General features: G+C 35.4%; 5 protein-coding genes, 2 non-coding genes and 1 pseudogene across 9 annotated transcripts; 2 read left to right on the top strand and 6 right to left on the bottom strand.

Moving 5' to 3' along the window:
• Positions 1-25,005: 25,005 nt before the first annotated feature.
• Positions 25,006-30,961, top strand: LOC110601482 (MND1-interacting protein 1). 2 transcript variants are annotated; one of them, XM_043951128.1, is made up of 2 exons: positions 25,006-26,913; positions 29,936-30,424. In XM_043951128.1, the coding sequence occupies exons 1-2, from the start codon at positions 25,213-25,215 to the stop codon at positions 30,134-30,136; spliced, it is 1,902 nt and encodes a 633-aa protein (XP_043807063.1). In that variant the 5' UTR covers positions 25,006-25,212; the 3' UTR covers positions 30,137-30,424. The 2 variants fall into 2 exon arrangements, with proteins under 2 accessions (XP_043807063.1, XP_021594325.1); XM_021738633.2 differs by having other exon boundaries at positions 25,013-26,913; positions 30,054-30,961.
• On the top strand, positions 30,729-50,696 carry LOC110602040 (annotated as a pseudogene).
• Positions 50,697-51,441: 745 nt separating this feature from the next.
• TRNAC-GCA lies at positions 51,442-51,513 on the bottom strand. Its single transcript has one exon. It is a non-coding gene; the product is annotated as a tRNA-Cys (tRNA).
• Positions 51,514-54,071: 2,558 nt separating this feature from the next.
• Positions 54,072-54,143, bottom strand: TRNAC-GCA. Its single transcript has one exon. It is a non-coding gene; the product is annotated as a tRNA-Cys (tRNA).
• Positions 54,144-56,365: 2,222 nt separating this feature from the next.
• On the bottom strand, positions 56,366-58,682 carry LOC110601002 (NAC domain-containing protein 71). Its single transcript, XM_021737970.2, has 5 exons — positions 57,942-58,682; positions 57,535-57,812; positions 57,126-57,446; positions 56,802-57,039; positions 56,366-56,699 (listed from the first exon to the last, which is right to left on the bottom strand). Exons 1-5 carry the CDS (start codon positions 58,096-58,098, stop codon positions 56,608-56,610), a joined length of 1,086 nt encoding a protein of 361 aa, XP_021593662.1. The 5' UTR covers positions 58,099-58,682; the 3' UTR covers positions 56,366-56,607.
• Positions 58,683-78,827: 20,145 nt separating this feature from the next.
• Positions 78,828-86,580, bottom strand: LOC110602381 (protein phosphatase 2C 29). 2 transcript variants are annotated; one of them, XM_021739881.2, is made up of 4 exons: positions 84,524-86,579; positions 81,614-81,727; positions 80,356-80,620; positions 78,828-79,518 (listed from the first exon to the last, which is right to left on the bottom strand). In XM_021739881.2, exons 1-4 carry the CDS (start codon positions 86,378-86,380, stop codon positions 79,394-79,396), a joined length of 2,361 nt encoding a protein of 786 aa, XP_021595573.2. In that variant the 5' UTR covers positions 86,381-86,579; the 3' UTR covers positions 78,828-79,393. The 2 variants fall into 2 exon arrangements, with proteins under 2 accessions (XP_021595573.2, XP_043807364.1); XM_043951429.1 differs by lacking the exon at positions 81,614-81,727 and having other exon boundaries at positions 84,524-86,580.
• Positions 86,581-105,202: 18,622 nt separating this feature from the next.
• LOC110601243 (glycine cleavage system H protein, mitochondrial) lies at positions 105,203-106,583 on the bottom strand. The gene is made up of 4 exons (XM_021738307.2): positions 106,313-106,583; positions 106,125-106,213; positions 105,589-105,759; positions 105,203-105,450 (listed from the first exon to the last, which is right to left on the bottom strand). The coding sequence occupies exons 1-4, from the start codon at positions 106,416-106,418 to the stop codon at positions 105,322-105,324; spliced, it is 495 nt and encodes a 164-aa protein (XP_021593999.1). The 5' UTR covers positions 106,419-106,583; the 3' UTR covers positions 105,203-105,321.
• A 2,547-nt stretch (positions 106,584-109,130) lies between these two features.
• On the bottom strand, positions 109,131-109,654 carry LOC110602197. The gene has a single exon (XM_021739651.2). It carries the CDS (start codon positions 109,636-109,638, stop codon positions 109,396-109,398), a length of 243 nt encoding a protein of 80 aa, XP_021595343.1. The 5' UTR covers positions 109,639-109,654; the 3' UTR covers positions 109,131-109,395.
• Between the last annotated feature and the right edge of the window lie 34,525 nt (positions 109,655-144,179).

Consider the following 144,179-nt stretch of genomic DNA (forward strand, 5'->3'; position numbering starts at 1 on the left):
TCATATCTTATTGAAATGTTTTCGTATTCTACTCACTGGGCTATAGAGCTCATCCCACTCCCTTAACCCCAGTTTTGCAGGTTCAGTGTACACTGTACAGGGACAGTCCAGCAGAGTACAGAAAGAGTAAAAGAACTTGTAATAGTATACAGTGGACATGTAAATTGTAAAGAGATGTTATAGTTGTGTATAACGTTAGAGTTGTGCTTGACTTAGTTGTATTGTGTTGTACAGCTTTTGTTACATACATGATCTGTATTTGTATATCTGTTTTATAACCAGACTTAACAGGTATGAATTAACCCATCTAGAGCAAGCTCTAGTCAGGGGTACAGAGTACAGAGTACAGGGTACAGAGTACAGAGTACAGAGATAGTGCATGCACAGGTTAAGCCTTGGTTCAGCAAAGAGTTTTCATTTTCACAGAAAATGTATCATGTATGAGTTTTACAGGTACACAGAGAGTATTGCAGGCTTGCTACGGGTTCTGGCGGCCTTAAGCCGACCTGAATCCTAGCGCCGGTGACGGTCCATTTTGGGGTCGTTACATGTGGTTAGGAGGGGCATATGTCTCGAGAATGTCCAAGAGCAGCCCTGATGGCACAGTCCCAGCAGACAGCTTCAGGTAGTGTAGTGCAGCCAGCAGCTCCAGCCATGACTCAGGCCAGTGGCAGAGGCAGAGGGAGAGGGGCAGCCTCTTCTTCAGCGGGTTTCAGAGGTGAAGGTCCATCAGCTCCAGCACGGATCTTCACAATGACACAGCAGGAGGCAGATGCATCTAACACCGTGGTGGCAGGTAACTTAGTCATTGGTTGTTCAGATGTGTATGCCTTGATGAACCCGGGCGCATCTCATTCTTTTATTGCACCGAGAGCCGTCCAGAGGTTAGGGTTGATGATCTCTGAGTTAAAGTGTCCTCTCTGGGTCAGTGGACCCAAGTGTGACCCAGCAGTGGCAGAGTCAGTCTGCCAGTGTAGTCCTGTGTTTGTTGAGGGAAGATGCTTGTCCGCCGACCTTGTGGTTCTAGACTTGACAGATTTTGACGTCATTCTAGGGATGGACTGGTTATCTACCCATGGTGCTACCTTGGACTGCAGGGACAAGGTAGTCAGGTTCAGAGGTCAGGATGGGTCAGAGGTTGTCTTAGAGGAGACAGGAGGGGTACACCTAGAGGTCTGATATCAGCTCTTCAGGCTCGTAGGTTGCTTAGGAGGGGATGTCAGGGGTATTTGGCTCATGTGAGAGAGCTTAACAGTCAGGTTAGAGAGCCCGCTTCGGTGCCAGTAGTTAGAGAGTTTCTAGACGTCTTCCCAGACGAGTTGTCAGGTTTACCACCTGCTAGGGAGATAGAGTTCGAGATAGAATTGACCTCTGAACCTGACTACCTTGTCCCTGCAGTCCAAGGTAGCACCATGGGTAGATAACCAGTCCATCCCTAGAATGACGTCAAAATCTGTCAAGTCTAGAACCACAAGGTCGGCGGACAAGCATCTTCCCTCAACAAACACAGGACTACACTGGCAGAGTCAGTCTGCCAGTGTAGTCCTGTGTTTGTTGAGGGAAGATGCTTGTCCGCCGACCTTGTGGTTCTAGACTTGACAGATTTTGACGTCATTCTAGGGATGGACTGGTTATCTACCCATGGTGCTATCTTGGACTGCAGGGACAAGGTAGTCAGGTTCAGAGGTCAGGATGGGTCAGAGGTTGTCTTAGAGGAGACAGGAGGGGTACACCTAGAGGTCTGATATCAGCTCTTCAGGCTCGTAGGTTGCTTAGGAGGGGATGTCTGGGGTATTTGGCTCATGTGAGAGAGCTTAACAGTCAGGTTAGAGAGCCCGCTTCGGTGCCAGTAGTTAGAGAGTTTCTAGATGTAATACCCGGCTAGACTCCGGTATCGGAATTCCTACCGTCCGGTGGAATCTCGGATGTCGGAAGCCTCCAGTAGGGTAGAAACATGTTTTCATAAAATGTTTTAAAGCATTTCATGGTTTTAAGTATGAAAATTAAATGAGTTTTTGCATGAAAAGTCTTTGGAGGAAAACCCAGGTTCGGCCGCCGAAAGTCAAGTTCGGCCGCCGAACATGCATGCGTTTTGGAGGCACGTTAGGCCCCCGAAAGCATGAGTGAGGGAAGTTCAGGTTCGGCCGCCGAAAGTCAAGTTCGGCCGCCGAACATGACATGCGTGCGGAGGCAAGTTTGGCCCCCGAACGTGGTCTGGCCAGCCACTATAAAAGGGGCACTTAGCCGAAATGGGCGAGCTTTCTCCCATTTTCGGCCACAGCTAACTTCCGACCTCCCTCTTCCCAATCTAGTGTTCTTCCTTCAAATCCCCACCATTTTTCTTGAGTTTTAAGCTTGCATTGAAGGTTTTGAACTTTTGAAACAAGTTTTGGAGCTTTGGGAACCCAGGAGCTCATTTTCGTGGATCTCCAAGTTTAGGTCGTCTCCCTCTTGATCTTCAAGAGGTAAGAGCCGATCTTAAGCTCCTTATGTGTTTTAAGTAAGTTTTAAGTTGTTTTATGGGTAGAGATGCATGTTTAGGCTTGTTGATGAGTTTATGGGTTTTGATGTTTTGATGAACAATGTATGTTGTTTGTGTGTGTTTGAAGTGTTGTAGTTGGGGTATTTGATAGTTTGAGACCCCTAGGTGTGATGTATGGTGTTTATGCATGTTTTAGAACAAGTTTATGCATGATTGGTGAGTTTGGAGGCAAAAATGCTTAAGGGAGCCAAGTTTCTGCCCTTTTGCAGAAACCAGGTTCGGCAGCCGAAGGGAGTTTCGGCCGCCGAACATGGCTTGGGAGGCAGCTTTAGGCTGCCGAAGCTTGCCTCCGAAAGTTGGAGTTTCGGCTCTGTCCGAGACTTTCGGCCGCCGAAGGTGCCGCCGAACATGCATGAGTTTCGTCTCTGTCTGGGAGTTTCGGCCGCCGAAGGTGCCGCCGAACCTGCCTGACTTTCGGCTCTGGAGGGACTTTCGGCCGCCGAAGGTGCCGCCGAAAGTGCCCTATCCAGCCTTTTCTTGCATGTTTTCTAGGGGTGTTTTGAGGTGTTTTGAGGAGGTGTTTTGAGGAGGTTTTTGGGGGTATGTTTAGAGTCTTGTTTATGTTTGTTTGGTACCTCATCTAAGTCCACCTGTGTAGGTTCGGACCCGAGGAACCGAGACCCCCGGCAGTGAGATAGCTGCCTTTGAGTTGTTAAAGCTTCAGTCATCAGGTGAGTGGAACACCCCCTTAAGTTTTAAAGTGAAGTAAATGAATAAATGAATGAATCATTAAGCATTGCCCATGCATCACTAATGCCATGCAATATTTCAGGATGTTTGCATTAGAATTCACGAATATGCTGCATTGCATAAATTGATGTTGATGTGGATGGTTGATTGGATGATCCATAGTCCTCGATATGTTATGATGAGATATGGCATGTTATGTATGAAAGTCCAGGTTGTACCCATTCTACGTCCCTGGCACAAAGAAAGAGAAAGTCCGGTTGTACCCATTCTACGTCCCGGCATATTGGAATGTTATGTTATGATATGTTATGTAAGAGAAAGACCGGTTGACCCATTCTACGTCCCGGCACTTTGGAAAGGAAGAGGACTAATGGTGACAATACCATCCTTGATGTGATTAGCTGTGATGTGTTGCATTTCATGAAAGCATGAAAAAAAAAAAAAAAGTTAAATAATATGTTGAAATAAATAATAATAATAATAATAATAAAAAAAGAATAATAAAATAAAAATGAATAATAAATAATGAATAAGAATAAAGGAAATAATAAAATCAATGTTTTTAGTTTCTGCTCATTGGGCTTTATAGCTCACCCCCTCTCCCCTAACCCCAGTCTTGCAGGTACAGAGTAGATAGAGAAGTCAGCAAGAGTAAGAGAAGTTTATGTAATAGCCTAGTGGTGGACATGGTTTGTTTGTACTGTAAAAGTATGATATGTTATGTAATGAAAGTTTAATAGTGTGCTTGACTAGAGTCTGTTGTATTCCCTGTACACATGGTCTTGTATGAGATATAATGTTTTCATGATGCCTATGTAACCCAAGCCTATGTTATGTTATGTTACCCCATTGGAGTATTTGATGAGGACTCCAATGAGAGGTTTATGTTATGTTTGTGCATGCACAGGCTAGGCTTGGCAAAGAAATGTTTGAATGAAAGAAAAGTTTTAATTTTTATGTATGTTGTTGACCATGTATGGGATTAAACAGGTTCACAGGATGTATGTTTGGCTTGCTACGGGTTCTGGCGGCCTTAAGCCGACCTGAATCCTAGCGCCGGTAGCGGTCCGGTTTTCGGGTCGTTACACTAGACGTCTTCCCAGACGAGTTGTCAGGTTTACCACCTGCTAGGGAGATAGAGTTCGAGATAGAATTGATGCCTGGAACCCGACCGATCTCTATCCCTACCTACAGGATGGCTCCAGCCGAGTTGAAGGAATTGAAAGAACAGTTGCAAGAGCTGGTAGACAAGGGCTTCATCCGACCGAGTACCTCACCCTGGGGTGCTCCAGTTTTGTTTGTCAGAAAGAAGGATGGATCCCTTAGACTTTGTATCGACTACAGGCAGTTGAACAAAGTCACTACCAAGAACAAGTACCCTTTGCCAAGGATCGACGATCTATTCGACCAGCTAGCAGGAGCGGGTTGTTTCTCCAAAATAGATCTGAGATCTGGGTACCATCAGCTGAGGATCAGAGATGAGGACGTGCCAAAGACGGCTTTCAGGACCAGATATGGGCATTTTGAGTTCCTTGTAATGCCGTTCGGGTTAACTAACGCCCCTGCAGCATTCATGGACCTCATGAACAGAGTGTTTAGTCAGTACCTGGATCACTTTGTTATTGTCTTCATAGATGATATCTTGGTGTATTCCAGGAATGCAGAGGAGCATGCCCATCATCTGCGGTTGGTTTTGCAGACCTTGAGGGAACATGGCTTGTATGCCAAGTTCTCTAAGTGTGAATTCTGGCTGAGGAGCATTTCGTTCTTGGGGCATGTAGTGTCAGAGAATGGGATAGAGGTGGACCCCAAGAAGACAGAAATTGTGGCTAACTGGCCTAGACCCACTTCAGTGACGGAGATCAGGAGTTTCTTGGGTTTGGCAGGTTACTACAGGAGGTTCGTTCAGGACTTCTCGAAAATAGCAGCTCCTCTGACCAGACTAACCAGGAAGAATCAGAAGTTTCTGTAGACCGACCAGTGCAAAGAGAGTTTCAAAGAGCTTAAGAAGAGGTTGACTTCAGCACCAGTTTTAGCTCTGCCATCTAGTGATGAGGACTTTACCGTCTTTTGTGATGCGTCCCGTGTGGGACTGGGTTGTGTACTAATGCAGAATGAGAGGGTGATTGCTTATGCTTCTAGGCAGCTGAAGAAGCATGAGTTGAATTACTCCACACATGACCTTGAGATGGCAGCAGTAATCTTTGCACTCAAGATGTGGAGGCACTACATCTATGGGGTAAAATGTGAGATCTTCACAGATCATAAAAGCCTGCAGTACATCCTGAGTCAAAGAGACTTGAACTTGAGACAGAGGAGATGGGTGGAGCTGTTGAGTGACTATGATTGCAAGATTCAGTATCATCCGGGTAAGGCGAATGTCGTGGCAGACGCCCTAAGCCGGAAGTCACAAGGCAGTCTATCCCACATCACGGCAGAGAGGAGACCAGTAGCGAAGGAGTTTTACAAGCTCATTGATGAAGGTCTACAGTTAGAGTTGTCTGGTACCGGTGCTTTAGTGGCCCAGATGAGAGTGACACCTGTGTTTCTGGAGCAAGTGGCTCAGAAACAGCATGAGGACCCAGAGTTAGTGAAGATTGCCAGGACTGTTCAGTCAGGCAAGGACAGTGAGTTCAGATTTGACAGTAAGGGGATCCTCCGCTATGGGAGTCGATTGTGTGTACCAGATGACATAGGGCTAAAAGGAGACATTATGAGGGAGGCTCATAATGCAAGATACAACGTTCACCCCGGAGCCACCAAGATGTATCAAGATTTGAAGAAAGTTTATTGGTGGCTAGCGATGAAGAAAGAAGTGGCACAGTTTGTGTCAGCCTGCGAAGTGTGTCAGAGGGTGAAGCTGGAACATCAGAAGCCGGCTGGAATGCTTAACCAGCTACCTATTCCAGAGTGGAAATGGGAGAATATAGCTATGGACTTCGTAGTGGGGTTACCGGCAGCGTCCAACAGATTGAACTCCATATGGGTGATTGTGGACAGACTCACCAAATCTGCTCACTTCATCCCTGTCAGGAGTGGCTACTCTGTGGACAAGTTGGCACAGGTATATGTGGATGAGATCGTCAGGCTGCGTGGGGTTCCGGTTTCGATAGTGTCGGATAGAGGGCCCCAGTTCACCTCCAGGTTTTGGCGGAGTTTGCAGAATGCCATGGGTACTAGATTGGATTTCAGTACAGCCTTCCACCCCCAGACGGACGGACAGTCCGAAAGGACCATCCAGACTATCGAAGATATGCTTAGAATGTGTGTGCTGGACTTTGGCGGTTCTTGGAGGCAGCATCTACCTTTGGTGGAGTTTGCCTACAATAACAGCCATCATGCTAGCATCGGGATGGCTCCATATGAAGCTTTATATGGGAGGAAGTGCAGGTCACCTGTTTGCTGGGAGGAAGTTGGAGAAAAGGCCTTGGCAGGGCCTGAGCTAGTAGAGATCACCAGCAGGGTGGTACCCATAATCAGAGAGAGAATCAAGACTGCTGCAAGCAGACAGAAGAGTTATGCAGACATCCGCAGAAGACAGGTAGAGTTTCAGGAGGGGGATCTGGTATTGCTCAAGGTGTCTCCAATGAAAGGAGTGGTTCGCTTTGGGAAGAAAGGTAAACTAGCCCCACGATACATCGGACCCTTCGAAATCTTGCAGAAGATTGGGAATGTGTCGTACAAGCTAGATTTGCTTGCTTCAATGACAAGAATCCATCCGGTTTTCCATGTTTCAATGTTGAGGAAATTTATGTCAGATCCGGGCAAGGTTCTTAGTGAGCCTGATGTGGAGATCCAAGAGGATCTCGCCTATGTTGAGTAGCCAGTGCGGATCATAGACACCCAGATCAGAAAGCTAAGAAACAAGGAAATCCCGATGGTGAAAGTCCTATGGAACCACCACAATTTGGAAGAATGCACTTGGGAGACACGGGAGTCTATGCTCCAGCAATACCCTTATCTTTTCTAAGGTTAGTTTCTTATTTGTTTCATGTGTTTTATGTGTATGATGTGTGTATGCCATGCTATGTGTTAGTTGAGGAACATTCGAGGACGAATGTTCTTAAGGGGGGGGAGAATGTAATACCCGGCTAGACTCCGGTATTGGAATTCCTACCGTCCGGTGGAATCTCGGATGTCGGAGACCTCTAGATGGGTAAAACCATGTTTTCATGAAATGTTTTAATGTTTTTGATGATGTTAAGTAAAGAGGAAAGGAGTTTTTAGAATAAAAACACCCTTGGAGGAAAGCTCAGGTTCGGCCGCCGAAACTCAAAGTTCGGCCGCTGAACATGCATGCGTTTCGGGTGAGCCTTAGGCCCCCGAAGGCATAAGTGAGGGAAGTCCAGGTTCGGCCGCCGAACCTCAAGTTCGGCCGCCGAACATGGCATGCATGCGGAGGCACATTCGGCCCCCGAACGTGGCCTGGACAGCCACTATAAAAGGGTCCCTTAGCCGAAAACGGGCGAGCTTTTCCCCATTTTCGGCCAAGGTGAGCTCTCCGCCGTCCCTCACCGATCTTTGATGTTTTTCCTCTAGATCTTTCAAGTTTTTCATTTGTTTTAACTTTGTTTTGAAGATTTGAGCTTTTGAGCAAAGTTTTGGAGCTTTGAGGTTCAAGAACTCAAATCTCTCCCAACTCCAAGTTTGGTCGCCTCTACTCTCGATCTTCAAGAGGTAAGAGTCGATCTCTAGCCTATATTATGTTTTAAGTAAGTTTTATGAAGTTCATGGGGGTAGAATGCATGTTTAGGTTATAGTTATGTTTATGGGTATAAATGTATGTTCATGAACAATGTGGCTTGTAATGTGTGTTTGATGTGTTGTAGTTGGGGTTTAAGGTAGTTTGAGACCCCTAGGAGCTTGTATGCATGTTTTGGTTGAGCTAAATGCATGTTGGTTTGAGTTTGGAGGCATTTGTGCATGTTTGAACCTAGTTTCTGCCCTTTGGGAGAAACCAGGTTCGGCAGCCGAAGGGACTTTCGGCCGCCGAACCCTCTTGTGGAGGCAGCCTTCGGCTGCCGAAGCTTGCCCCCGAAAGGAGACTTTCGTCTCTGTCTGGGAGTTTCGGCAGCCGAAAGTGCCGCCGAACATGCATGAGTTTCGCCTCTGTCTGGGAGTTTCGGCTGCCGAAGGTGCCGCCGAACCTGCCTGACTTTCGGCTCTGGAGGGACTTTCGGCCGCCGAACCTGCCGCCGAAAGTGCCCTGTCCAGCCTTCCTTTGCATGTTCTTGCATGGATGTTTTGAGATGTTTTAGGGGGTTTTTGGGGGATGTTTTTAGAGTTATGTTCTAGTTGTTTGGTCCCTCATTTGAGTCCACCTGTGTAGGTTCGGACCCGAGGAACCGAGGACCCCAGCAGTGAGTCAGCTGCTTCAGTCAGTGTCAGAGCTAGCCTGAGGTGAGTGGAATAACTCTTATGCTTCTAAATAAATAAATCAGTTTTGAGCATGTTCATGCATCACGGATGCCATGTGATATTTTAGGTTGCTTGCATTAGAAATCACGAATATGTTGCATTGCATAAAATGTTGTTGATGTGGATGAATATTGAATGATCCATTAGCCCTCATATGTTATGACATGATGATATGATATGGAAGTCCAGATGTGGCCTGCACTACGCCCCTGGCACTATGTAAGAGAAAGACCGGAAGTGGCCTGGACTACGCCCCCTGCACCATGGAATATGTATGTTATGTTATGTTATGTATAAGGGAAAGACCAGGTGTGGCCTGCACTACGCCCCTGGCATGATTGGATTATGTAGAGGGCTAAATGGTGACAAGTTCATCCTTAATATGATTAGTTGTGATGTGATGCATTCCATGATAGCATGTGTTTTAAATGCTTTATGATTCTGCTCACTGGGCTCTAGTAGCTCACCCCTCTCCCAAATTCCCCAGGTTTGCAGGTACGGGTTAGACAGAGAAGTCAAGAAGAGTAATGAAGTCATATGTATGTAATAGTTAGAATGTGGACATGACAGATTGTATAATGATGTATAGATATGTAATGTAACGATATTGAGGTTAGAAGTGTGCTTGACCATAGTATAATGTAATCCCTTTTTGAAACATGATCTTAATGTTATTGATGTCCATGTTTAGCCAACTCAACACTTGTTATGCCACCCATTGGGGGCATTGATGAGATCCCATAGAGGGGTCAAGTTTATGATTATGTATAAGTTCAGTGCATGCACAGGTTGAGTTTGGTGTATGATAGAATGTATGAAAGTAAAGTTTTAAATTTTTATGTATGATTGTTGATCATGTATGGGATTAAATAGGTTTACAGGTTTCATGTCAGGCTTGCTACGGGTCTCGGCGGCCTTAAGCCGATCTGGATCCTAGCGCCGGTAGCGGTCCGATTTTCGGGTCGTTACATGTTCGACGGCTGAAACTCCCCTCCAGAGCTGAAAGTCCAAACTTTCGGGGGCGAGTTTAGGCGGCCAAAACAGCCTCCTCAAGGGGTTCGGCGGCCGAACCTTGCTTCGGCGGCCGAACCTGAGTTCGCCAAGAAGGCAGAACTCGGGTCAAACATGCATACTCAGCCTCCAAAACCAAACCAAACACTCTCAACATGCAACCAACCTCTCATAACCATGCGTATACCATTATCCATGCATATAGGGGCTTAAAAACTAGTTTAAACTCCACAAACAACATCAAAGCATCAAATATGGCATATGAGCAATATACCCTTTAAACCTCTAGATCCACTTAAACCATACCATAAAACTCCCTTAAACTCTTTAAAACATGCTTAAAACATAAGGGGAGGTGAGAATCCATGCTTACCTCTTGAAGATCGAGAGGATCGATGGTCCTAACTCGGAGATGTGGAGGAAAACGATCCAAAATCTCCAAAACTCTCAACTTTGCCTTCTTTTGCTCAAAATTTCAAAAACACAAGTTAAAAACTCATTAAAGCTTGCATGATTTGAAGAGCATGGTGAAAACAGCCAAAGGAGATCACAAACTCACCTTTGCACGAAAAAAGGGTGAAAACACACCCCATTTCCGATCAAAGGAGCTTTTATAGGTGGCCAGCCGAAATGTAATACCCGGCTAGACTCCGGTATCGGAATTCCTACCGTCCGGTGGAATCTCGGATGTCGGAAGCCTCTAGTAGGGTAAAACCATGTTTTTATGAAATGTTTTAATGTGTTTTATGTTTTAAGCATGAAAGAAAATGAGTTTTTGCATGAAAATAGCATTGGAGGAAAACTCAGGTTCGGCCGCCGAATATGCATGCGTTGCGGGTGTGCTTTAGGCCCCCGAAAGCATAAGTGAGGGAAGTCCAGGTTCGACCGCCGAACCCCAAGTTCGGCCACCGAACATGGCATGCATGCGGAGGCACATTCGGCCCCCGAACGTGGTCTGGCCAGCCACTATAAAAGGGTCCCTTAGCCGAAAACGAGCGAGCTTTTTCCCCATTTTCGGCCAAGGTGAGTCTCCGCCGCCCCTCACCCATCTTTGGCGTCTTTCCTCTAGATCTTTCGAGATTTTCATTTGTTTTAACTTTATTTTGAAGATTTGAGTTTTTGAGCAAAGTTTTGGAGCTTGGAGGTTCAAGAACCCAATCTCTCCCAACTTCGAGTTTAGGTCGTCTCTCTCTCTCGATCTTCAAGAGGTAAGAGCCGATCTTAAGCTCATTGCATGTTTTAAGTAAGTTTTAAGTAGATTTATGGGTTAGAATGCATGTTTAGGTTATGGGTATGTTTATGGGTATAAATGTATGTTCATGAACAATGTGAATGCTTGATGTGTTGTAGATGGGGTTTATGATGGTTAGAGACCCCTAGGAACATGTATGCTTGTGTTTGTGTGTTGTAGAATAGGTTTGATGCATGTTGGAAAGGTTTGGAGGCGAAATGTGCATAGGGAGCCAAGTTTCTGCCCTTTGGCAGAAACCAAGTTCGGCAGCCGAAGGACTTTCGGCCGCCGAACATGGCTGGGGAGGAAGCCTTTCGGCTGCCGAAGCTTGCCCCCGAAAGGAGACTTTCGTCTCTGTCTGGCAGTTTCGGCCGCCGAAGGTGCCGCCGAACCTGCCTGACTTTCGGCTCTGGAGGGACTTTCGGCCGCCGAACCTGCCGCCGAAAGTGCCCTGTCCAGGCCTCCTTTGCATGTTTTTGTATGGTTGTTTCATGATGTTTTAGGGGGTTTTTGGGGAGTAGTTTATAGTTATGTTCAGGTATGTTTGGTCCCTCATTTGAGTCCACCTGTGTAGGTTCGGACCCGAGGAACCGAGGACCCCAGCAGTGAGTTCAGCTGCTTCGGTGTTGTCAGAGTCAGCCAGAGGTGAGTGGAACTAAACTTAATCTTTTAAATTAAATGTTTTATCATGTTTCATGCATCATGATTATGCAATAGGATGATTGCATTAGTTTCACGAATATGCCGCATTTCATCTATTGTTGTTGATGTGGGTGAATGTTGGATGACCCAATTAGTCCATGACAGGAAGACCAGGACCCCATTCTACGGCCTGGCACAGAGTAAGGAAAGACCAGGACCCCATTCTACGGCCTGGCACGGTTATGGGACTCGAAGACCAGGAGCCCAGAGGAGGCCCTGGGGCAATGGTAAGTAATGTATGTTATGACAGGAAGACTAGGACCCCATGCTACGGCCTGGCACAGAGTTAGCTTGGACTAATTGGTGACAAGTTCACCCAACCCTTATGTGAATTGTCTGTGTTATGATGCATTTCATTGGAGCATAGTGTTAATATGTTTTATAGTTCTACTCACTGGGCTTTTAGCTCACCCCTCTCCCTTTACCCCCAGGCTTGCAGGTACAGGATAGAGCAGGAGTCCGGATAGAGTAAAGAAGTCATGTCTATGTAATAGTTAGCAATGGACATGATCAAATTGTATTGCAATGTATTAATCAGTATAGATGATGTTTATGGATATTAGAGGTGTGCTTGACCATAGAATGTTGTTATCCCTTTTAATACATGATCTTAGAGATTTTTTTATGATGTTTTTGTAAACCAACTCAGCATGTTATGTCACCCATTAGGGGCATTGAGGAGATCCCACTGAGGGATCAATGTTATGATTATGTTACAGTGCATGCACAGGTTGTGTATGGTTGGTGTACATGGAAAGGAATGTTTTAATTTTTATGTATGTTGTTGATCATGTATGGGATTAAGCAGGTTCACAGGATGCATGTTAGGCTTGCTACGGGTCCCGGCGGCCTTAAGTTGACCCGGATCCTAGCGCCGGTAGCGGTCCAATTTTTTGGGTCGTTACAGAATGGTATCAGAGCCCTAGGTTCATATGGTCGGACCTAGAGTGTCAAGCTCATAGATGTTATAGAAGGTCAAGCACAATAGGCAAGATCATGTCCACTAGGATAGGATGTGGAGTCCTGTCTTGTATGATGATGTGAAATGCCATGATAATATGCATGTGCATTAATGATATGCTATGATATGATATGTATGTGATGCGGGTTCATGTGTGCCCACATGAACCATATGATGCTAATGTTTGCTTGTGATGTGCACTGTTTTTCAGAAAACAGGATGAGGGGAACTCGTCGATCAGCAAGATTGACTGGAGTACCACCTGAGGATGAGGGCATGAGCGTCCGTCCTCTAGCATTGCCTAGGGCAATGTTTAGTAGGTCTAACCGAGATAGAGCAGCAAGAGAACCTAGAAGGTCTTTGGATCTGGGTAGGAGCAGATCAGTTAGAGGAACAATTCAGGGCGGAATGTCAGAGGATATGGGGGAGGATATGGATGTAGAGCAGAGGAGGGATGGCAGTTTGGGAGTTAGCATGTCGAAAGAAGGTATGGGAGAGTCCCAAGGAGGTACTCAGGCCTCGGGATTTGTTCAGCCACCTCACTACCCACACTTCTCACAACATCCCGGGTATTCGATGGGAGGTACATCGGATTACCTTAGCTTCACCCCTTATCCCACACAGATGCCATACCCACCATACTACCCACCATATTCACAGTATCCGATGTATCCACCACCACCCTACTATCCAAATCCAGCAAACCCTACCACAGAAAATGTTGCACCTTCTCCACCATCAGCAGAAACCCCAGTTCCAGAAACCCAATTACCTAGGCCTAGCTCATCTGGTAGGAGCAAGGTCAAGATGACTGAATATATGAAGCTGGGTGCTCCCCAGTTTGAGTCAGGTGATGACCCGTTTGTGTATCTTGAGAGGGTCAAAACTATTACAGAGTTAGGGGCGGATGACAGTAGAGCTATTCAGATGGTCGGGTTCACGCTTAAGTGCAAGAAGGCACGAGAGTGGTTCAATAATTATGTGAATCCGAGGGTGGACAGCATGTCTTGGGAAGAGTTTGCAAACGAGTTTGCAGGATGGGCTTTTCCCGATAGTTCAAGGGAACTGAAGATGATAGAGTTTGAACAGTTGAGGCAGACGGATGAAATGAGTGTAGAGGAGTACACCGACAGATTCTTGGAGTTGCTGCCTTTTGCTGGGCAGAGTCTGGATACAGATTCGAAGAAGTCAAGGAGGTATGTCATGAAGCTTCATTCCAGGTATTCCTCCTTGATTCAGTCAGTGGACAGGGAGAGCTTCCATGCCATAGTAGATATGGCTAGGAAAATGGAGGCCAGTGCCATCATTCAGGGGACAGTTAAGCAGACAGTGGCACAACCTTCTGGTTCTAAAACTCCGGGTGGGGAAAGATTAGATCCTTCTACCCTGAGTGCAGCAGCTTCAGGCAGTAAGAGATGGGGTAAGCCCAAGGGTAAGAAGAATAAGTTCTGGAATAAAGTCAAGTCCAGTCTGGGATTTGGGAGTGGCTCAAGCTCTGGTGCGGATAATGCAGTTTGTGCGAAGTGTGGTAGGCCACACAGGGGAGTATGTCGGTTTGGGACGAACGCCTGTTTCAGATGTGGTCAGGAGGGGCACATGGCTCGAGAATGTCCAAGAGCAGTCCCGATGGCTCAGTCCCAGCAGACAGCCTCAGGCAGTGTAGCGCAGCCAGCAGCTCCAGGCATGACTCAAGCCAGTGGCAGAGGCAGAGGGAGAGGAGCAGCCTCTTCTTCAGCGGGTTTCAGAGGTGAAGGTCCATCAGCTCCAGCACGGATCTTCACAATGACACAGCAGGAGGCAGATGCATCTAACACCGTAGTGGCAGGTAACTTAATCATTGGTTGTTCAGATGTGTATGCCTTGATGGACCCTGGTGCATCTCATTCTTTTATTGCTCCGAGAGCCGTGGGGAGGTTAGGTCTGATGACTTCTGGGTTAGAGTGTCCTCTCTGGGTCAGTGGACCCAAGTGTGACCCATCAGTGGCAGAGTCAGTCTGCCAGTGTAGTCCTGTGTTTGTTGAGGGAAGATGCTTGTCCGCCGACCTAGTGGTTCTAGATTTGACAGATTTTGACGTCATTCTAGGGATGGACTGGTTATCTACCCATGGTGCTACCTTGGACTGCAAGGACAAGGTAGTCAGGTTCAGAGGTCAGGATGGGTCTGAGGTTGTCTTCAGAGGAGATAGGAGGGGTACACCTAGAGGTCTGATATCAGCTCTTCAGGCTCGTAGGTTGCTCAGGAAGGGATGTCAGGGGTATTTGGCTCATGTAAGAGAGCTTAGCAGTCAGGTCAGAGAGCCCGCCTCAGTGCCAGTGGTTAGAGAGTTCTTAGATGTGTTCCCAGACGAGCTGCCAGGTTTACCACCTGCTAGGGAGATAGAGTTCGAGATTGAACTAATGCCTGGAACCCGACCGATCTCTATCCCTCCCTACAGGATGGCGCCAGCAGAATTGAAAGAGTTGAAGGAGCAGTTGCAGGAGTTGGTAGACAAGGGCTTCATCCGACCGAGTACCTCACCCTGGGGTGCTCCAATTTTGTTTGTGAGAAAGAAGGATGGATCCCTTAGGCTTTGTATCGACTACAGGCAGTTGAACAAAGTCACTACCAAGAATAAGTACCCTTTGCCAAGGATCGACGATCTATTCGACCAGCTAGCAGGAGCGGGTTGTTTCTCCAAAATAGATCTGAGATCTGGGTACCACCAGCTGAGGATCAGAGATGAGGATGTGCCAAAGACAGCTTTCAGGACCAGATATGGGCATTTTGAGTTCCTTGTGATGCCGTTCGGGTTAACCAACGCCCCTGCAGCATTCATGGATCTCATGAATAGAGTGTTTAGCCAGTACCTGGATCACTTCGTTATTGTCTTCATAGATGATATCTTGGTGTATTCCAGGAATGCAGAGGAGCATGCCCATCATCTGAGGTTGGTTCTACAGACCTTGAGGGAACATGGCTTGTATGCCAAGTTCTCCAAGTGTGAGTTCTGGCTGAGGAGCGTTTCGTTCTTGGGGCATGCAGTGTCAGAGAATGGGATAGAGGTGGACCCCAAGAAGACAGAAACTGTGGCTAACTGGCCTAGACCCACTTCAGTGACGGAGATCAGGAGTTTCTTGGGTTTGGCAGGTTACTACAGGAGGTTCGTTCAGGACTTCTCGAAAATAGCAACTCCTCTGACCAGACTAACCAGGAAGAATCAGAAATTTCTGTGGACTGACCAGTGCGAAGAGAGTTTAAAAGAGCTTAAGAAGAGGTTGACTTCAGCGCCAGTTTTAGCTCTGCCATCTAGTGATGAGGACTTTACAGTCTTTTGTGATGCGTCCCGTGTGGGACTGGGTTGTGTACTGATGCAAAATGAGAGGGTGATTGCTTATGCTTCGAGGCAGCTAAAGAAGCATGAGTTGAATTACCCCACACATGACCTTGAGATGGCAGCAGTAATCTTTGCACTCAAGATGTGGAGGCACTACCTCTATGGGGTAAAATGTGAGATCTTTACAGATCATAAAAGCCTGCAGCACATCCTGAGTCAAAGAGATTTGAACTTGAGACAGAGGAGATGGGTAGAGCTGCTGAGTGACTATGATTGCAAGATTCAGTATCATCCGGGTAAGGCGAATGTCGTGGCAGACGCCCTAAGCCGGAAGTCACTAGGCAGTCTATCCCACATCACGGCAGAGAGGAGACCAGTGGTGAAGGAGTTTTACAAGCTCATTGATGAAGGTCTACAGTTGGAGTTGTCTGGTACAGGTGCCTTGGTTGCTCAGATGAAAGTGACACACGTGTTTCTGGAGCAGGTGGCTCAGAAACAGCATGAGGACCCAGAGTTAGTGAAGATTGCCAGGACTGTTCAGTCAGGCAAAGACAGCGAGTTCAGATTTGACAATAAGGGGATCCTCCGCTATGGGAGTCGATTGTGTGTACCAGATGACATAGGGCTAAAAGGAGACATTATGAGAGAGGCTCATAATGCAAGATACAGCATTCACCCTGGAGCCACCAAGATGTATCAGGATCTGAAGAAAGTTTATTGGTGGCCAGCTATGAAGAGAGAAGTGGCACAGTTTGTGTCAGCCTGCGAAGTTTGTCAGAGGGTGAAGCTGGAACATCAGAAGCCGGCTGGAATGCTTAACCCGCTACCTATTCCAGAGTGGAAATGGGAGAATATAGCTATGGACTTCGTAGTGGGGTTACCGGCGACGTCCAACAGATTGGACTCCATATAGGTGATTGTGGACAGACTCACCAAATATGCTCACTTCATCCCTGTCAGGAGTGGCTATTCTGTGGACAAATTGGCGCAGGTGTATGTTGAAGAGATAGTCAGACTGCATGGGGTTCCTGTTTCTATAGTGTCAGATAGAGGGCCCCAGTTCACCTCCAGGTTTTGGCGGAGTCTGCAGGATGCCATGGGTACCAGGTTGGATTTTAGCACTGCCTTCCATCCACAGACAGACGGACAGTCAGAGAGGACCATCCAGACCATAGAAGATATGCTAAGAATGTGTATGCTGGACTTTGGCTGTTCTTGGAGGCAGCATCTACCTTTGGTGGAGTTTGCCTACAATAACAGCCATCATGCTAGCATCGGGATGGCTCCATATGAAGCTTTATATGGGAGGAAGTGCAGGTCACCTGTTTGCTGGGAGGAAGTTGGAGAGAAGGCCTTGGCAGGGCCTGAGCTAGTAGAGATCACCAGCAGGGTGGTACCCTTAATCAGAGAAAGAATCAAGACTGCTGCAAGCAGACAGAAGAGTTATGCAGACATCCGCAGAAGGCAAGTAGAGTTCCAGGAGGGGGATCTGGTATTGCTCAAGGTGTCTCCAATGAAAGGAGTGGTTCGGTTCGGAAAGAAGGGTAAGTTGGCTCCGCGGTACATCGGACCCTTTGAAGTCTTGCAAAAGATTGGGAATGTATCATACAAGCTGGATTTACCTGCTTCAATGGAGAGAATCCATCCGGTTTTCCATGTTTCTATGTTGAGGAAATTTGTGTCAGATCCGGGCAAGGTTCTTAGTGAGCCTGATGTGGAGATCCAAGAGGATCTCACCTATGTTGAGCAGCCGGTACGGATCCTAGACACCCAGATCAGAAAGCTAAGGAACAAGGAAATCCCGATGGTGAAGGTCCTTTGGAACCACCACAATATGGAAGAATGCACTTGGGAGACACGGGAGTCTATGCTCCGGCAATATCCTCATCTCTTTTAAGGTTAGTCTCTATGTGTTTTATGTGTATGTTGTGATGACTCTATGCATGTGCTAGTTGAGGAACATTCGGGGACGAATGTTCTTAAGGGGGGGAGAATGTAATACCCGGCTAGACTCCGGTATCGGAATTCCTACCGTTCGGTGGAATCTCGGATGTCGGAAGCCTCTAGTAGGGTAAAACCATGTTTTTATGAAATGTTTTAATGTGTTTTATGTTTTAAGCATGAAAGAAAATGAGTTTTTGCATGAAAATAGCATTGGAGGAAAACTCAGGTTCGGCCGCCGAACATGCATGCGTTGCGGGTGTGCTTTAGGCCCCCGAAAGCATAAGTGAGGGAAGTCCAGGTTCGGCCGCCGAACCCCAAGTTCGGCCGCCGAACATGGCATGCATGCGGAGGCACATTCGGCCCCCGAACGTGGTCTGGCCAGCCACTATAAAAGGGTCCCTTAGCCGAAAACGGGCGAGCTTTTTCCCCATTTTCGGCCAAGGTGAGTCTCCGCCGCCCCTCACCCATCTTTGGCGTCTTTCCTCTAGATCTTTCGAGATTTTCATTTGTTTTAACTTTATTTTGAAGATTTGAGTTTTTGAGCAAAGTTTTGGAGCTTGGAGGTTCAAGAACCCAATCTCTCCCAACTTCGAGTTTAGGTCGTCTCTCTCTCTCTCGATCTTCAAGAGGTAAGAGCCGATCTTAAGCTCATTGCATGTTTTAAGTAAGTTTTAAGTAGATTTATGGGTTAGAATGCATGTTTAGGTTATGGGTATGTTTATGGGTATAAATGTATGTTCATGAACAATGTGAATGCTTGATGTGTTGTAGATGGGGTTTATGATGGTTAGAGACCCCTAGGAACATGTATGCTTGTGTTTGTGTGTTGTAGAATAGGTTTGATGCATGTTGGAAAGGTTTGGAGGCGAAATGTGCATAGGGAGCCAAGTTTCTGCCCTTTGGCAGAAACCAGGTTCGGCAGCCGAAGGACTTTCGGTCGCCGAACATGGCTGGGGAGGCAGCCTTTCGGCTGCCGAAGCTTGCCCCCGAAAGGAGACTTTCATCTCTGTCTGGCAGTTTCGGCCGCCGAAGGTGCTGCCGAACATGCATGAGTTTCGTCTCTGTCTGGGAGTTTCGGCCGCCGAAGGTGCCGCCGAACCTGCCTGACTTTCGGCTCTGGAGGGACTTTCGGCCGCCGAACCTGCCGCCGAAAGTGCCCTGTCCAGGCCTCCTTTGCATGTTTTTGTATGGTTGTTTCATGATGTTTTAGGGGGTTTTTGGGGAGTAGTTTATAGTTATGTTCAGGTATGTTTGGTCCCTCATTTGAGTCCACCTGTGTAGGTTCGGACCCGAGGAACCGAGGACCCCAGCAGTGAGTTCAGCTGCTTCGGTGTTGTCAGAGTCAGCCAGAGGTGAGTGGAACTAAACTTAATCTTTTAAATTAAATGTTTTATCATGTTTCATGCATCATGATTATGCAATAGGATGATTGCATTAGTTTCACGAATATGCCGCATTTCATCTATTGTTGTTGATGTGGGTGAATGTTGGATGACCCAATTAGTCCATGACAGGAAGACCAGGACCCCATTCTACGGCCTGGCACAGAGTAAGGAAAGACCAGGACCCCATTCTACGGCCTGGCACGGTTATGGGACTCGAAGACCAGGAGCCCAGAGGAGGCCCTGGGGCAATGGTAAGTAATGTATGTTATGACAGGAAGACTAGGACCCCATGCTACGGCCTGGCACAGAGTTAGCTTGGACTAATTGGTGACAAGTTCACCCAACCCTTATGTGAATTGTCTGTGTTATGATGCATTTCATTGGAGTATAGTGTTAATATGTTTTATAGTTCTACTCACTGGGCTTTTAGCTCACCCCTCTCCCTTTACCCCCAGGCTTGCAGGTACAGGATAGAGCAGGAGTCCGGATAGAGTAAAGAAGTCATGTCTATGTAATAGTTAGCAATGGACATGATCAAATTGTATTGCAATGTATTAATCAGTATAGATGATGTTTATGGATATTAGAGGTGTGCTTGACCATAGAATGTTGTTATCCCTTTTAATACATGATCTTAGAGATTTTTTTATGATGTTTTTGTAAACCAACTCAGCATGTTATGTCACCCATTGGGGGCATTGATGAGATCCCACTGAGGGATCAATGTTATGATTATGTTACAGTGCATGCACAGGTTGAGTATGGTTGGTGTACATGGAAAGAAAAGTTTTAATTTTTATGTATGTTGTTGATCATGTATGGGATTAAGCAGGTTCACAGGATGCATGTTAGGCTTGCTACGGGTCCCGGCGGCCTTAAGTCGACCCGGATCCTAGTGCCGGTAGCGGTCCGATTTTTCGGGTCGTTACAATACCATAAAACTCCCTTAAACTCTTTAAAACATGCTTAAAACATAAGGGGAGGTGAGAATCCATGCTTACCTCTTGAAGATCGAGAGGATCGATGGTCCTAACTCGGAGATGTGGAGGAAAACGATCCAAAATCTCCAAAACTCTCAACTTTGCCTTCTTTTGCTCAAAATTTCAAAAACACAAGTTAAAAACTCATTAAAGCTTGCATGATTTGAAGAGCATGGTGAAAACAGCCAAAGGAGATCACAAACTCACCTTTGCACGAAAAAAGGGTGAAAACACACCCCATTTCCGATCAAAGGAGCTTTTATAGGTGGCCAGCCGACTCCCCTTCGGCGGTCAAAGCTGCATGCAAAACCATGCAACGTTCGGCGACCGAACTTCTCTTTCGGTGGCCGAACCTGCAATTTTGCCTCCTTGGTCTTTTTCTTTTCAAAACTCTATTTTCTTAATCAAAACCATAAAAACAAGTAAAGCATTTTGAAAAACCTCTGTTTTACCCCTCTGGAAGGCTCCGACATCCGAAAAGTCCAGATTCCAACGGAGATTCCGCCGGAAACTAGGAATTTCGGTACCGATGTCTAGCCGGGTATTACAGTGCAGGTGGGACCCCCTTGGCTGGAGTGAAACTACTGTTCAGTAGGTTTTCAAAAGGTTCTGGACTAATCAAGTAGTCCCCAGGATGTTCTGGGTGGTTTTGGCCGATTCTGGGCCAATCTGAAATTTTTTGCTGCCACCTAAACTTCACTAGCGAGTTCTCGTGTGCCTTTGGCCCTTCTGGAAGCTTTGCACACCTCCTAGCATGTCCCAGCGCCTTGCATCGCCTTACCGTAGCTCGCAGGAATGAACTTCATCATGCATAGCTTCGTAGGCCTACCAATGTTCGCTCGACTGCAGCTCTCGCGTGCACCCACTTGCGCTCCATGTGCGCGCTTGCTTTGCGCACGTGCCTCGCATGTCTCGTTCCAATCGAACCTCGTTTAGGCGCTCCACAGGCCTATCACCGCGTACCTCACAGCTTCTGTGCATCGCATGCCCAATTGGCAAATGAGGTTCATATGGGTCTTCTCGTAGGCCTACCATGCCTAGCCAACTGCCTCCCACTTGTACCTATTTTTGGCAAAATGCCTTCTTTACAATTTTGGCCAATCTAATAGCCCAATTGCTAATTATTTTCAACGATTGACATGACCTTCCTTTTTTTTTTTCTTTTATGCCCCTCTTGTCGATCGACCATCCCCATAGGCCTACGACCAATGAATTTTGGGAAGAAATTTGGAGTGACACCTTTGATACGTCACACATGGAACCAGGTAGGAAGTAACATGTTCAATACTATATATGACTGTCAAACTTGACTCAATCCATCCTTATATATATAAATTATTTTTTCCACAACAATGAATTCATAACATTTTTTTTATTATTTCCCCTTGAATATAGAAAAAGCTCATTTAGCGAGTGATATAGTTTTTTTCACTTTTGATTCCAAAGACATCATGGATGGTTTTGTTAATGTTGAAGAGTCTTGGCTTAATCAATGGGTGGAGGACATGAAATTGTGGGAGCCTATTTTAACACCTTCAAAAAGAATTTTTTTGAGTTACTTTGCCCAGCACTTGGAGCAACTCTCTCATCTCACTATCCATTTCATGCGTGTTTATTTGTTTGAGTTGATTGAAGGAAATTAATAGCTATAATTTCCAAAGTGACATTAGAGTGTTTAATGTCATACTTGGCATAATTCCCTAATGATGTGAGTTGAGTGAGGCTCTTAAAATATGATAAGGATGTTGTTATGTGTGGCTTCTAAATGTGAATTATTTTGCATATTTGTATGTATAAATTTGCATGTTGCCTTATATTTGGAGTTAAAGGTAAGCAGAACACATATATTTATTGTTTATGTAGATCGACTGAGTTATACCCTTTATTGAGTTATAAAAAATATAGTACAAAACTATTCATTGACTAAGCAAATATATTTATTTTAGACATATGGCTTAAAATAATAATCTAAAAGTGCAAAAAATTGTAAGGTTTCTATATAGTACCTACCTTAATGAATAGTTATAATGTAATTGTTGTACATGTAATGATTATATTATAAAATTTCTCATTTTAGAGACAATTAGATGCATTGAGGAAAGCTTGGCCGATTTATATATAAGGAGATGGTCTTATGGTACATTCCTAGGGCAAAGGGAGTCTTTGGATGTTATACTTCCGTATCAAGGTTCATAACCAGAAGAATCCTATTTTATGAAGTATTGAGCCACAAAGAGTAGGAAGCATACTGAAGCAACCAATAGAGCATTTATAAAGACAATGACCAATTTCACACTTAGAGAAATAATCAACATATACTATGCATAGAGTGCCATTTGGCCTTGATAATTCTTAAGTTCATAGCTTATGTTGAAAAGAAACTAGTGTGAGAAGACACGAAGTCTTGAAACTTTAGGAGTACCTTGAAGTGACTATAGTAGAAATGGAAGATATCTCAAACTATTTCTTACATGGGGACGAGTCTCACTTAATTTTCATATGATAAGAAATCTTTTAACCATAATTCTTTGGTTTGAAATTAATAAGGATTAAAATTTTTAACTTTTTTTTAAAACAAAATTACTAATTGTATTAATAAAATTCCATCAAATAAAAAGGGATATCATCCCAAACAGAGAGACGATTATATCTGATAAATTCTCTAGTCAAAGTATAAGCAGTTAGAATAGCATTATAACGAATCCATCTAACAGAAATATCAGTTTTAGAGTCTAACAAAAATTTACAATTATTCAAAATCAAACATCTGCATAAGATAATTTGATAAAAATACTCCTCACGTACCTATTTAAACCCCTACATAAGATAATTTGGCAAAGATATTCATCATTCTTTCTCATCTCTCAAGCATAAATCATTAAAGTCTCCCGAACAAAGCCACAGAAGAGAGTTTCTACGAGATAAAACTCGAATAAAATTCAAAGATTGACGTCGTTGTTGTGATTCTGAAAACTCATAATAACTAGTAAACCTCCATTGAACATTACATTCCGAAACAACCGAATCAATAAAATTTGAAGAAAAGCCAACCACAGAAACAGACCCATAACTCTTCCACATTAACGAAAGGTCTCCTCTCAATCCTTGTCTATTAACTGATAAGCAACCATCAAAATGTAAAAAACTACGAAAAAATTTCATACGAGAACTAAGAGCGGTTATTTCCATCAAAAATAAAATGTCCGGCTTGTAACTAGGAACCAAATCTTTCAATACAATAACTGTCCGAGGATTGCCACCATAAATTGCCAAATAGGTCTGCATATTCTGAAAATTGATTGGATTGTACGTGAGAAATATCCCTACCATATAGAAATTATAAGTGACGATCGGAAGGGGAAAGAAGAAGTTAGATTTAAGGGCAAATATCCCTACCAAATAGGGATAACAACATCTTCTTCTACATCAATAGTCAATTGACGCAGATCGTCTTTCATGGAAAAGGGAAAGAAGAAGTTAGATTTAAGGAAAAGAAAAAGGTGAGAGTATCGAATTATAAAGGACCATTTTAATTATAAATGAAAGAATTGATAAAAAATAAATAAATTAAATTAAATTCTTATAAAATTATTAATTTCAATCCGAAAATATATGACTCGGTTAAAATTTGAAAGCAAATAGAATTTGAGGCAACAAAGTTTGAAATCCTATACCTATCATTAGTGCCTATGATTGCCCTATGATTCATTGTCTTGAAAAAAAACTTTTCAAATAAAAAATTTTAAAATAAAAAAGAATTGAAATTTTCATTTATAAACAAAATAATTGATTGCCTTACAAAGGAAATGATGTGTAACCCCATTCTGATTTTTACAACTATTTTTTATTTTGTTGTGATATTTATTTCGGTTTTGAAGCAGGCGGAGGCTATTATTTCAAGGAATAAATTATTTAATATAACTATTTATAAATTAATTATAATTAATAATTATAATAAAATCATTTTAAACGAAATGGTCAACAATCAATATAATAAAATTTACAATTTTAAAGACATTAAAAGAATATTAAATAATTAATTTTAATAAAAAAATCGCCTGAAATAATTTATTAATATGAAATAGGTTCATGAAATTAAAAAATGATAAAATACTCTTTTCATTCTATAATTAATTATTTATTTTTTTAATTGTTCAAAAATTATTATTTATTTTTTTATATTATAATAATATATAAATTAAATACTATAATTTTATTTTATTTTATTTTAAAAAAATCTCTTAAATTTTTTAAATATTTTTAAAATAAATATAATTAAAAATTATTTTCTTAATATATATATAAAATTATGACACGACAGAATAATTATTTTTTTATATTCAAAATTAGAGATAAAATGAATAGTGGAAATATTTTATGTTTTCTTACACCAAAATTTCCTTAATTGCAAACTCTCTCTCTCTCTCTTTTTTTTTTTCCATTTTCAAAGAATTTCATAATATTTTTTTTTCCATTTTATGCCTTCCTTAGATGATAAGTATTTTCTTTTCTTTATTTTTTTTGCTTTGTTTCCTTCCATCTTATGTAAAATTTTTCCTTTATCTTTTCTTTTCTTATTTTTATTAAATATATAATTTAACCATTTACTTTTATATAAAAAAAATCAATTAACACTTTGATATTTTTATTTTTAGAATTTAATATTTTTTAATAAAAAAGAAGATTATTTAATAACACATTTACTGATTCATAATATTTTTTTTTCTAAAATTGAAAAATGTATATAATAGAATACAAACGTTCATTTTGGATTGTTTTCCAAAATGGAGGATTGAATAATTAATTCCATTACAATCAGGGACTAAATGTTAATTTTTTCCTTTTGTGCAAGAAGCCTCAGGCCTGGTTGGGCATGTACCACCCTCTTTTCGCCATTTTTTCACTCGCTTCTGTTCCTCAAATTTCAGCGAAACTCAAAGCAATCCCTGAAATTCCTATTTCAATTTGACATCCGTATAATATCTACACAAGATTGTTAATCCATTCTTCCCTCTCTCTATTCACGGAGCAGTTATGGGTTGCACTGTTAGGGAGAAGCATATCCGTGCAAATCGGAGGTTGCGATCAGCGAAGCCTGAACACGATCCCTGCTGTTACGCTTCATCAATCTCCAAATCCATACTCGAATCTGGAATCAAACCGTTGGCATACCATCTGGGTCTTCAAGATTCAACCCACAGCAATCCAATCTCTAATTCTAGTGGTAATCCTGATGATAACGGATGGGGTTACTGCACTGAAGAACAATTAGAAGAAATTTTATTAAAAAACCTTGAATTGTTATATAAAGAAGCCATTTCTAAGCTTGTTGCTTTAGGCTATGATGAAGATACTGCTTTAAAAGCAATATTACGCAATGGGCATTGCTATGGTGGTATGGATGTTTTAACCAATATCTTGCATAACTCCTTAGCTTATTTGAATAGCAATTGTGAGGGTGGTAGTAGCAGTAGCAGTAGTAATGGAAATTTAGATGAATATGATCCTGTTTTTAATGATTTAAGGCAATTAGAGGAGTACTCTCTTGCGGGTATGGTTTGTTTGTTGCAGCAAGTTAGGCCGCATTTGAGTAAAGGTGATGCTATGTGGTGTTTATTAATGAGTGATCTTCATGTGGGTAGAGCGAGTACTATTGAAATTCCCATGGCTAATTCACCTGGGAATGGGAATAGTACAGTGCAGAGCAGCGTGGAGGGTGTAAGTAGCAATGGTGTTGATAACAGTGTTGGCGTGGTGGCACCTGCGTTGTGTAGGTTTCATGGAGGATGGGGGTTTGGAAATGGAGGAGGATCAGAGTGTGCAGTTAATGGCATTTTCTCTTACAGTCTAGAAATGGCTTTGCAAAAGGATATTGAGTGCCCTAAGAGGTTTAACCTATCACCTTCAATGAAGTCTTTGTTGAAGAGGAATGTTGCCATGTTTGCTGCAGGTTTTAGGGCTAATTCAAAACAGATGCAGACACAGTCTCAGATTCAATCTGAGTCTTGCCCAGGTGTTTTCTCAGGAGGGCATGCACCCCCAGTTGCAACAGGGAGTGAGGTTTCGGATGAGAAGCGCGAGGAGTCTCAAAATTCAAAGAACCAAGATGGGGCTATGGCAGGGTGGAATAAGTTCCAAGATGGGCTTCTTTCAGAATTAAGTAAGTTCAGTGATTTAAATCTTGATGAAAATTTGGAACTTGCAGGAGATCAGAAGGATGAGATGATAGTGACCCTGCTTCATCAGATTAAGGATTTGGAGAAACAAGTAAAGGAGCGGAAGGAATGGGCGCATCAGAAGGCAATGCAAGCTGCAAGAAAGCTTAGCAGTGACTTAACAGAGCTTAAAATGTTGAAAATGGAGAGGGAGGAGACCCAGAGATTGAAGAAGGGTAAACAAACTCTTGAGGATTCAACAATGAAGAGGCTGTCTGAGATGGAAAATGCTTTAAGGAAGGCAAGTGGTCAAGTAGACCGGGCAAATGCAGCTGTGAGACGGCTTGAGACGGAGAATGCAGAAATCAGAGCGGAGATGGAGGCTTCTAAGTTAAGTGCATCAGAATCAGTGACAACATGTTTGGAGGTAGCAAAAAGGGAGAAGAAGTGCCTGAAGAAGCTTTTGGCTTGGGAGAAGCAGAAAACTAAATTGCAGGATGAAATTGCGGGAGAGAAAGAGAAGATCAAGGAGTTACAAAGATGTTTGGCTATGGTTGAGCAGGCTCAGAAGGAGGCTGAGGTGAGTAATTTTACCTCCCTGTTTATGTACTTGAATTTGCATATGTCTATCTGCCTGCCAACTCCTTATCTATCCCTATGCATGTGTGATGCTGGACACTGGGAAGTTCCACACTTGTGTATGTTCTTGCTTTTCCATTTTATTGTGAATAAAGATTGACGAAGCAATATAATAATGATCTAGAGAGTATGTGTCCGATATTACTTTATAATTGTATCTTCCAGCATACAAAATTCATGCTTCCAAATTTGTACTTGTCTATTAGTTAAAGCAAATTAGTTTTTGATTCCAATTACATTTTTGGAGCATGCAATCATATAGGAAGCAAATGTACATTCCTTTTGGATGGAAAACATAAGTCCATAAGTTATCACCATCATCAGCATGCTAACCTCCCACTAAACTTGACATTGGTGTGGCTAGTTGATGAGGATAGATGAAGAGTTAGCCGAATGAAATAAAATGTGAAAATGCCTGTTTAGCTTTATAGAGCTTGTCAATACAAAAATCTGGGGTGCTAAAACAGATAGCTGCAGAGGAATAATCTTTGCTAGTTTAGGACAATTGAGAAAGACATTTTCATATTTGATTTTCATGCTTTATTCTTGTATATCTGATCTTAGAGTATGTTTTCGATACTAGTTCAAATCATGTTCATTTTGTCTGTATCACTGGGCTGTCTTTTTCTTCCTTTAGACAGATGATTACTTGGGCATGCTTTGCGGTGTGTAGGTTTCATATAGTATATTGTCATCATTATTCATTTTTGCTAAACTTTACACCAAAACGCAACCATGAAGGTTTTATTGTTATATTCTTATAAAAATATATTCAACTTTGTGATGTAACTGTTAGGCAAATACTATATTAAGAGACTTATAAAATTGAAGGTGGACCATAAGATCTTTTTATTTGTCCATTGCCATGACAATGGCCATAACGATCTTCTTGAATCACAAAATGAAGTTATTTTTACATGAAGAATTAATATTAAATCAGATTGCTGAAATTCAATGATAAGTCCCTTATCCATAACTGATATTATCCCATCTTTCTCCTAATAGCAAGACAATTGAACATGCAGTTTTGCAGAGATGTAATAGCTAATTCTAGCTAGAATATATGAAGTTTCTTTTGTCAAATTAAATTTTATTCCAGAAAAAAAATGGTTATTGTTGGTTTAGATAGTGGTGAAGCCACTTCTAATTTGGAAGTTGATTCAGTTGGGACCTATGTCAATATAGATCAATGATAAAATTGTTTGTTTGTTGGGGAATTGGGAGGGTGATGTGTTACAAGTCATTGCCCGTAAAAGTAAATTTAAAGATGTATTATTTGGAACTTCCCTTGGAAAAGCTTTTACTCTTGGACACTTTCTTTCCTACTCTTTGATGATTAAATGATAAATTACTATGAGCCTTTTTTCTTGGACAGTCTCCTATCCCCAAATATTTTTTTTTATTGAAAAAAATAATTTTTTTTATATATTTAAATACATAAATATTATAATAATAACAAAAAATATGTATATTATTTGGATTGTATTTAAACTTATTTTTCTAATTTACTTTGTATTAAATAAATTTACATTGTATGATTATAACTTGAAATAAAAGGAAAATAAATCTCTGCGGGAAACCTGCTCCACCTCGTTCACCAGTGGGGAACTTCTTGCCCCAACCTTGAAACTCTGCGGGTTGGTTATGAAGGGAGCACTCCCGCCTCATGGCTGTTACTAATTGTGATTTGAATCATAATCATGCATTACATGCCAAAGTGAAACTAGTGAAATATATTCACCTGTTAGTTGCATTACAAGAATATTTGAAACCCTTACTTACTATAACCATTTGAGAAAGACATGCATTTCTTTTACTACTATGGTTTTGTATTTCCACTTACAGAGTTTCACGGTTCACCCGTAAATGAAACCTTTATTTTCATGAGCTATTTCATTTTTCTTTGCTGCATACCACATTACTTCTCAAAAAAGTGAAATTTCTCTCACATTGCATATTTTGTCTTAACTAAGGAACCAAAATAAGCCTAGAACTAGAGAATTGATAAGGTCCATTATCAATAATTGAAGTTTTAGTGACCTTCTTGGTTGGACAAAAACAGGGATAGAGAAAAAAGTTTAAACTAAGGATGAAAAGAAGTGGATTTAAGCTAAAAGAAGAGAAAATATGCTTCTCTCTTTTTTTTTTGTCAGAGGGGGGGGGAGGGGGAGGCCGAGGGGATATAAGTAATAAGCAGAAGAAAAAGAAATTGCTTCCTAGTTGACTTCTAAACTATGAGAACTTGTGAGATTTGAATTGCAAATAATAGATTTGCTTATGACTTTGATCAATTTCAATTTGCTTGGTTTGAATCAATTGATACCTGATTTAGTTCAGTTTGAGTTATGAATTTTACAATTGTCAATTCTCATAATTGTGCCATTGTCAATATTTCAATCTATATTTGTTGAGCCCTTCTGTGCTAGAGGTTCAACATTGCAAAGGTATGTATTTTATTGGATTCCAAGGCTCACGTTGCTGGTAGTGCTCTCGTCCCATGCATGCCCAAGGTTCAACATTCCAAGGCCCTTTCGTCCTTGACCAAGGTTCAACATTCCAAGGCTCTTTCGTCCTTGCACATGATTGATTATCTTGATTTTTTCTCAGGTGCTAGTGCTTTTGATTCTTTCCTATGAACAGCCTTTCATCATTGATGAAAGACAATTCCTCTTGTTTTTTATTTGATGCATTGTGCCGGTCTTTCTTCTTCTTTTTGAAACTGGACCAGTCTTTATGTAATTGATGATCATATGGTAGCCTGTAAAATAGAGAATTTTCACATGCTAATTTTCAACTTGTGTTTTTGTTTTAAGAGCTGCTAGCTAAATTATGACCTTTATATAAAATTTGTCCTTGTTTGTGGCATCGTATGCCCTTTTATTTATCTTATCTTTTTAACTAATCCTGTTCCTGTCAATAATCTCCTTTCATGTTCTGGTCTGCTGCTGCTTTTTGCTCTCAAGTCTTTTTTAGCAGCTCTCAAGTTTTCAGGGATTCTTTTTGCATCTTACGGTATACATATTCTATCCGTCCTAATCTATGCTTTCGAACTAGTTATGCCATCCATTACTGTTATTGCAGGCAAAATGGAGGCAAGTATTGAAGGACAAAGAACAAACTTTGGCCCAGGTAGAGGAGGAACGTCGCACCAGGGAAGCTGCTGAGGCTAATAATAAAAGGAAGCTTGAGGCCTTGCGCCTCAAGATCGATATAGACTTCCAACGCCATAAGGATGATCTCCAAAGACTTGAGCAGGAGTTTTCTCGTCTAAAACTATCTGCAGAGTTCACTGATTTGAATCATCAGTTGAATACTTTACCCCTAGGAAAGCCTGAGAAGGCAAAGCCCCAAGGAGAAACAATTGCTAGGCTGCTTCATGAATTAGATGAACTGGAGGATTCACAAGATAAGGGATCCAACTCTGATAGAGAATGCATGATCTGTATGAAAGATGAAGTCTCTATTGTTTTTCTTCCATGTGCCCACCAAGTTATTTGTGCCAGTTGCAGTGACAATTATGGGAAGAAGGGTAAAGCTACATGTCCATGCTGCCGTGTTCCAATCGAACAGAGAATCCATGTTTTTGGTTCAAGTTCATAGTCATGGTTTGGTGTAAGAATAATAAAAACCAAAAAAACCCGGTGAGTTTTCGCATTTCCCATGTATGCTTGATATTATGCATTTTACAAGTTGCAGCCATTGATGCTGCATGCTATAACATACAATTCTCCTAAAACACCGCCGTGTAATGGCGGAATGAGGATGTATGTAAATAAGAACCAAGCTCCTTTCTGGCTTATGCTTTTATGTATACATGTCTCAGAACGTGCTGCAGTTAGTTACTTCAGCACCATGGATAATAACCGAGCTTTCTTTGAGGCTCATGCTTTTAACCTAAAGCTGGTGAATAATTGCCATTAGTTTGAAAAGTTGTGGCTTATTTATATGTTCAGTTATAATGAAAGTGCAATATTATTTGTTCTGCATTATACTGTTATTAAAAAATGCTTGATATCTTTCTCCCTTTCCTCTTATCAGCTAATCACTATGTTTTGGTGCTTATATTTGGGTAGTAGGACATATCATTAAAGAATATATTCATAAAATATTTAAAAAATATTTTTCATAAAATATATTCTTTGAAAGAAAATAGCTTCTTTTTTTTTTAAATTTTTTTAGTTGTGATTTAAAAAATAAAGAATTTTAATAAATTGGTAAAACGCTTTACACACATCATAAATACGAAAAATATTCCCTTTGCCAAAATATAGAAATTCCAAATGCTCTATTAATTTTTTTAACAAATTCAGAATGATTAATAAGACTAATCACTTTCCTGTGAATATAATTTTGAACCCGTGAACAATACCCGATGAACATACTCGATGAATAGTAGTCATGAACAGTACTCGATGAGCCCTAAGTCTCCAAATATTACCCTTTATGAATAATCCAAATGAACAGAACCTTAAGTTTCCAAATATTACATTTTATGAGTAACTCAAATAAACAGAACTCGAGTTCTAAGTCTCCAAATATTACCCTTTATGAGTAATCTAAATGAACAGAGCCTTAAGTCTCCAAATGTTACCATTTATGAGTAACCCAAATGAACAGAGCTCTAAATTTTCAAATATTACCCTTCATGAGTAACCCAAATGAACAGAACTCTAGGTCTCCAAATATTACCCTTTTATGGGTAATCCAAATAGACAGAGTCCTAATTCTCTAAATGTTAAGACTTGACGAGAGAGAAAAAAATAAATCTCTACGAATCTGGCTCTGATACCATGTAGAAACATAATATTTGTTGTTGTATTTCATAATAAAGATTACAACCTATTTATATATAAAAGACGACATCTAAACGGGAAGGAAAATCAAGTCTATGATTATACAATCTCTAAGATTAAGCAACTAACCCATCTATCAATATTTATTTCTTATATTAATATATTTACTTCCTATAATCTATAACATTTATTTTAAATATATTAAATTTTTTATTAAATATTAAAAAATATTTTAAATTACTAATTTATCTTAATATTGAATTACTCAAAAATTATTTTGAAAATAAAATAAAATAATAATCAATTTATATATTAACCATACTGTAAATAAAAAATAGATAATATATAATTATAATTTAACAAAAAAATAAAATTTATGTGATTCATTATTAAATTTGAATTAGATCTAACTCAGTAGAGAAGTGTCTAAAATTCTTATAAAGAGCATTATTCCAAATGGATTTGAGATTCGTTATCCTATTCTACGTCCAGACTTTTACCGGAACATAATTTATTTACTGTAAACTCAATATCGGTGGAACTCTAATATCATTTAAAATTTTGAATAAAATTAATTGACTACAAAAATTAACTCAAAAGAAAGTTAGATTTATTCTAAATTTAATATTGTATTAAAAATTTTCATTAGTATTGCACCTCTCATAAATATTTTATGCGCAATATAGTTCTGAATATGAGGGTGGTATGTTGAATCTTATATGAATTTAGAATAGGATAAGGTATTTTAATACAAGTGTTAGAAACTTCTTCCTTTAAATTAGCTTTTAGGTGATAGTGAATTAAACCTATTTAAATTGAACCATTATTATATTACCTATAAGAAAATATATTATTTTAATATATAAAATAAAATTATTCAACCATTATTATTCCATTTGATTTTGAGTGGCTCATATCTATCCATCTAAAATGGACTACTAAAATCTCTTGGTAATGAAAGGGAAAATAGACAAAGGCTTAAGAATAAAATCCAAGACCTTTCTTTGAAGGTCATAAAAGTATCACTACCGCTGCACCAATAATTGCAAGTACCATTTTTTATTTTATATTTATCCCATTTGATTCGATTATATTAATTTTTAAAATTAAAATCAATTAATTAATTTTTTTTAAAAAAATTAAAATTAAATTAAATTAAATATTTTAATAAATCAAATTAAAAATTAATTTAATTTGATGCTTATTTTAATTTGAATCAAATTCTATTGCATAGGTTTTTTTTTAAATAAAATTACTGATTGTATTAATAAAATTTTATTAAACAAAAAAAGATATCATTCCAAACAGTAAGACGATTATACCTAATAGATTCTCTAATCAAAATATAACTAGTTAGAGTAGCATTACGACGAACCCATCTAATAGAAATATCAGTTCTAGATATAATCATTCAAAATCAAACGCTTACATAGGATAATTTAGCAAAAATACTCCTCAAGTGTCTGTCTAAATTTCTGAGTGGGCTTTTAAATAATTTTTTAAATTTTATTATTTATTTAAAAGATTAAAATAATAAGTACTTAAGGTGAAAAGTTGGATATTTTACGTTTATTAAATATAATAAATATTATAAAGATTTGGTAAATTATATATTTATTATATATATTCTACGGCCAGGAAATGGTAAAAAGAAACTGTTATGATGTAACATAACTCATTACTATTGAATCAAAGAAACTTATTAATATTAATATTAAACAAATTGATATTATTTGTGCACAAGTATCTTTTATAAATTTTAAAAATACATATATTCCATTTCATAATTAATTTATTTTTTAAAAATTTTAATTAAATTATTTTCTTTGCAATTTATTTTTTAATAATCTAATAATAATTAAAAAATATTAAATTATACTTCAGTATCTGAATTTTTATTAATTAAAAAATATTAAATTATACTTCAGGAATTTTAACAAAATTAATGAATTAAATACTTAAATTTCTAAGTTTTGTCAAATACTTAAATATCTAAGTTTTGTTTCCTTCTAAATTGAAAATCCTTTCCTCTACGAAATCTGTTAAGTCAATGATTAAAATATAGCTAATGGTAAGAATACCTTCATTTTTAGATTTACAAACTGTTCATTGTGATACCCATGGAAAATTTTCTTAAACGCTCACCCTGCTCTCGACTTAGCTCCAAATATCTTGGAATTGAATGTATTGATTCTCAACAAGTGGAATCCTTCTATAATAATTTATTTTGTATAACTGATATAAAATATTTGGGTTGATCATAAAATAAGTGCAAGAAAATCCATATACTTGGAATAATCATATCAACAATTCTAAAATATGGTGTGTAACAGTAAATTCAAACCCATTCTTTCTAAGATGATTGCAATAGTCGATGCTGGGTTAATTGCAAAAGTGCAATGGGAGATGCATAAATTGATTGGTTTTTGCTCTGCAACTTTGTTTTCTACTCTTATCTTGATCAGCAAATGTAGGTGTTTGTGCTTCAGGATGTCTTTGTATCCCTTTTAACATGGAATTTTTGCTTACAGGTTGAAAAAACTTTCACAAATTCTTCACGTATAGATAAGAAGCAATCTCCTGCAGCGGCATGCAAGCCAAATTCTTCACATAATAAGAAATGACGATATAGCGACAAGGAGCTTTCCATATCCATTTTGGGATGCATGTAATAGGGATCTTTATTGTGAGTTTTGTAGCGACAGTGTTGAGGTGGGGATTGGATTTAGTGGCATTGAGAATTCTAATGGTGGCAAAGTCAATGGGTAGGGAAGAAGAAAAGCATAATAAGAAATGCATGTATCTTATTTGATAAAATATCTAAGAGAGAAATTGAGTTATTATGTGAGAGTGATTGGCATTTTTTAGAGAATTTTTAAATTAATTGAGGGTAATATGATCATTCTATATTTTACTAACGACAATTTTAATAGAAAAATCTTCGATTTGAATGGAAATAAAATTTAAAAATTTAAGTATTCAATTATAAAATTACGCGAATTGATTTATTAATTATATTAAAACTCAAAAAAGTAAAATATAATTTATTCTTAAAAAAATATATATGTGCAGAAAGTTTAGTAATGCTAATAATATTCTAAAAATAAAGAAAATGATTTCATCATCTCAAAGAAAGAAATTAATCCTTTAAAATGATTTAAACTTTTTTATAAAAAAATATTTTTTTGACAAGTTCTCTCAAGAGCTGTAAATGACTAAAAAGTATGATTTTTTTTTATGAAAAATATATATTTTTTAAACAGAGGATGTGCTCATTATTATTATTTAAAAAAAAAACATATTACGGCTAGGATTTTATATTTATTCGCATATCATTTTAAAAATTTTTAAAATTAATAAATGAATGTTGGAACGAGTAGTTCAATATTTTTTTTTTGAGATCAATAATTCGATCCTTATATATGAAATAAACATTCGCTAAGAGTATTTTATTTTTTAATAGGTTGATCCGGTGCAAATAATATTTTGTCTAGCCTAGTGAATTTGAGAATAAATACAGTTACACTAAAATAAACCTCCAAAATTAATTACTACCACCAAGACGCAATGAAAAAACATACAATATTGGTCATGATCTCTCAATTTTTTTTCTCAATTTTAATTCACTAATGCCCACAGTAAAAGCAACACACCTTCAATATCCATGCAATCTTTTAAGTCGAGGCATGTGAATGTATCAAGAAACTCATGTTTACAAAGAGCAATTAGTTTTAGATTTTATGACAAACTTGAATCGAGTTTAATTTTTGTTGTCGACATCCGATGTAAATCCACGATAGCTTTTTAGAAAGAGAACTTCAAAACGCACGACTTTCAAAAGTGTGATGAGACCCGCAGACCTGTCACAAAGTTCGATATGAAAATTTTATTGTTTAGGGAGTCAATTTTGTATTTTAATTATTTTTTTGGATATTTTTATAATTTTACATATTATGAGTTTTTTTTTTCTATTATAAATAGCATTCATTGGCTATTAGAAATACGCTTTTCAATTTTTAAAAAGTTTCAATAAAATTATTTCGTCTTTCGGTCTATATTTTCTCCTATATCGTCTTAGACAAATGATATTGATTAAAACTTCTGATAAAATCTAATTAGTCCTTTATCATATGTACATCACCTCTCGGTCATATGAAGTTAGCCCTTTGTCTCTAATAAAAAGTTTAGTTTTCTGATCACATGTTATGTTTGTTGCATATATACACTAGGGTTTGTCTCCTCAAGTGCAGTTGCGATTGAAAATTATGGCCATGGTGAAGGAGAATAAGTGGAAATAAAATAAAAAGGTTTCCTGGTTTTGCATAACAAACAACTTGGAGAGTTGGGCGAGACGATCCTTGGAGAATTGGTTTGGCTTTGATATTAGTCTCCTTGTTGTATCTGCTAGAAGGTTGTCCGGAAAGAATGAACAAAATGCCATTTGAGCTGTAATTATTCTCGTTGATGTTGTGCTTGAGTTCATAGTAGATTTTGTTTAATTTATAGGGCTGATTTTTATGTTTCGGTGGATGTTTTCCTTCAATAGATTTCAAAATCGATGGATCGTTGTAGTGCTTTATATTTTAATTTTTATGACTTTTTTTTTATATATTTAAATTTAAATGGAATTTAAATTCAAAATCTCTCAACTTTATAGGGGATGAAAATTCAGTAATTTTACATGTATAAATATATATATATATAGGTTAAATACATATGTATAACTTGTAATATAAATTAGAGATTAATTCATTGAATTAATTTTAAATTTTATTAAACATTTGAAACTATAAAATTTATAATAATTAAATACAAATTAATGATATAATTTACCATTTGGTAAAAAAATATTAAAAAATTCATTACTTATTACTATGCTAGGCCATAGATTTGTTAAAATTATCATAAAATTAATTATTTTATTGATGATAACTTTTAAAGTATAATCAGTAAAATTTAAAATATAATTAGTAATGAATAAGATTATTTTTAGCATTTTTTATAAGTCATTGATAATATAATTAATATGTATTTAATTATCATAATATTTTTTAAATAAATAGATTATAATTTTAATTTAAGTGTTTAATAGATTATTTGTTAATAGACATGGGTATATATACAGGGATATTTTTAACAAATTCATTATTATTATATGCAATGAATATTTTGTTGAAAGGATAAATTGAAATGTTTGTCTTTTAGTTATGTGTGTTTAACAAGTTAAAAGGTAATCTATTTAATTATGATACATATATGTTGATAATATATAAAAATTATAATAATATTTAATTGAAGATTGGGCTCCATTTTAGAATATGCTAAACAATATTTAATAGTACTTGACAAGGTAAAAATAAAAATCTCTTTCTTTCAAAGGGAATTTCTCCCCCTTTTATGGAGGTCTTCATAGTTAAGGGTGGAGTGTGATCCATTGTTCACAATATATTAGTGCTTTCATATTTTCTTCCATGGCATGAATTTTTGAGCAGGCACTTTATGCAAGTTGGAGGCACTGCAAATATCCTTGGCAGCAATACCAGAAATTAAGAGTTGTTCTTCGCCATTTCAATTACACTGCTATTGCTCTGCATGGATGTCTTCAAACAAAAATTCTGGTAACATTCGAATCCTTTTGTTACAACATTCGAATCATTGCAATAACTTGTTTTTAGTGAGATGTTCATATGTTAAAGTTTTTTCTAAATCTTTATTTCAATAAACTAATTTGCTTGTTAAAAAGAAAATCAATTCTAACGATTTCTTGATATAATTAGCACCTATTGGCAGGGGCGGATGGAAGGTACGGCAAGGGGGGCACGTGCCGTACCGGCGACCGGAAAATGCTTTGAAGGGGGATGAAGGTGCCGCAGCGGCGCAGCTGGTGCCCTACCAAAGGGAAGCTCCTGGCTCTGCCACTGCCTATTGGGTTCGAATCAAGATGTGATGTATAGAATAGTTGATACATCCAGTATCATATCCTATTTTCGATCAAAAGTTTCAGACGAAACCAAATACTATAAATTTGAAAATTATATCTGAACCTCACATGAAGCTTTCACACTCATTTGAATTCCTTATAAAGATCTAGATGGAATCTCAGAAAAAGTTGAACAAGAAATCCTACATCAATGCACCTGCTTATTAGAAGAGAACATTAAATTATTCACGAATTGCATGTCCACACAAAAAAAGAACTCAAGGTCTATCTTTAACGGGATAATCTAAGACTGAGATGGATTCCATAAAGAAATCTAGTCCTATAAGAATTTAACTAATTGAGATTATATAAGGGTATCATATATGTCATTAAGAGAATTATCCTCTTAACTTTTATTTTGAGATTTTCTATAGATCATCTACATACTTAAGTATCGAAGGTTGCCTATAACCAACTATTCGATATTCTCTTATTTTGCAGATTTATACCTGCTAATCAAACTCGCAGAAGAAGTCAGCACAATATTATTAATACCGTTTGTGGGAAATTGTAATACCCGGCTAGACTCCGGTATCAGAATTCCTACCGTCCGGTGGAATCTCGGATGTCGGAAACCTCTAGAAGGGTAAAACCATGTTTTCATGAAATGTTTTAATGTTTTTGATGATTTTAAGTAAAGAGGAAATGAGTTTTTAGAATAAAAACACCCTTGGAGGAAACTCGGGTTCGGCCGCCGAAACTCAAAGTTCGGCCGCGGAACATGCATGCTTTTCGGGTGAGCCTTAGGCCCCCGAAGGCATAAGTGAGGGAAGCCCAGGTTCGGCCACCGAACCTCAAGTTCGGCCGCCGAACATGGCATGCATGCGGGGGCACGTTCGGCTCCCGAATGTGGCCTGGCCAGCCACTATAAAAGAGCCCCTTAGCCGAAATGGGCGAGCTTTCTCCCCATTTTCGGCCAAGGTGAGCCCTTCCGCCATTCCTCACCATTCTTGAGTTCTTTCCTTCAAATCTTTCAAGATTTTCACAAGTTTTTACGTTGTTTTGAAGATTTTCGAGTTTAAAGCAAGTTTTGGAGCTTTGACGTTCAAGAACTCAAAATATCCCACCTCCGAGTTTAGGACGTCTCTCCCTCAATCTTCAAGAGGTAAGAGCCGATCTTAAGCCCATTTCATGTTTAAAGTAAGTTTTATGCAAGATCTATGGGGTAGAATGCATGTTTAGCTCATAGTTAGGTTTTTGAGTTAATGTTATGTTTTGAACAATGTATGTTGGATTTGTGTTGTTGTTGTGTGTTGTAGTTGGGGTTTAAGTTAGTTTGAAGCCCCTAGGAGCCAATGTATGTATATTTGCATGTTTTGGTTGAGCTAAATGCAAGATTGGAGGTTTTGGAGGCAAATGTGCTTGAAGGAGCCAAGTTTCTGCCCTTTGGCAGAAACCAGGTTCGGCAGCCGAAGGAACTTTCGGCCGCCGAACATGGCTGGGGAGGCAGGCCTTTCGGCTGCCGAAGTTGCCCCCGAAAAGAGACTTTCGTCTCTGTCTGGGACTTTCGGCCGCCGAAGGTGCCGCCGAACCTGCCTGGATTTCGGCTCTGGAGGGACTTTCGGCCGCCGAAGGTGCCGCCGAACCTGCCCTGTTCTGCCTTCCTTTGCATGTTTTTACATGATTGTTTTGAGGTGTTTTAGGGGGTTTTTGGGGGATGTTTTTAGAGTTATGTTCTGGTTGTTTGGTCCCTCATTTGAGTCCACCTGTATAGGTTCGGACCCGAGGAACCGAGGACCTCAGCAGTGAGTCAGCTGCTTCAGTCAGTGTCAGAGCTAGCCGAGGTGAGTGGAATGACTCTTATGCTTTTAAATAAATAAATAAATCAGTTTGAGCATGTTCATGCATCATGGATGCCATGTGATATTTTAGGATGCTTGCATTAGAAATCACGAATATGTTGCATTGCATAATATGTTGTTGATGTGGATGAATGTTGAATGATCCATTAGCCCTCATATGTTATGACATGATGATATGATATGGAAGTCCAGGTGCGGCCTGCACTACGCCCCTGGCACTATGTAAGAGGAAGACCGGAAGTGGCCTGCACTACGCCCCCGGCATCATGGATTATGTATGTTATGTTACGTTATGTATAAGAGAAAGACCAGGTGTGGCCTGCACTACGCCCCTGGCATGATTGGATTATGTAGAGGGCTAAATGGTGACAAGTTCATCCTTGATATGATTAGTTGTGATGTGATGCATTTCATGTTATCATATGTTTTAAATGCTTTACTATTCTGTTCACTGGGCTCTAGTAGCTCACCCCTCTCCCAAATTCCCTAGGTTTGCAGGTGCGGTTTAGACAGAGAAGTCAAGAAGAGTAATGAAGTCTTATGTATGTAATAGTTACAAAGCGGACATGACAGTTTGTATAATGATGTATAGATATGTAATGTAATGATATTGAGGTTAGAAGTGTGCTTGACCCTAGTATATTATAATCCCTTTTGATACATGATCTTAATGTTATTGATGTCCATGTTTAGCCAACTCAACACTTGTTATGCCACCCATTGGGGGCATTGTTGAGATCCCACAGAGGGGTCAAGTTTATGATTATGTATATGTTCAGTGCATGCACAGGTTGAGTTTGGTGTATGATAGAATGTATGAAAGAAAAGTTTTAAATTTTTATGTATAATTGTTGATCATGTATGGGATTAAACAGGTTTACAGGTTGCATGTCAGGCTTGCTACGGGTCCCGGCGGCCTTAAGCCGATCTGGATCCTAGCGCCGGTAGCGGTCCGATTTTCGGGTCGTTACAGAATGGTATCAGAGCCCTAGGTTCATATGGTCGGACCTAGAGTGTCGGGCTCATAGATGTTATAGAAGGTCAAGCACAATAGGAAAGGTCATGTCCACTAGGATAGGATGTGGAGTCCTGTCTTACATGATGATGTGAAATGCCATGATTATATGCATGTGCATTAATGATATGCTATGATGTGTGATGCGGGTTCATGTGTGCCCACATGAACCATATGATACTAATGTTTATGTGATGTGTACTGTTTTCAGAAAACAGGATGAGAGGAACTCGTCGATCAGCAAGATTGACTGGAGTACCACCTGAGGATGAGGGCACGAGCGCCCGTCCTCCAGCATTGCCTAGGGCAATGTCTAGTAGGTCTAGCAGAGAAAGAGCAGTAAGAGACCCTAGAAGGTCTTTGGATCTGGGTAGAAGCAGATCAGTCAGAGGAACAGTTCAGGGAGGAGCGTCAGAGGACATGGGGGATGATATGGATGTAGAGCAGAGGAGGGATGGCAGTCTGGGAGTCAGTATGTCAGAAGAAGGAATGGGAGAATCCCAAGGAGGCACTCAGGCCTCGGGATTTGTTCAGCCACCTTACTACCCACCCTTCTCACAAAACCCTGGGTATTCGATGGGAGGCACATCGGACTACCACAGCTTTAGCCCTTATCCCACACAGATGCCATACCCACCCTACTACCCACCATATTCACAGTACCCAATGTATCCACCTCCACCTTACTATCCAAATCCAGCAAACCCTACCCCAGGGGATGCTGCACCTCCTCCTCCAACAGAAATAGCAGCCCCAGCTACCCAACCTCCTAGACCTAGCTCAGCCAGTGGGAGCAAGGTCAAGATGACTGACTACATGAAGTTGGGTGCTCCCCAGTATGAAAAAGGGGATGACCCGTTTGTGTATCTGGAGAGGGTCAAGGTGATCACAGATGAGATTGGGGCTGATGATAGTAGAGCCATTCAGATGGCTGGGTTCACACTTAAGTGCAAGAAGGCACGAGAGTGGTTCAAGAATTATATGAACCCAAAAGTGGATAGCATGTCTTGGGAGGAGTTTGCAAATGAGTTTGCAGGATGGGCTTTCCCAGATAGTTCAAGGGAGCTGAAGATGATAGAGTTTGAGCAGTTGAGGCAGACTGATGAGATGGGTGTAGAGGAGTTCACAGACAGATTTTTGGAGCTGTTGCCATTTGCAGGGCAAAGCCTTGACTCAGACCAGAAAAGGTCAAGGAGGTATATCATGAAACTCCACTCCAGATATTCCTCCTTGATCCAGTCAGCAAATAGGGAGAGCTTCCATGCCATAGTAGATATGGCCCGGAAAATGGAGGCCAGTGCCATCGTTCAGGGGACAGTTAAACAGTCAGTGGCACAGCCTTCTGGTTCTAAGACCCCAGGCTCTTCTTCAATGAGTGCAGCAACTTCAGGTAGCAAGAAGTGGGACAGAGGTCCCAGGAAGTCTAAGAAGAACAAGTTCTGGAACAAGGTTAAGTCCAGTCTGGGACTAGGGAGTGGCTCAAGCTCTGGTGCGGATAATGCAGTTTGTTCAAGGTGTGGTAAGCCACACAGAGGAGTATGTCGGTTTGGGACGACAGCCTGTTACAGATGTGGTCAGGAGGGGCATATGTCTCGAGAATGTCCAAGAGCAGCCCCGATGGCACAGTCCCAGCAGACAGCTTCAGGTAGTGTAGCGCAGCCAGCAGCTCCAGCCATGACTCAGGCCAGTGGCAGAGGTAGAGGGAGAGGGGCAGCCTCTTCTTCAGCGGGTTTCAGAGGTGAAGGTCCATCAGCTCCAGCACGGATCTTCACAATGACACAGCAGGAGGCAGATGCATCTAACACCGTGGTGGCAGGTAACTTAGTCATTGGTTGTTCAGATGTGTATGCCTTGATGGACCTTGGTGCATCTCATTCTTTTATTGCTCCGAGAGCCGTCCATAGGTTAGGGTTGATGATCTCTGAGTTAGAGTGTCCTCTCTGGGTCAGTGGACCCAAGTGTGATCCATCAGTGGCAGAGTCAGTCTGCCAGTGTAGTCCTGTATTTGTTGAGGGGAGATGCTTGTCCGCCAACCTTGTGGTTCTAGACTTGACAGATTTTGACGTCATTCTAGGGATGGACTAGTTATCTACCCATGGTGCTACCTTGGACTGTAGGGACAAGGTAGTCAGGTTCAGAGGTCAGGATGGGTCAGAGGTTGTCTTCAGAGGAGACAAGAGGGGTACACCTAGAGGTCTGATATCAGCTCTTCAGGCTCGTAGGTTGCTTAGGAGGGGATGTCAGGGGTATTTGGCTCATGTGAGAGAGCTTAGCAGTCAGGTTAGAGAGTCCGCCTCGGTGCCAGTGGTTAGAGAGTTTCTAGACGTCTTCCCAGACGAGTTGTCAGGTTTACCACCTGCTAGGGAGATAGAGTTCGAGATAGAATTGATGCCTGGAACCCGACCGATCTCTATCCCTCCCTACAGGATGGCTCCAGCCGAGTTGAAGGAATTGAAAGAATAGTTGCAAGAGCTGGTAGACAAGGGCTTCATCCGACCGAGTACCTCACCCTGGGGTGCTCCAGTCTTATTTGTCAGAAAGAAGGATGGATCCCTTAGACTTTGTATCGACTACAGACAGTTGAACAAAGTCACTACCAAGAACAAGTACCCTTTACCAAGGATCGACGATCTATTCGACCAGCTAGCAGGAGCAGGTTGTTTCTCCAAAATAGATCTAAGATCGGGGTACCATCAGCTGAGGATCAGAGATGAGGATGTGCCAAAGACGGCTTTCAGGACCAGATATGGGCATTTTGAGTTCCTTGTAATGCCGTTCGGGTTAACTAACGCCCCTGCAGCATTCATGGACCTCATGAACAGAGTGTTTAGCCAGTACCTGGATCACTTTGTTATCGTCTTCATAGATGATATCTTAGTGTATTCCAGGAATGCAGAGGAGCATGCCCATCATCTGAGGTTGGTTCTGCAGACCTTGAGGGAACATGGCTTATACGCCAAGTTCTCCAAGTGTGAGTTCTGGCTTAGGAGCATTTCCTTCTTGGGGCATGTAGTGTCAGAAAATGGAATAGAGGTGGACCCCAAGAAGACAGAAACTGTGGCTAACTGGCCTAGACCCACTTCAGTGACAAAGATCAGGAGTTTCTTGGGTTTGGCAGGTTACTACAGGAGGTTCGTTCAGGACTTCTCGAAAATAGCAACTCCTCTGACCAGACTAACCAGGAAGAATCAGAAGTTTCTGTGGACCGACCAGTGCGAAGAGAGTTTTGCAGAGCTTAAAAAGAGGTTGACTTCAGCGCCAGTTTTAGCTCTGCCATCTAGTGACGAGGACTTTACAGTCTTTTGTGATGCGTCCCGTGTGGGACTGGGTTGTGTACTGATGCAGAATGAGAGGGTGATTACTTATGCTTCTAGGCAGCTAAAGAAGCATGAGTTGAATTACCCCACACATGACCTTGAGATGGCAGCAGTAATCTTTGCACTCAAGATGTGGAGGCACTACCTCTATGGGGTAAAATGTGAGATCTTCACAGATCATAAAAGCCTGCAGTACATCCTGAGTCAAAGAGACTTGAACTTGAGACAGAGGAGATGGGTAGAGCTGCTGAGTGACTATGATTGCAAGATTCAGTATCATCCGGGTAAGGCGAATGTCGTGGCAGACGCCCTAAGCCGGAAGTCACTAGGCAGTCTATCCCACATCACGGCAGAGAGGAGACCAGTGGTGAAGGAGTTTTACAAACTCATTGATGAAGGTCTACAGTTGGAGTTGTCTGGTACCGGTGCTTTAGTGGCCCAGATGAGAGTGACACCTGTGTTTCTGGAGCAAGTGGCTCAGAAACAGCATGAGGACCCAGAGTTAGTGAAGATTGCCAGGACTGTTCAGTCAGGCAAGGACAGTGAGTTCAGATTTGACAGTAAGGGGATCCTCCGCTATGGGAGTCGATTGTGTGTACCAGATGACATAGGGCTAAAAGGAGACATTATGAGGGAGGCTCATAATGCAAGATACAGCGTTCACCCCGGAGCCACCAAGATGTATCAAGATTTGAAGAAAGTTTATTGGTGGCCAGCGATGAAGAAAGAAGTGGCACAGTTTGTGTCAGCCTGCGAAGTGTGTCAGAGGGTGACGCTGGAACATCAGAAGCCGGCTGGAATGCTTAACCCGCTACCTATTCCAGAGTGGAAATGGGAGAATATAGCTATGGACTTCGTAGTGGGGTTACCGGCGGCGTCCAACAGATTGGGCTCCATATGGGTGATTGTGGACAGACTCACCAAATCTGCTCACTTCATCCCTGTCAGGAGTGGCTACTCTGTGGACAAGTTGGCGCAGGTATATGTGGATGAGATCGTCAGGCTGCATGGGGTTCCGGTTTCGATAGTGTCGGATAGAGGACCCCAGTTCACCTTCAGATTTTGGCGGAGTCTGCAGAATGCCATGGGTACTAGATTGGATTTCAGTACTGCCTTCCACCCCCAGACGGACGGACAGTCCGAAAGGACCATCCAGACTATCGAAGATATGCTCAGAATGTGTGTGCTGGACTTTGGCGGTTCTTGGAGGCAGTATCTACCTTTGGTGGAGTTTGCCTACAATAACAGTCATCATGCTAGCATTAGGATGGCTCCATATGAAGCTTTATATGGGAGGAAGTGCAGGTCACCTGTTTGCTGGGAGGAAGTTGGAGAAAAGGCCTTGGCAGGGCCTGAGCTAGTAGAGATCACCAGTAGGGTGGTACCCATAATCAGAGAGAGAATCAAGACTGCTGCAAGCAGATAGAAGAGTTATGCAGACATCCGCAGAAGACAGGTAGAGTTTCAGGAGGGGGATCTGGTATTGCTCAAGGTGTCTCCAATGAAAGGAGTGGTTCGCTTTGGGAAGAAAGGTAAACTAGCCCCACGATACATCGGACCCTTCGAAATCTTGCAGAAGATTGGGAATGTGTCGTACAAGCTAGATTTGCCTGCTTCAATGGCAAGAATCCATCCGGTTTTCCATGTTTCAATGTTGAGGAAATTTGTGTCAGATCCGGGCAAGGTTCTTAGTGAGCCTGATTTGGAGATCCAAGAGGATTTCACCTATGTTGAGCAGCCAGTGCGGATCATAGACACCCAGATCAGAAAGCTAAGAAACAAGGAAATCCCGATGGTGAAAGTCCTATGGAACCACCACAATTTGGAAGAATGCACTTGGGAGACACGGGAGTCCATGCTCCAGCAATACCCTTATCTTTTCTAAGGTTAGTTTCTTATTTGTTTCATGTGTTTTATGTGTATGATGTGTGTATGCCATGCTATGTGTTAGTTGAGGAACATTTGGGGACGAATGTTCTTAAGGGGGGAAGAATGTAATACCCGGCTAGACTCCGGTATCGGAATTCCTACCGTCCGGTGGAATCTCGGATGTCGAAAACCTCTAGAAGGGTAAAACCATGTTTTCATGAAATATTTTAATGTTTTTGATGATTTTAAGTAAAGAGGAAATGAGTTTTTAGAATAAAAACACCCTTGGAGGAAACTCGGGTTCGGCCGCAGAAACTCAAAGTTCGGCCGCCGAACATGCATGCTTTTCGGGTGAGCCTTAGGCCCCCGAAGGCATAAGTGAGGGAAGCCCAGGTTCGGCCGCCGAACCTCAAGTTCGGCCGCCGAACCTCAAGTTCGGCCACCGAACATGGCATGCATGCGGGGGCATGTTCGGCTCCCGAATGTGGCCTGGCTAGCCACTATAAAAGAGCCCCTTAGCCGAAATGGGCGAGCTTTCTCCCCATTTTCGGCCAAGGTGAGCCCTTCCGCCATTCCTCACCATTCTTGAGTTCTTTCCTTCAAATCTTTCAAGATTTTCACAAGTTTTTACGTTGTTTTGAAGATTTTCGAGTTTAAAGCAAGTTTTGGAGCTTTGAGGTTCAAGAACTCAAAATCTCCCACCTCCGAGTTTAGGACGTCTCTCCCTCAATCTTCAAGAGGTAAGAGCCGATCTTAAGCCCATTTCATGTTTAAAGTAAGTTTTATGCAAGATCTATGGGGTAGAATGCATGTTTAGCTCATAGTTAGGTTTTTGAGTTAATGTTATGTTTTGAACAATGTATGTTGGATTTGTGTTGTTGTTGTGTGTTGTAGTTGGGGTTTAAGTTAGTTTGAAGCCCCTAGGAGCCAATGTATGTATATTTGCATGTTTTGGTTGAGCTAAATGCATGATTGGAGGTTTTGGAGGCAAATGTGCTTGAAGGAGCCAAGTTTCTGCCCTTTGGCAGAAACCAGGTTCGGCAGCCGAAGGAACTTTCGGCCGCCGAACATGGCTGGGGACGCAGGCCTTTCGGCTGCCGAAGTTGCCCCCGAAAAGAGACTTTCGTCTCTGTCTGGGACTTTCGGCCGCCGAAGGTGCCGCCAAACCTGCCTGGGTTTCGGCTCTGGAGGGACTTTCGGCCGCCGAAGGTGCCGCCGAACCTGCCCTGTTCTACCTTCCTTTGCATGTTTTTACATGATTGTTTTGAGGTATTTTAGGGGGTTTTTGGGGGATGTTTTTAGAGTTATGTTCTGGTTGTTTGGTCCCTCATTTGAGTCCACCTGTGTAGGTTCGGACCCGAGGAACTGAGGACCTCAGCAGTGAGTCAGCTGCTTCAGTCAGTGTCAGAGCTAGCCGAGGTGAGTGGAATGACTCTTATGCTTTTAAATAAATAAATAAATCAGTTTGAGCATGTTCATGCATCACGGATGCCATGTGATATTTTAGGATGCTTGCATTAGAAATCACGAATATGTTGCATTGCATAATATGTTGTTGATGTGGATGAATGTTGAATGATCCATTAGCCCTCATATGTTATGACATGATGATATGATATGGAAGTCCAGGTGTGGCCTGCACTACGCCCCTGGCACTATGTAAGAGGAAGACCGGAAGTGGCCTGCACTACGCCCCCGGCATCATGGATTATGTATGTTATGTTATGTTATGTATAAGAGAAAGACCAGGTGTGGCCTGCACTACGCCCCTGTCATGATTGGATTATGTAGAGGGCTAAATGGTGACAAGTTCATCCTTGATATGATTAGTTGTGATGTGATGCATTTCATGTTATCATATGTTTTAAATGCTTTACTATTCTGCTCACTGGGCTCTAGTAGCTCACCCCTCTCCCAAATTCCCCAGGTTTGCAGGTGCGAGTTAGACAGAGAAGTCAAGAAGAGTAATGAAGTCTTATGTATGTAATAGTTAGAAAGTGGACATGACAGTTTGTATAATGATGTATAGATATGTAATGTAATGATATTGAGGTTAGAAGTGTGCTTGACCCTAGTATATTATAATCCCTTTTGATACATGATCTTAATGTTATTGATGTCCATGTTTAGCCAACTCAACACTTGTTATGCCACCCATTGGGGGCATTGTTGAGATCCCACAGAGGGGTCAAGTTTATGATTATGTATATGTTCAGTGCATGCACAGGTTGAGTTTGGTGTATGATAGAATGTATGAAAGAAAAGTTTTAAATTTTTATGTATAATTGTTGATCATGTATGGGATTAAACAGGTTTACAGGTTGCATGTCAGGCTTGCTGCGGGTCCCGGCGGCCTTAAGCCGATCTGGATCCTAGCGCCGGTAGCGGTCCGATTTTCGGGTCGTTACAGAAATATTCTCTCAAAATCTCACAAAAAACAAATTTATAATTGTTGTTCTTTTCTTCCTCGCTCACCATGGCATCCAACCTTATTGGCATAGCCTCTAGTAACCTCCAAGCTAACAACAACCAAACAACCATCACACGATAAATTTCTCAATCAAGGAAGAGCAATTATTAGAAAAATTAAATTTAATGCAAGTTGAAGTCAAGCGACAAGTTTGTTTAAGAGAACTATCAATGTAATTCATTATTAGAATTCTATAATGTGAAAAGTTTATCAAAGGAAACTACTAAGGCTATTCGTCATTGAATCCTATAAGACGACAAGTTCATCAAAAGGAATGACTAAGGCGATTCGTCATTAGAATTCTATAAAGTGATAAGTTTGTCAAAGGAAAAAAAAATAAAGGTAATTCATTGTCAAAATCCCACGATAACAAGTTTGTCAAGGGAAAAATCAAGGTAATATTTTGCTAGAATTTCACAACGTGACAAGATCATCAAGAAAAAAAATCAAAGCAATTCAATATCAAAATCCCCACAAGACGATAAGTTCATCAAGAAAAAAATAAATGCAAATAATTACTAAAATCTCATGAGGTAAAAAAGTTTAAAATCCCATTAAAAAAAGTACTTCAGTGGTTCATCTCAAAGCATGTTTGGCAAATAAAACTGAATACTTGTGAAAAAAAAAAAAAAGAAGGGCACTTTGGTGGTTCCACCAAAGAAGGCAAATCATATTTGCAAAAAAAAAAAAAAAATGCTTCGGTGATTCTATCCAGAGAAACTAAATTCTATTTGTGTAACAAAAAAAATTCACTTCAATGGTTCTATTCAAAGAAGTCAAATCTTATTTGCGAAAAAAAAAGTCAATTCAATGGTTCCACTAAAAAAAAATGATTAGGTGGTTGTACCCAAAAAAGCCAAATCTCATTTGCATACACAAGAAAAAGTGCTTCGGTAGTTCCACAAAAATAAAAACTAACTCTTACTTGTACAAAAAAAAAAGACATTTCCATAATTCCAGTCAAAGAAGTTGAATCTTATTTATACAAAAAAGGTGTTTCGGTGGTTTCGTCCAAAGAAGTAAAATCTCATTTGCTAAAAAAAAAAAAAAGAAAAAGACATTTCGGTGGTTCCACCCAAAGAAGTCAAATCTCATTTGCACAAAAAGAAAAAGAAGCTTCAATGGTTCCATCCAAACTTGCGAAGCTCACTTGCAAAAAAAAGAGGCGCTTCGGTAGTTAATGTCAAAGTCCACTATACTTCACTCCTAACCAATAAGAATTTGACACTTGTACATAAAGTATTCCAGAAAGTAAACCTGAAGATTCACAAAATTTAGGGGAGACTAATGATATATACGATGTTAATTTATACTTTCGGTCAATAGTTTCGAACCGAACCAAATACTAGAAATCTGAAAATTATATTTGAATCTCACATCAAGCTCTTACACCTTATTTGGATTCTTTACAAAGATCTGGATCGAATCTCATATAAAGGTTCCTGAATCAAATTTCTTACATATCCTAAGTGAATTTCTTATTATTAAGGAAAGACCCAATGACATCAATGCAACTATTTGTTAAAAGAGGACATCAAATCATATAGGGATTGGATATCCAAACCGAAAAAGAACTCCTCATCCATCTCTAGTAGCAATCTAAGGCTGAGATGGATTCTACAACGAAACCTAGTCCCACAAGAATTTAATTAACTAATATTATATAAAAGCACTTTCAGATACATTTTTGAGAGAATTATCCTCTTAACTTTTATTCTAAGATTTTTTATAAATCATCTATTAATTTAAATATCAGTGAGATTAACCACATAAAATCCGCGGAGGAAGTCAGAACAATATTAATAGCCTTTAAAAATATTTCTTAGTTGAATTACACCCCATTTGAGTTTTATATGGTGGTAAGACCCCAAGGTCTTGTCGTGCCCTCTTCAAAAATCCATGTATGCGGGTAGCCAGTGAAGTATTCAAAGCACAAACAAAACTTAGCAACAGCATAAGAAACCACCGGTACTGCTCGCCTGAGATCCTCTCTGTTAATCTCCACGAAGCACTGCAAGACCTAAACACTGCCATAAAATCATAGCCAAGGCCTTTTCTAGGAACCAAGAGTAACCAACCCAAGAACATGCTAGACTTGGCGGCTGCACAAGCTATAGAGAAGGACCAAGATGGGATTGGAGTTCATTATATAACAAGCGTAAAAATGGATAGCTCTGAGTTTATATATATATATATATATATAAAGAGAAATTTTATTAAAAAAGCTTAAAAACTAGCTAAATTAAATCCGAGCATCAGACCCCATACACCCAGCTTAAATTGCTGCAATGTAAGAGGAAATTGTCGAGGCAATCGAGTAAGAGTACGGTCACAAGTCTTGAGTTCTCAGAGGCACTTCCGTTTGCTGCTTTTGCTTCTGTGCTGTTGGAGATAGTAGCTAGGCTAGATAATGTGATCGAAGAAGTTGATGAGCTTGGAAGGATAGCTTGCTTCAATGAATTTAGACCTGGTAGTTAATGGGAATTGGTATTGTTACCAAAAGTGAATTTTTCATAGAATCATTTGCCTTATTCTAATGGGGTGGAGAAATTCTATCTTTGATTTGATATAGTTGATTTTTTTTTTTTTTTTTGTTCTTTTGCTTTTTTCTCTTTTTAGATCTTGTATTGTAAAGAAAAGTATTAAAGAAAATTTTAAAAAAAATTCATGGTAAGAATTATATGCATATTGTTGGTAGAGGATGTAACTCCACAATCCTCTTATTAATAAAAATAAAGTTCAATTTACCTCAATAATTTAAACTTTGTTTATCATAATTCATTTTGTAATAAAAAAATTAAATAAAGTTTTAAAAATTACGCAACATTTCAATTTATTTTAAACATAATTTTTTAAATTAAAAAATTAAATTATTTTTTAATCGCCAATATGAGAATTGCTAAAAAAAATGAATTTAAATTTATTTTCAACTCATTTTATAAACTAATTGAATTGAGTTGGCTTATTTATAAATTTTGCAGGGCAAATTCACATGCATATATAATTATTATGATTATTCATTGATTAAGTAGTTATCAATAATATATGGTTATAAATTAAAAATACAAGCACTCCAAGACTTAGCCTGGTGGAAAGTGCATTCTGTAGTCTTGAAAAATCTAAGATTCGACTCCCCCAACCCCTATTTCAAAAAAAAAAAAAAATTAAAAATACAATTAAAATAAATAAATATTTAAAATATAAATAAAAATATTTACATTAAAGGGCCCAACCGGGTTCGAACCGGTGACCTCTTGATCTGCAGTCAAATGCTCTACCACTGAGCTATGGACCCTCACAGCAGTCGAAGCCAAATTTCATTTATTTAACTAAAATGCCCCTGCTTAGTTTGTTTAACTGTACAAGTACAACCCGTTAACTAATAGTTTATTTAACTCAAGAGTTGATTTTATAAAATAATTAATTTTAATAAATTATAAAAAATAAAAATAATATTTTATACTTTTAATTTTGAAGAACAAAATGTCTATTTTTTAAAAATCTAGGCTTTCTTTCGAGGTGGCACTTACATAAAAATTGAAATTATGTTATTGCCATCTTCTATCGTTAAATTTCAAATCGATTTAGAATATGATCCTATAACAGTGTTAAGCACTCTTCCTTTGAGTTAAATTTTGAGATGAATTAAATCTGATTCAAATTTAATATAGTATTAAAGTCTCCCATCGATATTTAGTCCCCTGTAAATATATCACTCCAGTGTAGTTTTAAGCGTGTGAAGTACATTAAATCCCACTTATAAGAATCTTAATCACTCCTCCCTTTAACTATTTTTAAATAATATTGCAAAACAAAAGCAAAAATTCAAGTTTGAAGCCCTCTTATGTAAATCAATTATCATAATTTTGATTAACTCCAATTTACCCTAAACTAAATTCATTAACATCAAGGTTAATGAGAATAGATTTTCCTTTCACATAAATCTCCAAGTTGATATTCCAATGAATATTTTATACATTAAGTTCCTTAACATACCACTGAGATTGGTAGTTTCCTAATGATTCATGGTTTTTAAATTTAACAAGATGTTCTTCAATATTTATTTTATAAACTGAAAAAATTAATCTTTTTAAAATTTATAACTGTCCGATTTATAAAATGTATTCACCAAGATTAAACCTGAATTTTTTCCTTGAGACTGCAATAAGTTTAGCTACTGCATCTGATACTTATTTGTATTGATGATGCAAATATTATTTTAATATAGATGGTGTATTTATGTTGGGCTTCATTTTCCTAATAAGTCTTGATGACCACTGGATTTCTAACACTCAGACCATAGTCGAGCTCTTATAGAAAAGTCCGACCGAAAATCCATTAGAGCCTACCATGCAAGATGGTCCATCATCACACAATTTAGATCACATCTGGGTAGACCGGGCACACCAGAGTCCGATCTCATCAAAGAAGAATCCAACCTCCATGACGTGATGGATCAATGAGGAACAGACCCAGTTATACCACGGCCCTATTAGCATGAGCGTCAGATGGAAATTAAATGGTTGTCTGACTATGGCAAAAAGGTGAGTACGTCCGTACGTATGGCTCTATGTGATAGCGACAGGTGGCACTGTAGCAGGGTGGCGGTTATGCGTTACTAAAGGATAAGAAAAAAAAAAGAAAAAAAAAAGGCGTGAATCATTCAAACTAAACTCACTCACACAGATCAAAACCCTACCTTCTTTTGGATCTCAGATTGTAATCAAGTCTAAACTAAAGCAACATACTTATTTAAACCTCAAAAGCATGCCGATAGGTAAGCGTGTGGTGAAGGAATTTGATGGCCATTTTGAGAGAAATATGAATAGGGGTGGCATAAACAACATTTCAATAGACAATAATCTCAATAAGCCTTTCTGGAAAGCATTCCTAAAGTCTCATTAGTGTTATCCCTTTTCTCAAAATTCTTGCCAAAGCAAACACATATATATATATTGAAAAATTATTATTTAATCTCTACTATAGTGAAATTTATTAGTAAATTTTTCGATTTTAGAAAATATATTAAAATATTTTTAAATTTTTTAAAAGTTTAGTCTATTTATTAATTTTAGTTATTAAACCTCGCAATAAAAAGTCTAAAATACTTTTATTAAGAATAAAATAATTAGTAGATATTTTTATAAAATTAAGAGATAAATTAGTGCGTTTTTTTTATATCACGAGAACTAAATAGTAAAATAGTTAATGGATAAAACTAATATAAGGACTAATTATTAAAATTTTAAAATTTTTGAAACATTTTAATATATTTTTTAAAATCGAAAAATCAATTAATGAATTTTAAATAATAAATTTTTTCTATTTACTATTTAATATAAGAACTAATTATTATTCAATAAATCAACTATGATATGGAGAAAATTTTAAATTTTTAAATTTTTAGATTAAAATAAATTTAAAATTTTAAAATTTTATATTCAATAGATCAACTATTAAATCCATGTTTTTATATAGAAATTATATTCGGACTTGTTTCAACGTACCATTGTATAAAAAAAGAATTTTAATTATTTTAAAGTATTCAAGCCATGTTAAATTATAATATTGTTTTCAAAAAATAAAATATTAATTTCATGAAAGCATTTAATTTTTTAATTCCATTTCAAGTGAGTCACTTTTCAAGTAAGGTCATTCAAATTATTCAATTAAATCTTAATTAAATATTTAATTGTATAAATTATTCAAAAATTTAAATTATTTTAAATTTAGCATCGATTAAAATAAATTAGTAGCTCAATTTAAATTAGAGAAATTCAAATTAAATTGTTGAATTGCTTAGGCCTTTCTTTTTCTATCCTAAATTGAAAAATAGAAAATATATTAAACTGAAGGGCCCAACCGGGTTCGAACCGGTGACCTCTTGATCTGCAGTCAAATGCTCTACCACTGAGCTATGGACCCTAACTGTTGCTTTTATCAAAACCTGATCTGATGGTGAATCTGTGTTCTTTCTTTTTAAGACAGATGATGTATATGTTGTTTTAACATAAATAGTGTATTTATATTATGCTTTATTTTCCTAAGCGGGACTATATTGTGCTTTATTTGCCTAAGCGGGGCTTACTGTAAAGGAAAATTCTATAAACTATTAAAAGCAACAGGATTATTTCAAGCTCAAAGGCCAATAGGTAGGGTGTGGTGAAGGAATTTGAGGGGTGGGGTGGCTGCAGAATCCATTTTGAGAGAATATGGATAGGGGTGGCATAAACAAACATTTCAATGGACAATAAGCTCTTTAATTAGCCTTTTTGGAAAGCTTTCCGAAAGTCTCATTAGTGTTAGCCCTTTTCTCAAAATTCTTACTAAAGCAAAACACACACACAGGGCAAATGATGCGTGACAATCTTTGATGGCCAAAAAGCTAAATGGCTGGAAATTTCTTGGAAGTCATTGAATTTGGATCATCCTTCATGATTGAAAGAAATATTCTTATTGTTAAGTGTTAATCCTAAATCGACTTGAAATAGAGATAATGTGCTCGTTATAAGGTGATAGCGTGCTCTTATAAGATTTTAGATATTATTTTTCTTTTGGGTGGAGTTAGACCTGATTCAAATTTAATCTGGTACCAGAAACTCTCATCAATATTGGACCTCCCATAAATACGTCATAATCTAGTATAGTTCTAGACATGAAGAAATGTGTTGAATCCCACGTCGGTTAGACACTTCTTCCATAACTTTTGGAGTAAGTTAGACCTAATTCAAATTTAATAATTCCATAAATACGTCATAATCTAATATAGTTCTAGACATGAAGAAATGTGTTGAATTCCACGTCGGTTAGACACTTCTTCCATAATTTTTGGAGTAAGTTAGACCTAATTCAAATTTAATAATAAGTCACTTCTAGAGTTTTAATTTGAACATGTACTTTTAAAATTATCAAATGGACATTGAGGATTAAGTGCAAAATGAAATGATCAACACCTATTTATTTGGTGAAAAGTAAATTAAATATATTATAACAAATTATTTTTTATTATTTAATTTTAATTAAAAAAAGTTAATGATATTCACCTCTAAAAAGTTAAGAGATATTAAAAATATTTTCGAATTTCAGAAAATGATCTTTGAGAAATTTTTTTTTTTCAAAACAAATAGAGTTAATCTAAACTATGATTAGATCTCAAATATAATGTGGAAATAGGAAATTAATTCCTTCAAGCTGATGTAAGTGTTGTAAGCATTTTTAAAACTATCAGATGAGACATTGATTCTTAAATATATAATCACAAGTACGTTAATTTATTAGGTTTTAGATTAAATTTTATTCGCGCAGTGTCGGCTCATTGGAATTAAGTACTCTAAGTGAGTGTTTATTCCACTCGTGAAAATCAAACTTCCATTTCTAGTTAAATAGAAAAGTGTCGAACCGCTAATTTTAAACGCGTTACTTGTTATTCAATGCCAGCTAATTATGAGCTCTCAAATCATTATAAAAACTATTCGATCTTCCACAGATAGCTTGAATTTGCTTTATTGGATTTGCAGTAAAATACAAATTGGTTGATCCCACCAAAGTGAACCCAAAGCCAACCAAAAGTTGAAAGTGTATGTCTAAAGGTAACCTTTCTCAAATGGGCTTGCCTTATTTTGTATGGTGACCTTTAAATCTGGACAGAATATTGCAACTCCAAGCAAAATTTGACAAGGACAGTGACTGAAGATGACTGTTGACTGTTGTGGTTTTTGAATCATGCAGCTCAAGCTCTCTATTATTCAGTCACTGTTGACTGTTGAGGTTTTTGAATCATGCAGCTCAAGCTCTCTATTATTGCAGCTGGATTTAAGGCTAAGTTTGGTTGAAATTAAATTAACTCAGGAACTTCAAGTACATTCAACTTGTTTAGTTGATATTTTCTCTAAACTTCCCACGAACGTAAAAAAAATTTACTCCCTTCCCTTTAAGAGAAGTAACTTATTTACCTCCAAATGAATAAATTACCTCCTGCAAAGTGAAATAAAAAATTTGAACCAAATAAGTTCTAAGTGTGAATAGCAGAATTTCGAAAAATTTCAGCATAATTTAAGCAGTACTTTGGCTCACAAAAACCAAGGTGATAAACTGAGAACCTTTTTCAAAGGCTGAAAAATGAGACTTTCACATCCTTGCAAACTGTGGGAGTGTGTAAATTCACAAATAAAGTGATTGCCATGATCAGGTGATAGAAGCTAACAGAATCAAAAACCAGTTCCATTAACCCAACACAACACAGAGAGTCCATTGAACCAAACCAAAGCCAATTCAACTTAATAAACAAGGAAGGAGCTTTACAATTTATTCTATTTTGTTGTTTTCCCTTCCAAGAACAAACAATAAAAGGCGTTGTCTTGGAGACCCTTTTCATAGTTATGCTACAACCTTAAATCACAACCACCATGTTGTCTTCCTGACACCAAAGACCTCCGTATTCCCCAAAACTTCCATCTTCCACTTGCTTGTCTGCAAATTGGCCTGCATTGCAAAAACAACAAGACCAAAAAAGAGCTACATTGATCTTCTCTTTTCTTTTTCAAAAATGCTTTGGATATCCTAATGAATTTGTCTGATCATAACCTTCATAAGGGATGTCCTCATTTCCACTGAATCCCAGGTAGTTTCCATGTCCTGAGTAAGGTGACATATATCCAATGCGACTGAGATCATCAACAGTTTTAAATTCTCCAGTAAAATTTGAGTATGATGAACTTGATGAGAACTCTCTGTGTTCATATGGCTGAAATGGTGTCATTGAGCTTGGATACTCATACTGTGGAAAGTATCCACTTGCAGCTTCTTGTATTTGTGGGTAATCCTGCAAATGAACAAGCAGAAGATTATCAAGAAATCCCCAAATGAAACAATCAATCCATGATCTATATTTTCCCTTGATTTTATTACCTTTGATGAATCAAGGATTAGATCAGGCGAAACCCATAGGCTTGATGGATTGTTTTCCATTGGAAGGGTTTCAAATTCAGCCACTGCTGTGAGTTGGTAAGGAGAAGCAATGGGGCTTGAGTGATGACACTCATTATGCAGGTGAGTTATTTGAGAAATGTCCCCTGAGGCGCTCATGTGCTCATTGGAGATTACTGCTGAGGTGAACCCACCATTGTTTGAGCTGCTACAAATGTTCTTGGTTTTCGGCTCTCCATGTGAATCGCTTGTCTTGTGCCCTTGATCGTTCTTCTTAACAACACGACACAAAGCAAAAGCTCCCTGCAGATAAAACACAAAACCACCATGTAAGGATATGAACTTGCTTGGTTTTAGGCTCCTGAACAGGATGTGAAGCTTGTTTACTCACCTGAAAACTTGATGATCCTTGAGAAACATCGTCACAGAGACGATATTCGTGCATTACCCAATCAGTCCTGTCCCCAAAAGGAGCTCGTCCACGATAGAAAACTAAGGTCTTTCTATATCCAGTAACCTCAGATTGACAGACAACTTTTCTATCTTTACCAGTAGCTTTCCAGTAGCCAGCTTTAGTAGCTCGATTTGTTCTTGAGCCATTTGGGTACTTTCGATCCCTTGGACAGAAGAAGAACCACTCCATGTCTCGCTTTGGAAGAAATGACTTCTCTGCAAATTCACAGCTTCAAATTCAGAACTTCTCAAGCCTCAAAAAGTAATCTTTTTACACGAAAAAAGTTGCAGCTCCCACTGATAAAAATACCCATTAACAAATAAGAAGATTGGTGGGAGAACTACCTGGCAAGTCCCAGGGATCGAATTTGTACAAATCGATCACAGGAATCACTTCAAGCTCGATTTCAAGGCCTTGAACTTTTCTATGGAGGTAATATCCGACCAATTCCTCGTCAGTTGGATGGAAACGAAAACCTGGTGGAAGTGAAGCCCCTCCCATGATCTCAGTCTGCCTAGTTTTAGTTCTCTTTAAGGCTAAAATGTGAAAGAAACAGAACAAAAACAGAGGAAACCGAACCAAAAACAGAGCAGAGAAATGAAGATTTTGCTGCTAAGTACCAAGGCTGTACGTATTGAAAATCTGAAAAATCCAAAAATAGAAGCTTTTATCAACGCTAGATTTTTTGCCAAGAATCAGGTACAACTTCCATAGAGTGCACCCATTGGACAATATAACCATTTTCCTTGAAACTTGAACTTCTTATGCTCAGAATTGTTGCCCCCCACCAATCCCCTCCAAAATTTAGTCACAAATTAAAGATTAGAAAATAAAAATTGAAATTTGGGCAGTAACCCAGAAACCAAAATTATCTAAATTACACTATTAACTATCTAATTAAACAAGAAAAATTTTCCTGGGAAACTGGTTAGAACTTCCAAAACTGGAACCTATTGCAAAACCCAGAAGGTAAAAGCATTCAAAAACTGCAAATTTTGAATGGATGGGACCCTTTAGAGAGAAAATATGATAGGGATGTGTAGATGAAATTGGGAGAAAATGAGAGAGAGGAGTAAAAACTAGAGGAGCAGAGAGTGGGTTATATATACCGAGGATTTCTGGAGAGGGCAAGAGAACCAAATTTTGCAACACCGAAAGTGCAAAGATTGCTTGTCCCAAGCTTGCACAAAATTCTACAATCAATGGCCCACTCATTGAACCCATTTCACACCTACTAAACTAGCTCTTTCCTTCCCGCTAAATTTAAATTAAAATCTCTTATTAGTCCATTTTTACTATTTTGAAAATAATTAAACCAACCAAATTATCTAAAAAAATGTAAAATAATATAATAAAAATTGCTTTTCGCTTGATGGATAATTTTCTATGCGAATTTGAATTAATTGAGTAAATAAATTTTAAATATCGAATCCTATATATATATATATATATATATATATAAATTAACTGAATTGCAATGCAATATTTTTTAATTTGATTAAATTACATTTTATTTTATATAATTACTCTAAATGTAATAATTTTTTCTCCATTAATTTAACACTTGAAAAGATAAATAGGAAAACAATAATATAGATTTAAAGATATTTTAAAAATACTTAATGATGATCTCAGATGTAGAGAAAATAGGATTTATGAGTAAATTTAGTGAGACTCCTTTTCTTGTAATTTTTTTTTTGTCTACTAATTACGTCTAACGGATTTGTCACTATTGGGTCATATATTTTTATCATAAGGATACGTATGTGCTAAAATGTCAGACGTTTATTCCACGCTAAACGGTAATTTAATTCTGCTGAATGGATGGGCCGGTTGTCCCTTCTCCTACTAGACCTTAGAACCGAACTAGATGTGAGGAGACTAAGACCCAAAGGAGATCCGATCTCAAGGTCGTGTGGTCCTGGCCAGTTCATTGAAAAAATCTTTTGACCCTTGAATCAGAGTTGTCATTTTATATCGGCTGGTGAAATCCGCGATTATCACTTAATATATTTAACTTAGATAAAAGAGTATAATTAAAAAAATAATTTTTAATTAAATAAAATAATTTCTAACAAGTGATAGATAAAAGTGGATAGAATGAGAAATTTATATATGATTAATTGTTATTTATATATGCATTTTTATATAAATTTAATTTTAATTTATTTTTTATATAAAATCAAATCTATAGTAAATATATCAAAAATGATTATGCAAAGGAAAGCAGTGATTGGAGGAATTTGGGTTTTCTTGGAGGCGTAGTCTCGCTCCACGTCATTCTGAATCAGACAAAACACTTTACTTTTAACTTTTGTGAAAGTGACTACGTCATCTTGTGAGCCCCACTCCTCAGAAAGAGGACTCCCAAAAAGTGCTTACTGAGTTTTTTTGTTTTTTTGAAGTGGACCAAACGCGCCTTAGTGCAACTTCGACCTTAATTTGGTTTGTGAATTCACATGTAGAATGCAAAACAGCGAAGTACACTTGTCCGATTGACATAAGAGAACCAACCGCTTAATTCCCATCACGTGGGACCAGCTATATTCTTTAAAACATAATATTTGGAACTAGTTTCATCTAAAATAGTTTATTTTTTTAAAAAATAAATAATTTTAGAGAAATTATTTTTTTAAATGCATGTTTTAAATATATTTAATTGGTATATTATATATTTTTTATTTCTGTATGCTTTATTATCCATAAAATTTCAATTGGTTCAAAAAAATTAATTTTGTCGCTTGTTTTGAACTTTTGAATTTTGCTTCTAAAAATATAGTAAAATTTATAAATTTAAAATTTGAGTTTCATAACGATGATGCATATTAACATAATAATTTCAAAATATAATATTTTTAAGTTATTAAAAAAAATAACTTTTGAAGTTATTATATTAATATATATTATTAAAAATTATTATAAACTGTTTATAAGTGCGTTTAAATTCTTCCGTCTTTCACATTTAGATTTTTCTAAATTTATTTTGATTTTGAATAATTTTAAATTTTTATTAGATTATAGAATTGATATTTCTGTTAGATGAATTAATCATCATACCACTCTAATTGTTCATATTTTGACTAGAAAATTTATTAGTCACGATCGCTTTTCTGTTTGGGATAACATCTCTTTTTATTTAATAGAATTTTATTTATACAATTAAAAAATTTACTTTCAAAATAAAAATTTTTAAAAATAATTAATTAATAGTCATACTAATAATTTAAAATATTTTTATAAGTAAAATTGGTCTGCTTTAATATAATCGACTCCGATTAAAATTTAAACTTAAGATTTTATAAGTTTAAAGACAATTTCAATACCACTAAGATTTTTTTTGTAAAGTTTTGATATGTGGTGTGGAATTATGGATTTGGTAATAATTTGATTAGCACTAATTATAAAAATAAAAGTAAAAAATAATTTAAATTATCATCTAGCTTTTTAGTTTTTACCCTTAAGAAATTGGGATCAAAATATTGATTTAAGGTCCCATAGGGTGTTGATTCATGTTAGAGAAATCTACAAGATACGGTTCTTCAATGCCAACTCATCAAGAATTTTAGGATAAAAAACTTGTAGACATTATAAAATTCTTTCTTTTCCAAATTTTAAGGGAGAAACCAAAAGGAACCAATAGATTTCCACCTAGGTTTACATGTGGAGTTCTCAAATTGGTCATATTGGTAGGTCAATTTAGATCTGAAACATCTTAAATATTATCCTTTTTTATTGGGAATTAATTTAGGTTATCTATTGGATTGCCATTTAAAACAAAAAGAACCAAAATAATAATAGTAATAATAAAGAAGATATCAAAACTTTTTTTATCTACAATCAAGTATTGCATTAGGTGGCTGCTTCATGTCACATAAATAGAAACTAATTATGAAGTGCTAAATAAATAATATAAAGAAATTTATATCTTTTAACTATCGTATTTTTTCAATACTTGGACTTCAACCCTAATGTCGAATACTAATTAAACGATGTAAATTTATATTTTTAATCTATTTTGTATCGTAATTTTTTTTCTATACTGAAACTTTAACCTTTTTTTGATGTCTTTTTTTTTCTCTTGTCTCTGATCTTCTTCTTTCTTTTGACAAATATATTTTATATTCTACATTCTCGGAATTCATTCATAAGCAAATTTTGTACAATACATTTTGAAAAGAATATATCTCATGAATGTATTCATATTTACTAATAAACTCAATTTCGTATTTAAACATTGATTTTAGTAAGAAGTACCAACATGTATACTCAGGGGCGGAGGGAGGAGCTTCCCTTTGGTAGGGCACCGCTGCGCACTGCTGCGGCACCACTGGCTGTGCCGCTGCGGCACCTTCATCTCCCTTCAAAGTATTTTCCGGTCGCCGGTACGGCAAGGGGCGGTACGGCACGTGCCCCTTGCCGTACCCTCCCTCCGCCCCTGTGTATACTTAAGGTGGATTTGGACACAATATCTTTCTTATATAATATTTATTTAAGTTTTCACTCTAAATGAATGGAAATGCTAAGGCATGTGTGGCATTATAACTAAAAATTTTATTTAGTAACTTTATTATATTGAAGCAATATTCGTACATTGCAACCAAATATAACTATTGAAATACCTTATGTAATATTGTATATTTCAAGCATGTAGCATTAGATTTCACGGAAGGTTCTTGATTTTGTGCCCCTAGCAGGACTATGGAGTATGTGCGAGTTATTGAGGTCTTATTCTCTCCCAGTCCATGCATTTCCCAATTTGGCCTATGCCCTTTTAAGCTCTCCAATTGCTTCTGCCCTGTCCTTGTTATGGGTTTCTTGATCCTTTCATCGTCATTTTAGCTTTAACTTCACCAATTTGGGGTTGGTCAAGGTGGGAATGTGAATGGTGACATTCTAGAGTTGCCATATGGATCTTAACGAGTAGTTGGAAACTCTAGTATCAAAAAGATCCCCTCGGATAGATTCATAATAGTATAAAGATAAAAATACATCAAAAATATAAAAATTGGATTTGACTTTATATTTTGAAAAATAAAAAGTTTTTTCTTTAAAAAAAATTATTTAATTTTTATTTAACTAAAAACTAAAGTTTTTCTCATTTCTTTCTATTATCACTTTCCCTGTTTGGAATACTTTAATTGCACCAATAACTTTGTTGCAGTAGTATAATTAGAGCCGGGTGAGAAAATATACATAGAGTTTCATGAGGTGTCTTTGAAGGATTGTAATCCTCCGTACATATACCTAAAAGGAAATTTCTTTTAATATATGTCTTTTTAATAACATGAAATTTAATTGAATAATAGTAAGTGAAATTATTTTTTTTTTAATAAAATCACCAGAATTTGTTTATCTCAAATTTAGGCGAGAAAAGTTTTTCTTCTTCATTCTGCATGGGCAAAAAAGTCGGCCTTATTTGGTTCTTGGATTTTGAGGTAGAGTGAATGGCATTTGATTTAAAAAAAAAAAATTTAATTAATTTTTATTTTAAAAAAATAATTATTTTAATTTAATTTAATTTTTATCATAAAAAATTAATAAAATTTAAATTAAACTATTAATGAATAATAGTATATTATTTTATAATATAAAAAAATTAAACTATAATAAAATTAAAATATTTTAATTAAATTTTAAAATATTAAAAATAAAAATATAAAAAATAAAAAATTTATTAAAAATTTAACTGAAAAAATTGAATGGAACTAAATTAAATTGACTCAATTTAAATTAATTTTTATTTAAAATTAATTTAATTTAATTTTTAAAAATATTAAAATATTAATATTTAATTTAATTTAATTTTAAATCAAAGTTACCCAATGTACAATGCTAATGCTAATATCCGCCTAATGTTTTCGCGAAGCTTTCACCTCCGCCATCTTGCTAACTTGTAGTTCTTGGGGTCAGTTTTCCAACTCTAGGATTTTAGCAACTGAGGCTTTGGCTTCTCATTTTCTAGGTTCCATAGCTATATATATATATGTAAGTATGGTACTATAAAAATTAATCTATTTGTATTTGAACTCAGATTAACATTTTTAATATTTAAATTTAAAGATGGCAATAGATTAGATATTTTAAATATTTAATTTCAACTAAATTCTTAATAAACGGTTTAGATTTGATATAAATTTATCCATTATTCAAATTTATTTATGTAAATAATTAATTTGATATAAAAATATATTTTATAATAATATTTAAAAAAATTTATTATTCAGTCTTATAATAAAAAAAATTTATTAGTTGGTCTTAATTTTATAAAATTATTTATCGATTACTTTTTTTTATATCAAAAATATTTTAATTTTTTTTATAATATTTAATGGTTAAAATTAACGAAGAGGCCGATTAGTAAAATTTTTAAAATATTAATAATATTTTAATATATTTTTTTAAAATTGAGAGATTAATATTATAAGAATTAAATAATAATTTAGAATTAAATAATAATTTTCTCTTAAATTTATAAATTTTTAAGAAAAAATTATTATTTAATCTTTGTGATATAGAAAAATTTATTAATTGGTCTTTTAATTTTAAAAAATATATTAAAATATTAATAAAAATTTAAAAAATCTCTTAATTAGTTTATTTGTTAATTTTAATAGTTAAATATTATGAAAGTCTCCTAATTAGTTTATTTGTTAATTTTAATAGTTAAATATAATGAAAAAATTTAAAATATTCTCAAAATAGGAAAATTAATAGTAAATACTTTTACAATATTAAAAAATTAATTAATGAGTTATTAGAAAAATTAAATAATAAAATAATAATTAAATTTAATAAAATTATTAATTAGTAAATTTTTTAAAATCACAGATATATTTTAATATTTTTTAAAATTAAGTCATCAATTAATGAGTTTTTCGAATTATGTAGTAAATTTTTATTAATTAATTTTTAAAATAAAAATTATTAATAAAAATATTTTTTATACAAGTTGTTAATTAAAATAAATAAAATCAAACGAGTTTGAGTGTTATTCAAGTAATAATAATAATAATAATAGGATTTAGGAAGGGTTTATCTATTAATAATATTAATCAAATTGGATATAGTGATTTTTATAAATACCTTATTCAAACTCTCTTAGATCCGATTGAAATTTATTTTAAAATATCTAAATTCATTTCAAATCTAATTATTATTATTCGAATAATATTTACACAAGTTAATTTTATATATTTTAATTAAAGTATATATATAATTAAAAAATTTTATTTTTAAATTTAAATTATGATTTTAAATAAAAAAATATAAAAATTTTATAAATATTATTGTAAAATATATATTTTATATTAAATTAATTATTTAAATGAGTTCAAATAATGAATATACTCAACATGTAAAATATGAATATGAACTGAATCTATTATGAGTCTTAACTTTTAAGTTTAAAACCATTTTAAATTCAATTATGTGCCGTTTAAACTCATTTTAATAAAAATATATCAAATCGAATATTTAAATATATGCGACACGTATAAATCAATTAATTAATTAATTAATTTAGAAATCTCCATCTTTGAAATTAAGTCTTCTCAAATTCACTTTCCAATTTTTTTAACCTAAGTATTCCAAAAAGAAAAGAGAAAAGCAAATGCAAGGCCATAATGATGATAAGTGAAAAAAATTCTCCCAAAAAAATGAAAATTAAGAATTGACCCAAAAGAAGAAAAGAATTAGGGTTATCAAAGTCTTGGTAATGAGGTGGTTAACAACATAGAAGAAATTGGGATCAAATGTGAAATGATCAAAGCAAATTGGTGATGGGTCTTAATTGGAGTAAATCATAATGGAAGAGATATATATATGAAGATTATATTGGCAAATCTCGTTTATTGGAAAAATGAGACCACGTCCTTATCTCTCGTGGGTTTTTTGTCTAATGCTTTCGGTTCCTTTGTCTCTTGGTGCCATTTTGGACCATGGCTAGCTAGCTTAACCACCACTCACACCCACTCTTAAACCAACGGTGCTCCTACTGCCCTTTCACTCAAGAGCCCAAACATGGGTCAGGATGTGTTAAATTGGTCGCCAAAAATGTCCAAGTGGTCATTTTCTTTTATCCCATTTATAAAATTTTCTTTTAAGTAATTTTTTTTTAAAAAAATAAAGGTAATCACCAACTCCAATATGCCTGAATGGATCCTTTAGCTATCTCTATAGTTCCAATTGAAATCCCTCAAAGTGGTGGAAATGATATTCATGGATCCAATGCTTAGAACTTGACATATTATTAGGGATCCTCAATATTAAAAAGTCAACTTTGAATCCACAAAGTACGGGTGGCCATTTGAGAAATGGGTTGGTGAAAATTGGTCCATTACTATGCACTGCCAAGAAAGAGAGAGAGAGACGTGACAAGTTGCTTTCCCACGTCAATGGATGATGTAAGAATAAGATTTTTGAACTGTGGAGATAGATTTTGAGAAAAGATCATAAAGAGAAAAAAAAAAAGTTTAAAAAGTCATTTGGCTTCATTCTCCATTGTTTGATCTTTCATAATAAGAGAGAGATTACAGATAGAAAAAAATAAAAAAGTCCTTATTATTCAATGATATCGAATATATTCAACGATATATTCGTGATATTATTTTTGATTCGTTAGATTAAAAGATGGAGTATTTCGGTTAAATTAAAATGTATTTTTTATTATTAACTAAAAATATATAAAAAAAGAGAGATTGATTCTACCTTAGTAATAATTTTGTCATTTGGAAGGTAAAAGAAAAAGCAAGAGGCAGCCACCAAACACTATTAGAAAAAGGGAAAGTGAGAAAAAGAAATGAGAAGACATATGGGCTTTTTTCTCCTTACAATAATCACATAACAACCAAAATATGTCTCCTCTAATCATCTTATTTACATCGAAAAGTAACATTAATTTGCTATAAGACATTTGAATCATATAACACACCTTTAATTCATGTCACATGGGCTTATTTTAAAAAAAATATTATTGGCTTAATCACTAATATATCTAATTGTCGGTATGCCATGTAATAAAAATTCAACAACAGATAAGATTAGTTCATATGAAGATTTGACCATAATTACATGCTTTATTGAGTAAGTCTTAATTTCATACATTGGATGTAATGGTCAAACTATACTATTCGAAAAATACGAGTAATTTTAGTATTAGACAATATCATTTTAATATTTAATCTCGTGTTTTGCGAGTTGAATTTTATTTTAAGCTCATATAATTTTTCGCAATAGTTTTATTATCTAACTCATATTTAGAGATATTGAGAAAATTTTTATTTAAATCTAACTTATATGAATTTAAAATAAAAATATTTTATAAAAACTACTCACAAATAATGAAAGTAGAACATAAAATTTTAAGGTGGTTTATTTTTACAATATAAAACTATATCTACCGACATTAATTTTTCATTATTTTTTTAATAAAATTATCAATTATAAATTTAAATTATTTATTAATTAATCTGATATAAAACTGATTAGATTTTGTTAGTAGTTTTAACCAATAATATTTAGTTAAGACGAAATAATTGAAATGAGAGACTAGAAGTTAAAAAAAATCTTATTGAGATTCTTGAAAGGTTGAAAAGTATCTCAAATAGCAAAAAAAAGACTATTTATAATAGAAAAAACTCTAATATGTAAAATTATAATTAAAAATATTCAAAAAATAATTTAAATACAAATTTAACCCCTAAACGGTTGAATTTTCGTCTTAAACTTTGTGACAGGTCTTCAGCTCTCATTACATTTTTAAAAGTCGTGCGTCTCAAAATTTTATTTTCGAAAAGTTATCGCTCCATCGAACGTCAGCAACAAAAATTAAAGTCGGTCCAAGTCTGCCGTAAAATTTAAGACTAATTGCTCCATATCATATCAATCCAATTATATTAGATTTGTCTTTCACTTCTTATAGCATTGATGTGACTAAAACGGAATTGTACTGCGATTGGTCAATTTACAAGAAATAGAATGTGAGATGGTTGGCGCTCATGACAGTCACTCCAATACTCAAGTCAGTAAACTGAAAAAAACAAAACGAATGTAAAGAATTATTCAAGAGTAGTTGTGTAAGAATCGTGTATCTTTGTCTCTGTAATTATTAGTTTTTATACTGTAAAAAGATAAAATTAATTACGACATCTCTTGAAAATTCGATTGATATAGGTTAATTACTATGGAATCTCGTGATTATAGGCGTTATGAAAATCTGCTGGATGATATTCACTAAGAGTAATTTTATGTGAAGACTCGACCTGTTTAAGAGAGTACGAGTTTTGATGAAGAACCAGGTGTTACGGTGTCTAAATCTTTCTTTCCACGGGAAGGAACGCGTATTGACTTACTAGACTCTTGTCACGTGATCATATCTTATAATGACCGCTGATGACATATTTTGAGGGATCATTGTATAATATCAAATATATATATTAGTTAGTCTATCTCATTTTTCTCTAAAAATATTTTAATATATTTACTATAACTATATTATACACTATAAATAATGTCTTCACGTATATATGCAAAGTCTTTTATTTTAGGTTCATTCTCTATAGGATTATACTATATTAGGCTAAAATTACTCAGTTTAGTCTCTTTGATTAATGAAATATCTTTTTAGTCTTTATATTTTTAAAAATCTATAATTTAATTATTTATATTTAAAAAAAATTATAAATTAGTCTCTATCATCAAATTCTCAATTAACTCGCTATTCATTTTAATAAAAATAACAAAAGTACCTTTAATATATATTTTTAATCTAAATAATATAGTCCCAGTTAACTTGCTATTCATTTTAATAAAAATAACAAAAGCACCTTTAGTATATATTTTTAATCTAAATAATATAGTCCTTGAAATTTAATTAAATTTAAGATAAAGTTTCTAGAATTTTTTAAATTAGTCCTTATATTTTATAATTATTTAAAAATAAAATTTTAAAATTGACAACATATATTTAATTATTTATAAATAATCCTTATATTTATAAAATCAAATTCCAAATATATTTGAAATAAATTGTTTTAATTTTATAAATTAATCTCTAAAAGAATTATAATATTTAGAAATAAGTTGTTTTAATTTTATGAATTGATATAGATAAATGAATGATAATGTTTGATGAAAATTGAGTTATTTTGAGAATGTTTTATAAGTTAGTAATCCTAAATACAGAAGAAACTCTCCGATTTATTTTATTTTTTTAAATATATTATAGCACGTGTATGGGTTTTAGAATAAGGGAGCAATTCTTACATCAGGTAAGTGTCACACTATACAAACAATGTAAGAAATGCAAAAAGTTTAAAATATTGATTTTTTTTTTTTTTTTTTTAAAAAAAGCATGGAGCTTTGTAGTATACTAAAAGATCAGAAAACAAAATATAAGATAATTCTGGAGGCAAACAAATCAGCAAGTTATGAGCAAGCTTGCTTTTGGAATTAGATTTAGCTACAAAATCTGCTGCTTTATTATAGCAGTGTGATAAGAGAAGCTGATAGAACAAAAGAAGCTAGAAAGGTGCTTTATACCTAGAACCATTCATAGCTAACTTTAAGTCATGCAACATAGCTAGAGCTTCACATGCTAGAGGGGATCGACAAAAAAAATTAAAAATTTGACTGATATTTTGAGATTCAGAAAATATAATTTACAACATGAGTTTAAACTTGATTTGAATTAGAAATTTGACTGATATTTTCAGATTCAGAAAATATAGTTTACAACATGAGTGTAAACTTGATTTGGAAATATTACGTCTCCCCTCTATATCTCATTTTCCTTATCCTCTAATAACGCATAACTGCGACTCTACCACCTGTTCCATTTATTCAGACACGTATCAGCATATCCATATTTGTGAGGTAGCTATTTAATTCTCTTGGCACACATGCTGATATGGCTGTGAGGTAGTTGGATTTGCTCTCTTGTCTCCCATCATATCACCGGACTGGGCTCTCATTTGGTGGACTCGAGCATGGAGTCAATTCGACCTGCTTTAATTAGCCACGGGCTGGATGACGCGATATTAGGCCGGTCTGCTTAAAGGGATCTAATGGATTTTTGGTATATATTCTTCTCCAAAGTCGAGTCTCAGTCCGGATGCCAGAAGTCCGACAATCATCATTGAATGTTAAAATTAACTCCCCTTTATGATTCTTAACAGTGGCTGCAGCATATGTATTCTAAGAGGGAGGTCTCTGCCTACCAGCATTAACCACACAATCTGCATATTAATAATTAAAAGATGGAAAAATTACTTTTTAGTCCCTGAGATTTAACGTAATTAATACTTCTGTCCCTCTATTTTAGCGATCCAACACTTAAGTCATTCACTTTCTCTTCCGTCCAAATTCGTAGTCCTTCCATCCATTTAAATCGTTTGGTCAAAGAGTCAAAGGTGAGAGGTGATAATTTTTTCCAAAAATACCCTCCTCTCAACCTAAAATCCCTATCTTTCTTCTCTTTCATATTGTTTTCATTTCCCTTTATTCATCCATTGTTAATTCTCCTTTTTTTTTCTCTCTCTTTTTTTCATCTTTCTTCTCCCTTATATTTTCTTTATTTCCTTTTGACATAGTTGATTTTTTTTTCTTTTTCATCTTTTTTCTCCCTTATATTTTCTCTATTTTCTTTTGATATTGTTGATTTTTCTTTTTTTTTTGTTTTCTCTTTTCATCTTTGTTCTCCTTGACATTGTTGATTTTTTTTTCTCTTTTCCATCTTTTTTCTACAGTGACTTTACAGTGATTTGGGTTTGGGTGATTTTAAAATAGCGGGAAGAAGAAGAAGAAGAAGAATAGCGGGAAGAAGAAGTAAAATAGCGGAAAGAAGAAGAAGTAAAATAGCAGGAAGAAGAAGAAGAAGAAGAAGAAGAAGAAGTAAAATAGCGGAAGAAGAAGAAGATCTACAGTCATTTTTGGGTGATTTTGAAATAGCGTGAGTAAAATAGCGGAAGAAGAAAAAGATCTACAGTGATTTTTGGGTGATTTTAAAATAGCGTTAGGGTTAATTTTGTCAATTCACGTATCCCAAACGGCTATTTTGGACGGAAAGACTACGAATTTGGACAGAAGAGAAAGTGAGGGACTTAAGTGTTGGGTCGCCAAAATAGAGGGACATAAGTGTTAATTACGTTAAATCTCAGGGACTAAAAAATAATTTTCCCTTAAAAGAATTCACATGACGATGGCTATCTAACTCTCTCAATCTTTGATTGATTCTGGAAACGATCTGTTGTGGGTTTGATAGCTCCTTTTCAAACACAGCTTTACATCTAGTTTTCCAAATATGTTAACAAATTAGAGTTATTATTATCCAAAATAGATGGTTTAGCCCTAAAGTTCTCAACAATATCATTCCACCATTAAAAAAAGCTTAAGAAGTCTATCAGATTAGGGTTGTAATAACTAGAACCAGCAAACCAGACTAGATTTTCATAAACACACAAAAAAAATGTATGCTCTTATGATTCAACATTCAACTTATTAAACTGATAGCCTTCTTTTCCAAAAATACATTAAAGAGAAAATATTATTTCAATCGAGACTATGTGATTAGTTGTAATATTTTTTTGATTTGTGATTATTTATAAAGTAGCAATCAATAGTTTAATATTTATAATATATATATATATATTTTAAAAAAATTGTATACTCTCTATAATATTAAATAAATGGTAAAATATCTGTGAATGACCACACTTCTATATGCATGATTTGCTACAGGTGGCGATGATCAGAGATTCTCTGCTATAGAATATTATGATTATTTATAAAAGGACCTTATATTTTAGAAATTAATTTTTAAATATTATAAATATTTATAAATGAAAACTCTTATAATTTAAAATATTAAATTAAAATATTAGAATTTTGATTAATTTAAAAAAATATCTTTCGGCATGAAAAAACAACATTATTTCATATGGAGATATCAATAAATAAATTAAAAAATATAAAATCTAATTTATTACACAAAATAAGAATTACAGCCTGAAATATTTATTACAAATTCAATTATAAAAGATAGCCATGCAAAGACGAGATCGAATTGAAAGCTTGTGAGGGCGATGGCGGCCAGATAACAGTTTTGTGGAAATTAATTTTTATGGAAAGGGAATTTTAAATGTTTTTTTTTTTATAAAAATTAATGGTAAATTAATTTTAATTTTAACGGTAAAAATTAATTTATAATTTTTTTTAAATATAAAAAATTAAAATATAGATTTATTAAAAATATAAAAACTGAAATAAATATTTTATTAAATTAAAAGAATTAAATTATAATTTATCTAAAATTAAATAATCTTTATATTATACCCCTAATTATATTGGATCATATAATTTTATTCTAATTAAATATTTAATTTAAAAATAATATATAAATAATAAATTTGTCCTGTTTATGCTTCCGCGTATTGAAAAATATTTTTTTTACTCTAAATAAAAAATAGTAATGGAATTTTAAATCACGAATCTAACAAAATATATGGGTGATCATAAATTTGATATTTTTATTTTTTTTGCAAACTCTTTTTTTTTCTTTTTTCCAAATTAAAAGAATTATTTAAACCGTTTTTCAATCTACAATTAATAATATATTTCCATTATCATGGTGATCATAAATTTCTTTCTTTTTTCCAAAGGAACAATATATATTTCCATTAGAGAAAAATAAATTTTTAATTTATAGTTAATAAAAAATTAATTAAATTATTTTTTTAAAAATTTTTTTATTCTAAATAGGTGGATAAATAATGAGAATTACACAATAATTTAAAATTTTTATTTTTCTTAGATTAAAAATTGAATTTATGAACATTCATGATTAGGTGGCTTTGCCAAAAAAAAAGAAAAAAAAAAGTAGCTAAACTAAATGATAATTGGCGAGTTATTTCTTCCATAAAAATCACTTACCATTGATAGTAGATAATAATTTTTTTCTAAAATAAGTTATTATATTTTTAGAGCTTTAATACAATTTTTTTTTATTGTGTTTTTTATATCACTGTATTCATTATTTTTTATGTAAAAATAAATGTAATTTTTTTTAAATTAAAAATTAAGAGAATATACCCTGATATCTCTTAAATTTACTCAAATACACTTATTACCAGATTAAAACTGTGAGTGCAAAAAATAAATATAATTTAACATGTATTTTATATTTATATTTTAATATAATTTAATAATATTTAAGAATAAATAAAATTTATTATTAAATTCTTATTGCTAATTTTAGACAAAAGATGTATTTTTCTTAATTTTTTTTAGTCATATGGTAGGCATAACTCGAATTAATACATTATAATAAATTTGCACAAAATGACAATGCAATATTTATATTGATAAATAATTTTTAATGATATAAATATTATATCGGTTTTATTTATTAAATCGATCAGTAAAATTTAAATCTCTCTTAATTTGATGGATCAATATTAATCAACTCAATAATTATTAATCAAAATTTAAATATTTTAAAATTAAAATTTTTAAATTTAACCACTCATTTTAATAATATATATATATTGAGACTTGATCCTACTATCTCTTAGAATACTTTTTATATCACTTAATATCTAAACTATCTTAAATACTTGTAATATTATTACAATCAATTATAGATATCGATAATTTATATTTATATAAATAATTAATAATTTATTATTAAATTTCATATCGATTTGGAATAAAAGTAATGTGCTTTTTTATAGAGTTTTATGTATTTTTTAAGTTAATTTTTAAATAAATTAAATTTGATTTAAATTTAATATTTATAACTGATAATTATAAAAATAAAAATAAAATTTAAATAAGCATATATAACATTTTTTAATTAAAATGAATTATCACATTTTTTTTTATTCTTTCTATCGAGAAAATATACAATTTAATGATGTACTAGTTAAATTTTGGATTGATTTCCATTGAATTTTAAACCCCTAATCTTTTGCCTTCACATATTTAATAACCGAGTTGCATTTCAAAATATTGATATATATAAACAATTGTTTCTACTTTAAACCGAAACAAATTAAAATTGATTTTCAGCTTTAATCCAATTAAACTAAAATCAATTGTTTCTAGTTTAAATCTAATTAAATCGAATTTGATATTTTTGATTTAAAATTGAACTAAATTGTAATAATTAAAAGCTAGACAACTAATATTTTTTAAAACGAATCAAAGTTATAAGTAAATCAAATCAAACTGGAAAATTGAATTGGGTTAGAAAATTGATTTTTAAAATAAATCAAAATCAAATTGATTTAAAAAAAATTAAATCGACTAACCAAAAATCGAACTGATTTATAAAGAATCGAATCGATTTATAAAAAATGAACTGGTTAATAAAAATATTGAATCGAAAAATCAAATTAGATTCATTCATTTAAAATATAGCAACATAACTTTTTAAGCATAAGTACATGATGTTGTTGAAAAGAAATTGATGACGTGGTTGGAATAGAACTATGTTGTAATTGGTCCAACGAAGTTGTGGTGTGATTGATCCACTTACAAGATAGAGAATGTGAGGTGATTGGCGCCTACGGAAGTCACTCCAACGTTCAAATCAGTAAGTTGAAGAGAATGGTGAGTATAATCTTTAGAACTCAGAGTATTGGTGTGAGAGAATAGCATACTTTTACCTCTGTGATCGTTCTACTTTTATACTATAAGAAGATGAAGATAAATATAGTATTTCTTGATAATCCAACGATGATATGACGGGTTCGTTGGTAAGGGATCTTTACCGGCTAATTGGTCGAAAATTTCGTAATCGCTGGCGTAAAGGGGATTTGCTGGATTATAACTGTTAACAGTAACTTTCTTATGGAGACTCGCCTTGAAGTTGAGAGGGCGAGTTTGTCCAACTTGAGGCCGATCTATACTGAAGCCGACCTTAAGCACCTGAATTTTCTTTCTCTCGGTTCTGGGCATCATGGTCGTTCGGACCTTCCTTTCTACGGGTGGGACCGCGTATTGGTTTATCAGATTCTTGCCACATGGTCCTGTCTTATGGTGATAGCTCATTGCCCACTTTGGGCGATTGTTGCGTAACATCAGAGGTCCCCTGTTGGTCTTTGATTCTTTAGATTCAAAGGTGACAGTTGTTTTCATTATCTGAGGCATATGGCTTGCTTGTCTGGTTTGAGCGTACGATGTCCTTACTTTCTTATTACTTACCCTGCCGATCAGTCAGGTCTGAGATCTTGTCTGGTAAAAATTGATTCAAGCGATATAGTAATACCTTGATAAGTTTTCGAGCTCTCTCTAGCACTAACCAGCCCTAGGGATTATCCAGGCATCTTCTAGCTCTTATAAGCTCCTTAGCCTTTTTCAGCCTTATCGAATTTCTATGCATTTTTCAGCCTTAGCGTACTTCCGAGCATTTTCTTACCCCGATAAGTCCTGATGAGCTTCTGGTCATTTTCCTTCTTGCGAATTTCACTTCAAGCTTTCAGGTATTCTCTAGCCTTAATTAGCTTCCAGGCATTTTTCAGCCCTATAGAGCTTTCGGCATTCTCCAGTCCTGTCAAGCTTCCGAGTATTCTCTAGCCTTGACGTGCTTTCGAGCATTCTCCAGCCCTAACTTGCTTCCGACCTGATGAGCTTTCGGGCATTTTTCTAGCCCTGATGAGTTTCTTGGCCTTTTTCAGCCCTATCGAGCTTCCAGACACTTTCCAACCCTGACAAGCTTTCAGGCATTTTACTAGTCCTGATGTGCTTCTAAGCATTTGTCGAGTTCTGATGAGCTTCCAAGCATTCTCTAGCCCTAACATGCTCCTAAGCATTTTCCAGCCCTTGTGAGCTCCTTGCGAATTTCATTTATTCACTTGGCAACCTATTTTGCCTTCATAGATCGTTAAAAAGTCTCGCCCGCCTACAATGGGTCTTTCTCTTTCACAAAAAGTTTTAGATTTTCAGGAGTAATTGTAAGAGTAGCGACACATTTGTTTGTTTTCGCGGTCCAACGCTCGGATTATGGCCTGGTGACTGCCTTATGGCCTAGCATGAAATGTCTTGTTATGTGGAACCCACGCCCGGATGGCCTTGTGGCCTATTTGTTTATTTGTTTTAGTGGTTCAATGCCCGGATTATATATGGAACCCATACCCAGATGACCTTATGTCCTGTTTGTTTGTTTTCGTAGTCCAACGCCCGGATTATATGTGGGACCCATGCCTGGATGGCCTTGTGGCCTATTATGCCTGGATTATGACGTTTGTTTTTGTCTCCACGCTTTCATCCATCCAATATTTCTGATTTTTCTATAAAAAAAGAAGTTTAAAGAATGCATCTTAGTTTTATAACATTTTCATAAATCACAAACATTTTCTAAGGATAAAATAAAAGTCTCAGTCGTCTGACTCGACCAATTTCAAAACTCGGAGTTTGACCCACGAGCTGGAAATCTGTGACATTCTCCTTATTTCACCCCTAGTAACACTTAGTCCTCCAGCAATAACATGAATAACCCCTACAGGTTCACTATCAAGGGTGGTTTTGGAAATTTTTACCACGAGCTTGGGCCTCTTATCTTTTCTACTCTGTCTAATGAACTTCCAAAGTGTGTCATTTCCTTTTAACCTCTCGATCTCGTCTTTTAATTGTCGGTACTCCTCCGTTACATATCTGTGGTCTTCATGAAAATGGCAGTACTTGATCCTGTCTCGTTTTTCGACTTTCTTAAGGTTGAGTTTGAGAGGCCACCTAATCTTCTTGTCATTTTTCCTAATCTATATTAGAATATGCATTTGTGAGTCATTCAAGGGGGCATACTTCTTATACTTACCTCGGCCATTTCTTTCTCAGGAGATCGAGTAACTTTTATTGTCTCCCTCATATCTTTGCTTCTTTTGCTTTTAGTCTTGCTTTTAGCTCGTCCTTTTGTCCTCTTCCTGTCCTTCCCAGTACCTTTGAGTAGCCCGTACCAACTTCTTGCCAGTGTCTTTCGGAGCATCATTTGATGGCTCTTCTTCCTTGAACTTGTCTTTAGACTACGTCTAGATTGCTCCTGTCTGAGTTCTTGATATATCAATGGAGGCTTCCTCCCTTCCCCTGGGAGTTATGAGTGACGCCTCCTCTCGAGCCTTACATTACTCGAAAGTAAACTGTAACTTTCTAACGTGCTGTAGCATTTGCTCGATGCTTAGATTGTTGAAATTTTCTTTGTTGACCACAGAGGGTGTGTTTTATCTACTGCCAGCAGTGGAAGAAATAATGGCATCCTCATTAGCAGCGACCTTAACAGCAGCTTGTGAACTACCAGCCATTCAATGGAAGTCCCCAGCAATGGTACCAAATGATGTTACTGAAAAGAAATTGACGACGTAGCCGGAACGGAGCTGTACTGCGATTAGTCCACCTACAAGATAGAGAATATGAGGTGGTTGGCGCCTACGACAGCTACTTCGATGCTCAAGTTAGTAAATTGAAGAGAAGGGCGAGTATAATCTTTAGAACTCAGAGTATTGGTGTGAGAAAATAGCGTACCTTTGCCTGTGTGATCGTTATCCTTTTATACTGTAAGAAGATGGAGATAAATATAGTATTTCTTGATAATCCAACGATAATGTAGTCGGCTCATTAGTAAGGGATCTTTACTAGCTAATTGTTCGAGAATCCCGTGATCGCAGACGTAAAGGGGATCTACTGGATTGTAACTATTAATGGTAACTTCCTTATGGAGACTCACCCTAAAGTTGAGAGGGCGAGTCTGTTCGACTTAAGGCTTACCTAAAGTGTCCGAATTTTCTTTTCTCTCAGTTCCAGACACTATAGTCGTCTAAGTTTTCTTTTCTACAGATGGAACTGTATATTAATTTATCAGATTCTTACCATATAGTGTTGTCTTATGGCAATAATTTATTATTCACTTTGGACGATTGTAGTATAATATCATTACATAATTAAAATTTTACAATACAATTAAAATTTTCTAATGTTTATATTAGTAAATTTTTTTTATAAATATGTAATTAGCCGATATTTATATTTTATGTTATAAAATTTTTATCCAAAAAAAATTATATACCTGATATATATTTTAAAGTGTCGGCATGTAATCAAAATTTACAACTGTTGAAAAATACACTTATATAATTTACTAATATTTATATTTTTTATCAACAAATTTAATATCAACCATGGCTCCTATTAAAATATAGATTCGAGAATAGTATTTAAAAAATAGTGTTAGTTTATTATTCTTTTTAAGGAAACTTTATCATTACTTAAGAAATTAAAACATTTGAGTCTATATTGTTTTGAAAAAGAAAATATGAAAAAAAAAAGCAGTAAAATTATAATAGGATTCACATAAACATTATAAAATTTTCATGTATAGCCCATTATCTTACATGCAGGAAATTTTCTGTATGTAAATTTTATATTTGTAAAAATACTTGGAAAAATTAGAAATTTTAAAAGAAAAATTACATAAAAATTATTAATTAAAAATAGGTAGGTTTAATTATTTTTATATTAGTTTTATTTTTCCATGTATGTAAATATGAACAAATAAATTTTTGAAGAAAAAATTACATAAAAATAATTATATTGAAATTATATAGAAAATATTAATTATAATCATAAAACCAAACATTCAAATATTATTATTAGGTCTTTTAAAATTTTAAACTTTATCACCGAGTGTCTTTACTATCACTGAAATTCTAAAAAAAAAAAATATTCATTTACAATTTAAAATAATTGATAAAAAAAATTCTAAATATATAATTTCATTATAACATTTCATATTTATATATATCTAAAAATAAAAATAATGAGAAGTCGGTAGTCCTTAGGGTAACTATCAAACGAAATAACAAGGCCCAAATCCTTAGACTAAAGTGGATCCTCAGAGTCGAGGAAGTTGACCCATATCTTTCCATATGCCGCTGCAAGATCCAGCAGAGACCCCAACACCACCAGCCCAAATAAACCAGCCACTCATCTTTACCTCAATCACAGTAATATAAGCACTAGTCTCAAATCTGCTACCTTACCAGTAAGAGGAAAAGCCGTAAACACCTTAATCTCTCAACGGGAAACTCAAAAGGACAAAAACAACCAACAACAACAGACTACATCCACAAAATCAATTCTTCACCCCATGTAGGCATATATAAAAAAATTGTCATCATCTCACGAAGTTCTCGAATAGTATTCTTCAGATGTTTATTTAAAAATAATAATAATTATAACTAACAAGATGAGAAAAGAAAAATGAATTCTTTTGAACCGCGTTGGTGGAAATCCACCTTCAAAATTACAGAGCTCATCTTAGACTAAGGAATGATTAGAGTTCAGTATACCCCGCCCCCCAAAACCATATTACACAGAACCCTTTTCCCCAATATTCTTTTCTGGATCTAGAAGGTAAACTAATGTACCTATGGATGGAAAAGGTCTCCAGCTATGCAAAACTATATAAGAAAAACATGGGTTTTCATGGAAAAGGAAACAAACAGGAAAAAAATATCTCTAATTCCCAAGAGGCATTTGCCAACAACCCCCCCATCTAGATTTCCCAGGCAATCTTTTTCCTTCCACTCGACTATACATGGTTACCTAGCATTAGCCTTTGCCAAAAGCATTGGAGTGCCACCCGTTAACTGTATATAGCCCAAAGATATGTGCTACAAGTATAACCCATCAAAAAAATGGATCATATCATCCGACTCCCTTAACTGCTTCTACCAGATTCAACTTGAGAATTGAAACCCGTTCTCACTTGTGTAGAATGTAATAACCAGTTGAGAGAACAATTTACCAAATTTCAAGGATATTTTCCTGATGACTTCCAGATTCTTCCCTCAAGAGATATCACCATAACAGTAACGTCGTCATGGTACTTCCGGCGATCTCCTTGTGGTATGTCTAGTAATTTATGGAAATCCATCCCTGCACACAACCAACAGAAAGATGATACTCAAAAGACAAACAATTGAAAAGGTCAAGCAATGACATGAGATCTCACAAAACAAATGTCTCACTTCAACTTGGGAAGTATTAACCAAAACAAATATCCAACAATTTCATGTCATTCAAACAATTTAGAGCACTACCCAGATGCCCCATTTCTAACTCTGAGCTAGTATAATCAACTATATTCCAAATTTAATTGCACCTGAAAAGTTGAACTTTTTAATTTTTGCATTCCTAAAGAACTCCAAGTGAGAACAAAAGATGACTTTTTGGAATCATAATACAATAAAAGAGGATAAGCAAACACAAGCAAAATCACTAGATGATGCTCTACTAGAAGAGTAGGTTACTATATAGACAGCATATAAGCATCAAATATCTAGCTGTGGCATATCATCTGCCATCGCATCACAAAAAACCATCTAACAATACGTTGGCAACTGCTTCGAACAGAAACAAACATGAAAACACCCATTCCAATAAATCAATTTGACACAGTAAAGAAGAAATTGAAGACAAGAAAGAAAAAGCAGGATAGAATTGGAAAATATTGTTTCCTAGGAAAAAATGTTTTGTTTAGCTTTGTAGTTTCACCAACTAAGCATCGCCATAAATCAGTGTACATTTTTCATTTATCTATTTTCTCTATGGCCACTATGGTCAGCGACCCTAGATATAGAACAAATAAATAATGTCACTGCACCTAACTTTTATGGGCATCACTTTACGCTATGTATGATCCAAGAAGAAAAAGCACTTCAAGTAATCAATATATACATTTAAAAAAAGACAAAGAAAAAGGGTAAGCTATACCAGCTTTCTTGGCTGCACGAGAAAGAAGCTCTTCTATTAGGTGCTGTGCTGGGTCTCCATCTGGAAACTTCTCCATGAAACTCTCAACATGAGAAACCACTTCCTGATTGGTCAGATACTGATACAATCCATCAGATGAGAGGACGACAAATTGATCTCTTGGACACAGTTGATGGTGACAGAGAGAAGGCCTGCAGGAAATATATGGTGCGGTGCCAATATAGTCATTCCTAAACATCTCCAACACTGCATCATTAAATTTGGGCTGCACCAGCATGAATTCCATAGTGTCACATAAAATCATTGTGTATATGCAAAATAATAAAGTACATGATACATACTAAAATGAATTCAATTTCTCCTTAATTGTATTGGTGAAGGATATGTGTACAAGTACTCTACCAGAGGCAGAAGAAAATGCAATCTTGTAGAACAAAATTGGCAGGATTCAATGCATCAAAATTCATGGTCAATGCTGATTTATACAACCTGAAGAAGTTAACTCGTTCATTCTAATAGGTGAAAACCATGCAAAAGATTGAATTTTCATTAGTAAATGAGAAGAATTGTAGAACAACATTATGACAAAGTAAAAAATGTTTGAGTATTTGTCTTCATGCCCTCCCCATAAATAAATAAATAAAGAGGGGGAAAAATGCACTTGTTAATTTTAAACATATAAGCTCCAATTACCAATCATAATAACACCACAATCAATTACATTTTCTAGACTTTTGAGAAATTCACTACATGCATGATCTAAAAAAATTCACGAATTTAAGTGATTACAACTTACAAAATTCAAATATGAGACTTCAAGAGGCTACAAAGTGGTCCTGGTTGATAAATTGTTGTTACACAATCCAGAATTTTACTAACACAACTTGCTCTTGATGCGTGTGCATCAGCGAATACTTATTTGTAAGCAAGTAGTATGTGCACATTTGTCAATCGTCGACATACTGAAATCCTAATTAAATACGATTGCCTATTTTTGTGTTTAATACAATAATTTGTAATTCACTATATGACAATAAGGTATGTCTTAGTCCTACCAGTTACCATCCCATTTTTGATACGAAACCACAGAAGAAAATAAATAAAGGATAATTCAATGATGGGTATGTATTCTCTAAACATCATCATTGAAATACATTAATCAAGAGGAAATATGCAATTCACTGGAACAGAGCAGCAGACAGCTCAAATCATTGGTGATAGGTTTTACTTCTTTCATCAAGCAGAACATTTGGAATACCTGTTTGAGAAATCCTGCTCCAAACGCTCTGGTAACCTTAAGACGACCTTTCACTCTATCATTTACAATACACTGGCTGTCATCTAGGTGTTCAGTCTTAATTCTTAAAATTTCCTGTACAAGCGGGTCAGGTACTTCAATTTCTTAGCAATTATATCAAATCAGTCATGCAAGTAGAAAAGCAATTAAGGATAAAAGTTGAACAATAATATTAAAATTTGATAAATCAAGACATAGGTATGCAAAAATGAAGTTGCACAAGAGCAGGACAGAAATTTTGAATGTTTATTCCCGTATAGAACACACGTGTCATATTAATGGTACTAGACTTGAAAACAAAGATAGTCCAAGCATGTCCAACACAGTAACTAGTAGTTTTACCTGTGCAATTATTTATTATTTATTTAAATAATATAATTTTATATTTTTTAAAAAAATTTAAATTAGTTATAATTTTATTTTAAATAGTAATGAAAAATTTTAAATAGTTATAGTTTTATACATATTTATAGCAAAAGGAAATTTGGAAAACTATTATATTGAATAATAAATTATATAAAAAGAGAAGTTGTTTTGCCCACATGCATGCAGCGTATTTATTAATTTATTTTAATAAAATGTGAAATAAAATTATGATAAATAAATAATTTTATTAATAATAAAATTTTATATTGTGATTTTAAAATATAAAATATTAAAATATAAAATCATGTTAATAAAAAAAAATTTTAAACAGTAATTACACATTTTTATAGATATTTGTAGCAAAAAGAATTTTAAACAACGATTATTTTATTTTGTACGAGATAAGATTTAGTATTTAAAACTTAAAGATACTTTCAAATAACAAATTACAAGAATTAGAGTAAAAATGCAAACCACAATTCATGTAGCTTCTTTAAGCAATATTATTATTATTATTATTATTATTATTATTATTATTATTATTATTATACGTGGCATATTATTGTGAAGCCATTTTTAAGACTTGGCTTTCATATATTTGCGTGTGTGTATATATATATATATATATATATATATATATATATATATATATATATACATATATATATATATATATATTGCAAGACATCACAGGGTTAGATATTTAGGATACTATTGCAAACCCATAGCAAGACAACTTCACAAATGCCTTGTACTATTTAATAAGGATCTAAATTATCACTGGCATAGAAGTTGCTGACAAATCTAAGGAGTTGGGATTACCACTAGAATCTATTGCTCCTAGACTCTTTAGGAATAGATCTCTGATAAAAGATAGAGCGACAAATGCAAATTTAAATTCACCATGTCTCTAAACTGGCCCCTCTACTATATTAAATGTCAAATCCTTCGATAAACTCTTCTTAATTAATCTATCAGACTCAAACAAAGAGTTACAAGGGTAGGTTCCTACATATACATATAAATACACTTTCAACAAAGAGCAAAGGCTATCAAGAATCTATCCTAGTAATATAAGTAACTTGTTTGTTCCTGTAAAAAAAAGAAGAAAGGCATCTGTGCCAATAAATTAAAAACAAATCTTATATAAAATTTTCTCATACTACAAAGATGTGCTCGTTTTGGAGGCACATATACAGAAACAAACCACATCCTTATGGATCATAATATTTCAGATTTGGCATTTTAGCAATCAGCAGAGCACTTGAGTGCAGCTACAAACAAACATTACAAGAATACCAAAAACTGTTATTCAGTCATTAATGTGCAAACATCCATATTCATAAAAGACAAGCTTTTAGCCTGTAGCCTGTAGCCTGTAGCCAGATCACTTTATTACTAATTTACCATGGTGCAGCCACAGTCCAGAAGTAGAGCAGGCAATCAGAATAAGGTAGGATTAAGAACAACAACAATAAAATAGAACAATAAGTTCCAAATGCAAGCTACCATTTACTAGTATCCAATCTTGCCACTTAGATCCAACATTATGAGCAGGGGGAGGGGTGGGTGGGAGGGAGGGCAGGGGGGAATTTCGGCTCAAGTCTTAAAGCAACTAATAAAATATTGCATCCATGGATAAACTGAAAGTACTTTACAAATGGATTTTGACAAAGGAAGCATCCAACATATTCAGGCATAGCCCAAATGTGGACGTACAAGGAAGTTTGCGTGTCTCTTCCCTGTTTTATACCAAAAAGGAAGTTTCCTCAAATCTCATGACCATTCAGGAATTTATACAGCTATCAAGTGTGGACACTTCAATTGACAGGCAATAAAATGGGGCCTGCTTTTGATAATTGAACATGAAGAAAAAGGGGGCAAAGGAATTTCAAATGCAATTTAATTCATCTTTCCCCCTTCAAACAGTACAAGGTGACTTGTACAACCCCAAATTCAAAATTCAACTCGTTTTTATATCCAGGTGACTTTTGAAGCAGGAGGAGACTATTGATAAAGCTAGCAGCCACAAGTCAAAGTAGGGATAAACCAAGAATAAAACAAATGATAAAAGATCCGGCTACGATAGAACATGTGAAAATTGAAATAACTATATCCTGCAGCAATATTTCTTTATATAAACATCTGATCCAGCAACTAGTAATACAAAGTTCATAAGAACAATAAATACGCCCAGCAAGATGTGGGCTGACAATTAAGAACTTGAGAAGCCTTGAAAATAACAAAATCACCATAGTGAAACACCTTATAGAAGCAATTTCAAGTGTTAACATGAGGCCCTTCAAGAAAAAACTGACGACAAACTATTTGCAGACCAAGGAATTGAAGAATAAAATTCATATCAATACACAGACAAACATCATGTTCTACAATACATTCAGCAGTTCTAATGGTAAAGCTAGATAATACAAAATGCAATAATATTCTACCAACACATAAACAAAGGGATAAATAACAATGGATTTTGGGAAAGGGAAAACTTACTTCTTCGATGCTTGTACTGTGATCAGTAGACAGCTGCAATGCAGTCAACCTCATTGCTTGAGCAGGACCCTCAGTTACCCCCTCCACGGTCAACCCGGAAACATCCACACTAGAACCAACATGTTCTGGCTCATACTGTGCAACAATTGCCCTGCTATCACCAACGTTCATCACATACACGTCCTCATCTCTCATCAACACCACCAATAAGCATGAACCCATCAATGCTAACTCTGGATTTGTATCCAGCACCTTATCAGTCATATCCAAATATGCTAGTTCAGTCATTTCTAGCGCCCTTGACAATGCCCTCAAAACCAAATCATGATCAACAGGTCCTATCTTTCGCTTCCTCTTCAAAACCCTCTCCTCCACTCTACTACTCTCCACCTTCTCCTCTTTTTTCTCCAATCCAAATTTCCATGGAAAAAAATTATTCTCCCCATGTTTCGACAATCCTTGTTTAAGTTTTGACAGCAACAACCACCTTCTACTGACTGCAGATCCTGCATTGCCAACGCTAATTGCATCATCAACAGAAAAGGCAAATCTATCAGACCCCGAAAGATCAAGCCCGTCTTCTGCATCATCCTCGGCAAGGAATTCCCATAACCGCCTTCTGTGTGTAACTTCTATCCCCTCTGATTGAAACGTAACCCTCTTTGCCCTCTCATGAGGCATTGAGCTTGATTCAATTCCACCAATCGTACCACCGGCATCCTTTTGATCACCCGTTTCCTTCGATGGATCATCTTTAGCTACCTTTTCTTGATCCCGATAAACTAAATTCGATTCTCTGTCACCTAATGTACTCTCACCATAATCTTGATAGTTTCTTTCTACGGCTGAGTCAGTCGTAATATCACTTTCCATTACAGTTGTTGATGCTACATTACTTGCCTCGTCAGGCTCTTCAAGGTCCCAAAACAGCCCCTGAAGTTCATTAAACACAGCCCTGTAGAGATTCCCCATCAAGAATTCGGGCGCATCAGGACCGTTAAACCCATCATAAATCCCAACAAACAGCCAACCCTGCTCCTCCGATACAACCACATGGACCCGATCCTCTCCCGCCTTCCCTAATGCCCACTGCACATTACTCTCATCTTGGTTTTCCCTCTCCTCTCCGGTTCCCGAAGTCTCTTTCCGGTTCACGAAATTAAGCACCGGCACCACCCACGGCCTTTTTTTCTCCGATAAGTTCCGATATATTGCCTTCTTAATTCCTGAAATGCCATTCCTTCGCTTGTTTTTCATATAAATGCCGCCGAGCGGCGCGGAGAAATGTACCCGCCCGCTATTGTCAGTTCCTGAGTTCGCGTCGAGCGGACCGGATAGTGCACCCCCATCAATGGGACCCGACATGAAGAACCCCTCTCCACCACGTGGCACCGGTTGCAACCGCAACGCACTGAACGACGCCGTGCTTTCAAACCCCTCCACGTTCACAATACTACCCCTCACTCCACCACCAGTAACACCAGCAGCAAGGCCACCACTGTCAATGGCATCATCGTAAATATTCTCAAGTTGGAGGACAGTTCTGGGCGTAGAAGCGTTGGCACTAACAGAAGCGCCAGAAATGGACTTAAACCCTGTCTCCGGCAATCCAGGTCGAGTCTCGGAAACAGTTCCTGACCGGGAAGGAGAGAAACGCAGGGACTGAGAAGGAGAGACAAAACGATCGGAGGGCGTAGGAGAGACGAAGCGGTTAGAAGATCGAACGTAGCAAAAAGAGTGACCTAGGGTTTCATCCAACGGCTCAGAGGCGGTGAAGATCAGGTCGGCTTGTTCGTGTTTGGTCCGGTTAGTCCCCGGTTTGAAGCAAGGGAAGAGGGATGAGTGTCCACTTCCCATCACATTTGATTCGCCACCTTCTGTTAGGACGCCAAGGAAAAAAAAAAAAAAACAGAATTTTCCTTTTACTTTTCCCTTCTGGTTCTTCTCTTTTGAAATGAAGTTCCGGCAAGGTTTTCAAGAGAGAGTGGTGGGTTTTTGTCTTGGGGTAGGGGTTGAGGAAGCGAAGACTTTTCTTTCGGGAGAGAGAGTGTGTGTGTGTTTTTTTTTAATATAATTAATTAAATAATTTAATATTGTTTTCTTCTCTCTCTAGAAAGTTTTTGTTTTCTTGTGATTTGAATTTTGGTTTTCTGTTGTTGGGTGTAGTTGTTGGTTCTTCGTTGACGGTTACACCTGGCATCTAGCAAATGCTTATATTTTTTATTTAGTTTAATAATAAGAAATTGTTTGTCTTCCAGTCTCTTTGTTAAATATCAATTAAAATATTGTATTTTTATTTTTAATAAGAAAATAGTAAAAAGAAGAAAACATATTTAATATTTTAAAATAAATAAATTAAAAACTTATTTTTAAAAAATTATTATTCAATTTTTATAATATAAATAAATTAATTAGTTAATTTTTTAATTTTGAAAAATATAGTAAAATATTTTTAATATTTTAAAAATTTATTAATTAATTTTTTTATTAATTTTAATCATTAAATATTAAAAAATTTAAAATTTTTTAATTAATAAAATTTTTATAAAAACTAAAAATGAATTTTTTAAAATTATTAAATTATAAACGTTTAAGAATAAAATTAATAAAATAATCAATTAATAAATTTTATAAAATATTAAAATATTTTTATATATTTTTATAAATTGATTAATTAGTTAATAAAATTTTTTATAATATAAAAATTAAATAATAATTTTTTATTATTTTAGACACAACTAATAAAATATATTTTAAAAATTAAATAAAATGTCTAAAGCATATTAACGTATTTTAGAAATTAGCCTTTAACAGTTTATATTATCATTAAAAAGAAAAGCGTTATGGTCCATGTCAGTAGATACTTTGTGATTGGAATGGCCACCACTAGGATATTTTAGCTACCCAATTCAACTATTTATATATAAAAATTAATATTAATAATAAATTTATATTTATATTTTAAATATTTATTATTAAATATATTCGTATAAATAATTAAATATGAAATATATATTTATAAAAAAATTATATGTTCTCATTTAAAAATATAATTTAAATGTTTTATAAAAATATTAAAATTTTTAAAGTAAAATTATTAATGAAAAATAATTTCTTTAGATTATTAATTACAATATAAAAAAATTAAAGGGTTCAGATATTACATAATTATTGTTAAATTCGGGATCGACTCCTGTAGTTTATGATGAACTCAAGTATTAAAGGACAAATAAAAATCTTGCTTTCCAAAAAATATCATTTTGAAATATTAAAAAAATTATATGTTATTTAAAATTTTTATAACTTAACTTTTAAGTAATATTTTAAATAAATTTACCAATATTTTAATACAATTGCCAAATAAATCATATATTATTATTTTATTTTCGTGTTCAATTAATCTTAATAGCATAGTATTAAAAAAATCTAAAAATGAGATTAAATGATAGTCTTTCTTATTTAATTACTAATTTTAAATATAAATTTTAATCATAAAAAATTTAAAATTTAAAAAAAATCATTTTATCCTTATAGTAATTTTTTTTTAAAATAAGAATCGAAAAAATAAAATTTAAAATTTCTCGTATTTATTTAAATACACTTCTCATTTTTATAATAAATTTTATTTGTTTGAATTTACAACCATCGCATTAAAATAATTTATATGATTTTCATATTATTTTGTAAGCATTTCAGAAAAAAAAAAACATATTTGTTTAAAAGTATTAAAATGATTTAAGTTTAAAATTTGATAAGTTTTAAAGATAAAAATAATAAAACACATTTAAAAATATTGAACATGATACTTTTTTGAAAAACAATTTTAACAATTTTAATATTAATAAATTACAACTCTTTAATTAATTTAGTATTTTTAATAATAAAAAAATTAAAAATAATAAAAAAGATTAAAGTATTTTTTTTAAGATCAGTTCAAAAATATAAAACTCGGTTTGATAGGTTTAGATTATTTAAAATTTATTTTAAATTTTAGTTAAAATTATGATAAAAAATATTTTTTAAAAATATTAAATAATAATTTAAAATTTAATCATGAAAAATCAAATAATAAAACAGTTTTTTAAACTTTTCTTTTAATATCTAAAATAATAGTTTTTCTACAAAAAAATGTTTACCTTGCAAATTAATTGCCGAATAAAATTTTAAAAATTAAGTTATTGGGATGAAAAAAAAAAAATCAATTATATTCCCGTGGGCAGGCTGGGGAGGGTATCTTTCAGTGCCATGTCAGCAAAGGAAAGAATCACAAAGATCACGAAACGAACGGCCAGGATTCAACAGAGCGGTGTTTTCCTCTGCATGAGACTCGTCTGATTTAGTCAAAAGGACCCGATTTCTTCTCTAACTCTCTTTCTCATAATCTTTAACTTTTTTTTAACATTAATATTACTATAATTTCTTTATAAAAATATTAATTAGCATTTATAATAACCAATAATTTTTTATTATAAAAAAAATTCCGAACTTCCGCAGCAAACAAGTAAAACAAACCACTCTAATTTAATATTTCATATAAATTAAAAAAATAATATATTACAATTTCATATAATTTAATAAAATTATATATTACCAATTAAAAAATAATTTGATTAGTTTTTATTTATCTTTAAAATATATAAAAAATTGTTAAATATCGATTCAAGTTTTTATATTTATATATTTTAAGATATTATTTTCATAATAAAAAAATAAAATATTATAATAAATAAAAGAGATGCATATTATTTTGATTTTTTAAAAAATTCTGTTTAATCTTTTATAATTTTTAAAATTAATAAATTTATCTTTATTATTAGGGTATGTGTAATAGGTCAGTTCAGTTTTGAATCGAATTGAATTAAAAAAATTAAAAATTAAATTTTAAAAATATTAAAAATTGAATCAAATCGATTATTAAAATATAATCGAACTGAATTAAATTGATAAAAATCAGTTTAATTTGATTCAGTTATATTAAAATTGAAATTTATAAATTTAACATGTTTAGACTTGAACTGTTGATTAAATTAAATAAGAAATAAGAGAAAAGAAATTAAATTTAAACTGCCGATTGAATTGAGTAAAAATTAGTATAATAATATATAGTAAAATCGGTTAATCAATTATTTAACATTTAAATTGAGTTGGATAGAAAACCGAATAATTTAAAAAATACTAATTAAATCAAATTAAATATCTTAACTAATTAAATTATTAAATTAAAATCCATCGATTCAATTCAATTTCTCTATTTAAATCGAAATATGCTCTCCCTATTTATTATGAGAATACAATTATAGAAATCCTTTAAAGTGTGATGAGATTTACGACTGTATATTGTGAAATTTTGAGTATTGAAATTTAAATTTTGAAATGAGAATGTGTTATTTAGCTAATAAAAAAAATTTAAATCTTAAATTAAAAAATAAAAGTTGGCGAAACCATTTATCATGTTAAATATTAATTTTAAATAATATTTTACTGTTGTCATTTTAAATCCTTAAATTATAATATGGTTTTGTTTGTTTATCCTAATAAGTCAATCCGCAAAAATAAATAATATGGCAATAATTAAAAAACATTATAATTCTCATGGCATAAATTAATTTATTCTTTTAAATTATAAAGTTAAAAATGTTTTTTTTCAGTAAAAATAAGATTATTTTGCATGTGAAGGCGGGAAAGTGATTTTGTTTGTCTCTGTATATTTAACGTTAGCTGCAAGTCAAAGAGTTTGTTGGTTGCTACGAACATTTTAGCTAAAGGACAATCAGCACGTAATGTCACTCTCTACGATGTGAAAGTATGCAGTATTTTATAAGAGAAATATTATCTGTAAATATTTTTTTTTTATTTTTTTATTTTCTAACTTGGTGTTTGGATAAATTTTGAATGGAAAGGAAAATGATATTTATTTTCTTTATTGGTTTTGTTGGTTGCATGCAGGTGTCTTTTTTTTTTTTTTTTTTTTTGCCTATTCAAAGAGACCTTCACCTGCATGCGACAGGAGGAAGTAAGTTTCTATTGGTGGCCTCCTCTCTGTATTTTTCACTTTCTCCTCCTCTTGAGTTCCAGTTAGATGACAGGTCTACATTGACTGAGTGAAGGGCCTTGGTTATAATTGATGTGAAGAATCTCATAATCTTTAGTCGTATTTCCCTTAGATGGATGGTTGATCCTCAAAGCAATAGGCTGCCAATGAGCTCTACTCATCTTTTCCTTCCTTAGCTCACTACTTCCCGTCTCCTTCCTCAGAGGTTTGGCCATAGTGAGCATATTTTGTAGGCTTTCTAAAAAGAGATTTTTTTAAAATCATGCATATTAAATAATATATTTATTAAATTATATATAAATTAAATATATTTTTAAATTTTATATATCAAATAGACATGTTCGACAGTATGACAGTCAAATATATCGAACATAATGTCAAAGAGACTGATATGAGTTTTGATTTTGATGGTGTCACTACTAGCACTGCTGGGCTAAAAGGTTGTAGAAGATTAAAGTTTTTTTTTTTGTTTGAATTGATTTTTTATGAGTTTGGACCGGTTTGGCTCATTTAGAGTTTTGGGTTAAGCAGTATTGTGCATAATTAGTATCATTTTGGGCCACAATTTCTATATTGTCTTTCCCATGCGAAAATTGAATGCATTGGTCAAAGTCTGCTCTTAAAACTCAATAAAGGGTAAGATTGACTAATGGATTTAGTTCAATAATATTATAATCATTTATGAAATCCTTGACTTTCAATGGTAATGAATGATTAAAAAATTTTAAATCCTTGACCTTCTTGGTTTTCAATCAATGAATCTTAAATCCTAAAAAAAAGGAAAAGAAAATTCAGACCAACTTCACCAACGTCCAATAACCATTGGTTGTTGACTTTGGAGTGAGCAACTTCTATCACTGCGAGAATACAGACGGAAAATCTGGATCAATTTTTCAAATCATTCATTATGTTAAAAAAAATTATTAATTCCGATAAAATTTGAAAATATTTTCGGATTTTGTATGTAAACGCAAGTTGTTCGTGGGTCAGAATGTCGAATACGCCAGTTCGATACTAATAGTGTCGAACAAATGAAAGTTCGGCAACATAAATTGCGAATTTGGACTGATGCAACTTGTTCAGCACCAGGGGTGCCGAACAAGCTGATCTGGCTGCTTATACGCAGAAAACTCTTCGGCACTTATAGTGTCGATGAGTGCCCTCCACACTTTAAAAAAAAAACAAAAATAATTTTATAAAAATAAAATAAATTTAAAAAGGGAATAAATGAGGGATTAAATAATTTATTAATTTAATTTATTATATTTTTTAAAAATTACTAATTTTTTTTAATTATATTTATTTTTAAATTTATTAAATTTTTTTAAAATTATTAAATTCTATTTTCTTAATTATATTTATTTAAAAAAATTACATTGTATTAGATATTAAAAATTATTTAAAATAACTTTAACATAAAATAAAATTAATACTAATCAATTTACATAATATTATAATATAAAAATAAAAATAAAATTAAAATAAATTAAAAAAAAAAACTTATGCCAAAAGTAATGCCGAACATTGCGTGCATTGCGAATCCATGAAGTTTTTTTTTAAATTTAATAATAAAATTTATTTTATTTTTATTTTTATTATTTATTTTATTTTTATTTTTATTTTTATTTTTATATTATAACATTATGTAAATTGATTAGTATTAATTTTATTTTATGTTAAAGTTATTTTAAATAATTTTTAATATCTAATACAATGTAATTTTTTAAATAAATATAATTAAGAAAATAGAATTTAATAATTTTTAAAAAATTTAATAAAATAAATTCTTAAATTATTTAATCCTTATTGTATTTGTTATTTAATTATTTTAAAATTATTATTTATTTTAATTATTATATTATAATAGGATATAAATTGATTAGTATTAATTTAATTTTATGTTTAATTTTTTTAAAATATTTTTCAATATATAAAAAAATTTAATAAATTTAAAATAAATATAATTGAGAAAAAAATTTAGTAATTTTTAAAAAATGTAATAAATTAAATTAATAAATTATTTAATCCCTCATTTATTTCCTTTTTAAATTTATTTTATTTTTATAAAATTATTTTTGTTTTTTTTTCAAGCGTGGAGGGGACATGAATATGGCGCCGAAGAGTTTTCTGTGTATACAATGAGCAGCTAAATAGGAGTGCCGAATAAGTTGCATCAGCCCAAGTTCGCTAGCTGTCGAATTTTCATTTGTTCGACATTATTAGTGTCGAATTGGCTTGTTCGGCATTCTAACCGGCGAATACTATGTATTGACACATAAAATCTGAAAATATTTTTGGATTTTATCTGAATTGATAATTTTTTTTAAAATAATACATAATTTGAAAAATTACTTGAAAATCTGATCTAAATAGTATTCGAGCAAAAGCGAGAAGGACAAACCAAGCAGCGTTCGGCAAGGGAAAAACCGAAACCAACCTAACTGGAAACGACGCAGAAGCAAATGCGAAAATGGCAACTCAAAAAGCACCAAACCTTGTCCTTGTCCAGCTCCCGCTTCGATTACACCGATTTCTTTTCTCTTCCTTTTCTTTCTTCTCTGCCTTTACCGTAACTTAGCCTTTATACAAGTATAATGTTGTGTAGGAGTTTTGAACTTTCAGCTTTCTTCCTTTATATGTCCGAGAGGAAGTGAGAAAGTGGATTTTTTTTAATTATTATTATTTTTTTTTAAGATGGACAATTCATTAAGATGAAATATAGACTAAGGCTCACAAGTAAATAAAGCCTTAAACTTTATACACATAAGTGCAAGTCACTACAAGAAGGCCTAATAGAAGAGCCGTAGCCCAATACAAAATAAAATAATAGAGAAATTCGGAGCCCTAAGACTCATCTACTTGACCAGATAGACCAGTCCTCGAACTAGCAAAGCTCTATGCAGCTACCACTCTTTCTTCCAGCAAATCCAATGATAAAACTAGGTTGACGCTAACGAAAGAACTCCTTCTATAAATGGCCAGGAGCCTTACTTAAGAACAAGGAAGAGGGAAAGATAAATTTTTCAAGGGACATGCATCGACAGATTTAAAATTTAGAAGACTAACAGGAAGATATGGAATGAACTCATTCTTTGCTGCATCAAAGAGTTTGCATTTTAGTCAAGGGAAGCTGAAGGAGGGAGGTGTTTTCTTCTGAGACAATACGCTCTTTTAAAGAACCGGCTCCATGAACCACTACAAACCATCTCTTGCCAATTTGGAAAACACAGATGAAGCACAGAGCGAGGAGAACAACCCCTGCCAAGAAGAAAACCAACAACACAACTAAAGAAAAAGGCAAAAGGAAACATCCCTACAAACACACATCAATATTTCTCTCACTCTTAAGAATATGTCTATGGAAATCAAAATAAAAAATAAAACATTATTTAATTCACACAATTCCATTCAAAATGGAGAAAGGAATAACCCATATTCTGAATGAGAAAAAGAGATGATCGTCCTCCGCCCCTTAGCCAACAAAGTAGTGGCCATGAGAAACGGACTCACTGCAGGAACAGAAGGAGAAGCGAACTTTAATTCAAACATTCGTTCTTAAATGATGTAAAGCAGTAAGGTGTGAGGGATTAACTCTGAATTTCATCATTCAAATTAATATGAAAATGAGTTTTTTAATTTTTAGGTTGATAAATAAATTAATAAATTTAAGACAAAATATCTAAATCAGCTCTTAAATTCTTTATCTAAGTAAAAACAATAATTAGATTTTTCCATCAATTTAAACCTTAAATTTTACTTTTATATCATTAACATCTACATCGTAAACTCGATTATCGATAAAATAACAAAGGTATATATAGTAGAATCGTAGCCATGATTAAGTCCAAATGACTGATAATCTAGTATATGAATAATTTGAAATATTAAAATTATATAGTATTTTAATTAAAACAAAAAAAAAATACAAAAATACTATAATAAAAATAGAATATCATTAATATTTTAAATTGCAAAAAGAAAATCTTACAAATAATGTTTTATTATTAAAATATTTTTTCAAGCAGGACTTATTTAGACTTAATTTAAAATTTATTTTTTTATTTGAAAAAAATAAATTGGATTTATTTGAACTTTAATGAAAAGTTGAAGGCTTCTTTAGACTTTTTCTAACTTAAAAGACCAATAAAACAAGATTGTTAATAAATCAATAAATTTAATCAATTTTTTATTTTTGAACTAAATTAATTTAAATAAGGTTTTAAAGCTAATTTAAATAAAAAATAAATTAAATTGAACAATTTCAATAAATACATGGTGAAACTAAACATTTTGACTGTTTATTTGGTTCACACATATTATCAGCTAATACAAACTAGCAATTAGTGATACGTATTTTGCTCCATTTTGTTTCACTTTGAAAAATATTTTCCACACTTTCACTTGTTTGGAACATTTCAAAAAAAAAATAAAAATTAAGTAATGAAAAATATTATTTTAGTTAACTTAAAAATTAAGTCATTCTTAAAAAAAAAAAAACTTCTTTTTTAAAAAAAGAAAAATCATTTTCAACATTTTAACAATTTTACTAACATCTCTTTATATAAGTTTGTTAATATATATTTTTTAAATTAAAATTAAATAATAAAAAATAAATTATTTTATTATTTTCACAAAAAATATTTTTTAAATATAAATTATTTTTTAAAAATAAAATCTAAAAATATAAAATTTATTGATATAAATTTATACCAGTAATATAAAAATTATTATATGGTACTTTTATAAAATCATGGTAACATATATTTTATAATAAAGATATGATAGTTGCTTAAAAATAGTTATTAAGAATAATAAATATTGATATTGATGATATTGCAGAGACTATATTGATGATATTGCAGAGACTATATTGATGACGTGATTGGAACGGAGCTGTTCTTTTATTGACTAAACTTGCAAGAAAAAGAATATGAGATGGTGGGTGCTCATGACAGCCATTCCGATGTTTAAATCAGTAAGATAAAGTGAAGGGCGAGTATAATGTTTAAAACTCAAGAGTAGTAATGAGATAACAACGTACCTTTATCTCTATGATCCTTCTCCTTTTATACTGTAAGAAGGTGGATATAAATATAATATTTTCTGATAATCCGATAATGATGTGATCGGCTGCTCGATAAGTGATATCGCCAGCTAATAAGTCAGTGATCTCATGATTACAACCGTAATGGGATACGTGGGATTGTGCTTGATAACGATAACTTTGTCTCAAGGCTCACCCTATTTAGAGGAGGGCGAGTCTTGACGATGAACTGGGTATTAGATTATCCGGATCTTTCTTTCCTCAGATAGGACCGTGTTACCCATTTATCATATCCTTGCCATGTGGTCCTGTCTTATGGTGACAACTCATCACCTACTTTGGGCGAGTCTCATGTAGCATCAAAGGTCCCCTCGTGGGTCTTCGATTCTTTAGATTCAAAGAAGATATGTGTCTTCATGATCTGGATCATGTGGCTTGTTTGTCCGGGCTGAGCGCATAATGTCCTTGCTTTCTTCTTATTTACCTTGCCGACCAGTTAGGTCTAAGATTTTATTTGGCAAAAAATTGATCCGAGTGATGTAATAATACCTTGACAAGTTTTCGGACTCTCTCTGGCCCTAGGGGATCATCCGAGCATCTTCTAGCCTTTACAAGCCCCTTGACCTTTTCCAACCTTCTTAAGCTTTCAGGCATTTTTAGCCCTGGAGTACTTTCGAGCATTTTCTTGTCCTAATTAGCTCTAATGGGCTCCTGGAAATTCTTTAGCCTTTGCAATTTTTCTGGCTTTTTATAGCCCTGGCAGCCTTACGTGTATTTTCTTTCCCCTGATGAGCTCCTTGGCTTTTTTGAGCTCCCGGACATTTTCCTACCCTAACAAACTTTTGGGTATTTTCGGCCCTTATGAGCTTTCAGACATTTTTCTAACCCTTATGAGCTGCTTAAAATTTTTTCAGCTCCGACGAGTTTTCGGACATTTTTTAGCTCTTGCGAGCTCCTTAGCCTTTTCCAGTCTTGTCGAGCTTCTGGGCATTTCCAACCCTAACAAGCTTCTAGCATTTTTTAGCCATTGCGAGCTTCTTGGCTTTTTAAAAAAATTCTTCATAAATCTCCACTCAACTTCAACATCTTGATGATTTCTTGCTCTCACGATGAAGACAATTATTGCTGCCACAATGAAGATGGATTGTTGCTACCACGATGAAGACAATTGCTGCTCCTCATTAATGAACTTGTGTTTTGGCCTTCTGAGTATCTTGTGATGTAGATAGATCCTCATCTTTATCTTCAGATTTTGGATTATGGATGCATGCAACTCAGCTATTGAATACTGATAAATCTATGTAAATGATATTTATTTTGAGAGTTTTTCTTGATCTGTGTTGAAATCATTTTTAATAAATTAGCATTTTAGGTATTTTTAATTTCAATTAGGACTGAAATTGATCCTTTTGGCCTATGTAGTTTGATGAAAAATTTTTTTATTGGAAATCCTTACTTTTTAATAGTTGTAATTTGTTGAGTTATGAGTAATGAGTTTTCTAGTTGTTGCCATTAAGTTATTCTGAACGTATTTGAAGAAATCAGTTAACCTTCTCAAGAAGCTCTAAAATCGATAGACCAAATTGAACAGAATCAAAAAAATCAATTAAGTTCAATTTGGTTTTATTATATAATTAGTTCAGTCTCGGTTTATAAATTTTCCTTTTCACTTTTTTTATTTTTTAAATTCAGTTCGGTTTAGAACCGAATCAACCGATTGCACACCCCTTGGACTAATACCTAGATGATCGGCCTGGCATGTATCTGCCTTACGGTCTAGCATGGAACGCCTTAGAATCTTTTTGAGTTTTAAGGACTAACACTCAATTAATCAGCCTGACGTGTGCCTGCTTTGCGGCCTATCATGAAATGGCTTAGAAACTTCTCATGAAATGCCTTAGAAACTTCTCATGAAGTGGGACTAACGCCCGATTAGTCGGCCTGGTATTATACTTGCATTGAGGCTTGACATTGGACACCTTAGGAACTTTTTGTGAAGCAAGACTAACATCCGGTTGGTTGGGCTAGCATATACCTACCTTGAGACCTGGCATTAAATGCCTTAGAAACTTTTTGTGAAGCAAGACTAACACCCAGTTGGTCGCCCTGGCGTGTACCCGCCTTGAAGCCTGGCATTAGACACCTTGTTCTGTGAGACCCATACCCATTGGAGTTGTGGTATTTGATAAATGTTTGTTTATGTAGTCAAACACTCGAATTATATGCAGGACCCATACCCGGATGGCCTGGCAATTGCCTTAGAGCCTTTTATGAATTTATTTCTACTGACCAATGCTCGGATTATATGTGGGACCAAAATCAAATGGCCTGGTGATTATCTTATGGCCTTTTATGAATCTAGTTCCATGGACCAGTGTCCGAATTATATGCGGGACCCATGCCCGAATGACATGGCGATTATCTTATGACCTTTTATGAATTTGTTTCCGCAGACCAATGCTGGGATTATATGCTGGATCCATGCTCGGATGGCCTGACGATTACCTTATGGTCTTTTATGAATTTATTTCCACAGACCAATGCTCAGATTATATGCGGGACCCATGCCCAGATGGCTTGGCAATTGCTTTACGGCCTTTTATGAACTTATTTCCATGGAGCAATGCTCGAATTATGTGTGAGATCCATGTCTAGATGGATTGGCGATTGCCTTATGGCTTTTGTGCTTATCTCCATGCTTTCATCTATTCAACGATTCTAATTCTCCTCGAGATTGAGTTTGGATGGCCACGTGATTTCTTTGTCATTTTTTCTGATCCATATTAAGATATGAGTCCGTGAGTCATTCAATAGAGTATAATCTTTATGCTTACTTTGATCATCCCTCCTTCGGGAGATGGGATAATTTTTATTCTAAGTAGAATCGTGTGGCCTTAGTTTAGTTCGTCGAACTAAGTCAGCTTCTATCTGGGCTGAGTGAGCACTATCCATGATTTCTTCTTACTCATCCTGCCGACTAGCTCGGCCCAAGATCTTGTCCAGCGCATGGCCAAAATTGATTCGAGTGATATAGTATCGCCTTGGCGAGTTTTTGGGCTTTCTCTTACCTTAACCAACCTTGGTGAGCTTCTGGGCATTCTATAGCCCGGGTGAGTTTCCAGGCATTACTTAGCCTTGACATGTTTCCAAGCATTCTCTAGCCCTGACGAGCTTCCGGGCATTTTCCAACCCTGGAGCGTTTCTGGGCATTCTCTTGCCTTGACTAGCTTCCGGGCATTTTCCAATCCTGGCGTGTTTTCGGGCATTCTTTAGCCCTGACAAGCTTCTGAGCATTTTGCAGCTCTAGTGCGCTTCCAGGCATTTTCTAGCCCTGCGCTTCCAGAAATTTTTCAGCCCTGACGAGTTTCCAGGTATTTTTCAGTCTTGGTCTGCTTTCGAGCATTTCTAAGCCATGATGAGTTTTCGGGCATTTTGTCACTATCCTGATGAGCTTTTCAGCATTTTCTTGTCCTGGCGAGATTCCGGGCATTTCCCAACCTTGACCAGCCTTGATGAGCTTTTTGTCTTTTTCTTCCTTGTGAACTTCACTCATTCGCTTAGCAGTCTGTAATACCCGGTTAGACTCCGGCATCAGAATCCCTACCTTTCGGCAGAATCTCCGTTGGAATCCGAAATTTTCGGATGTTGGAGCCTTCTAGAAGGGTAAAATAAAGGTTTTCTAAAATGTTTTTATATGTTTTTATTGTTTTAATGAAGAAAGAAATTGAGTTTTGAAAAGAAAAGAGCTTGAGGGAAAAATCCAGGTTCGGCCGCCGAACCTCATGTCCGGCCACCGAACATGGGGCGGATGCGGAGGCACTTTTGGCCCCCGAAGGTGGTCTGGCCAGCCACCTATAAAGGGCCCCTTGTCCGAAAATGGGCGAGTTTTCTCTCTCCATTTTCAGGCAAGGTGAGTCTCCGCCACTCCTTGTCGATATTGTGCTTTTCCTTCAAGTCTCTCATGATTTTTATGAGTTTCTATCTTGTTTTTGAAGATTTTAAGCTAAAATCAAGTTTTGAAGCTTGGAGACCCCCGGAGCTCGATTTCTCACAATCTCCAAGTTTGGATCACCTCTCCTCTCGATCTTCAAGAGGTAAGCGTAGATCCTCACCTTCTTTTATGTTTTAAGTAAGTTTTAAGAAGGGGTTGAGGGTTTTGATGTATGTTTAGGCTAGTTGTAAAATGTTAGGGTTTATGTTGGTTTTATGATGAATGCATGCCTTGTGTTGTTTGTGTTGATGTTTGTTGGGGGTTTAGGTTAGTTTTTACCCCTTATGGTTGTGGGAGAGAGTATGCATGTTTTTAATTGTTGGGTGTGAGGATTTGAGAGTTTTGGGGTTGGAAATGCTTGTGACAGATTTGGACCTGCCGTTCGGAGGGAATCAGGTTCGGCCGCCGAAGCCATGTTCGACCGCTGAACTTGCATGGGAGGCAGCCTTTTGGCCGCCTAACATGCCCCCGAAGGCTGGGCTTTTGGATCTGTGAAGGGGTTTCGGCCGCTAAATTTGCCCCCGAAAGTGCCTGACTTTCAGATCTGGGGAGAACCTTCGGCCGCCGAACCTGCTTCTGAAAGTGCATGACTTTCGGATCTGGAAGGGACCTTCGGCCGCCGAATCTGCCGCCGAAAGTCCCCTGTTCAGCCCTTCCTTGGGTGTTTTAAATGCTTGTTTTGTGAGGTTTTAAGGGGTTTTTGGGGAGATGTTTAGAGTCATGTTAGAGTATGTTTGGTCCCTCATTTGAGTCCACCTGTGTAGGATCGGACCTGAGGAACCGAGGTGATCAGCAGTGAGATAGCTGCTTCAGAGTTAGTTTAGAGTCAGCCAGAGGTGAGTAGAACTAAACTAATATTTTATTTCGAGAAATCAAATGTTTTAAGCATATTCATGCATCATGTATATGTAATAGGTTGGTTGCATTAGATCTCACGAATATGCCGCATTGTATAATTGGTTGTTGATGTAGATGGACAACAGGACGACCCATTAACCCTCTAGATGTTATGTTTTGTAATGAAAGACCAGGGCTGCTATTCTACGCCCCTGGCACAGAGTACAGGAAAGACCAGGTGTGGCCTGCACTACGCCCCTGGCACACAGCTTATGTTATGTAATAGAAGTCCTGAGGAGCTCCACCGAGGGCCGGGCACATAGTAGAGGGATTTTTGGGTCAGTCCATTCGTGATGTGAATTGTTTGTGTTGTGATGCATTACATGAAAGCATATGTTTACTAAATTGTTTTTACTGTTCTGCTCATTGGGCTTTTGTAGCTCACCCCTTTCCCCTAACCCCCAGATTTGCAGGATCAGAGATAGCACAGGAAGTCAGCAAGGGTAGTGGCTATATGCTATGTAATAGATTAGTAGTGGACATGCAATGTATTGAGGATAGTATTATGCTTGGCCCTATTGATAGATTGTAATCCCTTTTGTACATGATCTTTATGTTAATGTTTTAATGATGAGATGTGTTGAACCAAGTGAGGCATGTATGTTGACCATACTGGAGCATTTGATAAGGGCTCTAGTATGGAGTTTTTATATTCACAGATATGATGCATGCACAGGTCAAGCTTGGTATATGAAAAGTTTAAAGTTTTTATGAAAATGTATGATCATATAGGGGATTTTATCAGATGTACAGGATGTATGTTAGGCTTGCTACGGGTTCCAGCGACCTTAAGTCGATCTGAATCCTAGCGCAGATAGCGGTCCGGTTTCCGGGTCGTTACACAGTATGTCATCGTAAGAGCAGCGACAAATGCCTCAGAGACTTTCTGTGAAGCAGAACCAATGCTCGGTCGCATGGCCTAGCTCATACTTGCCTTGTGGCCTAGCATTTTTTTGTGGGGCGAGATTATCACCTGGTTGGTTAGCCTGGCGTATACCTGCCTAGTGGTCTGGCATAAATGCCTTATTTAATGTGTCCAACGCCTGGTCTTCTGGCCTAGCAGGTTCTTGCCTTATGGACTTGTTTTGGTAGGACTAACACCCGATTTTATAGCCTTACGGATTCCGACTTATGACCTTGTTTCGTGGGACTAACACACGGTCTTCTAACCTTAAAGATTCTTGACATATGTCCTTATTTTAGTGGGACTAATACCAGGTCTTCTAGCCTGACAGATTTTTAACTTATACTCTTGTTTATTGGGACTAACATATGGTCTTCTGGCATAACGGATTCCTAAATTATGGCCTTATTTTAGTGGGACTAACACTCAGTCTTCTGGCTTGAAGGATTCCTAACTTATGGCCTTGTTAGTAGGACTAAACTCGGTCTTCTGCCTTGATGAATTCCCGACTTATGGCCTTGTTTTAGTGAGACTAACATTCGGTTTTCTGGCCTAACGAATTTTTGACTTATGGCCTTATTTTGATGGGACTAATACCTGGTCTTATGGCCTGATGAATTCCCAATTGATGGCCTTGTTTAGTGGGACTAACACCCTGTCTTCTGGCCTGCCCTTGTTTAGTGGGACTAACACCTGGTCTTCTAGCTTGATGGATTTCTGACTTATAGCTTTATTTAGTGGGACTAACACCCGGTCTTCTGGCCTGACGGATTCCTGACTTATGGTCTTGTTTTAGTAGGGCTAACACCTGGTCTTCTTGACGGATTTCTGACTTATGGCCTTTGATGAATGCTCTTTAATCTTTTTTGAAGAAAGTAACCCATCGTTCCTTATCATTTGATCATCCCTCCTTTGAGAGACGGGGTAACTTTTGTGATCTCCTTTATATCCTTGCCCCTTTGACTTTTAGTTTTGCTTTTGACTCATCCTTTTGTCTTCTCTCAATGCTTGGGCTTCGTTATTTAGCCTGATGTATTTTTTAGCTTTGTCCATTAGCTGTTGGTACGTAGCGGTTGAGTTCTTAATTAAGGAATCTATGAACTTGACATTGCATGTCCCTTTCTTTAATACTTTACATGCTATCTCATAATTTAATTATTTCACCTATATTACTTCTGTATTGAAACGTGAGATAAAGCTCTTTAAAGACTCACTCTCTCCTTGGCGAATCTTCTGCAAGTTAGAGGAGAGTTTTTTTGGAGGTATATAAGTAATAAACCTATATTTAAATAACATAGCGAATTACGTAAAGTTTTAAATTAAACCTTGGCTCAGATATTGGTACCATTTCTAAGCCAAATCTGTGAGTGTTGACGAAAACACTTGGCACAACACGAAGTCGTTGACATCCTAAAACTGCATGGCAATCCTAAATATCACCAAGTGACTTTTAGGATCTACCATTCCATTATATTTGTCCAATCTAGACATGAACTTGGTTGAAAGTTTATGCTAAGATTTTATCTGAAAGAGGCGGGGCACCATTTAGACCAAAGTCCTCCTTTTGCTTCTTCTGGTACTTTTGAATAGCTCGTACTAGCTTCCAGTTGACGCCTTTTGGAGGCTCGTCCAATTCATTTTCTTCAAACTCGACCTTCCCTTTGGACCGCACCTTGATTGCTTTTGTTCGAATTCTTGGAGTGTCTATGGAGGCTTCCTCCCTTCTCCTAGGAGTCATGAATGACTCTTCCCTCGAGCCTTAAACTGCTCAAGAGTAGCCTGCAACCTTTGGATGTATTGGAACATTTGCTTATTGTTCATATTATTAAGATATGCTTTGTTGACTGTAAAGGGTGTATTTTGTCTATTACCGGGAGTGGAAGAGATGATAGCGCCCTTATTGGTAGCAGCCTTAGCTCTAGCTTGTGAATTGTTGGCCATTTTGAGAGAGATAAAAAAATATTTCTTTTTAAGAGAAAGGGGATAAAATACTGGTTTTAATCCAAATGAACAGAAAGGATTCAATTGATGTCCCAGCAACGGAACCAAATGATGTTGTTGAAACAAAACTGATAGTGTGGCCGAAACGAAATTACACTGCAATTGGCTAATTTGCAAAAAAGAGAATGTGAGGTAGCTGACACTTATGACATTCACTCCGATGCTCAAGTCAGTAAGCAGAAGAGAGGACGAGAAAATTATAATACTACAATACATTTATCTCTGTGATCGTTGGCTTTTATAGTGTAAGAGGATGGAGTGAATTATAGTATTTTTTGGAAATCCGGTAATGATATGATCGGTTCGTTGGTAAAGGATTTTACCAGCTAATTAGACGAGAATCCCATGATGAAATTTTATGGAATTATAGCCGCTAATGATAATTTTTTATAAAAATCCGATATGTCCAAAAGAAGAATCTATGACGAAGAGCCAAATTAAATTTGATATGATGCATATGATTTTTTTTTTTCTTTAATAGGACCAAACATCATCTAATTAAATTTTTATGTGATTCAACCTTTAAATGCATCACATGGTTTTTTTAGAAGAATCAATCAATTAATCATAGAAATCATATCAGATCTGTTATCTAACGGACAAGTAGAAACAATAAATGATGAACTACTTTACGATCTAAAGTAAAGGCAGCTCTATTTAAGTAGCAGATTTGTGATAAATAAGGAAAATTTATTTGTCTTGTCATATTTTGTCCTTTAGCCATCACTTTCTCTGGGCTACTCTTCCGAAATTAGGCTATCAGCTAACTTATTATGATGTATCCAAACATATTCAACCTATTGTATTTGGGCCATGGCTCTTGTCATACTATTTTCACGATTGAATATTTCTTTTCGGTTTAAAGAAAAAGACCTAAATCTTTTTTGGCTAATATTATGCATCTTAATTTCTAACAAATTTCTTTATTCATTCAGAATGATTCGTTTTATATAAAAAAAGAAAAAAAATTCATTTCAAATCTTACAAAATTATATGAGATTTTAACTTATTTTAAAATATTTTTTTAAATTAAAAAATTATTTTATTTTATTTTAAATAAAAATATTATTTAAAAAAATTATATCAATTTGACATGATAGTTCACATGATCAATTTATCTTTTTTTTTAAAAAAGAAATTATTAATTAATTATTATTTTTATATAATTACCGGACAACTACAAAAATATGTACATATATAGTTCAAATCGAAAAAATTGATCGAATCGAATTAATTTAAAAATTCAGTTTAATTTTTTATTTAGTTTGATTCAGTTTGATTTTAAATTTTAAAAATTTTAATTATTTTAATTCAGGTCAATTTTAACCAGAAAAAATAAAAAAAATCGAATCGAATCAATTAGTGATAATAATATATTATTTTTAATAATATAGAGATATTAGTTCATATAAACTTAAAATATTTTCATTAAATTTTAAAATATTAAAAATAAAGTATAAAAAAAATTCAAAAATTCAAATCAATCAAACCAAACTGAATCGAATTGAATCAAATCAATTTGATTCAATTCAATTTCTTATAAAAATCAATTCAGTCAATTCGATTTAATTTTTAATTAAAATTAATTTGATTCAGTTTTTATAAATATTAAAATTTTAATTTTTAATTTATTTGGTTTGATTCGATTTTGAATCGAACCGATCGGATACTCAAATCAATCCCCTAAGTTTTAGTGCATGAAAATACAGGCTATTTTGCCTATCAAATTCGAGTGTGAATCCCTTAAGATATAGTTTAAATAAAAAAAAATTTTTAAAAAAGAGAAAAGGTAATAAAATGAAAAGTAGATTGGAAACAGAATTATAATAATTAACAAGAACTAGGACTTAGAATAATAGTTTTAAAACAAGTTAATCCAAGAGAAAATAAGCAAGCTTTGCTCAAAATTCTAATGAGCAGCATCTTCTTCCTCACAGAATTTTGTGTATTCCTTTGGACCCAATAAGGATTTTAACTCTGATGGATTGCTTGGCTTCACCTTTATCATCCATCCATCTTCATAAGGACTTGTATTAATCTTTCATCATATTAAAAAAAAAAATTATTGAAATTAGATACAATTCAAAATAAAACTGTGAAATTACGATAATAATTTCAAGTTGGAGTCTCAGTTGGAAACCAATTGTTAAAAAGAAGTTCTAATTCGAAGACTCACCGCACCAGGAATTTCGCTGAGCTTTGTGTTAACCTCAACAATCTCACCGGAGATGGGAGAATTGACATCACTGGTTGCTTTCACACTCTCCACTGCACCAAAGCTCTTGCCTTGAGTGGCTGAACCGCCAACTTCCGGCAGATCCACAAACACCACTTCCCCCAGATGGTCCTGTAAATTATTATTACCATATATATAGTGAAACCTATCAGAAATTTTTGTAAAATGCAATTTTAACTATATTTTTAAGAATTTTTTTTTCTTTTTCCATCTTAAATTCATATATATTTCAAGTTATCTCACTATAAAAAAAAAAAAAAAAAAATACAAAACTTTATCTTGTGTGGTCATGGGATGGCCACACCTTATCCATCTGAATAAATTAAAAAAAAAAAAAAAAAAAAAATCCATAACCATTAAGTGTGTTAAGAAGATAAATTTTTTAAATTAATGAAATTCGAGATTTCTAGTTAAGAGAGAACGAACTGTGACATTCTAATCCACAGCGTGAAAAAGAGAAAAAAAAAAAAATTTACCTGAGCATGATCAGTGATGCCAATTGTAGCTACTGAGCCTTCATGCTTCACCCATTCATGTGAAGTTGCATACTTGAGCCCATCAAGAACTGCACATCAAACACAGTTTTTTATATATATATATATAAATTGTGATAAAACTCAGCATGAAATTTCTGGGATGTATGAGAAAGAGAGAGAAAGTATACCAGTAGAGAAGCATCTTGAGAGAGAGTAAGGAGAAAGCTGTGCTTTAGAGGCAACAGAGATTCTGAGGGCATTGGCTGTGGAAGAAGCCCATATTCTGAGAGCCATAGTAGGTATCTTCTTTCTCTTGTGCTTTGGTTTCTTTTGGGTTAGCCTCAAAGCCTATAGGGGAGTTGAAAGGGTACACATGTTGTTATTGAGGTTTTATCTTGGATGAACGGTGGGCAACGAAAGCCTCATCCTAAGATCACCCCACAAATGCCAATGCCCATTATCATTTGTTTTCTGATAACATTGCCCTTTACTATTAACTTCTCTCTTTTACTTGTCCATACCAAAAATATATATATATATATTTTTTACCTCATGATATAAAATTTTTGAAGTAAATTTTGATTGTTTTCTTTCTTAAAAAAATTCAAAAATGATTTATTTCTTAGGTTAAAAAAGTATTTTATTCGTCTAAAACTCTAAATCTTTATCCATGTTAAATAGAATTAATATCTTTTTGTTTAAAACTTTTCATATTTATCTACCACTTAAATTTTAAATTTTAATTAATTTCAAAAAAATAAATTTAAATTAAATAAAATAAATATGCTCTTAGTATGTAGGTTTAACATTCAAACTTCTTACAAGAGCTGAAGAATATTTCATTTTTTTGAAATTTATTATTTCATTAAATAAATTATGGCCTTGAGAATATCAATTTTCACAAAAAGAGATGAAACTTTATCCCTTTAAGGCCCCTTTTCTCATTCATTTTTTCGTTGTCAAATTAATTAATACTATTTATTATTTTCACGGACAAATTATATATTAATTTAATTTTATAACATAAAAATTTAACTTTATAAAATTTAGAAATACATTTAAATCATATATGAAAATATTAATTTGAATTAGAAAATTATTTTTAAAATCAGTATTTGATTTGATAACAAAATAAGTAAATTTATTTTCAGATTATAAAAGTTCTATTAATAAATAACTAGCAATTAATTTAATTTGGCTATTTAAAATTAAGAATGTAGAAGGAGAAAAGGAGAAATGAATAATTCTCTTTTTTTTATTGTCTTTTTTTTTTAAAAAAAAAAACCCTGAAAATCTAAGATATTTTTAAAAACAAAGTGAAGTGATATATTAATATATATATATATATATTTTTTTTGAAATGGATATTAATATATAAATTAAAGTTGCGGGAAAAAAATAATTCCTCAAATTGGCAAGTGAAATCAACTCTTCAAAAGTGTTAAGCTTAAAATTAGCAAATTCTAGCTCATAAATATTTGATTCATTAAAACTCAAATTTATTTATTTATAAATTTAACTCATTTATATTAAATTAACATTTTTTTTTGGCATTTGTGCTTCTCCAGAAATAGAAATTAAAATAAAAGTTAAAAATTTATTGATAGCATATTAGACCAAACGAATAATTTTCTCACGTGGTAACGAATCGCATATTACCTCATAAATTGAAAATTTATAATCCCAAATTAGTATGGAAATGCCGTTTAGTTGACCATTTTAATTTTAAGTTAATTAGCTGTCCTTATATTTTAAACTAAACGTATAAAATTTAGCTCTGTTTGTATTTAATTATAATTTTAACTAATTTATAAAATTAAAATTAAAAATAAATAATTTAATTATTAAATATGTATTCACACCTTTCACCTTATAATAATAATTATAAATATTTTATAATAAATATATTATTTAATTTAAAATAGCAATATATATAAAATTAATTAAAATAATTTCTCACTGTTAAAAATGTAACGGTATATTTAACAATTAAATTAATATAAGTTTTTAAAATTCAATATATTAATTTAACTACAATTACTATAAATTAATAATATTTTTATATGTAAAATTAATTTATATTTACAAATTTAATAAAATATTATATTTAACGGTATCAGATACATCACATTTTAATTTCTAAATGCAAATATTCAACCAATTCATTCAAAATACATATTTTGTAGGTAACAAATGAATTCTAATCCCTCACCAATATACAAAACTTGCAAATCCTTTGATGATCACTTACTTTCACGTCATTTAAGTTTACTTCACTTCTTTCCATTAACCTAATAACTTATGAAACACTTTCATATTGAGACATTTGATGCTCTGCATAAAACATAACCAAACCATCTTAATTTAGCCTCTTTTTTCAAAAAAAAAAAAAAAAAGTGAAAGAATTAATGCAAGCCTAGGTCCAACAGTGTTAAAGAAAACTGTTGTCCAGATTCTACAACTCTTCAGTTGACAAAGAAGTTCATGGCAGCCAAAAGCTACAAGTTACTGCATAAAAAATAAAAAAAAAAACTCTAAGCCGAACGCACCCAGCCACCCTTCATTAGCTAATGGACTTGGAAATATATGACAACTAGCAAAATAGCTTAATCTCAATATAAAGCATAAATTTAGTCAACAAACACCACAAAATTAGTTATTCTTTCTCACATTTTAGAGCTCTGCTCACAAACAGTCACATCATGAACCTTCAAATAACCCTGTCAAGTGAATTTTACACTATACATAAAGCGAGCTGGCAATTGATAATCCTCGAAAACACCATTATTGTCAGATCATCAAGCAAGGATGGATTCAACATTTCTGATTAATGCTCAATATTTTTAAGAAAAGTGTTCACACCTTATAAGATGCTCCAGTCAGAGAATTAAAGGAACTTCTATTAGAATCAAACAATTCTATGCAGAATCATAATTTAACTTGGTAAAACAAAAGAAAAAAAAGCTTTTTAATGTGAACTGTAAAAAGAAAGCATCAGCAGTAAGATAAGACCAAATCCCCAATCAACACATATCTTCATTGTAACAGTACACATCAAGTATGTAAAGCTGCTTCATATCTATCTTCCCCTTTCTATTGACATCAACAGACACTGCAACCCGACATTGGTTGCAAAACCATTTAAACTATAGCAAATTCCACAACAAACTAAACCAGGAGAACATGTTACAAGAAACTTTTATGACAAGGTAAGTAAGAGTCCTTGCAGCCAATTACAAAAGGAGGGAAAAGAAGAAGTTCATGCTAACCATTATGGTTTCCCAATCACAGGTGATGGCATCATATCAGGAGATGGACAGTAGGAAATAGAAATCAGTTCAGATCTGTACTTATCTGCTCCATCACTGTTTGTCCTTGAAACACTCTTTTCAGCATTCAAAATTTCATCCACGTCTGAATTCTGAACCTTTTCTGGTAGCAAGTAAGATATTCCAATGAGCGTCTCCCTGGTTAGCTCCTCAGAAACCTCACTGTGAACTTCTTTTGCATCCATAAATGTCTTATATTACCTGCAGTCAGAACTCAAAATTTCATTACTGGATAATGGAAAAAGAGATATACACAAAGGAGAGCACATTTAACTGTCAACCTAGCCCAGACACGAAAAGAAACCTCAAGCGAACTATCATATATCTCTCGTGCCACAGGGTCACACTTCCACTTACAACCAGTTAAAGAATTATCCTCAAGAAACTCTATTCTCGAATTCTTGCATGAATTATCAGGAAAGCTTTAACTTGGACAAATCTGCTATCACGTTTATCGCATGTAAACTAGTCGGATAATGAAAGTTTCTGAACAGCAGGAAAGCTTTACTTGGACAAATCTGCTAAAATGTTCATTGTATATAAACAAGTCGGTTAATGAAAGTTTCTGAACTTTTCTACTGATTCTCGCATTCGGGTAATTTCTTTGTTTTCCATTTCCCTTATGTGAAAAAAAAATACCAGGATGATAAAAAAGCTTCAACCTAAATGAAACATGCAAAGTCCACTATCAGAATTGTATTGTTCTCCCATAAGTAATCGAATCGGGGAACAGAGCATTATATTTCATTGAATGTTTCTTTTTGACAGTTTCACATATTGAATATATAAAAGGTTTTCCAACATCAAGTAAAAGAACACAGCAATGATGAATAGGAACCCCTACAATATGCAGGATTGAGATTTCAGATCCCATCCCGTTCCATCACCTACGCCAACATCAACCCTTCCTCCCAGGTTTCGTTTCTTCTCTCTAGGGTTTATGCAGTTCTCAATCCTCAGTAACCGAAAAATTGTGTCAACAAGGAGTCACAATATAATGGAGTTATGACTACAAGCTTGAGAAATTATAATCATCATTACAACCGCTTTTTTTTATACAACTAAAACGGCAAATGAACTCATCTTTGAGCTGTTTGAAGCAGATTTCATGAGTTTTTCTCCCATTTGATCAAGGATTCAAGGGATACGTTAAGCAACTAAGACATAACAGACCAATTCAAAACCAAAATAAAAAATGGTTGGTGCTTACTGAGTTTTTTTTTTTTTTTTTTTTCCTTCTTTCTGTAAAATCAAATAAGAAATCTTAATCATGTTACTTCAATTTCAGCAGACAAAGAAAACTTCCCTGTTGTAGTCATCAGAATAGGGACGGAGCCCATCAGAGATTGATAGGGAAGGAACTTATCAGAGATTAATATGGGCTGCTTGTTTTATTAATAAAAATAAACCTAAGATAAGATAATAGATTGCAATTTATTTGTTGCAGATAATTAGTTGAAGTCTTATTCAATATTTAGACTTTGTTTAAGCATGAATTAGGTTTATCCATTATCCATAACATTCCCACAAACCAATATCGTCAGTTTCTAAAGGGCAAAGCATTTCTGAGCACCTGAAAATTTACCCATTTCATCTATTACATCCCTATTATTCAATTGTGTTATTGAGCTCATACGCATTTCAATTTAATCACATTGAATGATTATTTAACAGCATAAATTTTATAAAATAATTAGAAAATTCATTAAAAGTAGTTTATTAGACATAAAAAAAAAATTGAACTGCTTTTCCATAGTGGACATCGAGGTTAGAGAGAAAAAAAAAAGCACATATCTGTCCTGAACCTTTCAAATTCTTTTAAAAGCATTGCATTTTTCTTTTATATTTTTCAAACTTCCATTACATTAATATCTCTCTCTCACTCTCTCTCCCCCTCAATTTGTGCCATCATAGAAGTCCTCAACCATTGTGCTTAAATTTGAAATTCAAGGGCTCATGACTCAATAGACAACGCAAAGCGCAAAAATGAAATTTTCCTTTCTAAAATGAGCAACCAATCACACCATTACACAAAATCAACACGGCAGGAACCTGTTAGAATCATAGTCACCAATGTGTCACAAGCAGAATTGTAAATTGCAGCACTTAACTAATGTATACCAACTAAAGAAACAAATCATAAAAGCTAGTCTGGACTGCACTGAGATGATGTCTTAAAACACATCAGACTGATATCATCTGTAATGGACCCTACGGTAAGTGTGATGTTTGATCTAGTGATCTAAGACCTCAGGAATCTTGATTATCTCATACCACAGCAATTCTGAACCCAAAAGCTCCACTTTCTTCTCCATGATTTTGCGTATGAATCATAAATTTCAGCCTAATGGAAAATCCAGATGCATGCTCTGGTTACTAAGCATAAGATTTTGTGAAAATTAAAGACAGTGATGACACAATTGAATCCTAGTCAACAAATTCCAGTCATCTTTCCTACTTGTAGCTTTTCCATTGAAGAGAGGGCCTTAAACCATTTGCTCAAGTGGTGCCAAAAGGCACGGTAACTTGAATTGGGAATGCCTAAGTACATCTGGTTTGAAAACTAGACATTACACCATATAAAATCTAAAGATTTTCCCTTGTCTTGATTGTCATTTTCTCTCTCAAAAGCCTGGCTCCTTATCAGTGGAGGGATGATATGTTTGGTTGCATAAATAAAAAACCAGGCCTAAGCTTGGAACTCTATACAAACTAGAACAAATCTACTCTTTGATTAAATCTCAGGATTCACTGTTCAGCAACATTCAAATTTACCAACTAGGTCAGATCTGTCTACACCCAACATCTTCAAAACCCAGAAACAATCCTAAATAAAATAATTATCCATATCTTCCCAACAACATAATCTAACTACGTTAATTTCCATACAATCAGTCCACGTATCAACTAAATTGATTTCTGTTTTTCAAAACAAATCCCGCAGTTGTTAAAATTGGAACCATTATCAGATCCAAACAATTCTTCCTCTTCTACCCGATAATTTTATCATATCAGTTCATCCCAAAAAAAAAAAAAAAAAAAAAAAAAACACCAGAAAAAAAAGTTTCATCTAATCGATGCATATAAACTAAAATATAGCCACAAATCAGACGAGGGAAAAGCATCAATATGCCAAATCTTATCTTTTTCTTTCCCCCTCCACGGAAATAAAAAGTCAAACAATCAAATTTAGGTTTTCAGGAGCGTAAGTTACAAAGCAAATAATAACAAGAAATTCAAAAAAAAATTCTTATTTTTTTTTTAAATTTCCTATAATTTCTCGTGAACCAAACAGAGGACAAGATCGCAGAAGATCAACGAACATAATCGCCAAGCAAATTTATTTGAAATAAAAATAAAAATTAAAAAAAAAAGAAGAGAGGAAATAGAGGACAGGAGAAGCGAAACATTCTTACCTTTAAACGGTCAAAAGTAATGATTTCTTATCCTCCGTATACTCTGCGGGAGTGATTATATACACTTTTAGTTATCCGTTTTCAATAAAATTACAAAATAGCCCTCTATTTTTCCTTATAAGGAATTATAAAATAACTGATAATTTTTTTATATAGTATTAATAAAAATAGAGATGTAAAAAAAATTATAAAACACAAAGTGTAATAAAATATAATTAACATTATAAAATTTATGAACAGCCTGTAAATAATTATAATATTTAAAGGTTAAATAATAATTTAATTTTAAAATTGATGTAAAATAGACAAAAAAAACTTTAAAATATGATAGAAATAAAAATAAAAAATTAAATAATATAATTTTTAAAATATAAAGATCAAAATAATTATTAGTAAAAATACATAATATTAAAGGAGTCTTTGATTTAACTTATAAAATTTAATGTATAAATATTAAGTATTTACGAATTAATTTGAATATATAAATACTTTTAAATTTTAAGATATTATAGGGGCTTATAAATAATAAATAAGAATTAATATATTTGGTTAAAAATTACTTGTAAGCGTATTATGAAAAAATTAATTTAAAAATAAGGTGTTTATAAGAATTAAAATAAAAAAATGGGGACAAATTTTTATTTGAATGCTTATAACTTGTTTATATAAATTAATTTTTATGAGTTAAGCTAAATACTATTTAAAATTATAAAGGTGATAAGCTGATTCACAACTTATAAATTAGATCAAACCTCCTTTAAATAATACGTATATTTAAAAATAAAATTTTGTGTCAAATTAATATTATTATCCAACCAACCCTCGATGGACTCAAACGTAGAGGTGAACATAAATCCAAATAACGGACTAAATAAATAAATTTAAAATTTTAATTTAGTAAAATGTTAATTTTTTGTTTAAAAAAATTAATTATTTCGCTTGAATTCAATTTTGATAAAAAAATTTTAGAAAATTGAACTGAGTAATCATTTTTAAATGATTTATATAAATAGTATATGAAATTGATTTTTTTAAATTTTATAGTTTTTAATATAAAATTTTTTATTTTTTTATTTATATTATTCAAAAACCCAACCAATCAAATTGATGAACTAAATCAAATTATACTATACTGGTTCAGTTCAATTTGATTTCATTTTTAGATTAGATCGATTCTATTTCTATAAATTTTTAAAATTTAAGTTTTAATTTATTTAATTTAATTGGTATTAAATAGCACGCGTAGAAAGAGTAATGTGCTCCTTATATGTGCTATAATTAGTATTTTCCTCATAGTTAATTTTTGGGTTAATTAGGTCTGACTCAAACTTAATATAGTATTAGACCTCTCATCCAATATTAGACATCTTATAAATATGTTACATATCAGTAAATTTTAAATTTGAGGGGTGTGTTAGATAATATACTTTCAAAAAATATAAAATATTTTTAAACTAAGTAAAATTTTAGACAACTCAAATAAATTTTAAAATTTAAAAAAATAAAAACTTTAAACGTATTCACCTCTAAGTTTAAAATTCAATACAAAAAAAAGGATTACAATATATCTAGAACAATTCAAATTTTCAGTTGTAAATCAAAAATCATTTGAACGATGGCCAAAAAGAGTCCGATCTAACAATATTAACAATGGAAAAACCAAAAAAAAAAAAAAAACCATGGGTTAATTTCTAAGATTTGTGACAATAGTATTTCAAGATTTGACTAAAGAAAGAAATTGTGCAAGGAGAACATTGAAGCTCTTAAACTTTAATTCTCCCCAAGGGCAAAATTGATAGTTTAAATTTGCCTTTTGAAGGAAAAAAAAAAAATATCATCAAAGTGAAAACAGTGAGTGGAAAACAAAGGGGGAGAGATGTGAGAATTATGGAATTGAGAATTTTTCAAATTTTGCTTTTATCTAAATATGTTTATAACGAGATGAATCCGCTCGAAATATTAACGAGTAGAATTCTATATCAAATAGAGATACATATATAAAATTTATAAAATAATTTAAATATAAATTTAAAAATTATTTAGATCAATTTTAATCTGATCTTACAATAAGAATATATTTAAACTTTTCTCCTTATTTCTTTTCTTTTCTAGAGCCCCATTACCTATTGATCTACTATACTATCGGCATCTTTTACCTTAGTAGAAGAGCCTCCTCTCACCTGACCCTATGTTTTCTTTTCTACCACCAAGTGGAATCGTGAAGATTCTTTTGTTTTATTATTTTTGTACGAATAAAGCTGTTAGTGAGCATTGGTCCGGGTTACTTTATTTTTCAACTTTTAGTCGAGTTTGTGTAGTTCTCCATTGTGTTTTTGTGGTTGTTGTTTCCTCTTAATCTTTGGTCAAGTTTTAAAGTTGGAGTTCTGACTAGGATGACATATGGTTAAACTAATAATTTTAAATATTACACAATTTGATAAAAAAAATTTAAAAATTAGTAAAATAATAATTTAAATATATCGTATAAAAATAAATATAGATTTAAGTTGATGAATTCAAAATTTTTCCAAAAATTTAAATCATTAATTTTATCTATTCATACATATATAAATAAAATATGAGTTTAAATGAAGTAAAATAAAGATGGAAAATCAATTTATTTATCATAAAATAAAAAAAGTGAAATTATTAAAAAAAATTATGTAATTTAAGATTGTGATTTATTAATATTAATTTATAGTTAATCTTTAATATAATAATTATAAACTAAATTTTAATTTATAAATATAAAAATTTAAACCTATAATTTTAGTATAAAGTAGTATCAACCACACATATGCACGATATATACACATTCGCAACCTCTAAATCACTAAAATATATATATATATATATATACTAAATGTTGATAAATTATCAATAATTTAATTGTTTCATATTTTAAATAACCGACAAACGATTGATAATTTATTTTAACGATTACTTTTTTTTCATAATTTAGTTGATAAATTTTGTTATTGTTTTTTATTTTTATTGTAAATTATTATCACATATCAATTACCTAAAATAAGTCATGAACTATCACTATAGGATATGGCCACCTGGTGTGGGCTTAATGAGTTGACACGTATTTGTAGAAATCTTACCCAAAGAAAGATTAGGACATTGTAACACTCGACGCTCCGTCGAGACTCACCCCTTCTGAGTTAGTCGAGTTTTTTTATGGAACAAAATTACCGTTAGAAAATATAATCTAGCTGATTCTCATTGCGGCTATAATCGCAGGATCCCTTATTTACTAGCTAATACCAATTGGATTTTCGATAGATTCGATAATTAACTCCATCTTTTTATAGTATAAAAGTAAGTATTCATAGGGTTTAAGGTTCACATTCTTACACACTCATTCTAAACTCAAAGCAATCTATTAAACTTGTCCTTTCCAGCAAGTTACTGATTTGAGTATCGGAGTGACTGCCCATAAGTGCCAACCACCTCATTTTTTCTTTTTTGCAGATTGACCAATCGCAATTTATCTCATTTTTTGCCATATCATTTGGTTCCATTGCCAGAACATTCCACTGAATTCTTCATGTTCATTTGGATTAAATCCAACTTCCTATTCACTTTCTCTTGAAAAACACTTTTTCTTTCTGTATATGGCTGACAACTCACGAGTTGCCACTAAGTCCGCCACTAATAAGGGAACTATTATTTCTTCTACCCCTGATAGTGGACAAAACACTCCATCTATGACCAATGATGCAGACCTCAACAATCTGAATAATAAGCAGATGCTCCAATAAATCAAAAAGCTACAGGTAACTTTCGAGTAATACAAACCTTAGGAAGAGGCCTCATTTATGGCTCCCAGAATAAGGGAGAAGGCTTCCTTTGAGATCCCTAGGACTCAGACAGAAGTGATTTAAATATAGTCCAAGAGAAAGGCCAAACTGAAGGATGAGGAGTCATTAGACGAGACTCTAAAAGATATCGACTGTAAGTTGGTCTGTACTATACAAAAGTATCAGAAGGAAAAAGAGGAAGACTATGTCCTGGACGATGCTTTGCCCTTGTCAAATGAAATCCTTGCCGAGACTTTTCTTACAAAATTTAAGCTGCCTAATTTGGATAAATATGACAGGACAATAGACCCTAGGAGCCACTTGGAACAACGGTGTAGCTCCAGGACATTAATGATTTTATTTTGTGCCAAGTCTTCCCATCCACACTCATAGGTTTGGCTCAAAAGTGGTACCAACATCTTATCCCAGGTTCTATTCAAAATTTTACACAATTTACTATGATGTTTAAATCTAGATTTATTACCTACATACCTCCTAAAAAGCTCTCCTTGGACTTGCAAAAGATTCACCAAGAGAGAGTGAGTTTTTAAGGAGCTTCATCTCATGTTTTAATGCTGAAGCGATGCAGGTGAAAAAGTTAAATCATGAAATAGCGTGCGAGACATTAAAAAAGGGAACTTGCAACATCAAATTCATGGACTCTTTGATCAAGAACCCTACTGCTACTTATCAGCAGTTGATGGATAAAGCTCAGAAGTATATAAGGTTGGATGATGAAGTCCAGGCGCTGAGGAAGATAAGAGGATGAGTCAAAATAAGATCTAGAAGCTAGAAAGGCGAGGGTATGAAGAAGACCGCAGGAATTATCTAGTATTATAAGGAAGGGTCGACCGAGGTAAGTACAAGAATTACACACTATTAAATGACTCACGGACACACATTTTGATGTAGATCAGAAAAAAAGATAAGGAGGTTAGATGGCCTTCCAAGCTCAATCCTGAGAAAGCTGACAGGCGAGATAGGACCAAATACTGCCGATTCCATAAATATCACGAGCATACGATGAACGAATGTCGACAGCTGAAAGATGAAATTGAGAGGCTGACAGGGGATGATAAGCTTTGAAAGTTTGCCAGAAAGGACAAAGAGGAAAGGAGATTCGAATCTGAGGTAAGAACTACGACGGTGAAGCCATTGGGGTTATACATATAATCGTAGGTGGCCCAAATGATGATAAGGGCAAGAACAAGCATGTCGATGAGGACATCTGTCCGTAAAGTAGGAGCCATGGAAAAAGCAGGAGATAGAGTTCAGACCTGCAGATAAGGTGACGGGGTTTTTTCACAATGACCCGGTAGTCATTAGTTTCTATTTAAACAGGTTTGATGTGAGGCGGGTCTTTGTTGAAACAAGTAACTCCATCAACCTCATTACTTTAGATGTCTTTAATAAGCTAAGTTTAAATAAAAATAACATTGTTAAGGTCTTCTTCTACCTATTAGTGGGATTAGGGGGACAAGACCGTAGCAATATTGGGCACCATTAATCTCCCTCTTGTACTGGGTGATGAGAAGCACAAGCGAGAGTTGTATATAGAGTTTCAAGTGGTAGATATTCTACTCACCTACAATGTAATACTTGGTTGCCCAATCTTAAATTGCCACGAGATAGTTATTAACATGGGTGCTATGTGTTTGAATCTGTCAACTCCAAGAGGATTAGCTGTTGTTCGAGGCAACTAGAAATTAGTACAGAAATGTTACAAGCACTCAACGAAAAGCCTCAGGAAGGCAAAGATGCCCATCGATCTGCTGAAAAAGCCAGATTCTCATGCAAAGCTAGAGCCAGCAAACCCGGTAGAAGAAGTTCAGCTAAAAACCAATAAAAGGTATGCTTTGGAACTACGTTAAGCAATTGAGTAAAAGATAATTTAATAGAATTACTAAAATGCAGAATGACCACTTTTGCTTGGTCTCCAGAATATGTGATAAGAGTTTACCCGACTTTAATCACCTATAAATTGTCCGTCGATGAGATAATAAAACTGGTAGAGCAAAAGAAAAGAAAATTTACGTCGGAGAGACAGCAAGTGATTAAGGAGGAGGTTAACAAACTCTTAAGTGCATAATTGATAAAAGAGGTCCAATGTCCTATATGTTTCGCCAATATAGTACTAGTTAAAAAGGCAAATGGAAAGTAGAGGATTTGCATGGATTTCACTAACCTGAACAAGGTGTTTCCAAAGGCTCACTATCCATTCCTGTCCATTAACAGGTTCATAGACTCAACCTTGGGCCATACAATGGTTTCTTTTCTTGATGTTATTTTAGGTTACCACCAGATCTTGATAGACCATAAAGATCCAGAAAAAATTGCTTTCATCACCGATAAAGTGGTTTTTTGTTTCAAGGTGATGCCGTTTGAATTAAAGAATGCAAGGGCCACCTATCAAAGGCTGGTGTCGGGCATCTTCAAAGATTTGATAGGAACAATGGTTGAAGTATATAATATATAGATCACCGAGGCGATATCCAGATGGTTTTTGACATACTCGATAAAGCAAGTATGAAACTTAACTCTAAAAATATACTTTTTGGGTAAAGGCTAAGAAATTTTTAGGGTATATAGTCTTTTAAAGAGGCATAGAAGCAAACTCAGAAAAAATTAAAGCCATCCAAGATATGGAAGTAGCCAGGTACATAAATGATATACAAAAGTTAAATAGGTGAGTCATAACTCTTGGCCGGTTTATATCATGCTCGGCCAGGAGATGCCTCTCATTCTTTAAAGCCTTAAAAGACAAAAATAAATTTGTGTGTGTGTGGGGGGGAGGGGGAAGAGTGCGTAGAAGCATTTAAAAATTTGAAAACTTTTTTTTATTAACTCCTCCTCTGCTAAGCTCGCCCGTCGAAGCGAGGTGTTATTTTTGTATCTATCTATTACGCAGGAAACAATGAGCTCTGTGTTTGTACGAGAGGACAAGGGAGAGCGAAGCCATCTACAACGCCAGCTAGGTCTTGAAGGGGCAGAGTTGAATTATCCTCCTCACAAAAAGTTGGCTTTCGTGATCCTAATATCTGCCACAAAACTGCATCCCTACTTTGAGTCTTATACTATAAAGGTAAGGACAAACTATCCCCTGCGAAAAATACTTTATAGGTCAGAACTATCAGGGCGATTGTCCACCTAGGCGATTATACCGTCAATATACGACATTAGGTATGTTCCAAGAAATGCGATGAAAGCCTAGGTTGTAGCTAATTTTATTACATAAATGACTCCTGATATAGAATTGATTAGACTCTGTCAGGAGTTTTAACCAATAACGTTTGGCTAAGATGAAATGATAGAGATGAAAGGCTCGAAGCCAAAAAAAGTCTTATTGAAATTCTTAAAAGATTAACAAGTATCTCAAATAGCTAAGGAAATGTTATTTATAATAGAAAAAACCCCAATATGCAAAATTATAAAAATATCTAAAAAATAATTAAAATGCAAAATTGACTCCCTAAACGGTAGAATTTTCGCCTCGAACTTTATGACAAGGCCTCCGGGTCTCGACACATTTTTTAAAGTCGTGCGTCTTGAAATTTTCTTTTCGAAAAGCTATCATGGATCTCCATTGAAAGTCGGTAGTAAAAGTTAGGCTTGGTCCAAGTCTGCCATTGTAATACCCGGCTAGACTCCGGTATAGAAATTCCTACCGTCCGGTGGAATCTCGAGTGTCGGAGACCTCTAGAAGGGTAAAACTATGTTTTCATAAAATGTTTTAATGTGTTTTATGTTTTAAGCATGAAAGAAAATGAGTTTTTGCATGAAAACAACCTTGGAGGAAAACTCAGGTTCGGCCGCCGAACATGCATGCGTTTCGGGTGTGCCTTAGGCCCCCGAAAGCATAAGTGAGGAAAACCAGGTTCGGCCGCCGAACATGGCATGCATGCGGAGGCACTTTCGGCTCCCGAACGTGGCCTGGCCAGCCACCTATAAAGGGGTCCCTTAGCCGAAAACGGGCGAGCTTTTCTCCCCATTTTCGGCCAAGGTGAGCTCTCCGCCGCCCCTCACCGATCTTGAGTTTCTTCCTTCCATTCTTCATGATTTTTATGAGTTTGCAACTTTGTTTTGAAGTTTTTGAGCATTTGAGCAAGTTTTGGAGCTTGGAGGTTCAAGGAACTCTCTCTCTCCCATTTTCCGAGCTAGGTGTAACAGCCCGGAAAACCGATACCCCTCTTGTAACGGTCCGAACCGCTCGGCACTAGGATCCAGATCGGCTTAAGGCCGCCTAGACCCGTAGTAAGCCTGTTATGAACTCTGTGTACCTGTTAACATCCCATACATGATCCGACTAGACTCTTAACTGTTAAAACTTTTCTTTAAAACAACCAGACTTAATCTGTAAAACACTCTCTGTAGGTCCAATCATATGAACCAAAATGCTCAGATATACTCATCTGAACTAGCCCTCGGGCTATCTATAACACACCAGTGATGCTTTACCAAGTAACCTCCATACCCTATGCGCTCTGCAGCATAGAACCCACTCAGTAAGGGTCAGCATATCATAAGTTAACTTGGCTACCATAGAGTCACAGGAATCAAACCTGGTCTTCTCTAGTGGTCTACTCTGTGGATCACAGGAATCAAACCTGGTCTTTCCTTTGCACTGGTCTTGGGTCAAGGGACTTAAACCCTATCTTCCCTCACAGTTATCATTCACTGGGTTTTCGAAACACAACATATATTAAATCTGGTCTGACTCATTTCTCATCAAGAAGTAAAACTGGATACATGCATATACAAGGGATAAACATACACTAGACAATAGGCAAAAGCACATGCTAACTCATTTATCCATTAACTGACTACTTATTACTTCCATTGTCTCAAAATAAAGATTAAGTTTAGTTCTACTCACCTCTGCTCCTCAAGCAGAAACCTGACTGACGCTGCAACTGCTAATCCTGACGACCTCCCTGAACTGTCGGGTCCAATCCTACACAAATGGACTCGAATGAGGTGTCAAACATACTCTTATTACCTCTTAAACAACTTCCCAAAACCCCTCTAAAAGCTCATAAAACAATCACTCAAAGCATGCAAAAGAAGGCTGGACAGAGCACCTTCGGCGGCACCTTCGGCGGCCGAATGTGCATGACAGAGCCGAAAGTCCATTCTTTCGGAAGCAACCTTAGGCAGCCAAAACTGCCTCCACAAGGGGTTCGGCGGCCGAATCCTCCCTTCGGCGGCCGAACCTGAGTTCATCCAGAACTCAGCTTCGTGCCTGAACAAGCCTGCCAAGCACCAACCCCACTCCATACATGCATAACTCCTCCTTCACTCACATATACTCAAGTATATGCTCCAAGGGGTCCAAAACTACCTATCAACCCCAACAAACAACACACATAACACATAATCATACTTACACCATGAAAACATCAAAACTAAACCTAGATACATAACTCTACCCTTAACCTCTTTATAAATCATTAAAACAAGTTTAAAGACTTCCCTTACCTCTTGAAAACAGAAGAGGAACAGCCAACTCAGCAACTCCTCCTCCAAAGCTTCAAATCCTCACAACTTTTCTTTTCTCTCAAAAAACGTTCAACCCCTTTGCAAAAGACCAACCCTCTGCATAAGCTGATTAAAGCTTGCAGATGAGTCAAAGGAGACGTGGCTTAACCTCTGGTCATGATCTGGAGGTGAACACCTGGCCAAACCACGGACTGAGGAGTGTGCACAATGAACTGACCTCCTCAGCTTCGGCTGCCGAAACTGCATGCAAAACCATGCAACTTTCGGGGGCCGAACATAACCTTCGGGGGCCGAACATTGGGCACTTTCGGCGGCCGAACTTACATTCGGGGGCCGAACCTGGCAGAAACTCCTTAGGCCAATTCTCCTCACAACTTAACTCTTTCTGAATCAAACCTTTTAACACTTAAAAACCTTTTAGAAAACCTTCACTCTTACCCCTCTAGAACCTCTGACATTCCAGAATTCCACCGGATGGTAAGAATTCTGATGCCTGAACTAGCCGGGTATTACATTCTTCCCCCCTTATACAACATTCGTCCTCGAATGTTAAAAACAAACAGATAAACATATAAAGCCTACCACTTCTCTCGAAAGAGAGACTTCTTGAATCTCTATTTTCCTGAGTTGAGTCCATACTGCAAAATCCTTTTTCTGAACTCTCCAGCTTCCGTTGCGCTACGCTGATCCTAACCAACCTCTTTTCTAACCGTTACTTCCAAACTCTCACTGGTAGCATTCACAACTTTGCTCACACCAAAACCATAAACAACTTTTATTAGAGCAGCTAAAAGATCATCAATCCTAACACGGAAAACTTGGTACTTACTTACCAGCTTGAACTCACTGAGCTATTAAACTATCAGAGCAAAACCTTAAGGAGTCATCTTTCGTTTCCCACACCAACTTGTGCAGATACCAGGGTGAGGTACTAAGTCAGATAAAACCCTTAACTACCAAGCCTCTTTTCCACTCTCCTGACTATTCTTAGCTCTCTCTCTGCAGGTGCCATTCTGTAGAGGAAAGAGAGGAAGCAATGGTTCCGCGTCCAGATACCATTCTCATTCCAATCCTACCTCCCTGACAGATGGTAAACCTGACAGCCTACCTGGGAAACATCTAGTATTCACTAGAAAAGGGCACTGAGGCTGATTCCCTGTCCTGACAAACTTGCGCACAAGAGTTAAAACAACCCTCTGATAACCCTTCCTGAGAACTGTGAGCCTGCAGGGCTGACATCAACTGCTAGGCACCTATACTCTGTCCCCCTAAAGGACTGTCTGACCCATCCAATTTCCCTACCTTGTCTCTATGGACACAGGTAGTACCATGAGTAATGCATCAATCCGCCCTAGAATGACATCATACAGTCACCTCTAGAACCATAAGGTCAGCTGGATTGCATCTACTCACCACAAACTCTGAACTGAACTGACTGACAGATGGATCACACTCAGGTCCATTGACCCAAGAAAAACACTCTAACCCAGAAGTCACCAAACCCATGCTATCAACGGCTCACAACACAACAAAAAAAGCGAAGACTCTGGGGTTCAAAACCAACTAGCATACACATCTAAATACTGTCAAGTGAACGTACCTGACGTCACCGTATTTGATGTCGCAGTCTCTTAATGAGTCAGGGTGAAGATCCAAGCTAAAACAAATGGAACTTCTCTCGGGAATCCACTGAAGAAAAGATTGACCTTTTCCTCTGCCTCAACTACCACCTATGCCCAGACTAACTCTAAACCTTTTTGTTCTACGCTTCCTCTTACCTTTTGTGTTTTCCTCTTTTTCTGATCTATCCCACTTTTCTTTCTGCTTTGATCTTACTTACCTTTACTTCTTACTTGAAAAAACCATTCTCACTATGCCTGGGAGTAGAGAAACCTGAAACATAGCATCTGATACCAACTCTCTCTCTTTAACTCTTTTCTGATACTCTATTTCTTTAACTCGGAGCTATTACCTTTTCTCTAACTCTCCATCTCTTTACCTTTTACTCTGAACATGTAATACTTTCAATCCTACTAGGATCCACAAAAACACACATATACATCAAAACTCTCAAAAAGAGCATACCTGGCACCACTGGATCTGAGGGTGCTATTCCCTGCTGAACCGTTCTACCTAAAAAAATCCGCTGGGACCGAACCATCCAAGGCATCATACGACACTCACGAATCACATGCCCCTTCTGTCCACACCTATAACATCCGATTGTTCCTGCCAGACAGATTCCCTCATGCAATCTACCACACCTCAAACATTGTGGCTTGCCTATACCAGAACTTGGACCAGCACCACTAGTCCCTAGTGTATTCTTCTTTGACCCTTTAAGGCCCCTAACCTTTTTCTTTGTAGCTTTCCCCCACTTTGCTCCTTTCCAGGTAGCTGTACTCCAGGTGGAGGGATCATTCTCTCCTATCCTAGAATCCTTGGTCTGAGTATCCTCTAAAGTCTCTTCAGCCAAATTCACCTGTACACCTACATCCCTTCTTTGCACATCCACTTCTCTCTCTTTCCTATCTCCAGATACTCTTTCTAGATCCATTCCTTTCCTGCTTTCATCAAAAGACCCTTCAGACGGATCTGAATCAATCTGAGGACTAATTCCACTCATCTTAGCTCGTCTGAAAACACAAAACACAAATAGACAAACATCAGCACACATATAGTTCATATGAAAGACACATGAACATAAAACATATACATGCATAGCATCCCTCATGGCATTTCACATCAGCATGCAAAACAAAACTAACAACCTAATGGACATGATTTTACTTATTGTGCTTTGCCTTACTATGACTGAAGCAACCTCTTTCCGATGTGGGATCTCTAATCACACACCGTACTTTTGAGGCCCTATGCTCTCATACCATCTGTAACAGCCCGGAAAACCGATACCCCTCTTGTAACGGTCCGAACCGCTCGGCACTAGGATCCAGATCGGCTTAAGGCCGCCTAGACCCGTAGTAAGCCTGTTATGAACTCTGTGTACCTGTTAACATCCCATACATGATCCGACTGGACTCTTAACTGTTAAAACTTTTCTTTAAAACAACCAGACTTAATCTGTAAAACACTCTCTGTAGGTCCAATCATATGAACCAAAATGCTCAGATATACTCATCTGAACTAGCCCTCGGGCTATCTATAACACACCAGTGATGCTTTACCAAGTAACCTCCATACCCTATGCGCTCTGCAGCATAGAACCCACTCAGTAAGGGTCAGCATATCATAAGTTAACTTGGCTACCATAGAGTCACAGGAATCAAACCTGGTCTTCTCTAGTGGTCTACTCTGTGGATCACAGGAATCAAACCTGGTCTTTCCTTTGCACTGGTCTTGGGTCAAGGGACTTAAACCCTATCTTCCCTCACAGTTATCATTCACTGGGTTTTCAAAACACAACATATATTAAATCTGGTCTGACTCATTTCTCATCAAGAAGTAAAACTGGATACATGCATATACAAGGGATAAACATACACTAGACAATAGGCAAAAGCACATGCTAACTCATTTATCCATTAACTGACTACTTATTACATCACTTTTACATACATCTCTTTAATTACATCATGTCCACACTACACTATTACACACAAGCAGTACCATAGCTGATACACTCTGCTGCTTCTCACCTTCCCAGCTAACCAGAACCTGCAACACTGGGATTAAGGGAAAGGGATGAGCTATAAAGCCCAGTGAGTAGAAACACTGAAAATAGTTCGTTCATACACATCTTTTATGACAATGCAACACAACTCATACATTCCACATCATTGATTGGACATGACAGCAAAACTCCCTCGACGGGCTATTGATGTCGCCTGGGTCCAATCATCTGGAATTAGACATGACCTCAAAACTCCCTCTAAGGGCTATTGATGTCGCCTTGGTCCAATTCCCACTATCACTGAATAAGGCAATGCAACAACTTCGTGATTCTAATGCAACTCCCCCTAAATATAAATCATAACATTCATGATGCATGACCTATGCTTCATACATTCCATTGTCTCAAAATAAAGATTAAGTTTAGTTCTACTCACCTTTGCTCCTCAAGCAGAAACCTGACTGACGCTGCAACTGCTAATCCTGACGACCTCCCTGAACTGTCGGGTCCAATCCTACACAAATGGACTCGAATGAGGTGTCAAACATACTCTTATTACCTCTTAAACAACTTCCCAAAACCCCTCTAAAAGCTCATAAAACAATCACTCAAAGCATGCAAAAGAAGGCTGGACAGAGCACCTTCGGCGGCACCTTCGGCGGCCGAATGTGCATGACAGAGCCGAAAGTCCATTCTTTCGGAAGCAACCTTAGGCAGCCAAAACTGCCTCCACAAGGGGTTCGGCGGCCGAATCCTCCCTTCGGCGGCCGAACCTGAGTTCATCCAGAACTCAGCTTCGTGCCTGAACAAGCCTGCCAAGCATCAACCCCACTCCATACATGCATAACTCCTCCTTCACTCACATATACTCAAGTATATGCTCCAAGGGGTCCAAAACTACCTATCAACCCCAACAAACAACACACATAACACATAATCATACTTACACCATGAAAACATCAAAACTAAACCTAGATACATAACTCTACCCTTAACCTCTTTATAAATCATTAAAACAAGTTTAAAGACTTCCCTTACCTCTTGAAAACAGAAGAGGAACAGCCAACTCAGCAACTCCTCCTCCAAAGCTTCAAATCCTCACAACTTTTCTTTTCTCTCAAAAAACGTTCAACCCCTTTGCAAAAGACCAACCCTCTGCATAAGCTGATTAAAGCTTGCAGATGAGTCAAAGGAGACGTGGCTTAACCTCTGGTCATGATCTGGAGGTGAACACCTGGCCAAACCACGGACTGAGGAGTGTGCACAACGAACCGACCTCCTCAGCTTCGGCTGCCGAAACTGCATGCAAAACCATGCAACTTTCGGGGGCCGAACATAACCTTCGGGGGCCGAACATTGGGCACTTTCGGCGGCCGAACTTACATTCGGGGGCCGAACCTGGCAGAAACTCCTTAGGCCAATTCTCCTCACAACTTAACTCTTTCTGAATCAAACCTTTTAAACACTTAAAAACCTTTTAGAAAACCTTCACTCTTACCCCTCTAGAACCTCTGACATTCCAGAATTCCACCGGATGGTAAGAATTCTGATGCCTGAACTAGCCGGGTATTACACTAGGGTCGTTCTCCTCTCGATCTTCAAGAGGTAAGGGCCGATCTTGAGCTTATGGCATGTTTTAAGTAAGTTTTAAGTAGATCTATGGGGTAGAATGCATGTTTAGCTTATGGTTAGGTTTATGGGTTCATGTTATGTTTTTGGACAATGTGGATGTTTGATGTGTTGTAGATGGGGTTTAAGATAGTTTGAAGCCCCTAGGAACTTGTATGCTTGAGTATGTATGTTGTAGATTAGGAAAAATGCATGTTTGGTTGGTTTTGGGAGGCAACTGTGCATGAGGAACCAAGTTTCTGCCCTTTGACAGAAACCAGGTTCGGCAGCCGAAGGACTTTCCTTCGGCTGCCGAACCTGCCTGGGAGGCCAGCCTTTCGGCTGCCGAAGCCTGCCCCCGAAAGAGGACTTTCGTCTCTGGAGGGCAGTTTCGGCCACCGAAAGTGCCGCCGAACATGCATGAGTTTCGTCTCTGTCTGGAAGTTTCGGCCGCCGAACCTGCCTGACTTTCGGCTCTGGAGGGACTTTCGGCCGTCGAACCTGCCGCCGAAAGTGCCCTGTTCAGCCTTCCTTTGCATGTTTTTGCATGGATGTTTTGAGGTGTTTTAGAGGGTTTTTGGGGGATGTTTTTAGAGTTATGTTCTAGTTGTTTGGTCCTTCATTTAAGTCCACCTGTGTAGGTTCGGACCCGAGGAACCGAGGCCCCAGCAGTGAGTCAGCTGCTTCAGTCTTTGTCAGAGCTAGTTGAGGTGAGTAGAATAAACACTTATGTTTTAAAGCAAAAATCAATATAGATTTGAGCATGTTCATGCATCACAAATGCTATGTGATATTCTAGGTTGCTTGCATTAGAATTCACGAAAATATTGCATTGCATAATTTGATGATGATGTGGATGGTTATTGGATGATCCTTAGTCCTCGATATGATGCGATGTGATATGATACGGTATGGTATGAAAGTCCAAGTTGTACCCATTCTACGTCCCTGGCACTATGTAAGAGAAAGTCCAGGTTGTACCCATTCTACGTCCCTGGCACATTGGAATGTTATGAAATGTTATGTTATGTTAAGAGAAAGACCGGTTGACCTATTCTACGTCCCGGCACTTTGGAATGTAGAGGACTCTTGGTGACAATACCATCCGTGATGTGATTTGTCTGTGATGTGTTGCATTCCATTATAGCATATGATTTAAATGTTTTATTATTCTGCTCACTGGGCTCTAGTAGCTCACCCCTTTTCCCTAATCCCCCAGGGTTGCAGGTACAGGCTAGACAGAGAAGTCAAGGTGAATGAAGTCTTGAGTTGTAATAGATAGAATGTGGACATGATAAATTGTATAATGATGTAAAAGTTATGAATAGTTATGTCATGTATATGTTGATTATGAGATTGAGGTTTAGAAGTTGTGCTTGACCGAGTTTGTATAGTAATCCCTTTTGTAAACATGATCTATATTTTATGATGCTTTTGTAACCAAACTCTATATATATAAATGTCACCCCATTGGAGCACTGTTGGGACTCCACAGAGGAGTTAATGTTTATAACCATGTTATGTATACTGCATGCACAGGTTGAGTTTGGTGAATGAATGAATATAAAGAAAAGTTCAAATTTTTATGTATGTTCTTGATCATGTATGGGATTAAACAGGTTTACAGGTTGTATGTCAGGCTTGCTACGGGTCTCGGCGGCCTTAAGCCGACCTGGATCCTAGCGCCGGTAGCGGTCCGATTTTTGGATCGTTACAGCCATAAAGTCCAAGACTAATTACTCCGTATTAACTCCACCCCTAGAGACCTCAAAACCGTCAATCGAAGAATGAAAGGTTTGAGTGGATGGTACCTGTAGAGCCGAGGGTTTTGGATCAGAATCCTTCTACAAATTCAGATGGGAATAAAGCTCCGTTATGCAACAAAGCTCGTCTTTCAACGCCATAAACAATGTAGCCAAGTATAAGACCGTGATTATAGCTAATCAAGCATAAATTAAATGCATTTTTCCTATTATTATTGATGCTAAATTATAGATTTTCTAGCTAATTTTGTACTTTTTATCATATTTTACAGAAAATGATGAAAAATGAAGATTTGGTGAAAAATGTCCTGAAATACATGAAAAGTTGATTTGGCAGGAGCAATTTGGCAAATCACCCTCAAGAATGACCAAGGAGGCTGCACAAGTAGATGGAAGCAAGAAGTTGAAAACTCAAGATTTTGATGTGTCAGAAGTGATTTGCCCAAATCACTGAGCAAATCAATTATCGCAAAACAAAGAAGGAAAAAACGATATAGACTCGCGATAAGGGCAAACGATTTGCCCAAATCACCGGGCAAATTGACCATCACAGAGCAGAAAAGTGCAGAACGGCGGGAAATACCAAATTTTGAATTTCAAGAGTTCTATTCCATCTCAAACACACTAAGATCGACTCATCTGAAACACATCAAACACTTTGCAAAAAGAATTCTTTCACTAAAGAAAGTCTATTTATGAAGAAACACAATCAAGGAAGGAATCAAAGACCAAGTCAAAGAGGAATTCCATCTCATAAGGGACTAATCTAGGGTTATGCATCTATAAAAGGGGCAGCAAACCAGCAACAGAACATCATCAATTCGGAGAGCCTCAGCAGCACCAAACCAAACTTTTTTTCTTCTTCTTCTTTTTTTTTTTTTTTTGTATTCTTTGCCCACAATGAGTGGCTAAATACATTTTCTTCTAGTTGAAGTTGGTGAAATTTTAGTTTAATTATGAATTGGGAGATCTGAAACTCAATTGTTAATATTCTATTTTTTCAGTATTTATGCAATTTCATTCTTCATGCCATTATTGCCTTGCTGTTAAAATCAATAGGGCCCGTTGCTTTTAATTGCAAAATAATATATTATTAGTTTGAATGATTTAGGTCCGTAATTACTTAGATTGTTCAAACACAGGTAACAATTATTGTAACAACTAAAAGAATGCATGATCTAACTAAACCAGGCAGTTGGCTAAGTTAGAATTAGGTTTCTCTATTTCTTAAAGCAGTTAACAGTTGAAAAGTAAAAACCCCCAAAGACGTTCCTTGGCAACTTGTTAATTAGTGTTTGATTAGCGAACGTTTCCTAATCAAAGTAAATCTAAGAAGAGATTTGGTTGTATGGAGCGTCTTCCACAACCTAAACTAATTTATTGAAACAAATAGAAGAATCAAAGTATCAATTGTAATACCCGGCTAGACTCCGGTATCGAAATTCCTACCGTCCGGTGGAATTTCGGATGTCGGAGACCTCTAGAAAGGTAAAACCATGTTTTCATAAAATGTTTTAATGTATTTCATGGTTTTAAGTAAAAAGGAAATGAGTTTTTGCATGAAAACAACCTTGGAGGAAAACCCAGGTTGAACATGCAGGCATTTCGGGTGTGCTTTAGGCCCCCGAAGGCATAAGTGAGGGAAGTCCAGGTTCGGCCGCCGAACATGGCATGCATGCGGAGGCACGTTCGGCCCCCGAACGTGGCCTGGCCAGCCACTATAAAAGGGTCCCTTAGCCGAAATGGGTGAGCTTTTCTCCCCATTTTTGGCCAAGGTGAGCTCTCCGCCGTCCCTCACCAATCTTTGAGTTCTTCCTTCAGATCTTTCACGATTTTCACAAGTTTTCATCTTGTTTTGAGGATTTTCAAGTTTTGAGCAAGTTTTGAGCTTTGAGACCCAAGGAAGTTGAAAATCTCCCATCTCCAAGATTAGGTCGTCTCTCTCTCGATCTTCAAGAGGTAAGAGCCGATCTTAAGCTCATTGCATGTTTTAAGTAAGTTTTATGAAGATCTATGGGGTAGAATGCATGTTTAGCTTATGGTTAGGTTTATGAGTTATGTTGTGTTTTTGAACAATGTGGCTTGCAAATGCATGTTTGATGTGTTGTAGATGGGGTTTTAGATAGTTTGAAGCCCCTAGGAACTTGATTACTTGTGTATGTGTGTTGTAGAATAGGTTTATGCATGTTTGGATGGAATGGGAGGCGTTTATGCATAGAAGAGCTGAGTTTCTGCCACTAAGGGAGAAACCAGGTTCGGTAGCCGAAGGAACTTTCGGCCGTCGAACATGCTTGTGGAAGCAGCCTTCGGCTGCCGAAGCTTGCCCCCGAAAGGAGACTTTCGTCTCTGTCTGGGAGTTTCAGCCGCCGAAAGTGCCGCCGAACACGCATGAGTTTCGCCTCTGTCTGGGAGTTTCAGCCGCCGAAGGTGCCGCCGAACCTGCCTGACTTTCGGCTTTGGAGGGACTTTCGGCCGCCGAACCTGCCGCCGAAAGTGCCCTGTCCAGCCCTCTTTTGCATGTTTTTCTAGGATTGTTTCATGATGTTCTAGGGGGTTTTTGGGGGATGTTTTTAGAGTTATGTTCTAGTCGTTTGGTCCCTCATTTGAGTCCACCTATGTAGGTTCGGACCCGAGGAACCGAGGACCCCAGCAGTGAGTTCAGCTGCTTTTGAGTCAGTAGAGCTTCAGCCAGAGGTGAGTGGAATAACCCTTATGCTTTTAAATAAATAAATCAGTTTTAGCATGATTCACGCATCATGAATGCCATGAGATATAATAGGGTGTTTGCATTAGACTCACGAATATGTTGCATTGCATAATATGTTGATGATGTGGATGAATGTTGAATGATCCTTTAGTCCCCATATGTTATGATGATGATACGATACGGAAGACCAGTGAGGCCCATTCTACGCCCCTGGCACCATGTAAGAGAAAGACCAGTGAGGCCCATTCTACGCCCCTAGCATAGTTGGACCATGTTATGTTATGTTATGTAAGAGAAAGACCAGCGAGGCCCATTCTACGCCCCTGGCATAGTTGGACCATGTAGGGGACTATTGGTGACAAATTCATCCTTGATGTGATTAGCTGTGATGTGATGCATTTCATGTTATCATATATTTTAAATGTTTTATTATTCTGCTCACTGGGCTCTAGTAGCTCACCCCTTTCCCTAATCCCCCAGGATTGCAGGTACGGGCTAGACAGAGAAGTCAAGAAAAGTAAAGTCATGTGTTTGTAATAGATAGAAAGTGGACATGATAAATTGTAAGATGATGTAAAGTTGAATAGTCATATTATGTATAATGACATTGAGGATTAGAGACTGTGCTTGACCCCATGTGTATGGTATCCCTTTTAATACATGATCTATGATGTTTATGTGAACCAACTCAACGCATGTTATGTAGCCCATTGAGGCTTTGATTAGATCCCTAAGAGGGGTCAATGTGTATAGTTATGACTATGTTCAGTGCATGCACAGGTTGAGGTTGGTATATGTGAGAATGTATGAAAGAAAAGTTTTAATTTTTATGTATGTTGTTGATCATGTATGGGATTAAACAGGTTCACAGGATGCATGTTAAGCTTGCTACGGGTCCCGGCGGCCTTAAGCCGACCTGGATCCTAGCGCCGGTAGCAGTCCAATTTTCGGGTCGTTACATCAATGATCAATTCTCAAACTGAAATGGATCCTACACTTCAACTATAGTCTTTTTATAATTGATTTACTCTTCTTTTAATCATTGCTTTCTTATATTACTTAGTTTTAGTCTTAGTTCATCATCATAAAAAAACACCCATTTTGTAATACCCGACTAGATTCCGGCATTGAAATCCCTACCTTCCGGCGGAATCTCCGTTGGAATCTGGAATTCTGAAGATGCCAGAGTCTTCTAGAGGGGTAAATTGTGTTTCTAAAATATTTTCTCATGATTTTATGGTTTTAATGCAAAAGAAATTGAGTTTTGAAAAAGAATAAGCCAAGGAGGAAGGACCCAGGTTCGGCCGCCGAACATGGGGCTGTTTCGAGAGTGCTTTAGGCCTCCGAAGGCAGAAACCAGGTTCGGCCTCCGAACATGGGTTAGTTTAGGAGGCAAGTTAGGCTGCCGAAGGTGGTAGAGCTGTGGAGACAGCTTAGGCCGCCGAAGGTAGTTGACTGGCCACCTATAAAAGGCCCTCAGACCGAAAATGGGTGAGTTTTCTCCCCATTCTCGAGCTCAGGTGTGTTCATGTCCTCCTTTGGTCGTTTTCATGCTTTTTCTTCAAATCCTTCACGTTTTTATGAGTTTCCTTTTGGGTTTTGAAGTTTTAAAGCTTAAATCAAGTTTTGGGAGCTTGGAGACCCAAGGAGTTTGTTTCCTCCCACCTCCAAGTTAAGGATCGCACCAACTCTCGATCTTCAAGAGGTAAGTGTAGATCCTTGCTTTCATTTGTATTTAATAAAGTTTTAAGTAAGTTTGAAAGAAGTTTTAATGCTTGTGTATGGGTAGATATGCATGTTAGGGTTTATGTGAGTTTTATGCCCAATGTATGTTTATGTGATGTTTGTGTTGGGGTTTAAGTTAGTTTATGCCCCTATATGCATGTGGGAGTGTGTATGCATGTTTGGGAGAGAGCATGTGAGGTTTTGGGTGGTTTGGAGGTTGGTTTTGCTTGTGACGGATTCGGACCTGCTGTTCGAAGGGAACCAGGTTCGGCCGCCGAAGGTATGTTCGGCTGCCGAACCTGCATGGAATGCAGCTTTGGCCGCCTAACGTGCCCCCGAAGGCCAGGACTTTCGGATCTGTGTGAGGCTTCAACCGCCGAACCTGCTGCCGAAGGTGCTAGACTTTCGACTCTGGAAGGATTTTCGGCCGCCGAAAGTGCCCCCGAACCTGCATGGCTTTCGGCTCTAGAAGGGACATTCGGCCGCCGAAAGTGCCCTGTCCAGCCCATTCTTGGTTGTTTTCTATGCATGTTTTAAGGATGTTTTAGGGGGTTTTTGGGGAGTTGTTTATGAGTTGTTTAGAGTGTGTTTGGCATCTCATTCGAGTCCACCTGTGTAGGATCGGACCCGAGGGACCGAGGAGGCCAGCAGAGTTAGCTGTTGCAGAGTCAGTCCAGCGTCTGCCAGAGGTGAGTAGAACAAAACTTATTTATCTTAAAGGAATGAAATCTTTTTAGCATGACTCATGCATCACGAATGCCATGATATGTATTAGGTTGTTTTGCATTAGAATTCACGAATATGATGCATTGCATTAATTATTATTGATGTGGATGGTTATTGGATGATCCATTAGCCCTCGATGTGATATGTTATGATATGAGATGGAAAGACCAGGTGTGGCCTAATCGCCCCTGGCACAGAGTAAGAGAAAGACCAGGTGTGTCCTAATCGCCCCTGGCACAATTGGACATGTTATGTTATATTAAGAGGAAGTCCTGAGGAGCTCCGTCGAGGGCCGGGCACTTATTGGATATGTAGGGGGCTATTGGTGACAATACCATCTTAAGGTGATTTACTTGTGATGTGATGCATTTCATGATGGCATATCTTTATAAATTGTTTTACTGTTCTGCTCACTGGGCTTTTTAGCTCACCCCTCTCCCTAATCCCCAGGTTTGCAGGTCAGAGGTAGTTCAGGAAGACGTCAAGGGTAAATGTCATGCTTATGTAATAGATTAGTATTTTAGTGTGGACATGTATTGTAAAATTGATGTAATGTATTGCAAGATAATGTAATGAAATGTAATGTAAAGTTGAGTTATGTTTATGGATTAGTGTTGTGCTTGGCCCTAAGGCTTGGTTAGTCCCTTTTTAGTACATGATGTATGTAATGGTTTAATGTTGAGTTGAGTTTGAACCAAACTTGTGACATGTGATTGTTTACCACGCTAGAGTAGTTGATGAGGACCCTAGTGGAGGTCTTATGCTTATGGTTCTGATGCATGCACAGGTTAGGTTTTGGTTCATCGGATGTGACCCAAGCTTGATGTATGTAATATTGACCCAGCTAGAGCATTTGATGAGGGCTCTAGTACGGGGTTCTTTTATGTTTGCAGTTACGTAGCATACAGGTCAAGTTCGGTATATACATCAGATGTTTAAGTTTTTATGTTATGTTTTGATCATGTATGGGATTTGACCAGGTGATAGGATGTATGTTAGGCTTGCTACGGGTCCCGGCGGCCTTAAGTCGATTTGGATCCTAGCGCCGGTAGCAGTCTGGTTTTCGGATCGTTACACATTTTATTTTACTTTTATTGTTAATTTGCCCAAGTCATTGTTAGGAAAGTCATAGTGTCAATTCCCTGTGGATTCGACCCTATTACCACTATCTGCAGTTCTTAATTGTTGATTATTAATAGATTATGTTTTACGGCTTCGATAACCGCTATCAATAGCACTAAGAATTGACACAAAAATAGGTATACAAAAGTTTATTATTTTTAGCGATTCATAATTGGTTGTTAATCAATATCAGGGACAGTTCAAATTTCGAGATTCTAATCTCGTCAAATATGAAGAAAAAGTCTGGTCCTTAGTAACGAGAATCAAAGACAGGCGGAGCGACTGTGAACTTCACCAAGTGGCTAGAAGCGACAACGAAGAAGCTGATAAGTTGGCAAAAATGGCACCAAGTGGCTAGAAGCGACAGCGAAGAAGCTGATCAGTTGGCAACAATGGCAGCAGCAGGAGAGGAACACTTGACTTGGTCATTCCAGTTTGAAGAATTACATACTTTGGCAACCGATGAAGAGGAGTCTTTACCCATTGAGGAAGGAAAATTGTGGATGACACTAGTATACAGATTCTTGATAGAGGATGAGTTGCCAGCCGATGAACTGTCAGCCAAACAGATAATAAAAAGGTCCTATAGATATATACTAATAAATAGTTGGTTGTACAGGAGGTTGTCAACACAACTGTAGTCATGGTGCGTAACAGAGGATGATGGTCAAAATATCCTCAAAGATATCCATGAAGGAGACTGCAGAAGCCATGAAGGAGCTTGGAAGATCACGCAAAAGGCATTCAGGCAAGGATTTTACTGGCCAATAATAATGCAGGATACAAGAAACTCATCCAAAAATGCTAAGGGTGTCAAATGCATGCAAGCATTCTGTGAACCTTCGATGAGATACAAGCAGTAATCAAAAGTCCCTAATCCTTTTTTCAATGGCAACTAGACGTCCTTAGCCCATTCCCAAAAGCAACCAGGTCAAGGAAGTTTGTGATTCTAGCAGTGGACCATTTTAGTAAATGGGTCGAGGTAGAAGCATTCTAGTCTATCACAACACAGTAAGCAATCTCCTGCAAAAGTATATTTACCCGAATTGGAATCCCTAAGGTAGTCATCACTAATAATGGAATTTAGTTTGTGAGTTCCAGGTTTAAAGATTTCTGCAGAAAATGAAAAATTGACTTAAGATTCAGCTCAGCATACCATCCTCAAACCAACGGCATAACTGAGGTGATAAACATGAAAATCCTACAAGCTTTGAAGAAAAGGATCGACAAAGCCAAAGGCAACTAGCCTGAGGAGTTACCTCACATCCTCTGGGCATACAGAACAATTCCAAGAATAGCCACAGAGTAAATCCCGTTTTCACTTGTATATGGGGCCGAGGTAGTAATCCCCGTAGAGATCCAAGTAAGCAGCTTTAGGACTCAGCATCCCGAGTCCTCAGGGGACCCCAAGAAAATGCAATTCAACCTACACAAAGCTAAATTTTTACGAGAGCAAGCTACGATTAGAATGGCGGTCTATCAGAACAAAATATCCCAGATGTTCAACAATAGAGTCAAACTGGAAAGTAGGAAATTTAGTTCTTAAAAAGACTAATGTAACATGCAGTAGTGCCCAAGTCTAGTAAATTGGGTGAAAACTGGAAAGAACGGTTTAAGATTTTGAAAGTTATTCTCCCTAGGTCTTATAATTTGGCCAAGTTAGATGGCCGAGTCATTCTTCATTCTTAGAATATTTATAATTTACGCAAGTTTTATCAATAACATTAACGAGATATTTTTATTTGCTATGTGTTATTCAGTTATAAGGAATGATGGTTCACCAAAATTAAGAATCAACGATCAAAGCATTTTTCTCTAGGAAAAGTCATAATGCGGGTAACCACCAGATTCAAAATCAAATGTTAGTCCCATAAGAATTATTACAAGACATTTTATACCAAGGCCAGCCGATTACTGAGTATTAGTCCTGTTAATTAAAATTCATAGTATTTTATATAAAAGCCACGAGACAGATATTTGCCAGACTCTAATTGGGTGTTAGTTCCGTTAATTATCTAAAGCATTTTATATCAAAACTTGACAGATCCTGACCGGATGTTAGTCCTGTTAATTAAATTTTTAAGACATTTTATACTAAGACCACGAGATGGAAACCGCCTGACCGATTACCAAAGGTTAGTCCCATCAACAATTAGTAATTAATAATCTAACTATACATAATGAATAAATTTTGAAATTGAAATTTACAGTATAATTTTCTACTTTTCTACTGTCAATGAATATTTTTTATGGATTTAAATTGGTTTAAATACTTTACAAGCTTCACGATACTTACAACGTAATCTTAATTCTATGCTTAAATAATTTAAATATGTTATTTGATGTTTTTAAAATTTAAAGTGTGTTACCAGACTTTTAAAACAGGAAGAGCTCTACTGGTTCCAACAATCAAAGGAAGAATGGATTGTCTCTGATGAGCAAAACACTAAATTCTACCATCTGGCTGCTAAAGTTAAAAAGAAGAGAAAATTAATTTCGGCGCTTCAAGACTCTAATGGGCAGTGGGTGACTGATGAGGCTTCGTTAGAAAATCTGGTTGTTCAGTTTTATAAGGGCTTGTTCACTAATGATTCTACTTATGTGTTGTCTAATCTTGAAGGCATTGTTTGTCGTCGAATCCCTAAGGAGCTTCGTGCTGACCTTGATAAACCGTATCAGAAAGAGGAAGTAGCTCGAGCTTTATTTCAGATGGCACCTTTTAAAACTACTGGTGAGGATGGTTTCACAGCAGGCCCTTTCCAACATGCTTGGAGTGTTTTAGGTAATGCTGTGTGTGATATTATTTTGGGTGTTTTGCATGGTAATCCATTGCTTGATGGGCTAAATTCCACTTTAATCACTTTGACTCCGAAGGTTGACAATCTGACCCATATTACTCAGTTTAGACTAATTAGTCTTTGTAACGTTTTATATAAAATTATTATAAAAACTATGGTTAATCGGTTAAAATATGTTATGCCATTCTTGATTGACTCGGAACAAAGCAGTTTTGTGCCAGGAAGGCAAATTGTGGATAATATTATTATATATCAAGAGGTGCTCCACTCGATGAACAAGGCTAAAGGGGGGTTAAGGGTTATATGGCTTTGAAGATCAACTTGGAAAAAGCCTACGATAGACTTAATTGGGACTTTCTTGAATTAGTTTTATCCAATACTGGGTTTTCAGATGCTTGGATCAATAATATTATGAAGTGTGTCAGCTCGGCTATGTTGAAATTACTATGGGATGGTAAAAAATTAGAAGGGTTCAGGCCTTCCCGAGGGCAGGGGCGGAGGGAAGGTACGGCAAGGGGGGGCACGTGCCGTACCGGCGACCGAAAAATGCTTTGAAGGGGGATGAAGGTGCCGCAGCGACGCAGCCGGTGGTGCCGCAGCGGCGCAGCCGGTGCCCTACCAAAGGGAAGCTCCTGGCTCCGCCACTGCCCGAGGGGTTCGGCAGGGTGATGCTATGTCCCCTTATCTTTTTATTTTATGTATTGAGCAGTTGAGTAATATGATTGCTGTGTCGGTCAATGAGGGGTTATGGAAGCCTATACCTATATGTAGAGGAGGACCAACTGTATCTCATTTGATGTTTGCCGATGATATGGTCCTCTTCGCTGAAGCCTCGGTTGAGCAGATGGGTTGTATCTTGAAGATTTTGAATGATTTTTCGCCTGTGTCTGGGCAGCGAATAAATTTCAGCAAGTCCTCCATATTTTTCTCTCCAAATATTACTTCAGATTTGGCTGAAAGTTTAGTGAATATGGCAGGAATGGCTAGAACTGATAGTCTTGGCAGCCATCTAGGGATGTCTTCGTTTCATGGGAGAGTGGGTCCAACTTCATTTCGGGAGGTTATTGACAAGATGAAACATAGATTGTCTGGCTGGAAGGCCTCTACGCTTTCTAAAGTAGGGAGGGTCACTATGATTAGCTCGGTTCTTAATGCAATTCCGGTGTTCTTAATGCAGACTACAGTGCTTCTTATTTCAGTTTGCAAATAAATGGAAAAGATATGTAGAGATTTTTTATGGCATGGAAATTCTAGTGATAAGAAGTTGCACCTGGTCAATTGGGCGACGGTGACTAAGCCTAAACATATGGGTAGACTAGGTATACGTTGTATGAGACACATGAACCAGACATTTGTGGGCAAGCTGGCATGGCGAGTTTTGCATAGTTGTGATGAGCTTTGGGCTAAATGTTTATTTAAGAAATATGCTGCTGGTAGAGCTTCATGGGATATGAAGATGAAAAGTGGAGCATCTATGAATTGGAGGGCGGTGTGTTTTGGTTTGGAGCTTCTTCGTAAAGGAATCAGTCATAATGTGGTTTCTGGGAATGAGATACTCTTTTGGACAGATTCATGGCTGTCTATAGGACCTTTGATTGAGTTCGCTTTGGTGCATGCTTCCCATTTGAGTCTATCAGACAAGATTCGCAACTACTGGATTGAGAGTGTAGGATGGAATTGGGATGTCTTGACGGAAGTTCTTCCCCAAAATATTTTGAGCTTCTTGCAACCGTTAACTCTATCTAATAGTGTTGAGGATTCTGATGGCGTGGTTTGAAGCAGAAACTCATCGGGTAGGTATTCTGTGAAATCAGGATATGAAGTTCTTTTAAATCCTAATGGAGAAGACCATCAACGGATTTGGAAATGGATATGGAAGGCTAGAGGAACACAGCGGGTTAGAATGTTTATGTGGGAGGTTGCTCATGGAAAAATCATGAGTAACGTAGAGAGGAAGAAAAGAGGTTTCACTAATTTTGATGGTTGTGGCTTATGCTCTTCTGCACCGGAAACGATCTTTCATACTTGAAGAGATTGCCCTTTGGCAATGCAATTATGGAATCAGCTTGGTGCTGAACAAATTGAGAATAATTTCTTTCGCACCAATGATGTATTTAGGTGGCTGGCCTCTAATTTACAGAGTATTGATGCTCAGATCAATGGTGTTTCTTAGGATATTGTGTTTGCTATCGGTCTATGGTGGCTATGGAAGTGGCGAAATTCCTTTGTCTTTGATTGTGACTCTCACCAATCTGAGCTTTCATCGGATTTTATTTTGAAGGAGGCTAAAACGGTTCAGGTGGCATGGCAGAGAGACTCGCTGCACAAGGATGTGTTGAAGTATTTATCTTTCATTACTTGGCAACCAGGTGGCTTAGGATGGGTAACTGTTAATACATATGGGAGTGTGAATTCTTGTGGTGGAGGTTGTGTTGGTGTCTTCAGGAACCATTTCGGTCGCTGGCTTGGCGGTTTTACGCTTGCTTTGGGTAGATGTGATCCTTTGGAAGCGGAGTTATGGGGGATTACAGTGCTTTAAGATTGGCTTGGGAAAGAAGGTGGAAGAATATTGAATTACAATCTAATTGTGCAGCTGCTGTGGCTTTAGTTCAAGGACAAGGTCAAGGAGTTTTCAAAATTGCTAATTTATTAAGGAACATCAATAGCCTTTTGCAGCAAGGTTGGGAGGTGGAAGTTAAAAAGATTTTTAGAAAAGCTAATAGTGTTGCGGATCATTTTGCGAGATTAGCAGTGACAAGAGTGGTTGAACTTGTGTGGTTGGATAATTCAGACTGTGAGGCTGGCTTACTGCTAAATACAAATTGTATTAGAATTGCTTGGCCTAGATTAATTTAATTGGGATCTCTCCCTCCTATATATATATAAAAAAAGATAAAAATATATATTTTACTTATGAAAATCAAATAATTTTAATAACTTAATTTTAATTATAATATATAAATTTCAAATTATTAAAAACATAAAAAATATTAATTAACAAAAAAAATTAAAAATTTACTTCTCCGGCTTAAATTCATTTATAAATATGATCAATCTAAAGATTATTGTTACCTGTAATTTTATCAAATTGCTTAAATGATATTTGCTAACTGAAAACTGATTGTACAAGTCTAATCTTTTCTGTTTTATAATTTTTATTTTTTAGTTATATCAAAATTATTATTTTTTAAATTATAATAATATATCAATTGATTATTATAATTTTATTTTATTTTATTTTATTTTTAAAATTTTTTTCTTAATATTTAATAAAATTTAATATATTTAAATGGATATAATTAAAAAGTTAATAAAGAAATTATATTTATTAATAGCTGTAAAAAATAAAATAGACAAAAATTAAAAAATGGGTAGGATAATAAATTAGTTAGAAATAAAATCCTCTTAATTTATTTGTAATTAAATAAAACTACTTTAATTTATTTGAAAAGTCAATAAGTGAATTGAATGAAAATAAAGATTATTAATAAAAATAAAACAAATTAAGCAATTGAATTTAAGAACAACTTCTTATAGTGGAACTGTTAAAGTATAGATTTTACTCTCATTTATGCATAAAGATAACTTAATGCAGCTTCTTATTCATTGGATGGTTTTAGTGGTGGAAAATCTCAAAAAAAATCATGTATTTTTATAATTATATTTTATATTTATTTTTAAATTAATTTTTAATTTTTAAAATTATTTTAAATACATTATATTATTTTATGCAGTTAAAAACTAATAGAATCATTATGTTACCAATACATTAGCTTACAATTTTAACAAAATTTAAAATTATAAAAAAAAATCATATTCTTTTCTTTCATTGCAATTTCATCCTTTATATTGTTTTTGCTAATTAAATTTTATATTTTAAATAATTAATCAAATATATTTTATCATATGAAAACTAAATAAGTCAACCTAAAAAAATATTTTTTTATATTATTCTTTTTTTAATTTTATCATTAATTTTTTTAAAAATAATTTATTTTAATCTTATTACTACTGAAATTATTCTCAATAGACTTTTCTTAAACCCATATGATATGCTTACTGTTTATTGTTAAGAAAATCAACTTATTAATATATTAATTATAAAATATTAAAAATTAATTTAAAATAATAGTTAACATGATTTACTTTTAAAAATATTAAATAATAAAATAATTTGTTTAAAAAAAACTTTGTTCATAATTTTTTCCTAAATGTTCGTTTGACTCTTAATATAATGTCAATCAAAATTTTTTTATAAATTATACAAATAATCATTGTGGATTTTAAAAAATTAATAAGATATGAACTAATTTAGGATTTAATTAATATAATAGATAATTGCCAAAAAATCCTCTATTTTTATTTTTATTACAATTTTACTCTATATTATTTTCTTTCTAATTAAACTTTATTTTTTTAAAAAATAAATAATTATACATTAAAATTTTAAATTATTATTAATAATATTCTAAAATTTATTAACGTGGTACGATGAAATGATAATATTTTAGATCAAATGACAATTCAATTAATTTTTAACGATATAAATAATAATAATAAAATACATTTTAAAGTAAATTTTAAAAAATTAAAATTTAATTTATAAAAAAAAATAATATACAGTGTAATTATTACAATTTTTCTTGCTATATCTCTTTTAGTTATGATATTTATTAAAAAAAGAAATCGATATAAAGCACTAAACTTTTAATCGAAATCTAAAATAAATACAATTTGATGATTTTAGCCAAATAAAACTTTAAAATTTACATTATAGGTTATGTTCTAAGCACAATATTGCACCATCTTGTAGAATTAAAAATACAGTCTTAAATTTAGTGGAAAATATAAAGAATCCACGGCTTTTATCGATTTTTCGCAAACATGCAATTCAATTTGTATTAAAATATTTCTTATATTATTACACCATTAATAAATAGCGATAATATTTAAATATTATTAAAAATATTGATATAAAAATTATATCATTGTATTAATTTAAAATAAATTAAACAATAGACTTTAAAATGAAAATGAGTGAAATTATAACATACTTTTTATACTTTTTAATTTTAATTAATAATTATATTTTATTTATTATATCAATATTTTTTTATGATATTAAAAAATCACCATTATTTATTAATGATATATTATATAGATATTATTTTGATATAAATTAAATTATATATATGAAGTAAAAATGAGTAGATATTTTTTTATATTTTTTTCTTACATTCAAGATAATAAAAAAAATAAGTTAATAATCCATTTTTTCTTCAATAAAAAATCTATTAAAAAGAAAAATAAATACATCTTGAAGTATTGAGATAAAATGAAGGAAAATAAGAATATTTGTTTTCTCATGCTTCAATTTGCAACAATTTGTCTGCTTGCCTTCCAAGAGTGGCAACTCAATTTCAGTGTCTTTCTCCAAATATGAAAATGAGAATATTCCTAACTAGCCTTGAATCACACAATTATATTAATATATTTAAAACTTCACTTTACCGATTAATCTGATTACACTCCAGAAATTTTATTTGTAATCAGTGCAGCATAGTATATATAATATTGGGAAAAGTAAAAAACAAAATTACCACGGGACTTCACTCATATCTGTAGTTTATGGTGTCCTACCATTAATATATAGCTTTTTGACACGATCAAACATATTTACGTTCATAATTAAAATATAATTATTAATTAAAAAGATATTATTTTTATTTTAAAATTTATAATTTAATTTATATCAAATTAGTATATTTAAATATGATTTTTATATCAATAGTAAAGTTATCTAAAAATTGTTATTATTTGTCAAAGGTATAAATTGTTATTATTTGTTAAAGGTATGATACCATAAATATTATTTTAATATAAATTAAATTATATATTTTAAAATAAAAATTAATAAAATTATAAGAT

The sequence above is a fragment of the Manihot esculenta genome, chromosome 15, assembly GCF_001659605.2.
Source record: "Manihot esculenta cultivar AM560-2 chromosome 15, M.esculenta_v8, whole genome shotgun sequence".
NCBI classification, from domain to species: Eukaryota; Viridiplantae; Streptophyta; class Magnoliopsida; order Malpighiales; family Euphorbiaceae; genus Manihot; species Manihot esculenta.

Bases quoted from the DNA above. Each gene is read 5' to 3' on its own strand.
- LOC110601482 (XM_021738633.2), top strand. From the start codon at position 25,213: ATGGGTTGCACTGTTAGGGAGAAGCATATCCGTGCAAATCGGAGGTTG. The intron at 26,914-30,053 runs GTGAGTAATTTT...CTGTTATTGCAG, and splicing joins AGGCTCAGAAGGAGGCTGAG to GCAAAATGGAGGCAAGTATT.
- LOC110601002 (XM_021737970.2), bottom strand. From the start codon at position 58,098: ATGGGAGGGGCTTCACTTCCACCAGGTTTTCGTTTCCATCCAACTGAC. The intron at 57,447-57,534 runs GTGAGTAAACAA...TTTTATCTGCAG, and splicing joins AAGGATCATCAAGTTTTCAG to GGAGCTTTTGCTTTGTGTCG. The intron at 57,040-57,125 runs GTAATAAAATCA...GTTCATTTGCAG, and splicing joins TAATCCTTGATTCATCAAAG to GATTACCCACAAATACAAGA.
- LOC110602381 (XM_021739881.2), bottom strand. From the start codon at position 86,380: ATGGGAAGTGGACACTCATCCCTCTTCCCTTGCTTCAAACCGGGGACT. The intron at 81,728-84,523 runs GTAAGTTTTCCC...CCGCTTGTACAG, and splicing joins ACAGTACAAGCATCGAAGAA to GAAATTTTAAGAATTAAGAC. The intron at 80,621-81,613 runs GTATTCCAAATG...ATGCTGGTGCAG, and splicing joins GAGCAGGATTTCTCAAACAG to CCCAAATTTAATGATGCAGT.
- LOC110601243 (XM_021738307.2), bottom strand. From the start codon at position 106,418: ATGGCTCTCAGAATATGGGCTTCTTCCACAGCCAATGCCCTCAGAATC. The intron at 106,214-106,312 runs GTATACTTTCTC...TTTGATGTGCAG, and splicing joins CTCAAGATGCTTCTCTACTG to TTCTTGATGGGCTCAAGTAT. The intron at 105,760-106,124 runs GTAAATTTTTTT...AATAATTTACAG, and splicing joins GCATCACTGATCATGCTCAG to GACCATCTGGGGGAAGTGGT.
- LOC110602197 (XM_021739651.2), bottom strand. From the start codon at position 109,638: ATGGATGCAAAAGAAGTTCACAGTGAGGTTTCTGAGGAGCTAACCAGG.